Genomic DNA, 138,794 nt, shown 5'->3' with positions numbered 1-138,794 from the left:
GCTTTGACTAGACAGACCTTGTTGGCAAAGTAACATCTCTGCTTTTTCATATGCTGTCTAGGTTGGTCATAGCTTTTCTTCCAAGGAGCAAGTGTCTTTTAATCTCATGGCTGCAGTCACCATCTGCAGTGACTTTGGAGCCCAGAAAAATAAAGTCTCTCACTGTTTTGATTGTTTCTCCATCTATTTGCCATGAAGTGATGGGACCGGATGCCAGGATCTTAGTTTTCTGAATGTTGAATTTTAAGTCAACTTTTTCACTCTCCACTTTCACGTTCATCAAGAGGCTCTTTCATTCCTCTTCATTTTCTGCCATAAGGGTGGTGTCATCTGTGTATCTGAGGTTATTGATATTTCTCCCGGCAATCTTGATTCCAGCTTGTGCTTCATCCAGTCTGGCATTTCACATGATGTACTCTGCATATAAGTTAAATAAGCAGGGTGACAATATAGAGCCTTGACATACTCCTTTCCTGATTTGGAACTAGTCTGTTGTTCCATGTCCAGTTCTAACTGTTGCTTCTTGATCTGCATACAAATTTCTCAGGAGGCAGGTAAGGTGGTCTGGTATTCCCATCTCTTGAAGAATTTTCCACAGTTTGCTGTGATCCACACAGTCAAAGGCTTTGGTATAATCAATAAAGCAGAGGTAGATGTTTTCCTGGAACTCTCTTGCTTTGTTGATGATGATTATACTCCAATTTAAAAACATTAATAAAAAAAATTTTTTAAATACCTGGACCTGGGGTTCTAGGCCACAAAACTAATGACTAAATAAGGAGTAAATGCAAGCCCTAAGGAAAGAACAGAGATTCTCTGAGCAGGGATAAGACCACAGATGGGAAACCAGAGACCTGTTACCTGTGTCAAGAGAAAACACATTCTGATTATCTTTGTTTCCTCAGGTGTGTGTTTCAGAAGGCCTTTGAGGAGATTCCAAGCCAGAGCTATATAAGTCAGAGAGGGAGAAATTGTGAGAAAGGAACACGGGTGGCTAAGAGGTTGGGTCAGCCTGCAGGAATAGGAACTATACAGGGGAAGGGAATGCAGCCTGAACACCACTCCCCAAGGAAGGGCCATGCAGGCACACAGAGTTCCCTGAGTTCCTGCCGCTTTCCCAAGTCAGATGGCATGTCTGTGCCCTCAGCCTCCAGATAGTCTACCAGGTGGCTCACTCTCTAGGAAGCTGTCCAACTGGCTTGGGAGGAGGGACCACGTCCGCTTATGGGCATCCATTACGTGTAAAGCACTGGCTTGTATCCTTTATCTATGCTGCCTTGGGGACCCCTCACAGAAGTCCTGGGATGTAAGTATTCCCGTCCTCACTCAAATATCAAGGAAACCAAAGTTCAGAAAATTGATCTGCCTCAAGGTCACAACGAAGGGACTTGGATTTGCGCCCACATCTTCATTTGGGGCTTGCCTGGTGGCTCAGCTTGTAAAGAATCTGCCTGCAATGCGGGAGACCTGGGTTCGATCCCTGGGTTGGAAAGATCCCCTGGAGAAGGAAATGGCAACCCACTCCCATATTCTGGCCTGAAGAATTCCATGGACAGAGGAGCCTGGCAGACTACAGTCCATGGGGTCGCAAAGAGTCTAGACATGACTGAGTGCATTTCACTTCACTTCACTGCGTGATTTTAAATCCCACACTGTTTCCACCCCAACAAGACATAGGCTAGGAGAAAGCGATCAGTTTCAACTGGGAAGGCTAAAGAAACTTGTTGGGGGCAGAGGGCAGGAAACTCTACGTAAAGTGGAAAATTGAAGAAGAAAAGGAAGTATAAAACTCTTTTTGGAGACTGAGTAGAATTACAGAAGAAATCGCCTAGAAAAGAGAAGACGATGAAATAATCTGACTTGGGAAATGGGGGGAAAATGCCTGGGATTGAAAAAAAATTCAGGAACTAAGGACAGAAAATCTGGGTTTGGAAATCAGAGTGAGGATCTCTGGGCAGGTGGTGGGGAGTAAAGATGCTCACATCCTTTCCTTTGGGTTCGAGAGGAGACAGCGCTCAATTACTGAGCTTCCCCTCTTCGGTCACATGACCATTGCTGATATAAAAGCTTTCTACCAGCCAAGTTTCTTACCACTTTTTGCTGTGTGAAATGGGCGGTAGCCGTGGCTAATGCTCTGTTCCTCTTTCCCAGAAGCTTTCAGCCTCTCCTTCAAGACCAATCCCAAGAAGCCATTTATCCCGAAGGAAGACAAGGCAAGGCAGCTTGCTTAATGCTTGCACTCTGGGAAGTGATGCCAGGATCAGAAATGGAGGGGAAAGCATTGGGGGTGGCTGGAGGAAACTGACTGTGAGAGGATCAAACCCAGAAACAGCAGCCAACGGGGGCAAAAAATTGTGGAGCAGACGCTAACCCTGGAGAGAGGATGGAGGGGCCAGACAGCGTGCGGGCAGTGAGGCTGACAAGCCAAACGGAAACTGTTACCCCATTAAGAAGAGTTGCTCTGTTTGTTATCAAAACACCCGGCTCAGGAGCAGTGACAGCCCGTGTGCTTTTCTGAATATTCTCTGAAGTCTCTCGGGGGACAAGAGACCATAGGATATTGTGGGCTCACCCCTCCTCCCCGCGCCCCCTCCCCGCACTTCTCCAGCTTCCTCTTTGCAATCTAGTCCCCGAATCCAAGTCCGTATTGGACTGGGGAGGGAGAGGCGGAGAAGAATTTGTGTTCTGCAAAAGGAGAGGAAAACAGGTAAGGGGATGGATGGGGGGCTGGGCACCTGCTGCCTGGGCCAGTGGCAGGGTCCTGAGGAGGAACCAGCCCTAGGTCACAGGGCCTGGGTTTTCAGAGCCCGAGTTCTTCTGAGAGAAGTCTTCGAATACCCTCCTTGCTGGGGTGAGGCTTGCCTTTTCTCCCTGCAGGTCTCTGACTGGGGAAAGGACTTGAGGAAGGTTGCAGACTGCTAACAGTAACTTCCTGTGTCCAGGAGGAGAGAAGGAGAGAGGCTGGGAGAACCACAGGGGGAATTCCCTTGGGCAGCCAAGGGTTGGTCTCCCCCAGAGACACATGATGGCAAACGTATTAACTACTGCTTAATATCCCGCCCCAAGCAAAGTCAATAATTGCTCTGGGCAGTTCTGGCAGGTGGTGTGAACAAGCAGTGGTGGGGGCAGAAAGCCCTGGCCTGGGAAAGGGAGCATGCCGGGGAAGATGTCCACAGACTGAACCAGACCAAGGTCTGCAGTCTGTGATCTGGTTCACCTGACCTTGCCCCCTGCCCCTTTTCATCCTCTTCCAGGACAGCCATGCCAGACTGGGATAGCTCCTTGATCCTCACGGCTTACATTATTATCTTGCTCACCGGTCTCCCTGCCAACCTCCTGGCGCTGCGGGCCTTCCTGGGACGCGTGCGTCAGCCCCACCCTGCACCTGTCCACATCCTCCTGCTCAGCCTGACGCTGGCCGACGTCCTGCTGCTGCTGCTGCTGCCCTTCAAGATCATCGAAGCCGCGTCTGACTTCCGCTGGGAGCTGTCTAATCTAGCCTGTGCCCTCATGGGTTTCGGCTTCTACGGCAGCATCTACTGCAGCACGTTGCTACTGGCGGGCATCAGCGTCGAGCGCTACCTGGGAGTGGCTTTCCCCGTGCAGTACAAGCTGTCCCGCCGGCCCGTGTATGGAGTGATCGCTGCTCTGATCGCCTGGGTCATGTCTTTTGGTCACGGCACTGTGGTGATCATTGTTCAGTACCTGAATTCAACCCAGAGGGCCCCAAAGGAGAATGAGACCACCTGCTACGAGAACTTCACCCAAGAGCAGCTGAGGCTATTGCTACCCATTCGGCTGGAGCTGTGCCTCCTCCTCTTCTTCTTCCCCATGGTGGTCACCACCTTCTGCTACTCGCGCTTTGTGTGGATTATGCTCACCCAGCCCCATATGGGGGCTCAGAAGCAGCGCCGAGCCATGGGGCTGGCCATCGTGTCGCTCCTTAATTTCCTGCTGTGCTTTGGGCCCTATAACATATCCCACCTGGTGGGGTTCTACATGAAAGCAAGCCCCAAGTGGCGGAGGGAAGCTGTCGTATTTGGTAGCCTCAATGCCAGTCTGGACCCCTTGCTTTTCTATTTCTCTTCCTCAGTCGTACGCAGGTCCTTTGGGAAAGGGCTGCAGGCACTGTACCATTGGGGCTCCTCCCTGCTGGGACGCAGATGCAAAGAAACAGCGGAGGCCGCGAATGAGGACCCGGGCGTGAGTCAAGCAGAGGGAGCCCCGAGTTCGGACTTCACCCTGGACTAGGGATGTTCCTGGACCTTCAGAGGAACTCTGAGTTTCGTAGGAGTTGAGCAGGCTTGGAGAGGGAGAACACGAGTTCCTGGCCCTGATTCAGGGATTCCGCCCCGGCCCAGACCCAGTCCACTCCTGGGGACTGTAAAAATCTCCCTCACCAGCTCCATATCCCTTCCTGACTGAATTTCCTTCCCAAAGGAGCGTAGCTCCAGGACTAAAGAAGAAACAGTTGGGCACAGAAGCACTATCAGACCAGAGTTTCTGAAGCAAGGTAGCTAATACAGATTACAGAAGTCCTTGTGAGGTGGTTAGTAGCTGAAGCTAAGGCAATCTTGCTACCAGCTTTGCAACAACACCTACACGCTGGGCTAGTTGGTGGTGCTGGAAAGAAGCCCGTGGAAAAGATGGAAGAGAAATACTAAACGAGGTCAAAGATGTAGGAAGGCTCTGAAGCAAGGGGACTAGGAGGGAGGACGGGGATTTAGACTTCTAATGACTGAGGTGTGGACAATATCCATCTGACCTGCTGCTTTGTAAGTATGATCCTGTCTTCCTGTGTGTACCTGTCTCCCCCAATAAACTGAGAGCCACCTGAGGTCTGGGGAGGTATTCTTCCATGGTGCTCTCTGCAGGTCAGAACCTAGCTCGGTACCCATCAGTTAGAGCTCAACTCTCGCTAGCACAGGAAAAGACAATCTGGTCTGCCAGATTAAAAACAAAGATTAGAGACTTTCCTGGTTGTCCAAGGGTGAAGATTCTGTGCTTCCACTGCAGGGGTCACAGGTTCAATCCCTGGTCAGGGATCTAAGATCCTGCATGGAGAACTAAGATTCTCCATGCCACAGGGTGTGGCCAGAAAAAAAAATGACTGAAAATAAAGATTATAAAACTCTGAAGAGAGTGTCCACAATTTTTGTGACATTTCTGCAAGCACAAAGAGGGCAAAAATGGGATGGAGAATTAGACTTTGTGGTAGGGTGAGGGTGCTGCCTCTGAAACCACAGAAATCTGTTAAGATAAAGATGTCATCAGAGTGGAATGAGTAAGCAGAATAAGTATGGATGGATTCCTGCCTAGACTGATGAATAGAAATTGGATTCAGAAAGAGGACTGGGGTGAGTCCCTGCTCAAAGCTATCAGTGTATCTCAGAGGCTTTAAACATGTTATCCTTCTGCTTAGAAACCTGCAGCGTTTTCCTTTCATCCAAACTTTTCCTCCCAAGAATTCACATCTTGTCACCCTACACTTGCCCTGTATCCTCTCTTCCTTCCCAACTCCCCCTGCCTCATTTATTTCTCTGCCAGAAGGATCCCTAGACTGTGCTCCCGGGTTAATGGTCCCTCCAGCACCTAGTGGTCTGCAACAGAGGCTCCACAACAGAGGGCTTCCCTGGTGGCTCAGTGGGTAAAGAACCCACCTGCCAGTGCAGGAGCTGCAGGAGACATGGGTTCGATCCCTGGGTCAGGAAGATCCCCTGGAGAAGGGAATGGGAACCCATTCGAGTATTCTTACCTGGAGAATGCCATGGTCAGAAGAGCCTGGTGGGCTACATACAGCCCATGGAGTTGCAAGAAGTTGGACACGATCAAAGCAACTTAGCATGCATGCATTCCACATCAGAATAACATGTAGAGGTATAAAAATTCTACAAGTAGCCACCTCACACTACTGACCTGGAGTTGCTGGGGGTGGAGCCCCAGCAGGTGAGCTTTAAGATGCTTCCCAGGTGATCATGAAAGGCAGCTCAGGTCAGAAACCACATGGCTCAGGGTCCCAAGAAATTATTCTTCAGAGACCTTTTCTTGCCTGTAAGTCCCCTTTTCCTCAAACCCGTACCATGCCATCTTCTTATTGCTTGTTTTTCCCTCTCTTGTGAGACACCACTCAACACGTACTTTCTCCAGAGAGACTTCCCTTATTACTCCCACTCAACTGAGAGCTCATTTTCTACTTTTCTTCAAGGCAATACCGTACTGGTGTCATAAGAACTATGGTTTCACTGTTGATTCTACTAGTAGCTAGATGACCCTGAGCAAGTCACAACCTCCAAGCCACTGTTTTCAAATCATACTAACGAGGATGCCATATGCCTCTCAGGGTGAGTCTGAGGATTCAAGTGAGATTGCACAGATAAAACTGCTGAGAAACTATGGAGTGTTAATTAACTCTAAGATATCAACGCGGGGGACTTTCACAGGTTGGTGGTCCAGTGGTTCAGAATCCACCTTCCAATGCAGGGGACACGAGTTTGATCCCTGGTCAGGGACTAATATCCCACATGCCCTGGGGCAACTAAGCCCGAGCACCGCAAGGAAGACCCAGTGTAGCCAAAATTAAATAAATAAATATAAAACTTAAAAAATAAGATATCAATGTGTGTGAAACACAGATGTACTCCCACTCAAAAGAAGCATAGTAAGTAGAACATTTAAAGTTATGGAAATAATATATTATATAGTCAGCTATGTAGGGTGGTTTGACAGTAACGTGTCACAAAAAATTCTTGGATTTTCAGCTGACTATAGACTTACTATGCGAGTGTGATACATTATACCTTCCAAAAAAAAAGAAAGCTGATTTTGTTTTGGGTGGCATTAAAAGAAATTGAGTCTAAATAAGTTGATGATAATCCCACTTTACTGAGGTCTAATCGGTAGCATGCTCAGGACTAAGAAGTTCATTTTTTTAAAGGACATTAATCCAAGGAATCAAGCCCAGAAAAATTAACTGTAGTGCTTTGGAGATTTAAAGCATAATAATAACACACATTAAATGCCAGGCACTGTTCTAGAGAAGGAGCCTGAGACAATTAAGGGAACTTTCCAAGGTCAATAGTGAAAGGGAATTTGAATTCAGGTCTTCCCAACTCCAAAGTACCTGCTTTTTTTTCACTGACATGTGAAAAGCAAGTAAGAGAATGCTGAATATGTGGCTGGGACAAGATAAGTTCATTTTATGGAGGATGAATTTTCTGTACCCCCACAGAGAAGAACAAGGATCATGGGCAAAAGAGGCAGACAGCTACATCTTAAACAGTCAGGGCTCAACAAGGTAATCACCCCCAAGTCTCCAGGAATTTTGAAGTAGAAGGCACTCATCTTAGATATGGAGCAAACTTCCATATCCAATAAGGACTGAACCAGTTAATTGCCAGACTCCTTCCAACTCAGAGATTCCCAGGGTTTTAGGGCCATGGCTGCTCTTGCTAAAAAGTGCAAGAAAATTTGTGGATTTCTGAGCCTTTCAGGGTGAAATTTTAGCTACTCACTGACAAGCATTTGATCTCTATCAAGTCACTTCCTATATAGCCCATATCTTTACTGAGAAATTACTATCGTTTGCTTACCAAATATGTACTGATTTTTAACCTATTTATATAGCTATTGTAAGCCAGATACTTTTCTAGGGACTGGGGTGCAGAGTGTATAAGAGACAAGGTACTTACCTTCTTGGGACTTCCATTCTAGTTGGAAAAAATAGTTAATAAGCAAGTAAACAAACAATAAGGTAATTTCAGAGTGTGGCAAATGGTTTTTACAAATGGGCCAAAACAGAGATATGGGAGAATGTATACTGAGGGATTGAGAAGGTTTAGAAGATTCTTCAGAGCCAATGATGGTCACGTGAGACCTGAACAAGAAGGAGTTGCCATACAAAGGCCCATGGGAAGAGCATTCTAGAAAGAGGAACCCCTGCTTCAAAAGCCGTAAGGAGGGAGAAAACCTAAGCTTCTCAGGGGCATAGAGATGCAGCCCCCATCTCAGTGTGGGGACAGAGCAGAGGTCTGCAGACTCAGGCATGTTTTAGAAACCCCAGGAGAGTTTGCTGAAGCCTAGCTTAGTCTTCCCTCCCCTCAGTTTCCAAATCAGTAGGTCTGGGATGATAATCTGGATTTCGAACAATCCCAAATGATGTTGACGCTGGTGTTTCAGGACAACTCTTTGAGAACCACTGGGCTGGAATCCTGTGAAATGGGGAGAGAGTGAAAGAGGAAGTCAAGGAAGCCAGCAGGGGCCAGCTGATATGTGTTTGAGGCTCCAGATAAAAGCATGAATTTATTGCAAGAATTTTTGAAGCTATTCTAGAGTTTGAAGCAAGAGGGTGAAATCATCTGATTTCCATTTTCAGATGATCGATGTGGCATCTGCGCCTACCACTGAAGGGAGACGGTTAGGATCAAGGAGATAATATGCCCAACAGAGTTAAGAACCATAAAGTAGCAAACACCAGGCTGGGAACTCCGTGAAAGTGAGGCGGTTTCCTCTTTCATTAGAACTGGCCGCTCAAGAACCAAACAGCCAGGAGGAGGCCTTATAAGTTATCACACATCTACTTGACAAATAGGTGACCGATGCAATGGAGTTTGAGCAAGCTCTGGGAGACGGTGAAGGACAGGGATGTCTGGCATGCTGCAGTCCATGGGGTCGCAAAGAGTCAGACACGACTGAGCAACTGAACAGCATATGTAAGCCGGTTCTTCGGATGAGAGTGCAAGGGGCGGGGAGTGGTAATGGGGGAGCGGGGTAGAGGGGTAATGGTGGGTAGCATTACCCAAGGGATGGAGGGTAGCATGGGCCCTGATTTGTAGCACTTGCCAGTTTCTGTGGCCACACACTCCCTCCAGGGTCAGTTTCTACACTGAACATGTGTTTGGCAATCGATGCTAAAAACCAGCTCTTGCAAACCAGCTCAAGCACATCACTAGATGTACTGCCTAGCACAGAAGCTCAACTGGCAGATTGGTCACATCCTACTTGAGGAAACTTTCTCTCTCCCTGGTTACAGGGAGTACCAGGCTCGAGCACAGGACTTTCAACATGATAAACACTTGCTAAATGTGGCTGACTGGGCCAGATCCAAGAGAATCTGGGTGGCGGGTTAGTTGTGGGACTCCTCTGAATTCCCTGCAGGATGACAGATGGGTAAACAGAAATATTAGTACCTGGTTAATGAATAACACAGACAGCAGCCTAGAGCCGCTAGCAGGAAACAGGGGTGGAGGGAGATGTCTGAGCCTGATCTGGGGGCCCAACCAACAGGATAGGGGAACCTGGCATTGACTATTTCACTTCCACTTTCTGGAAAAGATGCTCCTGTGCCCCTTTCTCAGAAATTCTCACTGGCCACACCTGTAGTGTGGTTTTGTGGGGGACACTGTGGTGGGAGAAGGCAGACGTGGGTAGGCCCGGAGAGGGTCTGAGGGAAAACACACAGCCAAGATTCCAACTCCATTCCCTTTAACTTCCCTGCTCCTTCCCTCTAGGAAGGAGGTTCTATTTCTATTGGTTCTCTCACTCTCTCTTTTTTCAACTTTCTCTGCCTCCTATGGTTAAATATTAATACTTTTGCCCTATTTTTTTTCCTTTTCATTATTTTTCTCTAGTCACAGGAAATGAGGGTATTTCACAACTAAAAGTTGCACATTCAACCAGGAAATTGGGCCAAAGATCGCTAAGCCTTCAGACTCAGTAGTCCAGTAACCTACTTGGCAGAGTTTTCAAGGTGTGATAAGGGAGAAGATGTGAAGTGGTGGGGGTGGGGAGCCAAGGCTGCGGTCAGCTGTCCACCAACAGCTTACTCAAGGAGAGGCTCTTTTCTAACCTCAGGCTCCCTCTCCCCAATCATTGTCCCCTGCCATCTGTCAGCTCTAGCCTCAAGGAAACAGTGTTAGGAAAGTAAACATACTGCTCCCAAATCTAGATGTTTTAAATCATGTACAGCAGTCTCAAGTTTCCAAACTGCCTTATCAGGACTTCTCTGGTGGTTCAGTGGATAAGAACCCACCTGTCAATGCAGGGGACATGAGTTCGATCCCTGGTCTGGGACAATCCTACATGCCTCGGAGCCTATGCGCCACAACTACTGAGCCAGAGTGCTGCTACTACTGAAGCCAGTGTGCCTAGAGCCTGTGCTCTGCAACAAGAGTTCAGGTCAGTTCAGTACTCAGTCATGTCCAACTCTTTGCAACCCCATGGACTGCAGCACGCCAGGCCTCCCTGTCCATCACCAACTCCTGGAGTTTACTCAAACTCATGTCTATTGAGTTGGTGATGTCATCCAACCATCTTATCCTCTATTGTCCCCTTCTCCTCCCATCTTCAATCTTTCCCAGCATCAGGGTCTTTTCCAATGAGTCAGTTCTTCACATCAGGTGGCCAAAGTACTGCAGTTTCAGCTTCAGCATTAGTCCTTCCAATGAATATTCAGGACTGATTTCCTTTAGGATTGACTGGTTGGATCTCCTCACTGTCCAAGGGACTCTCAAGACTCTTCTCCAACACCACAGTTCAAAAAGCATCAATTCTTCAGCACCCACTTTCTTTATATTCCAACTCTCACATCCATACATGACCACTGGAAAAACCACAGCTTTGACTAGATGGACCTTTGTTGGCAAAGTAATGTCTTTGCTTTTTAATATGCTGTCTAGGTTGGTCATAATTTTTCTTCCAAAGAGCAAGCGTCTTTTAATTTCATGGCTGCAATCACCATCTGCAGTGATTTTGCAGCTCCCCCCCCCCCAAAATAAAGTCTCTCAGTGTTTCCACTGTTTCCCCATCTATTTGCCATGAAAGATGGGACCAGATGCCAGGATCTTCATTTTCTGAATGTTGAGCTTTAAGCCAACTTTTTCACTCTCCTCTTTCACTTTCATCAAGAGGCTCTTTAGTTCTTCTTCGCTTTCTGCCATAAGTGTGGTGTCATCTGCATATCTGAAGTTATTGATATTTCTCCCAGCAATCTTGATTCCAGCTTGTGCTTCATCCAGTCCAGCATTTCTCATGATGTACTCTGCATAGAAGTTGAATAGAAGCCACTGCAAAGAGAAGCCCGTGCACCACAAGGAAGAGTAGCCCCCAGTCACCACAACTAGAGAAGGCCCCCGCAGCAACAAACACTCAGTGCAACCAAAAATTAATTTTAAAAAAGAATAACTCACTTAAAAAAATAAAGCGGCACATCAGACCTCACGTCATCACACATAAGCATTCATTCATCCATGAAAGTCTGTGGAGGCCTATGGCACATTAGGCGCTGTTCTAGGTGCTAAAGACACAGCAGTGCACAAGGACAAGACCCCTACTCTCAGACAGTTCACATCTGGGGAGAGGCAGGCAAGGGGACAATAAACAGACACTCTGAAGCAGTGTCAAGAGCTCTGAAGAGAGTCAGACGGAGCCAGGGTAGGAGATGACTTTGAAGAATGAATGAGTGGCTTGGGAAGGCCATTGGAAAGTGCCCTTTGAGCTGTGACCAGAATGACAAGAAGAAATTACGCAAGCCAAGAACTGAGGAGAAAATGTTCCAAGCAAAGGGTTCAAGGCAGGTACAAGGCTGGAGCCGGCTGAATTTGCACAGGGAACAGAATGGCCAGGGTGACTGGACTTGAGTGATAGTTGGAAGACAGGCAAGGAATAGATCATAAGGGGCCTCGAAGTTTCTGATAGGAAGCACAGTGCAGTCTCTTCTCCCTGCTTAACAACACAGAAACCTGAGGCTAGAGCTGTCAAGTGACATGCCCCAGTCCCCATCAAGACAGTCTTCTGAGCCCTGGTGCAGACCCTAGACTCCCTCTCAAAGCTGGATGTGGTCACTGGCTCTCTCAATCAGCTACCTCTTTGTGGGAGAGAAAGGGTAGCAGGAAACATGATTCATGAGGTGTGCACTAGTTTGGACAGAACGCTGGAGGTGGAGGAAGATGTACACTGACTGCCGAGACTACCAGGGAAAAAGGAAGCAGAGGTGGGACAAGACACCTGAGCACCCAGGGCAGAGATCAGCAAGGAAAGTGAGGTTCTGGGAAGGAGTAGTGGCTGGGGGAAGGAAGGATGCCTGGGCTCTGGGACAGCCTGGGTGGGAGGTAGAGGCAGTAACCAGCACCATCTCAGGCCAGTGAAACAGAAATGGCCATGTGAGGACAAGTCATGGAATCTGGAGGAATTTTTGAAAGCTTCTATTGGAATAGCCAGCAGGATTTCCAGGGAAGCAGCAGTCACAGTAAATGGGACTGAATCCTGACTTACACTGTGCAACTCAACTTCTCTGTACTTTAGTTTTCTGATTAAAAAAAAAAAAATGCAACTAATACAGCTTCATGCTATTATGATGATTAAGTGAGTTTAATATTATACATACAAAACACTTAGAACAGTATCTTGCACCTTGTAGATATTTATACAAGGCGAGCTTTAAAAATGTAATTCTGTTTTTCTGCATTGTTGTTCTTGTTCAGTCTCTCAGGCATTTCCAACTCTTTGCAGCCCCATGGACTGCAGCATGCCAGGTTTCCCTGTCCTTCACCATCCCCCAGAGCTTACTCAAACTCATGTCCATTGAGTTGGCAATGCCATCCAACCATCTCGACTTCTGTCATCCCTTTCTCTTCCTGCCTTCAATCTTTCCCAGCATCAGGGTTTTTCTGCATGGAGCCCTCCAAATGCTTCTTATGCATGGCTCTCAGAATAAAACTCAAGGTCTCCCTGGGCCAGCAAAGCCCTGCATGATCTGACACTTGTCCATCTGCCAAAGCTCGTCTCTTCCTCACCCCCGACTGGCACCCCATCCTTCTCACTTCATTTTTCCTTTGTGCAAATTACAACTTGCTAAGATCTTGCTTTCTGATTCTTTGCACTTACTGTCCCCTTTTTCTTGAACTCTCTTCCCCTAGATCTCACAGGGCTGAGACCTCATCTTTCAGACTGCTGGTGACTTAAACTTTGTTTGTTCACAGGACTTTCTCCTCAGTCCAGACTAAAATTGCCTCTCTCTGATACACGCACTCACATTATTCTGAGTTACTGACTTTACTGCATTTATCACTCTCTTGTATCTATTTTTTGTTGTTATTTCTACAAAAGGTGCACGTGCCCATAGTTTAATGAGTCAAATAGTTTGCTGTGAAAAACAGCATATAGCTAACCCTCTCACCCCACCATGGACATTTACCCCTTCCTGGAGGCAACTGCTTTCACTTTTTTTCCATTGAATATTTATTCCTTGTGTCTATAAGGGATTTGCTTATTTTACTATTCTCTCTCATTTTTCAGTATCAGGTTTTATCTCCTAACTCTCCCAATGTCAGATGTGGATTTGGCTCTCCCCAATACATAAACACACTTCCTACTCTTCATATTCATAGTAGACTTACATCATAATCATATTAGAACAACACTCAATGCTTATGTTATTGTGACTGTGTAAATAATGGAGCTCTATAGCAAACTATGATTACCCCTATACCCTGCACAACTTTCGCCCCACCCCAGAATTAATAGTTAACTTATCTTTCATTTCCTTAGCTTTTTACATATTTATCATTGATTTCACCCAAACTGTTTGCCAATTGTCTTATCTCCTCTCGAGACCTTCAGAGTTATTAGCAGGAGACAGATTCATCTTCTCGAGACCTCTCTAAGGACTTCCTGATCTGTTCCAGTCTGGACTAGTGGTGGTTTATGCCAGCTGAGTCTTGGACATTTTTAAACTGAGAGGGTTTTTCTGCCACTCTGTTCTCATTTCTCTTCCTTGTTTTATGTCCTCTCACAGCTTCTCTGTTATTGTGGTTGTTGTTTAGTCACTAAGTCATGTCCAACTCTTTTGTGACTCCAGTGGACTATAGCCCACAAGGTTCCTCTGTCCATGGGATTTCCCTGGCAAGAATACTGAAGTGGGTTGCCATTTCCTTCTCTAGGGGATCTTCCGGATCCAGGGATCAAACCCACATCTCCTGCGTTGGCAGGCAGATTCTTTACCAGAGCCACCAGGGAAGCCCAGTAACAGCTTCTCTAGAAAATAATAAATGTTTTGAAACTCCACATGTCTGAAAATGTCTTCAGTCTACCTTCATTCTTCACTAATATCAGCTGTATGTGGAATTCTAGATTGGAAATAATTTTCCTTCAGAACTTCCAAGGCATTGCCATATTGCCATCTGGTTTCCAGTCTTGTTGAAAATTCCCAAGGCATTCCTATTTCTGATTCCTTGTTTGTGATCTATCTTTTTTTTTTCAGTGGAAGCTTGTAAGGTCCTTTACCTTTCTCACAATTATTCTAAACTTTCACCCACTGCACTAGACACTTGTTTTCTTTCAATCTGCAAAATAATATCCTTCAGTTTGGGGAAATTCTCTTTAAACATTTTGTGATTATTTCTTTGCCTTCATTTTCTCTCTTTTCTCTTTCTAGAACTCCTATTATTTGGGGGGATTTTGGACCTCTTAGCCTGGCCCACTAATTTTTCCTTCTCCCCCATATTCCTTCATTCCATCTTTTTTTTTTTCACCTCTCCATCTTTTTGCCCTACTTTCCATGAGATTTCCTCAAGTTTGTCTCTCAGACCTTCTGTTTAATTTTTCCTTTTTGTTATCACTTTTCAAATTCAAGGACTCTCTTTTATTCTTGACTTTATTCCTGACTTTTATTCTTGACCGATTACAACAAAGTCCTGGTTGTAATATCCACTCTGATCTCTTTAAGAAATTTTCATCTTCCTCTTCCAAGTTACTTTTAAAGTGCTGGCCTCAATCTTATACGTCAGAAGTTGTCATCATACATCTGGAAATCCTTGATTGTCTAATCATCTTGAAGAGAAGGAAGGAGACTAATATTTTTTGAGATATAAAAAAAGGATATAAAAGTAATTTGACATGTTGTCTAGGCAGAAAAGAAAAAAAAAAGTTTGCTTTAAAGGCAGAAAAGGAAAAAAAAAATGAATAAAAACATGGCAAAATCTCCATAAGTGTTGAATCTGGGTAATGGATAGGATTCTATTGTACTATTCCCTCTACTTTTGATCATATTTGAAAATATTCACAATAAAAATGTGGTTATTGGCAGAATTAAGTTCCTTGATGTCTTCTGTACTGAGGGCCTCAGTTCCTTGCTGGCCATGGGCTGGAGGTCTCCCTCAGTTTCATATCTCTCTGTAGGGCAGCTGGCCTCTACCAGAGCAAGCAAGAAAGCATGAGAGGACAAGAAGGAAGGCAGTCTTTTTTATAAACTTGACCTTCAAATTGATCTTCCATCATTTTTTCTCAACTCATTTTGAAAGAGTAAGTGAATCATACAAGAGTGTGTATACAAGGAGGTGGGATCACTGGGGCTGTCTTGGAGGCTGCCTTCCATAGGTACTAGGTAATGAGTGGAAGCTGTGAACACATGAGTTAGGCTTCACTGGAGGGTGATTCAGCTGGTTCATTTAGTAGGGAACTTCTGATGTCAATTTCTTCTTGGGCTGATCAAATTTGCCAGGAAAGATTCTTCTAATCACCTGCCCGGAAGGTGAAAGTTGGATTGCCAGAAATTTAGGATTCAAATGGAAAAGACAGGTGAGTGGTCTCAATATATACCATTCCTTTAATCTCTGATTTACTTCATGTTGCTCCCTCTTCCTACTGTCTCTGATGCCCTACATTCCAAAGACTCTCTGTATTCTCCTCTCCAGAGAATAAAACTCATCTTACCCCATGTGAGGGGCAGCTGCCTTGCATCAGAAAACTGGGGAAGAGATCTGGGGGCTCTTTTCAAATAAACTTTCAGCCAAGCTTCCTTATGTTAGCTTGCCCTTCACCCCGAGAGGCACCTCTTCCCACCAGTTTGTGAGCCTTCTGTGGGCTCGGTAGTAGAACCTTGGTTGAGTCTTGGCTTTTCCCACTGCTGGTTTGGGATTCAACTTTTCATAGGTCTGACAAATCAGTTACCAGTTATGGGTGGCATTAGTGGTACAGAATCAGCCTGCCAATGCAGGAGACACAAGAGACTCAGTTTCAGTCCTTGAGTTAGGAAGATTCCCTGGGGGAGGAAATGGCAACTCACTCCAGTATTCTTGCCTGGAAAGTTCAATGGACAGAGGAGCCTGGTGGGCTACAGTCCCTCGGGTCACAAAGAGCTGGACACGGCTGAGCACATTGACATTCATCTGCTTTCCAGCTTCCAAAATTCTGGCAGCGTTGCATCCTCCTTTCTCCTCCCTGTTCTTCTAAGTCTAGTGCCTTTCAAAAAGATTTTGTTGTCATTTTGGTGTGATCTCAGGAGGGAACCAATGGAAACATGGGTATTCAATCTACCATCAAGTATTATACCAGCAAGTATTTCATTATTGTTATTTGTTTGTTTATTGCCTGTCTTCTTCCCCTCTTGATTGTGGGTTCCAGGATAACTTGTTTTGTTCACCTGCGCATCCCCAGCATCCAGAACCATTCTTGACACAGGTGGGTGTTCAACAAATGATGGAATCAATTTGCTGGAGAAGGAAACTTGCTACTCACTCTCAACATGGTGTTAGCAGACCCACCAGGTCTCTTGACTTTTTATCTTGTGTTCTTCTTGTCACAGGGTGGGTGTTTTGCTGACTAAGAATATGTAACAGGTTATAAGGTGCTTTACATGTTACAGAGTGTTTTCAGAATCTTACCTCATTTGATCCCGACACCAGTCCATGGACCAGATAAGAAACAAATTATTATTGGCCCTAATACAGTTGTGACTCTGCCAAGAACTACCCTGTGTCAAAGAAATCACCAACCTTGTTCCTGATTTTTTACCCCATGCTGCTGTCATTGGTCTGGGCCTTCCTGCCATTTTGTTTGCAAATAAGACTCTTAAGGCTTGGCACTCCCCAAGGAAATAGTTCTCAAGAATCCAAAACAAGATGTTTCACAAAGAGGAAAATAGGTACAGATGTGGGTAAGTAACCCAAGGGCCTTTGAGCAAACAGAATGTCTGAGTTTTGTGACATGGCTGGAACAGAGAAAGGAGAAAAGTGGGGCTATCAGAATTAGTAGAGCATAGAGAAAAGATTGGTACTGGGAGGGAATGGGGAGTTAGATGCTCAAAGGAGAGAGAAAAGGTCCCAGAATGTAAAAGCAGTATGTGTATGGTGGGAGAGTGGTGGGAAGAGAATAACCATCTACCAGTAGACTCTTAAAAAAAAAAAAAAGAAAGAAAGAAAGGTGGTGGGAGTGAAAGGAGATGAAAAGAAAACCATATTACAATGATAAAGCCAGTTACAAAATACCCTAGACAGCCAGTTTGATAAAACATGACATCACTATCTTGGGATCTAAGACTGGCTTAGTTTCTAAACAGTCTGAATGCTGCCTGAGGCTCCCCAGGGAAAAGTGAAAGTAGAAGCCATGGCCCCCTTAAGGGAGACAAGATGCAACTTCAGACAAGGTCCAAAGGCCCAGGTGAGAGAGACAAAAGGCCATGAGGTCTCACACTTTCCTTGTGCCACTTGCTGTCTTCTCTTGGACTCTGCCTGCCACCTCCTGGGTAGACAAGGTTACTACCTACCTCCAAAACCTGGGCAAACTCCGGGAGATAGCGGAGGACAGGAGAGCCTGGCGTGCTGCAGTCCTGGCCTCTGTTACTCACACGCAGCCAGGAATCTCTCAGAAGCAGAAACTTAAGGATGAGGAGCTGACAAGGGGTCCACCTCCTTAACCCCACATCAAATCTTGATGAGTTGTGGTGTGGCAAAAGGCTCAAGACATCCTTTTTAAAAAATTATTTTATTTATGTATTTATTGATTTTGGCTGCACCGGCTCTTCTCTAGCTGCGATGAGTGGGGGCTACTCTCTAGTTGCAGCGCTCAGGCTTCTCATCATGGTGGCTTCTCTTGTCGCAGAGCACGGGCTCTTAGGGCATGGGCTTCAGTGGTTGTGGAACATGGGCTCAATAGCTGCAATTCCCGGCGTCTGGAGCATAATCTCAATTGTTGTGGTGCATGGCTTAGTTGTTTCCCCGGCATGTGGGATCTTCTCAGACCAGAGACCGAACCAGTGTCCAGAGGCTTAACATATCTTCCTAAGCTACAAAAACAGATGCAGGATCAATTGCACAATGATAGACGTTAACTAGACCTTTGGTGATGATCACTTTGCTGTGTATACAGACGTCAAATTATAATAGTATACGCTGGAAATTTATATAATGGTATATACCAATTTTACCTTGACTTAAAGAAGGAAAATTAAAACTTTCTTTTAAAAAAAATGTTTTATTATTTATTTATTTGGCTGTACTGGGTGTGGCATACAAACTCTTAGTTTCACCATGTGACATCTAGTTCCCTGACCAGGGATCAAACCTGCGGCCCTTTCATTTGGAGCGCAGAGTCCTAGCCACTGGACCACTGGAGAAGTCTCAGGAAATTAAAACTTTCTAAAGTGAAGAAGGAAGGAAGAGACAATTGCAAAAGAGCATTAAAAAAGATAGGAATTAAAGCTCTCCAAAAGCATAAAGAAAACAGTATCATCCATTATGTTATTAATAAAATAAGTATATATAACAGTAGCAGCTAAGTGTCCCAAGACCTTGATACACACAGTCTCAGTGCTAATTCCTCTGCACTCACTCTTCAGCAACTCCTTACCAAACCACATGTCAGTTCTGCGATGACTTTTCTTTTTACAAAAACGGAAACGGAATTTTAGATTGACTGATAAATCACTTGCCCAATATCTCATAGCAAAGAAAGTGGCGGAGGTAGGACTAGAACCCAGGTCTGTGTGCCTCTGGAGACTGAACTCTCAGCCATCAAGTTTTATCCTGCCTCTCAAAGAAGAGCAGAACATTTGTGCACACAGGCACGTGTCTGAAATCAGGAAAGGCTATGCAACAGCCAACAGTGGTTACTTAGGGAGTTGGGGAAGGGTCAGCTTTCATCTGCTACTTTACATAATTCTGTACTGTTTGCATTTTCCCAATGAGCACATGTATGCTCCCCAAACACACACACAGAAGAAAAGTCAAATTACTGTAGCATTTGGGCCTTGTTTACTGAGCAGTTGCTATGTACTATGTCCCGCACTAAGCACTTCATATTCAAAACTCACTGACTCCTCACAGCTGTGTCTGGAGGGAGGATATTATCGTTAAACCCTTTTACAGATGAAGAACCTGAGACTGAGAGATTGGACTGACCTTGCAAATGTCACATAGCGATGCAGGGACTCTGCTCATGTCTGACTGGTTTCAAAGCCTGCTTTTACCTGCTTCAGAGTAGCAGTAACGATTATGATGATAATAACAGCAGTTTAAGTGCTTACCATATGCCAGACCCATGCTTTCTGTTCAAGATCTCATCGAATCTCCATGGCATCCCCCATTTTACAGATGAGAAAACTGAGGCTCAGCAGAGAATAAGTCACTTGCTTGCCCAGAACCACCCAACAGAATTGGAACTAGAATCCAAATCATCATACATGGCACTGGCATCTACCCAGCTGCTCAAACCAAAAACTGAGTAGTTATCCTTGAATCCTTCCAGTCTCTCCTTTTTCTCCATGTTTAGTCCATTGGTTCCAGTTGGTTCCAGCTTCCAAAATACGTACTCACTTCTCACTAACCAGCTACTGCAGCACCAGTGGAAGGTACTGCCATCTCTCATCTGAGCCACTGCAAAAGATTGCTCACTGATCACCAGGTTTCCATTTCTGTCTCAGGCCCCTTCCCATCCACTCTCTACACTGCAGTCAAAGTGCTCCTTTTCAAGTCTGTTGCTAAATATCCTCTCATGCATCCTTTCTCAGGATCTTAGAAGAGAAATTAAGCCTTGCAGAGAATGGTATGAGTGAGTGTTTTCTCAGTTTTCCAAAGGATGATACTGGCTAATACCATTCTTTTGTTAATACAATAGGGACTGACCTAATTCACAGCATGCAATGGATGCTTTAAAGTGTAAGGGCTTAATTCTCGGCAAGAACTGGGTGGAGGTGGCCACAAAAGTTCCCTGTCACACTTCAGTGATCACAGCCTTTGGGGCCCTTGTGACCTGCCAGCCACCACACCTCCACCTGTGCAGGCTCATTTTCTACTAACCTTTTCCTGAGCACAAGAACTTAGTTTTGTTCCTTAACTATAGAAGCCTCATTCTTACTTTAAGGCTTTTACAGAGTCTGTTCCATCTGCCTCGAACTCCTGCCCCCAGGCCTTTCAGGGCCAGCTCCTTTGTAAATCATTCAGATCTCAGCTCAGAGGCTACCAGCTCACAGAGACTCCCTGACGCCTTGATTAAAGAGACACTGCTAATTTCTGCTGTTCCACTGTCCCATTTTGTTTCTTTTCCAGTGTGTATTTATCATCATCTGAAACTGTCTTCTTTCTGTGTTCACTTACCTATTGAGTGTCTCCCCAGTTAGAGCTGAGCACTCCAGGGCAGTTCTATTTCTTCATGGTTGCATAACCAAGAGAAAACTTTTCACGGGGAAGCAATATGTTTAAAGGCGTGTTTAGAGAACTTGTTAGTCACTCAGTTGTGTCCAACTCCTAGAGACCCCATGGACTGTATCCCACCATGGAATTCTCCAGGCAAGAATACTGGAGTGGGTTGCCATTTCCTTCTCCAGGGGATCTTCCTGACCTAGGAATTGAACCCAGGTCTCCTGCATTTCAGGCAGATTCTTTACTATCTGAGCCACCAGGGAAGCCCTTGGAAAATTTATCAGACATTTATGGTTTGTCAGTCACTGGGCTAGAAGTTTTGCAATGTTTCCTTCTATGAACTCCAGCACTGTGCAACAGAAATACAATGTAAGCCATTTTTAATTCTTAATAGCCACATTATACGAAGTAAAAAAAAAAAATGAAATGAACATTAACAATATATTTTATTTAACTCAAAATGTTCAAAATATATTATCTCAGCATGTCATTGTTTTTAAAACAGAGAAATATTATCTTTTTTTAGTACTCCTCTTCCATCCTTCCACTCTGCCTTCTGGGTTCTGAAGACCTCAGCTCTTGCCTCATAATTTGGAGATTCGAAAGTTAACGCTTCAGAACTGGGCCTCAATGTCCTTCAGATTACGTCTCAGCTTTCCTGCCTTTTCTGTACCTCTCTCAGGGTGCCAATGCCCTTCAAGGGAGAAATGGGGATGCAGTCTGAAGCCTAAAAGTCAGAAACAGGTGTGGTAAGTGGTCCGCAGCAGGGTCTTAACCAGAAGTGGGCTGGAAAGAGCAGAGGTAGGGGCGCCAGAGTCAAGGAGCATGCGCAGGGTAGCTTCCACCGGAAGTACATGAAAAGGGAAAGGAAATGGCCACGCACAACTGTTGGGGCCTGAGGTGTGCTTTTCTTGACGCTTGGCATCCTGCCCTGGCAGTGGAGCTGGGGCAGCCAGAAGAGGAGTTAGTGTTGGTGTTCGAAGCCAAGTCAGAACTGGACATTGACTTTTCCACTGGGAACAGTAAGAACTGTAAGTTTGGGCCCGGAGGGGAGGAGGGTTTATTCCTGGGCAGGTTCTTTGCAGGGAAGGAGCTGGACTGGGCTTCTCTCAGATCAGAAGAGATCTTGGGAGGTTTCTCCGGGGTTTGATTGGTTGGTGGGCACTGGTACTCAGTCATGTCCAACTCTTTGCGACCCCATGGACTATAGCCCACAAGGCTCTTCTGTCTGAGGAATTTTCCAGGCAAGAATATTTGAGGGGGTAGCCATTCCTTTCCCCAGGGGATCTTCCCGACCTGGGATCAAACTCGTGTCTCTTGCATCTCCTGCACTGGCAGGCAGATTCTTTACCACTAGCGCCACCTGAGAAGCCCTTCTCCGGAGTGTATTGAAAAATGAATCAAAGCCAAAGTAAAATGTGTTTCCAAAATCGTGCCATGTCATAAAGATTTACATTGAATGAACTATACAATACAAAAATACATCCTGGACAGTATGATAGTGCAGACGATTTGATTTATAAGAAACAACAAGGTGGCGTGGTAATGGTACACTATTTTTAAGTTGTATGGTGAATGAGACCTTGGTTTCTTAATGTAGTCAGCCTGTCTCTGTAACTCTGAATAATCTGATTTGGAGGCAATTTAAGGAGTCAAAAGTTCGTTTTCCTGGCTCCTGCTTCCATACTGGAGGAGCCCTAGATGTTCTGTTAGGAATTAGTAAGGAAGATTATCCTGAGCATAAGGGGGATCTGTGATAATTGGAAGTCTTGAGGGATCTTTTCATCAGGTCACCAACTCTAGATGGACATTGATCCCTGGTGCCTCACTGGGAAAGAGTATGATGAGAAGTGCTATGTGTAGGGAGAGAGGTTTGTCATGGTGGGGTGGGAGCAGCGGGGAGGTTTCTGGTTGAGATGATCACAGTGACCCACGACAACACATTATTTAAAGAAGGTAGAGAATCACATGAGAGGCACAGGGGGACTTTTTTTTTTTTTTGGCTTTGCCAGGTCTTGTTGCAACACTCTGGATCTTCAATCTTCATTATGGCATGTGGGATTTTTAGTTGCAGCATGCACAATATTTAGTTGTGGCATGCAAAGTCTTAGTCGTGACATGTGGGGTCTAGTTCCCTGACAAGGGATCGAACCTGGGCCCCTTGCATTGGGAGTGCATTGTAACCACTGGACCACCAGGCAAGCCCCGGAACTGGGGAATATTAAGGTGGGTTTCCTCACCTGTTAGAGAGAGAGCAAAAGAATAGTATTTATAGGGAGGTTCATGCTGTGGGAAGTATTAGGGGCGGGAGGAGAAGGGGACGACCGAGGATGAGATGGCTGGATGGCATCACTGACTCGATGGACATGAGTCTGAGTGAATTCCGAGAGTTGGTGATGGACAGGGAGGCCTGGTGTGCTTCGATTCATGGGGTCGCAAAGGGTCAGACACGACTGAGCGACTGAACTGAACTGAACTGAACTGAACTGAACTCATGCTGTGGCAGGTGTTGGGGCCTTTACTGTAGGGCCAGGATGGTGTGGGGCCTTGGAAAGGGAGTTCTCAGAAGGAACGTGTGAAGAGAAATAATTGTTTGGCAGACTCAGAAGGAGGCTTGATCAAATGAAAGCTTAGGCGTGGACAAGGAGACTGGTCCTTCATTCAATTCACAAGTGTTTATTGAGTACTTTCTCTGTGCCAGGCAGTATGTGAGAGGGATACAATGGGAAGCAAAAGAGTTCCTGTCTTCATGGGACTGACCTTCTTCTAGTTCTATGTAAGAAACAGAATGTGAGCCACGTATGTAATTTAAAAGTTTCCAATAGCCAGATTTTGAAAAAGTAAGACAAGTGAAATAAATATCAATGTATTTTCTGTAACCCAATATATCCAAAATATTCCAACATATAAAGTCAAAATATTAGTGAAATATTTATATTCTTTTTTCTTTTTTGTAATGTCTTTAAAATTCAATGTATGTGTTTTACATTGCCCCATATCTCAGGACTAGTCACATTTCAAGGGCTCTGTAGTCACATGTGGACAGTGGATAGCTGCATTGAAGTGTGCAGTATTATAAAGATAACAAATTAACAGAGATGTTTCTGGTAGTGATAAATCCTGTAACAAAATATGTAGCAGAATTGGAAGATCAAAAGAGCAGGTGACTCTTTAAGTGAGGTGATCAAACTGGAAAGGTCTCACAGAGAGGTGTTATCTCAAGAAAGTTGAATGAAGTGAGGGAGCAAGGGAAATGGGGAATGAGTCAAGTGGTAGAGGGAGCAGCTAGGCCAGTCTGGAGGAGCTCCAGAGGGGCTGGGTGGCTGGATCAGAATGAGAAGGGAAATCGGGGAGGTAGGAGATGAGGCCCCTAGTAAAGTCCATAGGGTTTATTCTGAAAGTAATGTGAAATCATTGAAGAGTCAAAGTTGGAAAGATGACATGATCTGATTTAACATAAGGAGTTTACAGGGCTCCTGGGAGGTGATTGTGTATCCATGATGATGCAGGGTCTGGTAGGAGGGCAGATGTGATAGCAGTCAACTGCAGTAGGGGGCGCTGGGGAGCACTACTCCAGTCGCCTGTCTGGGAGACTGGGGTTGTATGAGGAATGGGAGGGGTTTGTTACTGGGAGAGGACTGGGGGCTTTTTGTTTGTTTGGATTGTCATTGGTTTTGGGGAGGAGCACCCAGGAATGTTGTCATAGGTTTATCTGTTGGGTGTCAGGAATTGCAGTGGGAGTCTTAATAGGAGGATTGTTGTCAAGGGTGGCATGTTGTGTTCAATTCTCAGAAGCCTCTGAAGATATTTTCATCTGTCAGAGTTCTTGGGCTGCCTCCCACAGTGCCATTGTTATAGGGGGTTGTAATGAAGGAAACCAGTATATAAAACCAATGTATTTAGGAGATGGCTTGTGGAGTATGGGGTCAGCCACACAACTCCATGGCTGAATGACTTTGGGCAGATTGAAATTAATGTGTCTTTACTGTTGTTTTATAATACTTTATTATGAAATATCCCAAACACACATAAAAATATGAGAAACTACACTAACAAAGCCTGATGTACATGTCCCTCAGCTTCATCCCTCTTAACCTTTTGACCTACTTGCTTCAGTCTTGTTTTAATATCTAAAACATTATAGACAGAGTTGAAGCCTGATTGGACCTTTCTTGATCCTATTTTCTTCTATTCCCAGAGGTAACAGAATCCTTAAGTGAGTGAAAATCCTTCCCACCAGTATTTGGACTTTCACTGTAAGTAGATGTACCCATAAACATACAGTATTGCTTTGCATGTTTTTAGGCTTTATATTAATGGTTTCACACTACAGGTATTATTTTGCAACTTGCATTTTTCTTTTTCTTGTCAATATTTATTTAACAAAAGGCTTTATACTTTGATTTTTCCCTTCTGAATTAGGTTTCTTTACTTATTTGTATTACCCCTCCCCGTGCAAGATGTACACAGTGATAGTTTTTATGGTTAGAACATGTTCCGGATTTTTTTAGACAATAAAGTATCCTCAATCAATGGCCCCTTGTTTGTGTTGCTGAAACTCAGCCTCTGCTCACCAGTGCCAAACAGAAATGCAGAGACAGAGTTTTGGATGAAGTAGAAAAGAGTAGCTTTTATTGCTTTGCCAGGCAAAGGGGGCCACAGAGGGCTAAAGCCCTGCAGACCATGTGACCCACCCTGGAGTGGGTACTAAGGAATTTTCTAGTGTTCAGGGAGCAGGGCGTGATCAGCTCATGGACTACTCTTGGATTGGTTGACATCAAGGTGAAGTTTCAAGAATCATCAACCTTCTGGTTTCAACCAGTCCAGGGTCTATGGTCTTGTGGTCAGCAGTTTCATCTGGAGGGGGTCTGCTTCCTGTAAAAACAACTTAGGATTTTGTGTCAGGCCTTTATCTGTATCTTTCCGGGAACTGGGAGTTGGTAATTCTGTTATGTGGCAGAGTTACAGTCTAAATTGTTACCAGTTCCCCAGCCCAACAACTGTGCTTTGTTTCTACATCTTCACCTTTCCCAAACATTAACTCTTGCATCAGCATTTTAGTTCAAAAGACAAGGATACCAGGGCTTGTGCACAGTGTCACTTGGATTGCCTGGTATCTTTTTTCTTCTCTCTCTTGAAAGTTCACCTCAAGAAAGTCTGTTTCTTCCTGAATTCTTCTCTAAATATACATTTACTCCTGACCGATTATTTATAGACTAGCCCCATGGACTGTGATTCAGCCTCATAAAGTCAATTGGGTTCCTTATGATTTTCAAATAATATAAGACCGTTGCCAAGATCCTGGAAGAGAAATGGCAAAGGTAACACTATAATAAATTTGATCTAGGAGTATGTTTTGGATTTGCATTTGAATGTGAGGATGTCTGGCATTTTGAAAATTAGAGTAGTAATAACAATAAAAAAATTTTCAAATTATAGCTGTTATATATGTATATTGTCTTCTAGATCTGCACCTGCCAGTATGGTAGCCCCTACCTACATGTAGTTCCTGATCATTTGAAATGTGACCAGTGCTACATGTTGAAAAGATAATATTTAGGGGCTTCCCCGAATCCGCCTACCAATGCAGGATACTCAGGTTCGATCCCTGGTTCAGGAAGATTCCACATGCTGCAGAACAGCCAAGCACATGCACCACAGCTATTGAGCCTGTGCTCGAGCCCGGGAACCACAACTACTGAGCCCATGAGCCACAGCTACTGATGCCTACACGCCCTAGAGCCTGTGCTCCACAATAAGAGAAACCCATGCACTGCAAGTAAGGAGTAGCCGCTGCTCACCGCAACTAGAGAAAACCCACACAGCAGCAAAGACCCAGCAAAGCCTAAATAAATAAAATTATTTTAAAAGAGAAAAGATAATATTTTGGAGGTATAAGGGTAAATACAATATATTCTTAAGCACCTTGCATTTCCAGTTAACAGCTGTTTAGCCTCAGCCTGGTTGATTTATGTATTTCTATCTCATTTTCACTCCTGGATACCTACCGTTCAACCAGATGGACATCCCGTACTTTATGCATCCATGCTCTTGTTGATGGACATTTCGGTGATTTCCACTGTTGAGCTGTCATGAGCATTGCTGCTGTGAGAATCCAGATACCTGCCTCTTTGCCTAGAGGTGCACGTTTCTAGTGTATGCTAGGACGGCAGTTGCTGGCATGCACCTGGTGCACACACAACTTTGTACTTCAGTCCTGGTTTTATCATTCAGGAGTCTGATGAGAAACTTCACTGACAGCAAGTTAAACCCAGCCATGATTTGCCCCTTTGAGTTTTATTTTCCTGTGTACAAAGCAGACTCGATCATAGTACCCACTTCATTGAATTGCAACAATTAAATAAGATCATGAAGGTAAAGTACTAACACAATATCTTACATGTGGTAGGTGCTCTCTTTGTGTCTCATTGACAGGAAATTAAAATCATTAAAAGCTCTAAGGCTTTGGAGCCTAACAGAAAGTGTTATTCGCTCAGTCTCATCTGACTCTTTGCAACCCCGTGGACTATAGCCCTCCGGGCTCCTTTGTCTGTGAAATTCTCTAGGCAGGAATACTGAAGTGGGTTGCTATTTCCTTCTCCTGGAGATCTTCCCAACAGAGGAATTGAACCCCTGTCTCCTGCATTGCAGGCAGATTCTTTACCATCTGAGCCACCAGGAAGGGACTCTAACAGAACCTGGGTTCAAAGCGTGGCTTTGCTGCTTCCTCTCTGGGTGCCTTTGGGGAAGTCACGTCACCTCTCTGAGCAGCAGTTTCCTCATCTGTTAGGAAAGAGCAAATGTGTGCTGTTGTGAATGCTAGCTCTCTAACTGTGTCTGGGTCATGAGCTGACTGCCGTTACAGAGCGTAATAATACCAGCTACCCTTTGTTATTATGAATGTTAGGCTAATATTTATTGAGTGTTTCTTAACTCCTCTGAAGTACTGGTGTTATTCTCACTTTACAGATGATAAAACTGAGGCCCCAGCAGGTGGCCACCCAGAGGTCACACGGCTAGTGAAGTGGTGTGTGTGTGCTCAGTCACTCAGTTGTGTTCGACTTTGCTACCCCGTGGACTATAGCCCACCAGGCTCCTCTGTTTATGGAACTTTCCAGGCAAGAATACTGGAATGGGTTGCCATTTCCTACTCCAGGGGATCTTCCTGACCCAGGGATGGAATCTGCATCTCTTGTGTGTCCTGCATTGGCAGGCGGATTCTTTACCGCTGTGCCACCTGGGAAGCCCTTGAAACCAGGTCTGACTGATTTTAAAGCACATGTTCTAATCACCAGGTTATAAGCCTTAAATGCCTCTGGCAGCTGCCCATCATGCTCAGCAGTGGTTTCTAAACATTTTTTGTGAAAGGAAGCATTTTGTCTGGGAAAGTCTTATATAGAACCCCAGTCTGGAAAGCAAATGTATGCTGTACCACTCCAGTTAAAGTGACAGTAACGTCATAGGTCCATGCCAGTTTAATTCTGGCTCTGTTTAGGTTGTGTGAGCTGAAACAAATTATTCATCTCTCTGAGATTCAGTTTCTTCATTTGCAAGATGGGGATAATGATACCAACCTAATAGCTTTGCTATGTGGATCGACTGAGACAGTATATGCAAAACACTTGGCATGAAGCCTGGCTTGTGATAAGAACCAAATTAGAGTGGCTGTTGTTGCAGTTGTGGCTGTTTGTTGCAGGAATCTCTTCACTGACCCCGGAATGAAGTGGAAATTTCTCAGCCTTGTATTCATGGCCCTCCATCATCTGACCCAACCTGCATTTCCAGCCTTCAGCACCTACACTGTATTACAACAACCCCAATCCAGTGTCCTGCACTACCAGTTCTGCGTTTATGCTCTGTCCACTGGGGGAACCCTCCACGGTCCTCCTCTTTGCTCCAAAAGTACAAAACTACACTTTATAAAAGTACTAATGAACCTGTTTGCAGGACAGAAATAGAGACACAGACGTGGAGGATTGATTTATGGACACAGTTGGGGAAGGAGAGGGTGCGATGAATTAAGAGAGTAACAGTGACACATTTACACTGCCATATGTAAAATAGATAGCCAGTGGGAAGCTGCTGTGTATCACAGGAGCTCAACTCGGTGCTCTGTGATAACCTACCTGTGGGACAGGGTGTGGGTGGGAGAGAGGCTCACGAGGGAGGGAATATATGCATACATAAAGCTGATTTACATTGTTGTACAGGGAAAGTCCCTTTCCTATGTTTTCCTTGAAGAAACATGGGAAATCCCAAGAGATTTTGTTGGTTTCCTCTCCCTGGAATCCTTTACCAGGTTCTTCTATACTTTTTTTTTCTGCAGAATGGTAGTTAGAGCTATAAGGATGCTAGAGTTTTAATTTGATTTGAAGTTGACTGTTGGCAAGAATACTTCATAGATGGTGATCTGTCTTTTCTCTTGAATCAGGTCTCCTCATCTTCCTTGTAGTATTTGCAGAGATCCATGAGTCCACAGATTGTCAGCCTGATCCAGCCTTCTCAGGTTCCCTGCCAGTGTTTCACCTGATGCTTTTAGCAGTCACTGATGCTATGCTATGCTAAGTCACTTCAGTCGTGTCCGACTCTGTGTGACCCCATAGAGGGCAGCCCACCAGGCTCCCCTGTCCCTGGGATTCTCCAGGCAAGATCACTGGAGTGGGTTACCATTTCCTTCTCCAATGCATGAAAGTGAAAAGTGAAAGTGAAGTCACTCAGGTGTCCGACTCTTAGCGACCCCATGGACTGCAGCCTACCAGGCTCCTCCATCCATGGGATTTTCCAGACAAGAGTACTATGCGTGCATGCATGCTGAGTCATTTGCCTTCTCCGCCTAGACTCATAAATTGTTTCTTAACTCTGTAACCCCTCAGCACTCACAGATTACTCTTGTGTTAATAAAATATTGAGTTGTCCAAAAAGTTCGTTTGGGTTTTTCCATGCCATCCTCAGGAAACCCTGAACGAACTTTTCAGTCAACTCAAATGTTATTGTGCAATACTGAATACATAAATGTGTATTATTGATGGGGTTCAGTACGCACTAACCCCAAATATGCTGCCTTAGCATATTGAATATTTCAAGCTGAAGGAATACAAGAAAATAGATGCAGGAAGGACTCTCTGACCTTCCCTAGAAGCACGTCACAAGACCCTCATGTGTGAAGTGCCCTCCCTCCACCCAAGGGAAAAGATCATGCTTGCCTCCAAGATGGAGGGACCCCCAAGAGGAATATTATTGAACACACCTAAGTTTCCCCAGTTTACTGAGCTCATATCCCATTTGTCCTATCCCATTTCACCATGACTGCCCACTCTTCACCAAACCTAGCACAAAAACAGACAAGCCTGAGTGCTTCTTCAGACCTTCATTTATTTGTGAAGGCTCCCATGTCACATAAAACTTATACTAGATAAATTTGTATGCTTTTCTTTTGTTAACATGTCTTTTGTTACAGAGACCCAGACAAGAACCTGGAAGAGTAGAAGGAAAAGATTTATTTTTCCTCCCCTCCAATATATTTAAGGAAAAAATTAAAACCTTAATAATAGAAGCCTCTCTCACTTCCTACTGCCTCCATGTATCTATCCCTTCTCTGTCGCATGATGGTCTCTCTACCTATGAGGTAACTACTATCCTGAATTTTGCATTAATCATTCTCCAGTTTTCCTTTCTCAGTGGTTCTCAAGCCATTAGAATCACTGAAAGAGCTTGTTAAAACATGAATTTCTGGGTTCCACCCCCAGTTTCTGATATAGTACATCTGGGGTGAGGCCCAAAAATCTGTGCTTCTTGTAAATTCTCATGTGGTGCCAATGCTGCTGATCCCAGACCTACAGTCTGAGAACTGCTTTATCTCAAAGACACTCCTGCCTTCTATGTAATGACAGCTTGTCTCCTTCCCTAAAACCTACTCACTCAATAAATATAGCTTAAGGACCTCCCCTTCTTCTTCCTCTCCTCCATTTCCTATCACCCAATTTATGAGCGTTCAATCTTTGCTAAGTATTTTACTTGACTGTGGCATTTAACCAGTTTTCCACTTTTTCTTTCCCATTAATGATCCTGTTTATAAGTTGCTTCTTGTTTGTGTATGTGTGTCAACTAGAAGAACAGGTATATAAACAACATGAACATGCCGTGTTCAAATATTCTGCTTTGATGATTAATTATTGATTATTTTGAGCTGAGAACACTTATTATGAAACAGCGGATAACAGGAAGGGTTCTCTGACATACCCCATACACACCTAAAAGCGAGTTGTAAATTTTTCCTTGAGAAAGGTACCCTCCCTGTATCAGGAAGAGAAGAACATTCTTATCATCAGAGACTGGGAGTTGACTCCAGTCTGTATAAACAAACCTACTAAAATAACCCTTATCTTCCACCAGTTCCCTTCACATACTTTCTAGTCACTGTCCCACGATTTATCGCCCCTAGTACAAGCCCCTGTGCTTTGTCACATCCCCACAATTTATCATTCTTTTTGTTAAAAGGTGTGTACCGTATAATCTTTAGGACCTAAAGACTTCGGGTTTTCATTTTCCATCTGAAGATACCTGTGTATATGTAAAAACAAATTAAATGTTTATGCCTTTCTCCTGTTAACCTGTCTCACGTCCATTTAATTTTTAGGCCAGCCACAGAACTTAAGAGTGTAGAGGGAAGTTTTTCCTCCCCCCTACACAAGTTTAATTTCCCTTCGTAGTCTACTTCTTCAAGTAAACTACAGGCCACAGTTTGCAAGTTCAGTTGCTTGTAAGAGCCAAAAGGCAATGTAAATAAGTGAAATTTGCCGTGTGGAACTTAGCTGAGACCATGTCCTATGTAAAGACGGCAGCTGTTACTTGGATTTAAGCCAACTGAGGGTCCCTTGTTGTCTCATTTTCCCAGTTTTCAAGAGAAACCAAAAATAACCCCAACTAATTCAACAGTTTAAGTACATACAGCAGCCACACAGAGCACACAGATTCCAGACAAAGTATGTTTGCAGGAACCAAAACTGAATCCATTCCATACTTCTAGACCTTTGCGGTAAATGGGTGGATGGATGGATGGGTGGGTGGGAGAGTGGGTGGGTGAGTGAGTAAATAATGAATCTGGGTCTTTACCGCAGTTCCCAAGGTTGTGGGGGAGGGGAGTACAGAAAACAAGCAATTGTTGAGGACCTGCTGTATGCCTGGCTCTGTGCAAAGGTTTTACGTACCTTATCTCATTTGACCTTCATAACAACACCTCAAGGTAGTTATTATCGTTCTTGTTTATTTCCACACTCATTTCACAGATAAAGAAAGGAGGCTTAAAATGGCCCAGGGTCACACCACTAGTTTTCTTTATTTATAACCTGCCTAATTTTTGTTTTTTTACTTTTATTTGCATTTATTTTTTGCGACATTTATTCCTGGGCCATAAGTTTTTGTTTCTGCAGTTTCTTATGGGATATCTTTTTCTTCTTTGCAACCTCCTCTTCTCGTTTAGGAACAGTCTGTTCTTTTTCAGTAGGGATCTTATGGGGTTTTCTGGGTCAAGTGAATAACACACCATTTTTAGACATCATCTCAGACTTCCCTGATGGCTCAGATGGTAAAGCGTCTGCCTGCAATGCGGGAGACCTGGGTTTGATCCCTGGTTTGGGAAGATCTCCTGGAGAAGGCAATGGCACCCCACTCCAGTACTCTTGCCTGGGAAATCCCATGGATGGAGGAGCCTGGTAGGCTGTAGTCCATGGGGTCGCTAAGAGTCGGACACGATTGAGCAACTTCCCTTTCCCTACTTACTCTATGTGTGTATGCGCGTGTGTGTGCACGCACACTCAGTCATGTCCAACTCTTTGAGACCCCGGGGACTGTAGCCTGCCAGGCTTCTCTGTCCAGGGGATCTCCAGGCAAGAATACTGGAGTGGGTTGCCATGCCCTCTTCCAGAAGATCTTCCCAACCCAGGGGTCAAACCCATATCTCTGGCATCTCCTGCCTTGACAGACAGGTTCTTTACCACTAGCATCACCTGGGAAGCCCTTTCTACTTACTGTCCTCTCAGAAGTCAAAATTTCTGCCTACCAGCCTTGGATCCCACTCCATCTTAATTCCTTTTGAGAGCCCAGTAAGATAAGGACAGAGATACAGATGCAGGAGCTGTTTGTTTGGAAAACGTTTTATTGGCATTACTGAGGCAGCAAAGGGTGATCGTAGGATGGTGATCAGTAGCCCACTCTTTCAGTGGCATCAGCAGCGCTGGGTCTCTGGGTCACTGGGCATCAGGAGTTGCACTCCTCAGTCCTTTCAGCTGAGAGAGAGAGAGGGTACAGTCAGATTGGAGACCCTGGGGCACAGGGAGCCAGGGTCCTAAGGAAGTCCAGGATAGGGTGGGGTTCTGACAGAGAGGACTCACTGCCCTGGTCTAAGTTCCTATTCTCCTCTGAGTTATAGTGGTTGCAATTTCCCTTAGACTTACTTTGTTGTTGCTGTTTAAATTTTTACTGTGGTCCAGCTGATTTACAATGTTGTATTAGTTTCAGGTGTACAGCAAAGTCAATCTGTTATACATACACATACATGCACTCTTTTTTTAGATTCTTTTCCCATATAGGCCATTACAGAGTATTGAGTAGAGTTCCCTGTGCTATACAGTAGGTCTTTATTAGCTATCTATTTTATTTGTAGTAGTTCGTATATGTTAGTCCCAATCTTCCGATTTATCCCTCCCCTCCCTTACCCGCTGGCAACCATAAGTTTATTTGCCACATCAGCAGCTCTGTTTTTGTTTTGTAGATAGGTCATTGGTAGCTTTTTTATTTAGATATCTCGTATAAGTGGTATCATGTGATATTTGTCCTTTCCTGTCTGACTTAGCTTTGGTCGGAAGAACGTTTAGCCCGCTTTCACTTTCCTTACTCTCCCGCTCAGATCCTCTGCTTTTTCCCTCACCCCCAGCCTCCTTTCTCGCCTAATTCCCACCTCCTCTTACCTTAGGAAAGGCATCCCAGTTGAGGAAAGGAAGTTTCTGTTTGATAGACTAAGACAGAAAAAGAGAATGAGAGTAATGTGTTACAGGTCAGGTGAACATGGATCAGTAAGCTCTTGTTGAAGAGTTCTCTGAAGCGGTGATGGTGTCATTGTCTTATAAATACAGTAAGAATGAATATTTTCTGAGCCTATATTCTGTGCTTGCCTTGTACAGACTACTTTACAGGCGTGATTTCACTTGGTCTTTGCAGCCATCTTTTGATTTCAGTACTGACATCATACCCACTTCACAGATGAGGAAACTGAGGCTCAGAGAACTGAAGACATTTGCATGAGTAGGTGCAGGATCACGCATCACAGGCTGTACTTTCAGTTCTGCCAAGGACTTAGCCTCCTTTTTTTTTTTTAATATTTATTTTTATTTAGTTATTTGGCTGTGCTGGGTCTTATTTGTGGCTTGTGAGTTCTAGTTCCCTGACCAAGGATCAAACCTGGGCCCCTTTTGCATTATCCACTGGACCACCAGGGAAGTCCTTGGCTTTAGCCTTCTAAATTTAGGTAAGTCACTCAACTCAGGACCGCATTTTCTTCCTAGAGGATGAGGGGATTTGAATAAACCCTTGACTGATTAAGTTCTTACTTTTCAGGGATTGTCTTTGGGGGTCACATTAGGAAAACAAAGTGTGGCCACGACAGCCTCCCAGGGAAACATCCTTTAGCTGGGCAGCATTCCAGAGGGACAGTTACTCCCTCCTGGAACCCAGGAAAGCACCAAAAGGGCTAGACCAGGATGTGTTGCCCCCTACCCGGGCAAGCAATCAGGAGAGAAAGGGCACCCAAGCTCTTACCTCAAAGAGAGCGTGCCAGTTCAGGAATTCATCTTTCTTAAAAGCCTTTGCAGAGAGAGAAAGAGACCAGAAGAGGGTCACTTCCAGGGAGGGACAGAGCTTAGCCCCTGGCCCTCTGGGAAGAGTGAGGACTGAGGAAACCCTGCAAGCTCTCCACCCAGGCATCAATCTCCCTGAGGATGGGAGTGTTTGTGGAGGCTGCTCTAGAGAATGAAACTTACTGATCGCAACTTGTCAATGTTCAGGAACTGGGCATTAAAGGCCTAGGCAAAGAAGCAGGGTGTTAAGAAAGTTACTGAAGAACATTGAAGAGATAGGGGACAAACTAATAGTCAGATGGCGAAAACCGGTGGTTTACCTCGGGTCCTGCCTCATAATTACCAATGGTGGTTTCTTCCTGGAAAGCGAAGAAGAGAAAGGGGTTAAATGATCGCCTGATGGCAAATCACCTTCCCCAAAGCCTCTCTGCCGCCCTCCACAGGCCAGCCCCATTTTCCATCGCGGGGGGGGGGGTGGGGGGGGCCTCAGTTAACCCACTCTGTCCCAGTATGGTGGTGGATGGTAGACAGACATACAGGTGACAAGAAAGGGATTGGAGAGTGGCATGCGGGAGACAGAGAGTTCAGAGCCCAAGCCTGCATCCCCTGTAGGCAGCAGGGGAAGAGGGTGGAGGAAAGAGGACTCCTCCCAAGAAAAACTAGCTTGTGTGGTTCTGCAGTAGACTCAGGGTGTTCTGAGACACTCCCACTTAACCCACAAAGCTGGGCACAGGAGATTAGCAGGCAGGTGGGACCCCTTTCTGAGGTGCCTTGCCTGCCTTTAATTGATGGAGCTTGGTTTGCTTTGTGACTTGATTGCCACCAGAGTCCCAGTCTCCATTTCACTACTCCAGGTGGTAGCCAGCCCCCATCCCTGGACCTCGGTACGTCCAGAATGTCACCCTCCCCAACTCAGCTGCCCAGCTTCATCCCCACCTTACTTCTTCCTTCCCACAACAGAGGTCACAAACAGTAGCCCACAGGCTAGAACCCAAATGTTGACATCACATCATAATTTGGCTTGTTTGTTTTTTAATTTGAATTAAACATTTTTAATTAGTAAGAGTTCATAAATCAGATTTCCAGGTTCTCTGGAAAACTTTTCAACTCTGGCCACACCGGGTACCTTTTCCCAGTTAGCAGCAGGCAGGTGGCGTACGGACTGTCCCTTTTGAGCTGGGGTAAGACCGCACCACCTCCCCTCTTGCTCCCCAACGTCACTTGCTCCTGTCCTACACAGTAGAGCCGGTGCCCTGTCGTTGACTTTCATATCCAGCGTGGACATTCTCCCCCGACAGTGGGATAAGGTGGGAAGAGAGGGACCTCAGGGATTTTCCTGAGGTCAAAAAAGGTGTGGCTGAACCCAGACAACCAGCCTCAGCCCCTGTCCCCTCTCAGGATGTCCAGCCTCCACCCCACACTTGACCGTCCTTTCCAAGAAACATAAGCCTCTCTGCCCCTTCCCAGGAATGCTTTGTCTCCTTCCTCCTGTCTTCCATTCCTCAGAGCCCCAGCTTCTCCTTCAGCCCCTGGGAACGGCCAAAGATAAGAGCCACTTCTCCAGTAACTGATGGAGGGTAAAGAAACTGAGGAGTAAATCAACTAATAAGAGAAGCCAGGTGACATCGCTCACCTCAGAGCTGGGCAGCGCCGCCCCCTGAGCAGAGTGGAGCGCCAGGACAGAGAGAAGAACAACAGCGGGAAGAACGGGGATCTTCATGATGTCAAGTTTGGGGTGCTCTGAGGCAAGGCAACCCAAGGCTTGCCCTTTATATTCCCAGGGAGGCAGATCTGAGCAGAACTGGGGTCCCCACCCCACTGACTCACCTCCAGATCCTGTTGCCCACTCCTGGGGCTCTGGGAAGGGGAGGTGTGGACTGTTCCCCACTTACCTCGGATTTCTCAATTCACATACTGCCTCAGGCACTACAAAGGTGAGCCAGCAATGGGGTTCTTCATGCAAACAGAGCTGAGATAGAGACAGGTTGGACCTGTCCCTCCAAGTGATTGGCAACGGCACCCAAGCAATCTGTCCTTTAGTCTTTGTCTCCTTTCCTTGTAGCTCTTGGTTCGTCTCTTATAATTCAGGCTTTCCCACCCTGTCCAATTCTGTCTAAACCCCCTACACTGCCATTGAAGGCCTACCAGGCTCTGGCCTTAACCCAGCTTTCTAACTTTTCCTTCCTTTTACTCCCTTTGCACATACCTCATGTTCTGGCCAAACTGAACTCCTTACCAAAGCTACCCTTTAACTCCCTCTTCTGAGCAGCTGCCCATGCTAACTTATGCCTAAAACGCCCTTCTCTCCACTTTTGTTCTCAGAACCCAACACCCATCTTAGATAAACTTCCTTGATATCTGTCATCATCTGTTATCCCTGACTCCAAAACGTTTCCCTCCCTCCTCAGAACTGCCATGGCAGTTCATTTGTATCTCTCTGGCATTGTACCTAGAGTCATTTGTGGTCTTCCCTCTTAGAGTGTCAAGTTCCTTGAGGCCAAGGACTATATCTTGATCACCTTTATATCCCCCAGCACCGTGCCTTAGAATGGAGTGGGATTCTACAGATGCTAGATTAAGCATCTTAGAATTTAAACATCCTTCCACCAAGTTGTACACTTTCTTCCTTTAGGGCTGGACCCATTATCCAGCTGTCCATCCTTTACTCTTGGATCTTCAGAGAGGTAACTGTTTTGACCTTAGACAAAGAACTGAGAAACACAGGAAAGCAAAAACAGGTCTTAGAGCTACCCAGTTGGAGATGGGCTCTAGGTCCTAAACTTTGAGTGCCTACACCATCTCGCTGAGCTGATTCTGTTCCCCACCCCACTCCCCCAGCTTGGGAGTTGTATCATCTCAAAGCAACAAGCCACCCTCATCAAGCAGCCTTCTCTGCATCGAGGTTCGGGCAGCCCAACCGGTTCCTGATGTAACAGGGAGGTGCTGGAATGAAGACGGGAGCTGCCTCGACAAGGCAAGATCTTCTTTAAGAGTGGACTCTTAGGACTTCCCTAGTGATCCAGCGGTTAAAACTGCATCTTCCAGTGCAGCAGGTGTGGGTTTGATCCCTGGTCTGAGAGCTATGATCTCACAAACCTTGTGGCCAAAAAACCAGAACATAAACAATAGAAGCAATATTGTAACAAGTTCAATAAAGACTTTAAAAATGGCCCATATTAAAAAAAAAAAAAAAAAACTTAAAAAAAAGAAGACTGAGCTCTTTACCCCAGCCTGATGGGCTACACAGAGCTAGCAGGCCTAGCGGAGGAGGGCTGGGTCTTACTCAGCAACAGTCTTTTTGAACCCCACACCCCAGTCCCTGACATCCTGCCCCTCTTTAGCCTCAGGAAGCCTCCTCTGTCTTTCTAACAGCACCTCCCCCTCTGCAGAGCTGTCTGAGGAGGCAGTGTTTGAGAAACCATCAAGCACAGATGACCAGGTCACCATTGATGTCATGCAAGGTTGGTGCTCCTGGAGGGGACAAGTGAGAAAGTGACAGATGGGTGGAGCACCTCCCAAAAAGGTTTTCTGGAGGACATGAGTTTTTTAATGTGTGATGAATTCTTACCAACTAATTAACAGGTCCTGAAGGAGCTCAGTAACCACCATTCTGTCAGCATAGGGTCAACAATGAATGAAGCTGAATGAAGAATGAACAAAATGTGACTTCCCTGGCGTTCCGGTGGCTAAGAATCCCCCTTCCAATGCAGGGGACACAGGTTCAATTCCTGATCGGGGAACTAAGATCCCACATGCTGCAGGACAACTAAGCCTGTGAGCCACAACTACAGAGAAACCCGCACACCCAAACAAAAGACCACACATGCTGCAACTAAGACCCAAAGCAGTCGTAAATAAAAAATACATAAATAATAATAATGACCAAAATGAAAGCTCGACCAAGGAGAGCCGATGTGGCGTAATGAAGTCCCACCAGACCTGCTAATGAAGGAGCACTTCGGCCTGGATCACCTAGAAAAACAGACCAGCCCAGCACCATCACCTCTCCAGCTCCAGAGAACTTTCGCAACGAACTGATTTCCCTATTTTCCTTTCCACCTCATGCAAATGCTGCTAATAATAACGTGAGCCAGTTTACTGATGTCCTACTCTGTGGCAGGCCTTGCGCTAAGTGCTCGAAGTGCGTGATCTCGCTGAAATCCCACAGAGCTCCTGTTAGGCGGGTATTACAATTATCCACAGTCTGTAGGCAGGAGAACCACAGCGCACGGAGGTTAAACCACTCACCCTTGGTCACACAGCCGGGGCGTGGCGAGGCCAGCATTACAACCCCAGATTCCAGAGCCTGCACCTGTACCACTCCTTTCCTGTACTGTATCTTGCAGAGGGTCTCAGCCTGACCACCTAGAGCCTTGTATGAATTAGACCCACGCCCTGAGAGCTGGGGGGCAAAGCTGCAGGGAACCCCCACTAGTCCTCTTCAACAGGTGTCCTGTTTTTTAATTTTTATTTGCTTAATTTTTGGCTGTGCTGGGTCTTTGTTGCTGTACAGACTTCCTCTAGTTGCAGTGAGTGGGGGCTAGTCTCTAGTTGTGGCGCACAAGCTTCTCACTGCGGTGGTTTCTCTTGTGGCAGAGTACAGGCTCTAGAGCGCACGGGCTCAATCACTGCGGCCCGTGGGCTTAGTTACTCCAAAGCATGTAGGATCTTCCTGGACCAGGGATCGAACCAGCGTCCCCTGCATTGGCAGGCAGATTTTTAACCGCTAGACAACCAGGAAAGTCCCAAGTGTCCTTTTGCAGTGTATGGCCTGCACAGCCATAGATGGCAGCTCTGAGCAGGCATACATTAATTTCTGTGAATTAAAATGCAATCTCAAAAATTACAGAATGACCTCTGTTCGTTTCCAAGACAAACCATTAAATACACAGTAATCCAAGTCTATGCCCCAACCAGTAATGCTAAAGAAGCTGAAGTCGAACAGTTCTATGAAGACCTATAAGACCTTCTAGAACTAACACCAAAAAAGATCTCCTTTTCATTATATGGGGCTGGAATGCAAAAGTAGGAAGTCAAGAAATACCTGGAGTAACAGGCAAATTTGGCCTTGGACTACAGAATGAAGCAGGACAAAGGTGAACAGACTTTTGCCAAGAGAATGCACTGCTCATGGCAAACACCCTCTTCCAATAACTCAAGAGAAAACTCTACACGTGGACATCACAAGATGGTCAATACCAAAACCAGATGGATTATATTCTTTGCAGCCAAAGATGGAGAAGTTCTATACAGTCAGCAAAAACAAGCCCGGGAGCTGACTGTGGCTCAGACCATGAACTCCTTATTGCCAAATTCGGACTTAAATTGAAGAAAGTGGGGAAAACCACTAGGCCATTCAGATATGACCTAAATCAAATCCCTTATAATTATACAGTGGAAGTGAGAAATAGATTCAAGGGATTAGATCTGATAGACAGAGTGCCTGAAGAACTATGGACAGAGGTTTGTGACATTGTACAGGAGGCAGGGATCAAGACTATCCCCAAAGAAAAGAAATGCAAAAAGGCCAAATGGTTGTCTGAGGGGGCCTTACAAACAGCTGTGAAAAGAAGAGAAGTGAAAGGCAAAGGAGAAAAGGAAAGATATACCCAATTGAATGCAGATTTCCAAAGAATAGCAAGGAGAGATAAGAAAGCCTTCCTCAGTGATCAATGCAAAGATATAGAGGAAAACAATAGAATGGGAAAGACTAGAGACCTCTTCAAGAAAATTAGAGATACCAAGGGAACATTTCATGCAAATGGACACAATAAAGGACAGAAATGGTACAGACCTAACAGAAGCAGAAGATATTAAGAAGAGGTGGCAAGAATACACAGAAGAACTGTACAAAAAAGATCTTAATGACCCAGATAATCACAATGGTGTGATCACTCACCTAGAGCCAGACATCCTGGAATGCGAATTCAAGTGGGCCTTAGGAAGCATCCCTATGAACAAAGCTAGTGGAGGTGATGAAATTCCAGTTGAGCTATTTCAAATCCTAAAAGATGATGCTGTAAAAGTGCTGCACTCAATATGCCAACAAATTTGGAAAACTCAGCAATGACCACAGGACTGGAAAAGGTCCATTTTCATTCCAATCCCAAAGAAAGGCAATGCCAAAGAATGTTCAAACTACCATACAACTGCACTCATCTCACACACTAGCGAAGTAATGCTCAAAATTCTCCAAGCCAGGCTTCAACAGTACGTGAACCATGAACTTCCAGGTCTTCAAGCTGGTTTTAGGAAAGGCAGAGGAACCAGAGATCAAATTGCCAACATCCACTGGATCATCGAAAAAGCAAGAGAGTTCCAGAAAAACATCTACTTCTGCTTTATTGACTATGCCAAAGCCTTTGACTGTGTGCTGCTGCTGCTGCTAAGTCGCTTCAGTCCTGTCTGACTCTGTGCAACCCCATAGATGGCAGCCCACCAGGATCCCCTGTCCCTGGGATTGTCCAGGCAAGAACACTGGAGTGGGTTGCCATTGCCTGCTCCAGTGCATGAAAGTGAAAAGTGAAAGTGAAGTCGCTCAGTCATGTCCGACTCTTCACAACCACATGGACTGCAGCCTACCAGGCTCCTCCACCCATGGGACTGTGTAGATCACAACTGTGGAAAATTCTGAAAGAGATGGGAATACCAGGTCACCTGACCTGCCTCTTGGGAAATCGGTATGCAGGTCAGGAGCAACAGTTAGAACTGGACATAGAGCAATAGACTAGTTCCAAATAGGAAAAGGAGTACGTCAAGACTGTATATTGTCACCCTGCTTATTTAACTTATATGCAGAGTACATCATGAGAAATGCTGGACTGGATGAAGCACAAGCTGGAATCAAGATTGCCAGGAGAAATATCAATAACCTCAGATATGCAGATGACACCACCCTTATGGCAGAAAATGAAGACGAACTAAAAAGCCTCTTGATGAACGTGAAAGAGGAGAGTCAAAAAGGTGGCTTAAAGCTCAACATTCAGAAAACTAAGATCATGGCATCTGGCCGCATCACTTCATGGGAAATAGATGGGGAAACAGTGGAAACAGTGTCATACTTCATTTTGGGGGGCTCCAAAATCTCTGCAGATGGTGATTGCAGCCATGAAATTAAAACACACTTATTCCTTGGAAGGAAAGTTATGACCAACCTAGATAACATATTCAAAAGCAGAGACATACTTTGCCAACAAAGGTCCGTCTAGTCAAGGCTATGGTTTTTCCAGCGGTCATGTATGGATGTGAGAGTTGGACTATGAAGAAAGCTGAGTGCCGAAGAATTGATGCTTTTGAACTGTGGTGTTGGAGAAGACTCTTGAGAGTCCCTTGGACTGCAAGGAGATCCAACCAGTCCACCCTAAAGGAGATCAGTTCTGGGTGTTCTTTGGAAGGAATGATGCTAAAGCTGAAACTCCAGTACTTTGGCCACCTCATGCGAAGAGTTGACTCACTGGAAAAGACTCTGATGCTGGGAGGGATTGGGGGCAGGAGGAGAAGGGGACGACAGAGGATGAGATGGCTGGATGGCATCACCGACTCGATGGACATGAGTTTGAGTAAACTCTGGGAGTTGGTGTTGGACAGGGAGATCTGGCATGCTTCAGTCCACGGAGTCCCAAAGAGTTGGACACGACTGAATTGACTAACTGAAGCTGTGTTCTTACCAAATGGAAACAGAGAACTAAGAGATTAAATGGTCCTCACTGAGCATATGCCCCAGAATGAACCTGCAATTGCCTCAGATCCAGATGCCTCTTATAGTTTGAGCATCTTGCCACACCAAGGGTGTGTTTAAAGATAGTCTTCTGGTGTTTAAAGATAGATGCTTTTACATAATGCCTCTAAACACACGCCTATTGTTTCATGTGCACAACCCAAGAAATTCTGTTCACATTCTGGAGAAAAACAAACTGGGTGTGCCACAGGCTGCTCAATGTTATGTAGCAGCCTGGACAGGAAGGCAGTTTGGAGGAGAATGGTTACATGTATACATATGGCTGAGTCCCTTTGCTGTCCACTTGAAACTACCACAGTGTTGTTCATTGGCTATACTCCAATATAAAATTAAAAGTTAAAACAAAAACAACTGGCCGTGCCGGGCTTATGATTATTTCCATTTGGCACCTTCCTGATTTTCAAGGGTAATTTTGGCTTTACATGATTTATGCTGTAAATGCTAATCTAGAGTCTACTGTCCCTCTCTCCCAGCTCTCTCCCTTTCCCCCATTTAAACTGCCTTGGTGAGTTTGTGTTTCCCAAGTGTCCAGTGTCCAGTGGTTGGGCAGGTTGGGAAGAGAGGCATAGGAGGATCCTCATTGGCAGAGAGAGTCCCCAAAGTTCAGTTAATGGGACCCTCAGCAGGAGGATCTTCCCAGGTTCAGCCTTGCTTTGACTGCATCCCACAGGGTAAGTGGAGTCAGGCAGAGTCACCGAGCCTGCCTCTGTGTCACCCCAGCCCCAAGTCTGGTTGATCTCCTAGTTCTCACTCCTAGAATACCAGTAAGCCCCTGTTTTCCCACAGGCCATGGCTTCCCACTCCACCCCAAATCTGCCAGAACTTGAGTGCGGGTGGGAAGCGAGGCCCAACCCTGATTGCTACATTACAGACACACCTAGGGGCTGGGAGTCAGCCTCCTTGGGCTCAGGGAAGGGCTGCATGCTAGGGTCTCAGGGTCTTGGTGAACATCGAGGTGAAAAGCCTAGAATCCTTGGAGAGAAAGGGGCCAGGGTATGAGGTATGGGGTATGGAGAGGCAGAGCCCAGGGCATCCCTGTCTCATCCTTTCCTCCCTGGGTCGGTGTTGTGGTCACATCCAAGAACGCAGTCACGTTGCCCAGCAGGTCTGGCTTCTTCCCTTGCCGCCCACCCTCTGCTCTGTGTACACTTTGCTTAAACTTCTCCCAGGAAGACTTCCTAGATGAGCCCACTTAATTCTTTTTTTTTCCTTTTTCAAGAAATAGAGTTTTATTTCATTATGACAGATTCAAACCAAGGTTATAAAAGCCCGAGGATAATGACTAACACATTCCGTGAAAAGATTTTGTTCCTGCTTGACAGTGACCTGTGCCAGACAGATACCAGAATTACTTTTGTCTTTTCAAAAATATCAAACGACGACCGAATTGGAAAATTTTCATGCAGTTCTCGTGGATGAATATTCCCAGAATACAATATAAAAGCTGACCAACTTGGAGATAGACCATCTCATTTACCTACTTTATCTCGATACTTCTTATACCTTATAAACTACGTTCACAAGTGGCTGACAGAGGCTAAGACTTCATTGAACCCACTTAATGCTGACCCCTCTTCCATTCTCTAATTCCCAAATGTTAAACAGCTTTTTGGCTCTTGGTGCTGAGGATTCGAGATGGACAGAAACCTGTCCTGTGAAGCTTCTGTTCCATTAAAGGAGACAGATTATAACCTAACCAAAAAAAGTAAGAAACAAGATCATTTCAGAGGATGACAAGCTCTGTGAAGAAAATAAGATCAGGTGATGTGAGAGTGGTTGGGGAGGTGTCCTTGGTTAAGCTGGCTTGGGGATTTGCATTTAGACCAAAAGTCATTAAAGTTTTAGCCTTTCGATGATCCGGGGTTTCAGGGATAGGTAACAGCAGTGTTCTTTGGGAAACTGTCCAAGCACATCTGGGTTGACATTGGACAGAGAGACCAGAGCCAGAACAAGCTGAGCCGTGCTCAGGGGTTGAAATTTTATTCAACAGTTAATTGAATTTGTGGGCTTTCCTGGTGGCTCAGCAGTAAAGAACCCGCCTGCCAATGCAGGAAACACGGGTTCCATCCCTGAGTCTGGAAGATCCCCTAGAAGGAAACGGCAGCCTACTCCAGTGTTCTGGCCTGGAGAATCCCACGGACAGAGGAGCCTGGCGGGCTACAGTCCATGGGGTGGCAAAAGAGTCAGAAATGATTTAGCCACTAAACAACAACTGTGGGGTTTGTGGGGGATTCTGAGCAGGGGAGCCTCCCTGGCTGCTGTGGGAGAATGGATGTTAGGAGAAACTCAAAAGTCAGAGGCTACATCAAGAAGCTGCTTCAGAGGTCCCGGCAGGAGAAAGGGCTGGCCTGCTGTTTTGAGGATCCTTTACACCAGAGGGCCTCAACCTGCTTTACCCAGTGCTTTAAACTTTAGAGGGTGGCTTTCAGCCCTTTGGACCATGAACGCCCCAAGTCCAGAACTATGTTGACCACCTCGATCCCTCAATCCCCAGCTTCTCCCTCAATCCCTCAGGGATTGGCAGGAGGCAACGTGAGGTCCAGCAATTTCTGTCGCTCACTCACACTCCCTGAAGGAAGCCAGCTGTCAAGTCAGCTGGAGGGACAGAGCGGCAGGCCCGGGACAGACGCGCTCTCCCCCCTGTGGCTGTGAGGAGGTACTGCAAGGCCCTCCCTAACCAGGTGAGATCCGGAAAGTGTCAAAGTGTTCCTGGCTCAGTCGTGTCCGACTCTTTGCGACCCCTGTGGACTGGAGCCCGCCACACTCCTCTGTCCATGAAATTCTTCAAGCAAGAATACTGGAGTGGGTTGCCATTCCCTTTGCCAGGGGATCTTCCTGACCCAGGGATCAAATCCAGGTCTCCTGCACTGCACTCTTTACCCTCTGAGCCACCAGGGAAGCCCCTGAGATTCAGAGATGAATATAAAGCAGGAATCCCGGCTTAAGGACAAACGTGAGAAACGGATGCACGTCAAGTCATTTCCCCTAAGTCCGCTTTGGGCCCGGCTTCTTTCATTTCTTCATCAGCTATTTGGGGCCCACCCTGTGCCAGGCCCTGAGCTAAGCCCTGGGAACTGAACCTCCCCTTACCCCTCATGTCAGTCATTTTGTACACCCCTCTCAGGAGGAAGGGGCTTCTCCAGTGCTGCTGCTGCTGCTGCTGCTGCTGCTAAGTCGCTTCAGTCGTGTCCGACTCTGTGTGACCCCATAGACGGCAGCCCAGTGACTCAATGGTAAAGAATCCGCCTGCAATGCAGGAGATGTGGGTTCGATCCCTGGGTGGGGAAGATCCCCTGGAGGAGGGCATGGCAACTCACTCCAGTATTCTTGCCTGGAGAATTCCATGGACAGAGGAGCCTGGCGGGCTACAGTCCATAGAGTCGCAAAGAGTTGGACCCGACTGAGTGACTGAGCGCACTCAGGAAGAAGGTGAGTTACTCGCCCCAAACCCATCTTCCCTCCTCCCTGACCCAGACCATCAGTGCTGTATTAAAGAATAAAATCTGCCAAAGTATTAGGGATACAAGATTCCTGTTTTATTTCCACAGAGAAACTAAAGTAGGACGCTCCTTCTGAATTTTCGTCACGGTGACTTCAGGTCACAAAATGGAGCTGGTGAAGAAACAGCTGGGGTACCCACTGAGACTGGTGGTCAAGGAGACATCACCACAGTGTGTGGGGGGAGACAAGGGACAGGCAGGCAGGACCCCAAGCTAGAAAAGGCAGGTGTTGGCGCTCAGACCAAGAGCTGGGGCCCGGGCACAGTCTGGTCCCTTGACAACCCATGTTTCTCAGGGCCTCAGTCGCGGTCGGAAGTGCTTGCCTAGAAGAAGAGAACAGAGAAAAGGGTAGAACACCAGCCACTCCCAGATCTGTTGAAACCAGGCGTTCTCTCATCTCCCCCAGCTGCTGCACGCACAGTTCCCTCGTGTCCTGCCCATGCCACCTGCGGTCTCCTCTCTCTCCTCCCTAAAACAAGTATTACCCCTCCCACAGCCCCCTCCCCCTTCCACACACAATTCCTATCCTGTTCCCACTCCTTACTCTAGTGTTCGTTCCTGTCCTTGCCTGGCCCCATGAAATACTCAGAGGGTGCATTCCCAGTGTTCTAGGTCATTTTTAAAAAACTCTTCCAAGTATTTATTTTAACTGAAGTATATTCTTCTTTTAATTTTTAAAAACATTTTTTGGCCAAGCCATGCGGGAATCTTAGTTCCCCAACCAGGGATCAAACCCACACCCCCTGCATTGGAAGCTCAGAGTCTTAACCCCTGGACAACCAGGGAAGTTCCCGGTCACTTTCTTATGAGTCTTTCTCCACACGCCACACTTGGGTGTCTCCTCCTCCTTAATACCTTTAGCATGTTCTTCTAGAACAAAGGGAATGCCCAGCCCCCAGCCCTGACCCCAGGTGACTGTGCCTCAGCTCCTGATACTCACCTACCAAAACTTCACCCACTGCAGCAGGCCAGGGTATGTCCGGGAAGCCTGTGGGGCAAGGAGAAGGTCTGAATGGACAGCGCATCGTCCCCCATGCACCCTCTGGCCTCAGACCCCTTCTCTCGAGAGCCAAATTTTCTCTGGCCCAGAACTTACCGAGGAAGAAACCGTGACTCCCCCCTGTAAAGAGAAGATCAGATGAGGTGAGGTGAGGGCCTCCATGACTGCTCTGTATCAGCCATGTCCTCAGGGCTCAGGAGGGGCCGGTGGCCCCAGCATGTTCAGACCAGAGTCATCCCAGAGATCCTTTGGTCTGACGGCAGCCTTTCGGCCACAGCCAGTTTCTCATCCTGCGTGCATTTTACCCAAGATGATACTGAACGTGGTCTCTGAGCGTGCACTGATCAAGGGGAGTGAGAAGAGGAAAGTTAGGTCTCCCTCTGCCTGCCCGGGGGATGAGCAAAGTGGATACCCACAGGAGTATTAACTGCAGCTTCACCTCCTTTCAATCAGCAGGCAGTTTCTGATCTCTCAGAAGTCCCAGAGAGCAGGGGCTTTATTATTCCAAGAGATGGAGGGCAATACTGGCAGTTCGTTTGTTTGTTAACCAGCCGAATTAGTATTCAGCATATTCCTTTACTGAATTTATAAAATTGTTTCTTTGAGCCTGAATAAAGCAAAATCCTCACTTTTCTTTCCTGTTACTTCCTTTATGAAAAGCTTTCATTTTCCCACCAATCAAGAGTTTCTGGGCCAGCCTCCTCTCCCCCAGAAAGGTCAGCAGTTAGAGATAGAGAGCAGATTTGCCGTGGGTCCTGTAATTTTTGAGAAGGCTTATGTTCCTCACTGAGAGGATCCCAGTTTTCTCCATGGCATGCGATGTAGTCACGGTTCCCCTGTAAACTCTTCTGAGTGGGTGGGCAGTTGCAAGTCTTACCTTAGCAGGTGTCTTGGCTGGGTACTGCCCGCCAAGGGCTGCAGGAGGTCCCTGCTGGTTGTAATTGTAGTTCTGTGGAAGGAAACAGTGGGGGGCGTGGGTGGGTAGGGGGACAGGAGAGACGGGATGAAGGCATTTTACCCCCAACCCCCTGCTCTGGCTGGACCTTTCTCCAAGCCCGTGCCTCCTCCCCTCCTCACGTCATGTGTTTGCTTCTGTAGCATCTCCTTAGCCACACCCATGCCTTCACCTCACTTCACCTCCCAGCCCAGATGGCCTGGCCTCCCTTGTCCTTCTCTGCCTCTCCCAGCATCTCAGGTGTCACTGAGGAGGTGGGCAGAGGAGACCAAGGAAAGAAGGGAAGTCTGAATCAGGTGGTCAGGTGGCAATTAGCTCACCTTAGCAGTCCCAGCTACTGCGTCTTGCCATCCTGTGCCAGGCTGAGAAAATGATAGAACCAGGCGTGAGGAGGGAGAATTTCAGATGGGCCAGACCAAGAGCCAGGTGGGCTTCCCGGTGGTGCTAGTGGTAAAGAACCTGCCTGCCAATGCAGGAGACATAAGAGAGGTGGGTTCGATCCCTGGGTCAGGAAGATCCCCTGGAGGAGGGCATATCAATCTACTCCAGTGTTCCTGCCTGGAGAATCCCATGGACACAGGAGCCTGGTGGGCTGCAGTCCATAGGGTCACAAAAAGTTGGACACAACTGAAGTGACTTAGCATGCACAAGAGCCAGGCGGGAAGGGGCCATGGGCCTTCTAGGGCATTCTGAGGGAGGGACTCACCTGGCCAGCCCCACCTGCCCTCTTCTGAAGTGATGGCAAGTCCTCGCCCTGGAAGGAAGAGGGAGTCAGAACAAGGGCAGCCTCATGGTCCTTCAGGCCTTGCCGGACTCTCACCACCCAGGCTCTGCCCTCCTTCTGGAGGCCAGCATCCCACCCGGCCCACCCACCCCTCTCGGGGTCCGTGATAGGTGCTGCCTATGGTGAAGGCGGCGGGCCGGGAGGAAACTGATGGCCCAGATAGATAGAGGACAGGTTGCCACACTCAGTGGGCAATGAGGAGGAGAGAACAGGTTTGGCAGCCCCACCATCACCCAGGCACCTGCAGTACTGGCCTGAGCCAGAATAACAAGTGAGGGAACCTATGCAAGCTCCCAGGGCGGAGCCCCTGCGTCAGCCCCACCCATCTTCAGCCTGCAACACACCCTGCTCCCCTCACAGGCCTGGTGATCCCTCTTCCCAAATGCTGTTCTCTACCGGGTCTTTGGAAGGCCCGGCTGCTTCCCACGGAGGCCAAGTCAAAGGAGAGAGAGGCAAAGGAGAAATACAGGAAAGCAGACAGAGCCCTTAAGAAGCACTGCAGGGACTTCCCTCGTGGTCCAGTGGCTAAGACTCTGCACTCCCAATGCAGGGGGCCCAGCTTCGATCCCTGATCAGGGAACTAAGATCCCACATGGCTCAACTAAGGGTCCCCATGCCAGAACAAAGATCAAAGGTCCTGCATGCCGCAACTAAGACTCAGCACAGCCAAGGAAATGAGTAAATATTTTTTAAAAAGAAGAAGCACTGCAGATGTGCAGGCCACGTCCCCTCCTCTGATCAAGGCAAGGGGAAATCTTGCCTGTCTCTTTCTCAGGCTCAGGATCTTCTCCCCAAATCTGGCTCAACACTCCACCTTATCTATACCTGCCATTGACTTCTTTTTCGTTCTTTCTGTCACTAACTTCTAACCCCACTACTAGCCCCAAAAACGTGGACACAAACTGGAGGACCTCAGGCCTCCACAGGCATTTTTTGGCTTGGTCCACATGTGTAAATTCAACTAGTTGTGAACAGTTGAAAGCCCTAGCTTTTCTAGAAAAAATCAAGACAACGTGTCCCCATCTGTCCAGCCTCACGTGCCCACATGGACAAGGGAGCCGGCGGCCCTGGCCTCAGTGCCCAAGAGTCCTGATTCCCGAAGGCCACTAGCCCCATGAAACCCAAGTGTGGCCTTCAACAGGACGCTAAGGCCCTGCCCGTCCTTCCCAGAACTCAGATAACCAGACCCCACCACCCCAGCACCTGCCTGCACGCGACCTTGACCCTCCCTCCTCCTCCTCCCCTGATAGATACTACCCTCCTGCTGCCCTTCAGCTTTCCTCCTGAGTGACCCCGTTCCAGCCCTGAGAGTTGAGCTCAGCCCCAGGCCCCTCCATCTCCCCCACCCCATGACCCCTGCCCCCTGCTCCCCCTGCAGTACCCACCCAGCTGTGGCTCCCCCCGAGCCAGGCCACACACAGCAGGAGCAACAGCAGAGATGAGACAGTGGCCGACTTCATGATCTCCCGCCTGTGGAGCCCTTGACTCGCGACCTCGGCTTTTATTCCCGGGAGGACCTCCCACCCAGCTCCTTCTCCATGACTCACAGCTTCCCTTTCCCACCCCACCTCCACTGGGCACACACACAAGGAGGAAAGAAGGGACTGAGGGAGGCACCTTCCCTCAGCAGGGAGGAAGCAGAACCGAATCTCCATGCAGCTGCCCTGGGGCCCCGAACCCCGTGTCCCCAGAGCTGAGCGTCCTGACCCCTAAACCGGGGGTTCTACAGCCCTTACCTCAGTAATGACTTTCCAGTTCAAGAAAGGAGTGTTGTGTTTGAAATCCTGAAGGAAGAAGGAAAGATGAGTGGGCCACAGGGAAAGAGGATTCAGAGGGTGGAGTGTGGCAGCCTGTTGTGAAAGTTTCAAGATCACGTGCAAGAACGAGTTTTGGCGCCTGGGTGTAGTTTGGGGTTAGATGAAGATAATCCTCCAGGAGACTGAGGGTGTTACATTGCTGATGCTACTGGTGATAAGACTTGGGGGAGATGATGCATCTCAGAAGTGGGAAGAGGGGGAATTTTGTGACAGGTAGACTGAGGGGTAGCTGCCTTGACGGAGGGAGGGAAGAGGGACAGGATCACCAGGATTCCCAGTTCTTCAAAGAGTGAGAGTTCTCCTACCTCCCAAAGCCGCCTGAAGTAGAGGAGAGCACGAGTGCTGGGGGGTGGGGCTTGGCCCTGTGGATGGAAGTGGGGAGCGAGCCGGTGAGCAAGGCGCCTGTCCCCAACCCACCCTCACCTGCACCCTGCTCCTGCTTCCCTCAGCCTCCAGAATTCACTGTGACTGAGGTCTGGGGGTAGCTGGTGCCTCTAGGGACACCAGAATACTGTTTTGGGGGACAGGGAGAGGGAGGCTTAGCCACGCCTCCGTCACCCCCACAGCACACGACAGCTTTCTTCTCTAGCCCAGTTCCACCCCCTCCACCCCCAGCCTCAGGGAGAACACAACCTCAGGTCCTGCCCCCTGGACCTTTCCACCTTACTACCTGCCCACCTCCCAGAGATGTGGAGCCGAAGTACCCCCTTCCAACCACCCCGCCCCCTCCCCATCCCCCAGAACAACAGTGGAGACGTTAAGAAAGGAGCAGAGACCAGGAATGTGGGATAGCTGAGATTTATTTTGGAGCAAGCGTTGAGGTTAGTAGGGAGATAGTGGTGTTTAAAGAATGGGTCAGGGTGGGGGCTCCCCTCCATCTGGTAGCTCCGTGTCTGGAAGTCATGGGGTGCGAAAGCTCCTCTGGTCCTGGGCAAAGAAAGAAGTTCCAAGGGGGAGCTCAAGGACTAGGGATTCGGTGAGCAGTGGACTAAGGCAGGGGTAGATGGGACCTCCGCATCAGAAATCTACAGGGACCTTTGCGCCCACGGCTGTCATCCAGTCAAGTCCAGCTCTTGGGCTTGGAAACCCCCATACCTGCCAGGAACGTGTGGTCCCCTGTCCTCACTCCTCATCTGGCTGAGTCCTGGCTCCCTCATTGCCCCTCCCCCTACCATGAAGGAGGTGGATCTCTCCCTCCTCTTCTCTGCCCATCTCTTGTGTCCTGTCCCTTTCCTGGGAGATCTGCTCCTGGGGGAGCCACCCCCAGTGAATCCTGCCTGGCAGCGAGCACTCCCTTTACTGCCGCCCTAGATGTGCAAAAACGTTTGACCCCCTGGGAAGTATCTGTGCATGCCCTGGTTCTCCCATTAAATTCTTAAGTGCCCATGCTCACAGGCTTGAGCATGGTCCACGGCAAGGAGTCTTGCCCTTACCAGAGACCATTCTCTATGAAATAGAAAAGTCTGTTTTGTTCATTTCGTCCCTCCAAGCCAGGACTCTGCTGTAGCCGGGAGCTTCTGCAACTTCCATCTTTCAGTCCCCATCTTACTCCCAGAGGGTGACGTTCCTGAGATGGGGACTGCCTCTCTGTCTCCCCACAGACCATCTACCTCCCCCATGAGTTTTGGAGGGCAAGAATCCTAGTCTGCATTCTTTTACTTGAAGGGTCAGGAACTCTAGTTTCTCCAATCAGGTGGCTAGTAGGACTGGGATGGGCAGGGGGCGTCTGACCGCTGGAGAGCAAGCCCCAGTGGCAAGAGGCAGCTGCTTCTCAGCTCTGGGCTCTCACAGGCCATAGAAAGAGGAGCCCAGTGTTGCCGTATTGTTCTTTGAAAATGAATCAAACAAAAGGATCAGTGGACCACCGATTGCAGCTTCTGCCTTTGGTATTTGAATCATTTATTTGTGCTTCACCCCCCATTCCAGTCCACCCCCTCTGCTCTGGAGATACATCTGCTATTCTGGTGTCAGACCAGCCCGACCAGGGCTTCCCCTGCAAGAGCAAGGAGTAGGCAGGAAAAAAGGACAAGGGGGTTCTGGGCTCCGAGCATCTCCTAAGATTACGTATGTGCAGGGCCCAGACTGATGCCTGGAGCGTTCATTCCCTTTTCCTTTCTCTCTTGACATCAATCCTCAGGTGAACTTTAGCTTCCCGTGATGATTCAGTCCATGCCCTGCCTCTCTCTGCCTCTGCTCCCTCCCTGGTTCCTGGGGATTAGGCCTACTTACTCTCTAGGGAAACTGAGGTTCAGGACTGTTCAGGTCTACATGTTGAGAGGTGAAAGAAACCTGCTCCCTCCTTATCCCCCACTCCCAGCTGTTTTGAAATTCTCCCTCTCTTTTCAGGTCTCTGCTGTCCTTCCTCCTCGTTTTTATCTTTTCTTTTTAAATGGCGGAAATGTCTTCTTAATGACCATCATCACTGTTCCCTGGCTCACCTAGCTAGAGTTTAGCTTTCTTCTCTACATCCCTCTCTTAAAAAGATCAGAATGACGTGGCCTTCCAGCCCTTACCTTGTTTAAGGCATCCCAGTTAATGAAGCCCAGCTTGGATTTAAAATTCTGCAGGAAAAAAAAAAAGAAGAAGAAGAATGGCCAAATTGGACATAGTGTGATTGACTCAGGGCCTCAGGACAAGAGAGGTCAAGGGCCACTGCTGACAATCATTTTATTGGGTTGGCCAGAAGTTTGTTCGGGTTTTCCCAAAGATGGTATGGAAAAACTGGAACGAACATTTTGGCCAACCCAATAGCCCAAAGACTTCAGCCTGTGGGACCAAGAGACACAGGTTTGGTTTCCAAAAAAGAGTGAGCAGAGCACTCGTGCTGAACTCACCTTCCAGAAAGTGTCGAAGTTGAAGGACTCAGAAGATGTCTGAGAGTTCTAAGGGACCAATGAGAAACAGAAGGAGAGTAAGAACCCACTCTGTGGGCTGGAGGCAGGGGTGGGAGGCACGGGTGTTGGGGGTGGGGAGGGCAGGCAGGGGTGCTTGACACCACGGTCCCGACCCAAGAGGAGTGATGTTTTCACTCACCAAGGTGTTGATTCCACTGACAGCTTCGCCTTCTCCACTGGAGCCCTGCCCCTGGGTGGGGAAAAGGGGACTGATGATGTTCAAGGCTCCATGCATCCTGTCATGCATGGCGCCTATCACCTCTCTCTTCTCAGCCTTTGTACTGTGTACTCTCTGTCAAGCCATCCACCCCACTTCTTTCCACAGCACTTAAGAGCCGCCACCTCCAGAAAGCCTTCCTGGACTGACTTGCTGCTTGCTCTCCAGACTAACCCTACCCAGTCCCTTGAATCAAATCCATATTCTTTCTTCCCCCCATTCCTTGCTCTCCAAACACCACTAGTAGCCAACATGTAGTCCCACTGTGCACGGGGCACTGTGCCTCTTTCCACCACTTTCCCATGTGGAAACAGCTTTGCTTTACAGAAGGAAACTGAAGCAGAGAGCTGTCCAGCAGCTTTTCTCAGCTCCTGTCTCCGTGTTAGACTCCAGTGCCAGGACTCTGAACCACCTTGGTGTGATTACGATGCAGAAAGCTCTGCAGTAACTGATGGGGGTCAACAAGTTAGCTTCGCTGTCCCTGTTTGACACAAGAGGAAGCCCAGGCTCAGCGAGGTCAACTGACTTGCCTGGAGACACACAGATGACAGGAGATACTGCTGGTGTTCAAACCTCCATCTTTTAACTCAAAATTCACTGCCTTTCCACTTGTCAATTCTGTCTTCTTACATTTGGTTTTAAAAAATATCCCCTTGGGACTTCCCCTGCGGCCCAAAAGACTCCTCCTTGCAATGCAGGGGGTGCAGGTTTGATCCCTGGTCAGGGAACTAAGGGGTTTCCCAGGTGGCGCTAGTGGTAAAGAACCCGCTTGCCAATGCAGGAGACATAAAGGACATGGGTTCAACTCCTGGGTCAGGAAGATCCCCTGGAGGAGGGTATGGCAACCCACTCCAGTATTCTTGCCTGGAGAATCCCCATGGGCAGAGGAGCCTGGTGGACTACAGTCCATAGAACCGAAAAGAGTTGGACACGACTAAAGCAACTTAACATGCATGCACGGGGAACTAAGATCCCACTGTGGGGCAAGTCCAAAAAGTAAATAAAGAAAAGAAAATAAATATCCCCTTGATGACAGAGGATGCGATGGTTGGATGGCATCACCGACTCGATAGACATGAGTTTGAGTGGACTCCGGGAGTTGGTGGACAGGAGGCCTGGCGTGCTGCAGTCCATGGGGTCACAAACAGTTGGACACAACTGAGCGACTGAACTGAACTGACTGATTATTCTGTTATTTTTGTCTGTTTTTCCACCTCACTACGTATTTAAGATTTTGGTGTGCAAAAAGAAAACTAAAAATAGAATTACAAACTGGGAGGTTTCTTAAAACCTGCCTACCCATAAAAGGTTAGTGTCCCTGACATGTGAGGAGCTCTTCACAGAGCCTTCTCGCTGTAGTGCCCTCCTCCCCACTGGGCATGCTCCTCGTCCTCTCACATAGGCTAGCAGCCTCGGCAGGACGCTTGTTGGAAACCAGAGTCTCAGCCGCACCCCAGTCCTGCTGAATCAGAATCTGCATTTTCACAAGACCTCTGGGCGCTGCCTGTGGACCTTAGCGCAACACCTCCTCTGTCAGCTCAGCAGGTGCTGACAGAGAGCCAGATTTCCAGGATAACTAGGAGGGAAAGGTACGCTTTCAAAATGAGTTTCAAAACTCATCACCGAATTCTGTTCACTGGTCAGGTATAGGACATTTGAAACAATCCTGTTTCTAAAAGGACTGGTTTTCGTTCCATTGTTCACAGCCCCAGTCTGTGGTCTAACGTGAGATAGATCATGTAAGGACCTACAATTAATTATTACTTGGGAGCTAATTAGTCTTTTGAGGAGCACGCCCATGGTTTCCTCCCCCTGGATTGTAAATTCCCCACAGACAGGGTCGAGACAGAGGCTCGCATTAGGAGAGGGGTGAGAGGAGCTGCAGTGAGGAGGGAGCACCACTGCAAGGATGAACTGCAGTTGCTGCGGGTTCAGCTCTCACCTGACCCCCAGATCCCCCGGACACGTGCGGGTTGTCACACTGTGGGAGAGACAAAGAGAAGACTCTTGGTCCCCACCCAGACACCTAGTCCAGCCCTGCAGACTGCAGCCTTCGCACCCCAAGGCTGGCCTGGGTCCATCACCCTGTCAGCATCCGCCCTCGTTCCCTGTGGGGACTGAGGGAGCTGTCCTCTCCCACCATTGCCCACCTTCCATGCCTCTTCACACTCACCTCGGGTTTGTTTCTGACACCACTTCCAACTCTGCTCCCCGAGGAGGGGCTGGGATTGTATCCCTACAAGGGAGAGCAAGAGTCCGTGTGGGGGCTTCAAAGGACTTGGAAGCGCCCAGAGTTCCCGAAGTAGGGATTGTCCCCATCCCCTCACCCTCTCCTGGAACCTAGAGAGGAGAAGGGACCCCTAGAATCCTTACCTGGGAGGAGCCACCATGATCAGAATTTCTAGTGTCCTAGATGGAGGGAAAGCGGGTGGTACAGAGAGCAGTAAGTTATGGCAGCTTACAGCACCTGGCTTGTTCTTGCCTGAGACCTTTCCCAGAACCCCAAAAAAGCCAGCTGTGCCCCCTCTCTGCAGGCCCCCTGGTTGGAGCTCCACCCTCATCCAGCTCCCAGGTCATGGTCCCCGACTGACCCTCTCATCCCTCCTGTGGGGACATTATTATTAGCATCTACACCGAAGTTCTGTAAGTGTCCTTAAGTCTCCACATGTGGTCCTGTCCCTGTCCTCCTGGGAGCTTCCCAAATAAGTGTCATGTTTCCCTGGGCCCACCTCTCTGGCTCCATCCACCACCCCAGCTCTGGTCAGATTCATCAAGTAGACATGCCTGCAGGAGCAGAGGTTAGACAGGAGACAGCATCCCCCATCACCAAGTGGATGGCAAGGGGCTAGGGTAAACGCAGTAAACTAATTCCAGTAAATTCTTCTGGAATTAGAGGGCACGTGTCAGTGGCACCGCCTGGTGGGGCTTGAAGGTGGGCAACATGAGCTGGGGGGCCTGGGATGACAACTCCATTGACGCCAGCTACCCTGGGGCGGGCAGCTTTCAGGAAGACCCTGGAGTGAGTGTCCTCAGCAGGGACCACCAGGGGCCCCATCTCTGCCTTCAACAAAAGAGTAGAACATACCGAGCTGGACCCGGAGCTGCCGCTGCTGCCTGCATTGCTGCCTCCACTGTTACTGCTGCCGCCGCCATTGCTGCCGCCACCATTGCTGCCGCCGCCATTGCTGCCTCCACTGTTACTGCTGCCGCCGCCATTGCTGCTTCCACTGTTACTGCTGGTGCTTCCATTGCTGCCGCCATTGCTGCCGCCACTGCTGCCGCCACCATTAGTGCTGGAGCCACTGCTGCTGCTTCCCTGAGGAGCAGGAAGAGACCAGCGTCAGTCACTAAAGTCCTGTCCGACTCGGTGCGACCCCAAGGACTGTAGCCCGCCAAGCTCCTCTGTCCATGGGATTCTCCAGGCAAGAAGACTGGAGTGAATAGCCATTGCCTTCTCCAGGGGATCTTCCCCACCCAGGGATCCAACCCTGATCTCCCTCATTGCAGGCAGATTCTTTACCATCTGAGCCAAGAGACCAGAATGAGGTCTAAAGATGAGAACACCAAGGGAGAAGGCTTTCCTCCCTCTCCCTCCTCCCTCAGGAATATTTCCCGCCCAGTGTGAGCTGAGTAGAGTTTCTCTGTCTCCTCCCCGTGCAAAAATGCTTCAGGTTGCCCCATCCTCTTACCCCAGAGTTGCCAGAGCTTCCACCTGAGCCAGGGGGGGTGGTGCACTGTGGAGGGAAGGGGACGGGTGGGGTTCCAGCCGAAGCTGTTCCCCGGGGCCAGGCTGTCCTGCATCTTCGGCTTGGCTTCCTGTCCCGGTGCCTCTCTCCCCGCAAGCCTAGCTCACTCTTCTCATCCTAGTCCCCACACCCGTCTCTCCCCAACTAGTCTGCTTCTTCCTTCCATCCCTCCCCTGCCCATCTTTCTCTCCGCTGTGTCTCTCCCAGTTTCTATCACATGCATCCAGACACCTCTGCCTCTCCAGGCTATTCCTCTTACTTCTGTATTTCTGTTGTTGTTGCTTCTCACTGAACCAGGTTTGGGCGAGGTTCCCTGCAGGAAGGGTGAGATGAGCTTGGGATCAGGAAGGACACGGGGGAGGCGCCAAGAGTGTGGGCTTGAGGGCACGGAGGGGGCAAGCATCAGGGTTGATGGTTACTTTACCTGAGAGTTGGCCCCCAAGTTGAATGCCCCTCTGTGGCCTCCCTGGCCCCAGGAGCCTCCCTGAGCATTAGCTCCAAAGCTTCCACCTGAGCCTCCAGAGAACACCTGGTCCTGGGTGTCCCCTGGGCCTCCAGAGCTGCCCTGAGAGCCAGGAATGCCATGGCCTCCGGATGGAGGCTGCCCATTGGTTCCCTGAAAGAATGACATGGCTGTACTGAGTGTGTGTGACCTCCTCACTCTGGGGTGGAGGAGAGCGGGCCGAGCAACTCAGAGAGAGAGGAACCGGAGCAGGACACAGGGGCAGGCAGGTGGAGAGAGACCCAGGGCAGTGGAGGAGGGAGGCCTGACGTGGAAGGATCGCCATCGATGAGGAGGCATCCCTCCTTTCAGCTGCTTCCCGGGATCCTCAGCCCAACTGCCCATAGCCTCCCATTTCCGCAGCGGCCTTCCAGCTACTCACCCAAGCTCCGTTGCTGCCGGGCGTCCCCTGCCAGGACTTGTGGGCAGGGTCCACTCCGTGTCCGATGATATTCTCAGCCTGTCTGTCGGCCTCACTCCCAGTGTTTTTAAGAGCGTGGCTCGCTTCCTTAAGCTTGTGGGCAAGAGCATCCCCCAAGTGGGGGTCCCTGGCCTCCCTGATTCCCAAGCCCTCTGTCTTTCCAGTACCTTGGCCAATGGCCTTCTCGATTCCGTGGATGGCAGCTTCTCCCAGCACGTCTCCCAAGGCCTCTCCCACCCCGTGTCCAATGGCTTCCCCAACTTCTTCTCTGGTGTTCTCCTCTCCACTCTGCAGCGGGCTAGCCTCCCCACTGCCCAGGAGCAGGAACAGCAGGAGGCAGGCCAGAGACCCCTTTAGCTTCATCTCTGCCTCACTTCCTCTCCCTGAGTGTCTTCTTTCCACCCAGGTTCCCTTTCAGGCCCTGTCGCTTCCCTGATGTCTGCCGGCCCTCCTCCCTTCTCTCCTTCCTTCTGGCTTCTTGTTCACCCTCCCTCTGGGTCTGCAGCCTGCTCTCTCCCTCCCCAAATGCCCTTGTCTTCCCAAAGTCCTCCTCCACGCCGCTACTCCTTATAGTGTAGCTTGGGAGAAGGTGGCAGGGCTGGGCGGTTCAGGGTCCCTCCCCACAGTGACTCAGATCCAACTACCCGATAGGGTAATGAGCTGTAATTGTGAGTCTGAGTGTCTGTGTTGAAACAGAGAGGGAGTCTGTGCATCAGGGAGGGAGGGAGAAATGGGATGAGTTCGGTGCCAAAGTGTTCTGATTTCCCAACTCCAGGAATTTGGGGCGCGGGGTGGGGGTGGGGGCATCTGGGGAGCTAGGCTGGTGGTGCCTCCTAAAGGTGATGGGGTGGAGGGGACTTAGGAGGGAGGAATCAGACAGGATGTCAACAGAGGGAGCGAGGGTAAGGAGCCCAGTGGAACAGGACCCATCCTAGGTGTAAGCCAGCCTGGATCCAGGGCACCACGATGGGTGCAGGTGACCTTCGCCAGCCTTCATCTCTCCCATCTCTCTCGCCTCCCATACTGCCACCTACAGGTGAGAGCCTGACACTGCCGTGCCTTCCAGCCACAGAGCCTGGGACCCCAGGCAGCAGTCAGGGAAGGAAGTGGCCGTGACCCTCAGAGTGGTCATCAGGACGTGTCAGTTAGCATCTGGGCTGAGAAAGCTGGGTGTGGAGCAGGGGAGCTGGGCGGGCCGGCCACCCCCAGGGAACAAGTGGGAGGGAAAGACCTAGGGAGGGTGCAGCTGACCCAGGCACCTATCCTGTTTACCAGGCCTGACCCAGGCACCTATCCTGTTTGCCAGGCCTGGAGGGGGCATGTGTGTGAGCTCACAGCCTGCTGTGAGGGCTGGGACTACACCAGCTCACCCCACCCCGCCCCTAGCTGCTCCCCAACAAGCCAGAACAGCACTGGCGAGGGAGGAGGGGTCAGCACAGTGGTCGTCTCCCCTGGGCCCAGCTCAGTATGCAGAACTCGAGCATCCTCCAGAGGGCTCATGGCTCGCTGCTCAGCAAGTGTGGCCGCTTCTCCCACTCCCGTGAACCCCAGGTCCTCCCATTTGGCACTGCCTGTATTGCTGGGACTCATCGCCCAGTTAGGAGGGGCCAGTTTCCATCTGCCTTTCTCAATGTCTCTCAATCAGTCTCTCTCCACCCCAGCACCCGCACCCCAACTTGTAACATCCATCACCTCTCACAATGTAAACACTGCCTGTCCTCCGCTGCTCCTTCCTACTTCCCTATTTTTCCATCGCTGACTCTTTAATGATAATAATAGTGGCAATGGTAATACAATAGTAATCGTCATCATCTTTGTAGCTGCAGTTGATCTGTGCCCAGCACTGGACTAAGCACTTTAAGGCTCAGACAGCCCTGGAAGAATCGGTCTTATTATTACCCCCATTTAGGGACAGAGAACTTGGTGCTCAGAGAGGATATAGTGGTGGGCTGCCGTCTATGGGGTCGCACAGAGTCGGACACGACTGAAGCGACTTAGCAGCAGCAGCAGCAGCAGCAGTGGCAAAGCCCAGCCCAGGCTGGCTCGCTCCTGAGCCTGGTTCCCAGCGCACTCTGTCTTCTTGGTGCCTGAGACCCTCTCCTGGTTTTCAGAACCTTCATTCTTCTCTGGGTAGAATTGGTTTGCGTTTTGCTCCGGGGCCATGTGAGGGGCAGAGAGCATAAATCTGAGGCCTCCGGGGTTAGTGATGGACACCCCACACCCCCCGGGACTCGCTGCTCCCCACCCACACAGGACCTCAGGGAAGGAGGTGGCACACATGCTCGGCAACTCCAAGACTCCTTCCCACACTTCCCTCATGGGACATCCTCACCACGGCATAGAGCTGCCCTGTTCCTTCTTTCTTCTTTCTCTCTCCTTCTTGGAGCCAGCTTACCTTCTTAAGTATATTTTAAGAGAATACTTTATATCACTAAGTAGAAAGCCAGGATCATTGGCCCATAAACAAAAAGTACAAAAAAGCAAAGTGAGAAGCAAGCAATTGTATCACATTATAGCTGGCGGCAGTTCCTGTATCATTTTTGTTTTAAAAAATAAAGATTAGCACATCTGAGAGAGGTGTTCTGAGCACACAAGCACAGAAATGGAATCTCCTTCTTCACCTAATCAAAAGTTTCTTAAACATTTTAAGAAAACAGTTAAGTTTCTCACTTTTTGATTCAGACTTATTCAAAGCCATGTTCACAAGCCATCTAAATTCTCCCATGCCACCATTTATACCTTCTGGAAAAATACTGCCCTCAGACATCTGTGGACCTGAGGGGTCACTTCAAATCAGTCTGAAGGCATGTTTATTAAATACCTGTTGTGTATTTAATAAACAGAAGACTAAGTGCTTTCACATGAATGATCTCATTTAGTCCTCACTATAATCTCGAGAGATAGATATTATTCCCATTTTACAGATGAGGTAACTGAGGTCGTGAGCTGTTTAACACACATACAAAATCATATACAAGATCATGGCAAAATGGAGCTGTCAGAATCACCTAAATCTGTCTGACTCCAAACAGCCTTTTCTCCTACAGCTCCGTGCCTCTTCTCTTCTTTTATGCATAACAGTATCCACAAATCTGATATGCCCAGACCCTCTGATTTCAGCTTTTCTCTCTAATTCACTACTTCATTCATTCAACAAGTGTTTATTGAGTGCTTACTCTGTGTCATGCCTATTCTAGGCATGGAGTACAGCATGGAACAAGATCATGAAAATCTCCCTCCTTGGGGAGCTCACATTCACTAAGGGGAGATTGGACAATGAACATATCAGGTGATGAAGAGTCTTAAAAAGAAAGATACAAGGGGGTGAGGAAATAGACAAGACGGAGTTTGGGGTTTGCTTTAGTTTTGGGTTTTTTGTTTTCTTGGCTGTGCCTCCTGGCTGGCAGGATCTTAGTTCCCCAACCAGGGATTGAACCCAGGTCACAGCAGTGAAAGCGCAGAGTCCTAACCATTGGACCACCAGGGAACCCCCTCATAGTGTTTTAAATAGCGTGGTCAGGAAAGGGCTCTTTAAGATGTGATCTATGACCCAAGACTGAAAAGAAGTGAGAGTGAGCCATGAGAATATCTGGAGCCCGGAGATTCCAAGCAGAGAAACAGGGCAAAGGCCCTGAGGCAGGAGCCTGCTTATTCTGTTTGAAGATCATTGTGGCTTGTGCAGAGGGGAAATGCGAGCAGTTGAAGTCAGACACAACTAGGCCAGATTGTTGAACTTTGGGGACTGTGGTGAGGACTTTGACTGCTAATGAGGTAGAACCAGCCAAGGGCTGGGAATCAAGGAGGGTTGTGCTAATGAGGTAGAACCAGCCAAGGGCTGGGAACCAAAGAAGGTTGTGACCTGATTCAGATGTTTAACTGACAACAGACGGGGGTGGGGGTGGGCCTGAGGTGTACGGAGGCCAGGGAGGAAGCTTCTGGGGGAGGCCGAAATCAAGGATGGATCGGGCATGGGGCTCAGGGCTCGGTGGCATCTCTGCTCCCCTCTCCGGGGTCCTGGGCCTCAGACTGGCAGCTGCTGGCTCACCTCATCCTTTCCTGGAGCCCATGCTCAAATCCTGACTTGATTACTTACTGCAAGAGGTGTAGATACAAGGATGACACAAGGTAACACACAAAGCAAAGAGCTTAGCACGGTGCCTGGCACATAAGAACACTCGAAATATGTTCTTGCTAGTGTCAGACACATCACCGATGTTGGAATAATTTCCTGGCAGCTGTTTAATTTTGAGACACATACACAGGCACGCAAGTACCCCCTGAATGGGCCAAAGGCAGAAATTTATTTTTAAAGAGGACTTATTTGGGGAATTCCCTAGCAGTCCAGTGGTTAGGACTCCCCACTTCCACTGCGGGGGTGACAGGTTCAATCCCTGGTCTGGGAACTAAGATCCGTAAGCAATGTGCTTCCCACTCCCCTACCCCCGACAAGAAACAACTTGGTACGGGAACTTATTTGGAAGTAGCCCTCCCCCAACCCAGGGTCACAAGGAAGCCCGCCGCTGCCCCTCGAGCAGAGATGCCCAGCAGGAAAGTGCTTGGGTTGAGGAGCCAGCCATCACTGCCTACTAGCTGGGTGGCCTCCATCAACTCTGTCCCTTCTCTGAGCCTTGGCTTCATCATCTCTAAGGGGGTGATCATGGGACCCGCCTCAGGGGAGGTTATGAGGGTGACTGAATCATGTCTGTAAGTGCTTAGTCTAGAGTGAACACCCAATAAGTGCTGGTGGTGACGGTCCCACCCAGCCTCCTCTCCCTGTTCTTCCACAGCCTCGGCAACTGGCCTCCTCTCTTTCTGACTCCCTCGCCTGACTGCCTGTCTGGCCCAGCTTCGGGCTTCCTGCTTATACATCCCAGGTCTGCTCCAGCCGGTAGCCTCCTCTCTACTAGTTGCCAGACACCTGTGCCCGGCCTCAACCCCTCTTCCAGAAACTCTTAGTCTAGGAGAAATGGATATGAAACAGGTAAGGAGATAATTGCAGGCTTCCCAGGTGGCTCAGTGGGTAAAGAATCTGCCTGCAATGCAGAAAACATGGGTTCGATCCTTGGGTTGGGAAGATCCCCTGAAGGAGGGCATGGCAACCCACTCCAGTATTCTTGCCTGGAGAATCCCATGGACAGAGGAACCGGGCGGGCTACAGTCCATTTGGTCACAAAGCGTTGGACACGACTGAAGTGACTGAGCATGCACACACACACACAAGTATATAATTACAGTTTGTCACAACACCTTGAAGACCAGGATCAGTGCACTATGGGAGCAGAGATAGCCCTTTGTTCAAACCGGGGAGTCAGGAAAGGACAGATAGGCAGGGCAAACGTCCCTAGCAGAGGAAGCAGAGCTCGCCAGGCATCGAGGAAGGACTAAGCCATGCCTCTTGTAACCTTCAGATCTGGCTCAACCCTCCTCTTCCAGAAGCCTCCCAGGACTGACCCCCAGCATTATCCTATATCTCTTTGGCACCGTCAGGAACCCCATTCAAGCCAACCTAGCAAGAAAATGGAGGCAAATAGAATCAATGAAAGCTTTTACTTTCTGAAAGAATGATTCCCCACTCAGAAGGGATTCTTCCAGACCAGATGAAAGGACGTTCAACACAGAGTAGACTCTCTGTTCCCACATGTGTAGGAAACATGCGGCATTGAGTTGGGCAAAAAGTTCATTTGGTTAGTGAACAGTTGTTCAATAAAGTTCTTGTGAAAATGGAAAATATGTGTTTTATTGTTACTTAAAACCAAACGAACTTTTTGGCCAACCCAATAGGAATGAATGCTTCTGTTTATTGAAATGCCAGAAACAAAGCTCTGGGATTTACTTTGAAAAGCATTGAAAATGTATCAGTATACCCAAGCAGAAGAATCAGGGGAGGGGATGGTTAGGGAGTTTGGGATGGACATGTACACACTGCTATATTTAAAATGTATAACCAACAAGGACCTACTGTATAGCAATAAAAGAAAAAGTATCAGTACATGGCTAGACGGTTTGGTGTGTGTTGAGTGGAAATGTGATAAAGCAAGCATAGTCATATGTTCATGGTGGAATCCAAGTGGTGAGTATGCAGGTATCCACTGTAAAATTCTTTCATTTTTGCAATAAGATACTGCCAGGGAAAAAAAGGAGCATATATTGTTTAAGTAGGGACTTCCCTAGTGGTCCAGTGGTTGGGACTCTGAGCTTCAACTGCTGGGGGCCTGGGTTCTATCTGTGGTTGCGGAGGCAGTGAGGCAAAAAATAAATAAATAATAAAATAAAATAGTGGTATTCTACAAACAAGGAAAAACACAGAGAATATGAAGTGCCCAGAACATTGCCTTTACTGTGCATATCAGGCCCCTCCCCTCCCTGGTGTGTCCTAAATTTAATCTTTATTGATACATCACTTCGTGTTTGTTTTCAAATTCTGTTTGTGCTTAGTCACTCAGTGGTGTCCAGCTCTTTGCGACCCCATGGACTGCAGCCCGCCAGGCTCCTCCATCCATGGGATTCTCCAGGCAAGAGTACTGGAATGGGTTGCCATTTCCTCCTCCAGGAGATCTTCCCGACCCAGGGATCGAACCCACATCTCCCGTGTCTCCTGCTTTGCAGGCAGATTCTTTACCTGCTGAGCCACTGGGGAAGCCTTCCCAGGAAGCCTTTAAATTCCCCAAGGGCAAAAACACTGTCTCTATTTCTGGTCCCACGGTTGATAGAATTTTGGAGCTGGAAGCCATGTTTGTAGTCCTCTCTTGCAGATCCCCGCCCTCCTTTATATGAGAGGAAGTGGTGGCCCCTGGAGGGGAAGGACATGGCCCACAGGCACCTGGTCTCCCAGCACTCCACCCATGCTAGGTGAGTAGTCTACAGACTTTATAGGCAACTGGGCAAGGTCAGGTTCTGGAAATAGACAGGCCTGCTACTTTCTCACAGGTTACCCCAGGCAAGTGGCCTGGCCCCTTGGAGCCTCACCTTCCTCCTCCACACACTGTAGATCACATCCTTTGGGTTGTAGGAAGCTTAAAGGGCTGTAGAGTATCTTTCATATGGTACCCGGAAGCTACTGCATGCTCAGTATATAGTAGTTGCTAGCATCGTTGCTCCGGGCTTTGAGCCATCCACAGATCTGAAAACGGGGCCTCGTGTGTCACCATTCCTCTCATAAAGAGGCCTCCCTCCTGTCCTTCCCCCTGAGCCCTTTGTGGTCCCACCGGAGAGAAGACCTCGCACGTGTGCCTCCTTCCTCTCTCCTTATTCACTGAGTCCCCTCCCTACTGATACTAAACAACAAAAGAGGACTTCCCTGGTGGTACAGTGGATAAGAATCTGCCTGCCAATGCAGGGGATACAGGTTCGATCCCTGGTCCTCGAGAAGGTCCCACAAGCCGCAGAGCAGCCAAGCCCGTGCACCACAACTACTGAGAAGGTGCCCTAGAGCCCGGGAGCCACAACTATTGAACCCATGAACTGCACCTCTGGAAGCTGGCACACCCTAGAGCCTGTGCTCCGCAACAAGAGAAGCCACCGCGATGAGAAGCCCACCCACCATGATGAGCGAGTAGCCTCCACTCTCCACCACGAGAGAGCCTGCTCGCAGCAACAAAGACCCAGCATAACCAAAAATATTTTTTAAATGTTAAAAATAAGTAAATAAACAGCAAAAGACCTCTGGGTTTACAGAATATCCTTTGTGGCTGTTTCTCTCTCCACTTGTTGTGTGACTTTGGTTGTGTTTCTTAACTTGCCTGAACCTCCATGTGATTTTTTATAAAATGGGGCAATAGCAGTACCTCTTACCTAACTGGTCAATTGAGGCGATTCAGCGAGGTCATGCATGTAACGCCCGGGGAGCCTAGCATGCCTTAATTACATGATACACACGGGTTACTATTGGTATTCCTTTGGGTCCACACCCCTGAAGGAGGATGCTAACTTTCTGGGCTCCACCAAGGTTCCTGCCATTTTCCCCCGGGTGCTCCTCCCCGCACTACTGGCCCGGCGGGGCTTTCCCTGCATGGATTTCCTCTCGGTGCCAAGAACGAACTTTGCACTAGTGAAGTATAACCTGTCCCTGTAACCACACTCCTCCATCAGATCAGCCCAAAATCTCCAGCTCCACCCATCCTGTGCATCAGACTCCCGGTTCCTCCAGCAGCAAGAGGAGGAAAGACAAGCCTCCTCCCATGAATCCCCCGCTTAGGGAGAACAATGGACCATGATGTTGTATAGTGTATTGTATTTATTCACAAGTCTCAGTATTGACCCCTAAGGGACTCTAGAAATCCTCCCCCTTCCCTTCCCCACGCCCCCCCAACCCCGCCCTGCGTGCCCCAGCTCCTTCAGGTCACTTCAGCGGATATGACAATAGGAATGTCAGTGTCTTCAACCAGGCCAGTTCATCAGCTTAGGGAATGATGCTGGTGACGCTCTGGAGGAGAGAAGGAGAGAGGGAGTGGATACAGAGTCCCGCACCCTCACACCCCCTAAAGAGATGAGAGGGAGACTAGCTACTCCGGCCAGGAGTTGCTTCTGTTCCAGGGACTATCTTAAGGAAGGCGGCACCTAGACTCAGGAAGAACAGGGAGCCGGTCCACCCAGACACAGGTGCCAGGAGCCTCGGTAGAGACTGAGAAGCCTTGTCTGCTTTGCCTGAGAGGATCCTCCACCACCTCCAGAGCCCGGGAATAAACACGGGTGTGTCTCTGAGTTTCTGGCGTAGTCTTAGGGCTGTTCTACACCCTCACCCATTGGATCCAGTTTCAGGCCGCTGAATATACTGAGCACAGACGAGACCCAGGACTTCTCTTTGGGTCTAGAGGGAGGCCCAGGATCCCAGAGGAGCCTTTAGCCTGGTGGGGGCTGGGGGTGGGGAGGGACTTGCTGTCCACCAGGGACAGAGCTGGGGTTCCCGCCACCCAGGATGTTGCCACAAGACAGCAGGAACGAAACAGCCAAGGGAGTCACAGTGAAGAGAGCGGGTGTGATAGGAGATGCCGAGGGGCGTGGTGACAGGCACACGTGGGAAGGTTTCAGCAGCCCCTTCCTCCCTGGCTCCTAGATGCATAGGGACCCCTGGAGGTCTCTTCTGCTTGGATGGGAATAGAAAGAGCCCAAAAGGTGAGCGCAGGATGTGAAGAGCAGAGAGCAGGGAGGCAAGGCAGACCAGAGCTGGGAAACGGGTTGGCTGGCATCTGCAGAGCCTGAGTGTCTGTCCGAAGCACAGCTCTCAATGAACAGGTGATGGAAGAGGGTATGAGAACATCTCCAGAAACCACCTAGGCACTCACCTTCCACAGGACTGACAAGGCCATGAAGGGCTTGTTGACCGAAGCCTGAAATTCAAGGACAAGAGGCTCAGTCCCCAGCATCTGTCCCACCTACCACCCGAGGAAAGCCTCCGCTCCCCGCACCACCACCCTCCGAGTCCATGCTGTGTGCTCGAGACTTACTCCAGATGTTAAGGTTGTGGTTGCGGCCCCTCCGTGCTGGGTGGTGGATCCGCCTGGATGACCGTCCTGTGGACGAAGCCCAGACTGTTGTTACAACCCCCCAGACCTTGAGGGTCTCCCAACTTCTTTTTTCCCAGTGGCCCGTTTTCCGTAGGGTGACTGGGACTGGGGTGGGAGGCATAAGCTCCCTCGCCGACCCGCACTGTCCAGGAAGAAAACCCAAAGCCCACGTGGCTGTGGGAATTCCATGAGAGGAGAAGCCAGGAACCATGTCTGCCCTTGCTGGTCAGTCTTCCCTCAATTCCCTTTTGTTCTGGTTAATGAGACGTTCTTAGTCACTGAGAAGGGGCCTCACTAGAAAGGGAGCCCAGAGGAGCCACACAAATACCAAGACCATAGTTTAATCTCCGCCCTGACCTCTAATACACTCTTCTACACACACTCCATCCTGATCACTAGTTCGGGCTGATCCCCACCCTGAACCCTCCCCAGACTCTCAGCAGCGCCTCTGCCTCTCACTGATGCTGCTAGCCTTGAGTCCCCAAACAAACCACCCACTCTTGGGCTCTATTCAGTGAATCCTGGCACCTGACTCACAGCCCTCTCCCTTACCCTGCACACTTTCAACATAGTTCTTCTCTCCGCACCCACCCATCCCTGGCTCCGTGGCTGGCAGCTTTCGAGGTCTGGGCCAGTCTGCAAGCTGGTATCCCAAGACTCTGCATGGAGAGTGGGGAGTGGGGAACTGGGGCAGGCAGGAGTCAGCCTTCTCTTGCTCCTCCTTGGTGCCCGTAATGCCGTGTGTGGTGCAGCTTGCATCCCAGTATCTCTCCCCTCTATGTAAGTGGGGATCAGAAATCCCCCAGGAAGTCTCCCTGGTGATCCAGTGGTTAAGACTCTGAACTTCCAATGCAGGAGGTGGGACATGGATCCCCGGTTGGGAACTAAGATCCCATATGCCACATGGCTATGCTCTCTATGCTTAGTTGCTCTGTCATGTCCGACTCTTTGCAACCCCATGGACTGTAGCCCACCAGGCTCCTCTGTCCGTGGGGATTCTCTAGGCAAGAATACTGGAGTGGGTTGCCATGCCCTCCTCCAGGGAATCTTCCCAACCCAGGGATTGAACTCAGGTCTTTGATCTTGCAGGCAAATTCTTTACCATCTGAGCCACCAGGGAAGCCCATGCTACATGGCACGGAGAGAGAAAGAAACAAACAAAGGAAGGAAGAAAGGAAGAAAGATCCTCTGGAAGGCCTCCTCTGACAAGGCAGTGTGGAAGAAGAGAAAAAAGCCTAACTTGCAATTCACCAAAGCTGTGTGCTAGCCATGTGACCTTAGCAAGTCCCTCAAACCTCACTGAGCTTCTGGTTCCTTATCTGAGAATCAGGGAGTCAGCATCCTTACCTGACTACCTCAGAGGCTTGCTATGAAAATTAAACAGAGTGGGCTTATCTCCCAGAGCTAGTCCTAAAGTTCATGCTGACGTTCTGGGTTTTCTCAACACTCATTCTCTTTGCTCCATAATAGATCTTGGCCTCAGTAACTACTTCCTGTTCCCCAGGGGAGGCAGTGCTCCTCCCTACCGATTGCCTTAACTGGGAAGACAGCTCCCTGGAGGTGGGGCTGGGGTCCTGTCCATATAGGGCTTTGCAGATAAGATGGCTTAATCAGTCTGACCTGTTGGCCACCAGCTCCTTTGTAAGGGAGATGGAGAGTGGGAAGCCCAAGCTTCCCCCAAGCTTAGCTGCCCAAACTTCTTTCACCAAATGATGGTGACGTGGGCTCCCCAAAATGTCCCAAGGGTTGAACTTCTCCCTCCCCCAACACCCTTCTCCCCACTTCCCCACCCCTGTTCACCTACATTCAGCAGCTGGTTGGCCTCCTTGCCGGCTTGGTTGACCCCGTTATGAACATTCTGCTGCAACCTGTCCTCCTGCTTCCCGGCCTGGCCTGCAGCATGGTGGACACCTTGGCCAAGTTTCTCCGCTTCCTTTCCAGCCTGGCCAGCAGCGTGGTTGACCCCATGGCCCAATTTCTCTGCCTCCTTGCCGGCCTGGTTGACCCCATCATGGACCCCTTGAGCCACTTTACCCGCCTGCTTTCCGGCCTGTTCAGCGGCGTGGTGGGCCCCCTGCCCAAACTTCTCTGCCTCCTTCCCAAACTGCCCAGCGGCATGGTGGACCCCCTGCCCAAACTTCTCTGCCTCCTTCCCAGCCTGATTCACTCCATGTTGGACCCCCTGGACTATTTTTTCTCCCTCTTTCCCAGCCTGCCCGGCAGCATAATGAACATCCTTGCCAAACTTCTCTGCCTCCTTCCCAGCCTGATTCACTCCATGTTGGACCCCCTGGACTATTTTTTCTCCCTCTTTCCCAGCCTGCCCGGCAGCATAATGAACATCCTTGCCAAACTTCTCTGCCTCCTTCCCAGCCTGATTCACTCCATGTTGGACCCCCTGGACTATTTTTTCTCCCTCTTTCCCAGCCTGCCCGGCAGCATGGTGGACTCCTTGACCAAACTTCTCTGCCTCATTCCCAAACTGCCCAGCACCATGGTGGACCCCCTGCCCAAACTTCTCTGCCTCCTTCCCAGCCTGATTCACTCCATGTTGGACCCCCTGGACTATTTTTTCTCCCTCTTTCCCAGCCTGCCCGGCAGCATGGTGGACTCCTTGACCAAACTTCTCTGCCTCATTCCCAAACTGCCCAGCACCATGGTGGACCCCCTGCCCAAACTTCTCTGCCTCCTTCCCAGCCTGATTCACTCCATGTTGGACCCCCTGGACTATTTTTTCTCCCTCTTTCCCAGCCTGCCCGGCAGCATGGTGGACCCCCTGCCCAAACTTCTCTGCCTCATTCCCAAACTGCCCAGCCGCATGATGGACCCCCTGCCCAAACTTCTCTGCCTCGTTCCCAAACTGCCCAGCGGCATGGTGGGCCCCCTGACCAAACTTCTCTGCCTCGTTCCCAAACTGCCCAGCGGCATGGTGGGCCCCCTGACCAAACTTCTCTGCCTCTTTCCCAGCCTGCCCAGTGGCATGGTGGGCCCCCTGGCCAAACCTCCCTGCATCACTTCCCGCCTGGTTGACCCCATGAGGGACCCCCTGAATCACTGTGTCTGCCTCCTTCCCAACCTGTCCGGCAGCGTGGTTGACCCCATGGGCAAGCTTCTCTGCTTCCTTTCCTGTATGTCCGACGCCATTGTTGATTCCATGGGCTACCTTGTCCAAGCCACGGTTGAGCCCCTGGACACCCTTCTCCAGCTCCTTGCCGGCCTGGTTCCCCATGCTGCTGAGTCCATTAAAAACTTTCTCCACTTCCCTTCCAGCTTGAGTGATTCCATTGTTGATGCCTTCCAGGGCCTTGCCCACTTCTCTCTCTGCACTGCTCAGCCCTCGGTTGATCCCTTCAATGACCTTCTCAATGGGATCATTGTTGGCCGCCCATCCAGGCAGAGCCCCCAGTAGCAGCAGGAGGGAGCAGGAGCTGAGCAAACTGGCAAGATGCATATTGTTGGGCAAGCGGGGAGGATGCAGAGAAGAGCCAGGGAGGCAAAGCTGCTATTTATCCTCTGCCTCCTTTGCTCTTCTCCACCCCTCATGACTCAATTACCCTGTGAGGTGCTTAGTCCCCGATCAGGGAGGTATTTCCCAGGGAGATCTGGGGTTGAGCAATGAGAAGAGGAGGAAGAGAGGGTGAGTCATGAATGGAGAAGACTCACACGGCATCTTTGCTCCTTGCCCAGCTCTCACCCTCCACCCCTGAGCCCATATGTCTGCCCTTTCAATCACCTGCTTTTTTCATTCCTGTCACTATCCAGGCTTCATCTCTCCCAACCCCATCTTCAGTCACCCTTCATCCCTAGGACCCTGGCTGGTTCTTCAGCATCTTCACTCCTCTCAGGGGATCTAAGGATCCAGCTTCCCCAGAGACAAGGGTCTGAAAAGATGGGGAGCAGGGGCCAGAAGCACCCCCCAGGGAGTGGAAGCAATCATTAGACCTTGCTCTGATTGTTGTTGTTGACCCCCAACCCCAACACTTACTATGCTCCAGCCACACAGGTCTTCTCTCTGGTCCTCAAACACACCGAGCTCATTCCTGCCTCATGCCCTTGGCACTTGCTCTTCTCTCTGCCCAGAATGAAGAACTCAGATTTTCACAGGTTAGGTTCCTCCTCACTCTCTTCTTGCCTCAGATGTCACCTTCTCAAAACACCCTTCCCTGGCCCTCCCCCAGTTATACTCTGTAATGTCATCCTTTACTTTTTATAAGCTCTTACCACAATCTGAAATTATTTTTTATTGTCTGTCTCACCTATCAGATTGTACGCTTCCCAGGTGGCGCAGTGGTAAAGAACCCACCTACCAATGCAGGAGATCTCAGTTCGATCCCTGGGCTGGGAAGATGCCCTGGAGGAGGGCATGGCAACCCACTCACTGGATTCTTGCCTGCAGGATCCCCACAGACAGAGGAGCCTGGGGGGCAACAGTCCATGGGATCACAGAGAGTCAAATATGACTGAGCACGTGCACACACACACACACATCCCTATCAGTTTGTAGACTTCCAGAGGACCTTTGTCTGTGTTGGTCATGCTATATCCTGAGCTTCGAGAACATTCAGTAAACATTTGTAGGTTGAACAATGGATGGCTTAGAAGAGAGTCCAGGCCTGAGCCTGGGTCTCAGAGCATGATGGAGGGAAGTTTGTATGTGTCCCCAGAGCAGCATCAGGTCCCTTGGTGAGGGTGGAAGATTTTGGAACCAGAAACACATTCTTGCCCTACCTCCCAGCCCTTGGGCAAGGGCAGAGGACTGATTGCCACTAGCTGGGACAGGACGTAGTGTCTCCTGAAAAGCCGGTTGAGGCAGCCACAGGGAGGAGCCGAAGACCCAGGGCAGCAGGAGCCAGTCAGCCAGAACCTGGGCTGGGGGCCAGGAGCTCATCCCTTCCTCCCTCCTCCCCCTGAGGCCTCCTAAGTCCCGACCTGAAGTCCCAAGTGTTGACATAATGGCAAGAGCTGGAGACAGAAACAGCTGAGAGTTTGGCCTCAGTGTGGAGTGGGACATCGAGCAAAGGGCAGGGGGCGGTGGTAGGTCTGTCCTTGGTGGGTCTGTAGAGCTGGTTTGGAGGGACTAGAAGGATGATGGCCAGTGGGTGGGTACAGTTGGGTGTCGGGGTGAAAGATATTTGGGTTTTGGTGCCAAGGGGAGAGCCTGGGAGAGGGGGTGAAGGTGGGTTTGCAGGTGGGCAGGCCAGGCACGAAGGAATGTGCTGGGTGTGAGCAGGTGGGGGCGGCGGAGTTATGCGTGTGGGTGCCCAGGTGTGGCGAGAATCTGCACGTGTTTTCAGGCTTTGCTCAACAAGGGTGACAAGATCCACTTCCCCTGGAGGACCCAGGGCTCCATCTCAGATCCAGGGATCCAGATCCAGAAAGCCAGGAGTTTCTGCCTTCTCTTCTCTAGGTTCTGCCCATAGACCATGATTAATTGTGCCACCTCTCCAAGCTTGAGCTTACCAAGTTGGGTTCACAGTCCAAGGATAAAGTCAAATCTCTGGGCAACTTCAGGTGTGGCTTTCCTGCCCTTGTCCCGCACCAGAATGAGGGAGTTCCCCAGGCTGGGAGGTTGCTAGGTGGGGAAGGGTGAGCTTCAGAATCTTAATCTGCCCCGAGACTGAGAGGTGGGGTTTCTCCTTCGGAAATGTACTCCGTTTCTCTCCCCCACCCTCCATCCTACCACCTTCTGTCAGTCTCCATCCTTCTCTTCAGTGCATAGTCCTCATTGTTGTTGTTCAGCCACTCAGTCATGTCCCACTCTTTGCAACCCCATGGACTGCAACACATCAGGCTTCCCTGTGCTTCACTATCTTTGCTCAAACCCACGTCCATTGAGTTGGTGATGCCATCCAACCATCTCGTCCTCTGCCGCCCCCTTCTCCACCTGCCCTCAATCTTCCCCAGCATCAGGGTATTTTCCAATGAGTCGACTCTTTGCATCAGGTGGCCAAAGTATTGGAGCTTCAGCTTCAGCATCAGTCTTTTCAATCAATATTCAGGGTTGATTTCCTTTAGGACTGACTGGTTTGATCTCCTTACGTCCCAAGGGACTCTCAAGAGTCTTCTCCAACATCACAGTTCAAAAGCATCAATTCTTCATGCTCAACCTTCTTTATGGTCCAACTCTCACATCCATACATGATTACTGGAAAAATCATTCATTCTCACTTGCACTATTTAACTCAGGACTTTGGCATCTATCTCCATGTATGAGATTAACCTGGAGTTGTCCTTTCTCTGCTGTTTCCTAGAGTGAGTCGTGGAGGTTTCAGGAGCTGAGCTGTCACAGCACCCCCACAGCACTCCCATGAAGTGTGCAATGTGGGTACACACAGTGTGCCTGCCACTCCATGGGGCCTCAGAGCCCAGGCCCTACCCGGAGTGCCTCAGCACAGGAGCTGCCACTAGGCTTCCCAGCTTCACTTAGGCTCTGCACTAGGTCCTGTAGAATGGCGAATATTTGTTCCCAGGGCCTCAGCACATCTTGCCCATAAAATCATTGGGATCTGAGTCACCCTTTGGGAGGACAGATCTTAACTCCTTGTTTCTTCTCTCGTTATTGGCCTCCGCAGATTTGCCATTTCTTTTTTTTTTGGTGGCACTGGGTCTGTGTTGCTGGGCATGTGTTTTCTCAAGTTGCAGTGTGCAGGCTTCTCATTGTGGTGGCTTCTCTGGTTGTGGAGCTCAATATCCAGGGCTCGTGGGCTTCAAGTTACTGTGCACAGTAGTTGCGTTGCATGGGCTTAATTGTCCCGAGGCTTGTGGGATCTTCCCAGACCACAGAAGTCCCACCATTTCTTTTTGTACCAGTTTTGATTCCTCGTATTTTCTAAGAACATTTTAACTGCATCTAGTTTTTCATATCTATTATTGTAAAGGCATACAAAATCAGTCCCTTTTCAGTCCTGGTTTTATTTGTGCACACTTCCTCCACCTTGACTATACATGTTAAATTTGGTACCCCCCCACCTCTGTTCTCCTTTTTGGTCTGGGTTTGTTGACATCTCCCCAACTGTTCACTCAACTTATTTTCAGTTTCACCTTTCTCATCCAAGCAGGAAGGCCTCACCCTTGCTCTGTCTCATGGCAGATGCTTAGCAAACTGAGTCCTTATGGAGGTTAGGGGAAGGAAGAGGTTATGTCATTCTGCCCTTTCTTGCTTCCACACCTCTCTCTGGGACGATGACTCCCTCCTGGCCCAAATCCCCCCGAAATCTTGGTCACAACTGTGTGTCAACTGGCCCTACAGGTGAAGGTGCCTGCCTGTGAGTCACAGATGAGCAAGCAAGCCCCCACACCCCATGCTTTGGGGGAAGGGAGCCATCAGTCCATGTGTTCTTCCCAGAATGTTTAATGAAAGCCTGCTTTGTGTCAGGCACAGGAGCTGGAGGACCAGTGATGAACAAAACAGAAAACAATGGGCCCAACAGGGAGACAATGAACAAGTAAAGGAGTAACTGCATCATGGGAAACTAAATACATGAAAAGCCATCAGGAAAAGAAGAGCATGTGTGACAGGACAGGACTCAAGATTGGGCATCAGAAGAAACCTCAGGAGGTTACATTTATTCATTCATCCTGGAATTATTTTTTGAGCAAGCACCTTTTAAGTACCATTCTTCTAGTCAATGGGATATAAAAGTTACAAAGGCAGACAAGCCCTCTAATGGGCAGAGACAATTTGCAAGAAAAAAAAAAAAGGATAAATAAAATGATCTTTAGAGAGAGACATATGCCGGGAGGAAAATAAAATTATAGAGAATAAACCTAGAGCAGATTGGCACATTTTCATATGTAACCCAGGATGGGAAGTCAAACAAAGATTCCTGGATGACAGGAGTAATTAATGGTCATGGCAGGTAGTGACTGAGAAAGGAGAGAACTTTAGATGTGGAGTTAGGAGGAACTCTCTTAGAGCGTAGCACCTGAGGGAAACCAAGAGGCTGCCAAGGGAAGAACTTGAATGAGTACCAGAACGAATGAATAAATACAGGACTTCCAGGCAAAAAGAAATAGCGAGGATAACTATCCAGAGGAGGGTCCAGAAGAGCATACAGCCTGTGTGCCCAAGGAGAAGAAAGAACAGAGAAAGGGCTTTGAAGATCAGTGCAAAATGTTGGATTCCATTCGAGACGCCAGGGATGGTCTTGGAAGGGTGGTACATGGCCGCAGCCACGTGCCTCGACTGGGACTGGGGCTTCGCACCGGCTCCTCTGTGACGTCACAGGACGTCACGGAAAGAAGTTCCGGTCCCTCCAGCCCTGAGCCCCGTCAAGCAGTAACACCGCGGCGAGTGCCAGGGCGGCTGGCTGGGCCATGAAACCTTAGAAGGCCATGTCGAAACGCGACATCGTCCTCACCAATGTCACCGTTGTCCAGCTGCTGCGACAGCCGTGCCCTGGTGAGGGAGGCGGCGGAGCGACCCCCGGGAGGGAAGAAAGGGCGGTGGGTCCGAGCCCCTGCCGGCGGGAGGCGCCCTGGTAGCGTCCACCAGGAGCCGGACGTGGGGTGCGGGGTGAGGGACCACTTGCCGGTCGGGGCTCTTCCATCCGGAGCCGCTGCCCTCGCTCCCCACAGCCCCACCCTCCTCACCACCTAGTTTGCGGGCAAAGTGCGTTCTATGACGGTGGTGGAGGGAAAGGGGACCCCCGCCTCCAGGCTGGGCTTTGCGCCCGTAGCGCCATGGAAGGGTAGAAACCGTCCTGGGTGAAGGCAGGAGCCGGGTCTACGAGGGGGCACCCGGGATCTTCACCCCCTTCCCGCCCCGCCCCCTTACCGACTGAAGGCTAGGCCACCCGCAGCCTCCGCACCTGAGGGGTGGGCAGGGCCGCGGTGGGTGGGGCTTGGGCGGGGCTCCAGAGTCCTGGAGACCCTGGAACGCGCCTGTAGGCCTTGAACCCCCCTCCCTGCTTATCACTCGCTCAGTGATCTCAGTCGTGGGTTTCCCCTCGGCAAAGTGGATATACAGCGCATACCTCACAGGATTCAGTGAGCTGATGCACGTGAAGAGCTCAGCACAGCACCTAGCCTTGGTGGCACCAGGAAATGGGAGCGTCATTGTAAATAATTGATAGCGCGCCCAGTACCGTGTTTCACCTACGGGGTGAAGCTTCATCACCGAAGCTGCCCCAGGCTCTTCCTTCCCAGCCCATGTACCCGATCCAGGAGCAGAGGGAAGAAGGCAAGCCTGGGGCAGGTTGCAAAAGGACCAGCTAGGGTTTCTCCTGAAAGGTCACAGAGTAGGCTCAAATCCCTACTCTTCACCATATGAAGAAATGCCCCCTTTTCACGAGGGCAGAAACAAAACCCCCAGGAATACCGACATTCTTAAGGTCACCAATAAACACTGACCAATAGTTTTATGAACTTGTAGCGGTACTGGAAACACACACAGCCCAGCCTCAGGTCACAAGGTCTTTGGCAGACTGGAGAGATTAGAAGAGAGGTCAGCTGACCCCCAGCTCCTAATCCCACCCCCTCCAAAGTCCCTTTGATTCTGGTGCCAAACACAACTCCAACCTTCATCCTCCAGGCTCTCTCCAATCCCTTCCCTTCCCTTCCCTCATGAATACACTTAGTGTCAGACGTTCTCCCCTCTATTAAAACCAGCACCGATTGTGCCTTGAGATCTCGCTGAGTCCTCACAGTAGCTCCCAGGCAAAGGGTCAGGTGTGACACCAGGAAACAGGCTAGTTTCATTACCTTGCTCAAGACAACTCAGCTGGCAGGTGGCTGAGCCAGGGCTGACATCCAGGCCTGACCCCCAGCTTGAAACCCTCTGCCAGCCAGGCCCCCTTGACTGCTGTCTCCACCAGGTCCCTCCTCCCCACATCAAACCCTCAAACTGTAGCTCAGACAACACAGCTTCAAGCATGTTTTAAACACAGTATGGATGTGGACATGCATGTTTGGAGAAGCAGAAGCTGATAGGGGTTTCCATTCGCTTCATATGTTACGATGGACTTTTGTTTCCGAGGATAAGAATCACCTTGGAAACAGGATTCCTGGGGCTCAGTGCAGACCCGCTGAGTCAGATTTCCCTAGGAAGAGGTCTTCCCATGATCCTTACCAAAACAGTTTGGGGACCACTGGACTAGATCAGTTATCAGATAAGTTTGGGAAACAATCTTCAAAATATTGTGTGTGGCATGTTTCCTAGACTCTCCTGTAAGCACTACTGTGTCACCTCATTTAATCCTTACAGCGATCCTCTGAGAGAAGTACCATTATCATCTCCATTTTACAGAGGAGGAACACGAGGCACACAGACCATCACCCCAAGCAGTTGTTAAAAATACACATCCACTGAGTTAGAATCCCCAGGGAAGAGGCCCTGGCACTGTTATTTTAAAGCAAGCCCACCCCCTATCCTCTCTGTGGATTGGGTAGTTTGAGGAACACTGGGCTCGACAGAAGCCAGCAGCAGATCCTGAGTGGCAAAGATGGCTTGTTCTGTTGCAGTGATGGTACAGCTCATTAGCTCATTGTCCCTCTCCCCTGCTCCCAACAGTAACCAGAGCACCGCCCCCACCAGAGCCCAGGGTTGAAGCAGAGCCTGAGCCCCCGGCCCAGCCCCAGCCCCAGCCGGAGCCAATCAAGGAGGAAGTCCCACCACCTCCACCGCCCCCTCCTGCACCTAAGAAGGTTCGGGAGCTGATAGTTGGCATCAATGGGTGAGTCACCCCTGAGCGGTTCCCAAAGCTTTAGGGCCTACCCCTAAAGCTCTACCCCGTTGGGCTTCCCTGGTGGCTCATCTGCCTGCAATACAGGAGACCTGGGTTTGATCCCTGGGTTGGGAAGATCCCGTGGAGAAGGAAATGGCAACCTATTCCAGTATTCTTGCCTGGGAAATCCCATGGACATGGACAGAGGAGCCTGGTGGGCTACAGTCTATGGGGCCACAGAGTCGGACATGACATAGTGACTAAACAACGACACACTATTACTAAAGGGGGCATTTCCTCACATCTTACCAATGCTTTCATCCTGCCCATCCTGGAGAAACACAGGGATAAAGTCAAGAGGGCTCCACCTTCAGAGAGCTCACATTTGGGTAGAAAGTCAATGAATACGGAACACGGCAGCTCAGTGGTGAACAGTGTGGAACCTGGGGGAAGAGCAAAACTGAAGAGGGCTATGTTAGCCAGGGACTCAAGGAAGGCCTCTGGGAAGTGACACTGGAGTCCGACCATGCTCTGAGTGACAATGGGGCAGCAAGCAATGGCTAAGGGGTGTAGGGGGCAGCTCAGTGTTCTAAGGACAGGCAGGAATTCAGCACAGCTAGTGGGGGGTGGCACAAGCAAGGGAGAAGAGGACGGAGGATGGTGGAAAGCCACACAGGGGCCTGAAGGACCATGGTGAGGCGTTTGGATCTGGTTTTACTGATAGACGGGGATAGAGGTTTTCATTTTTCAGCTCGATAATCTGACCTGAAGTTCTACAGGATGCATCCAGCTATGAAGTGAGGAATAGGGGTGAGAGGACAGAGGGGCAGAGAAACACATAAAGCGGTGGAAACGGGCGAGATCGTGTGAGCAAAATGACACTGGCCCGCACAGGGATGGGACCGTCTTCCCCGGACTGAGACATCCCACCCAGTCCTCGAGCAGGCCTCTTTAACCCCTCCCTCCCGCCCCCCGCCCCTGCCTGCTAACTGGGGACTCTGAGGACAAACCCCTAACCTTCTCCCTGGCAGATTCGGACGCATCGGTCGTCTAGTGCTGCGTGCCTGCATGGAGAAGGGCGTTAAGGTGGTAGCAGTGAACGACCCATTCATTGACCTGGAATATATGGTGAGCAGCAGACAAAAGGCAGGGTGGGAGACGGTGGGACCGGAGTGGCGAAGGGGTTCGGGGGAGCTCTGTGGAAGGCTCCCAGCTGCCCTGTGGACCCCTCACGGGGGGCGGGGGGTGCTGGTCCCGAGAGAGGCTCACTCCCCATCCACCCCAGGACTAGAAGTCCTTCTGTCTCCTGCAGGTGTATATGTTTAAGTATGACTCCACCCATGGTCGATACAAGGGGAACGTGGAACACAAGAAAGGACAACTGGTCGTCGATAACAATGAGATCAGTGTCTTCCAGTGGTAAGGGCAGCTGTCTGATGCCAACCTGCAACATATTAATGCAGGGGTTGTAGAGGTGATTAGAAGGGGATTCCAGCCTCTCATGTAGGGTTCAATTTGTAACCCCCCAAACTACATGTGCATATGCTTCCAGGTACTGGTTTGGAGAGGCGATCTTGGAGAAGCCCCTGACCCCTAGAATGGGGAAGCAGTAATCTAGAAACATGTCCGCCTGTACTCAAAATACTTTTATTTAATACACATGTGTGTTTTCTCTGAGGCGTATCAGCTCAACCTGTCTAAAATTCAACTCTTGATTATCCTTCAACCCTTCAATCTATTTATCCCCCTGCCCAGGAAACGGCATCACCATCTAGCCAACTACTTCCATTCAGTTCCTACACAGCAGCCACAGAAGCCTTCTTAAACAGCTGGACTGGTTACCCCCCATCCCCACTTAAATCCTCCAGTGGCTTTCCCGTCACCCCACAAACAAAATCCCAGCTGCTGACGGGGTTCCCCACCAACTATGTGCCCCATGCCCCAGCCCCATGTCACCAAAGACACACTGGCGATCGACCTCTTGGAACCCTGCTCCAGCACCTCTGAGAACCCACTTCACCCAGTTCTCACTGATACAAACACTCATCCTTCATCTAAAGATGTATTTGTGGTTTTTTAAATATTTATTCGGTTACCTCAGGTCTTGGTTGCGGCCCATGGGCTCAGTGGTTGCCATACGCGGGCTTAGTTGCCCTGCTGCGTGTGGGATCTTAGTTCCCTACCTTAGGACTCAAACCCATGTCCCCTGCATTGCAAAGTGGATTCTTAACCACTGGACAACCAGGGAAGTCCCTTAAAGATAATGTTTAGAATCTAGTAAGTCAAAATCAGTAACAACTAGATGTTTACTAAGCTTCAAATACATTTTCAAAATACCAAAAAAAAAAAAAAAAATTAAAATTTATAAAATGGGAATCAGTAAATCTACTTTATCTAAGGTAAATTAGCCACTGCTGGCCCTATGGCTGCCTTCCATTTTTCACACATGCACACTTGCAAGCCCTCTCCAGCTGCAGGCAAGATCCACGGCCTTCCCAGTGCTCTTCCCAGCAGGTCCACTCTCAGCCCCGCTGTCCATCAGTGGTCAGGTATGGGTGGAGGTGAGGACTGGAAAGTCAGAATGAGAGAGGCTGTCCGACCCCAATTTGAAGTCATGACAACAAAAACAATTCGATTCCAGCAGAGCAGTTGTTGCTCAGACACAGAGTCCTTTCCTTCCTGGGCCCGGGCACCATGATCCCTGTCCCCTAGGGCACCCTCCCAGTGCTGCTCCGCCCCCACACAGCCACCCCGTGTGTGCCCCACTTGGGGGCCGCCTTCTCTGGTGACTGCAGTCCTTTTTCTCCCTTCCCCACTGCTCTGCATCACAGCACCATGGATGCCCTCTGGCATGTCTGCACAAGCAGTGTGGCTTATGTGTGTACTTTATCCTGCTCCCCCACTTCCTGTTGCATGACCCTGGGCAAGGGCATGAAGCTTGGTTTCCTCGTGTATCTGATGGGGATGCTGATCATACCCACCGCAGCCGGAGCAGGGAGAAGGGCCAGAGGTGTGCGGGGAGCACCAGAAAGGTCCTCCTCCCACAAAGCCTCATGCAGCGCTCCCGCAGGGAGGGCCCTGTCAGTCTGCAGTACCACTGTTGCTCTGGCACCTGTGGGCACAGGCCCTGGCCCCCTGGGTAGACTCAGTGCTTCTTGAAGAACGAATGAATAGAATCCTCAAAACAGGCCCCTGGGCAGGAGGGCAGGGCCCATGACAAGCTAGGGGAGGGGGCTGGGGTCTCCAGAGTCACTGACTGCCGCATGCCAGCTTCCCAACTGCTGCAGAGGAAATTTGTTGAAGGGCCCTTTCCCCAACTTGGAAGGCAGAAAAAGGGGAGGGGGATATAAGAGAAGAGCTGCTTGGGTCAGATGATGAAAAGGGGGACCTGCCAGATGACCACAGAGTGAGAGCCATGCGTGGTGCCCAGGGAGACGAGGAAGACACTCATTCCTGCCAGATGGCCTGGCAGGAAGGCCTCGGGTCAGCCTTTCTCAAATGGTGAAGGCCAGGGACTATGAAGGGGAGGTCAGGCAGCGGAGAGACTGACTGATGGCGCTGTCGCCCCTCCACAGCAAGCAGCCCAAAGAAATCCCCTGGAAGTCTGTCGGGAGCCCCTTTGTGGTGGAGGCCACCGGTGTGTACCTGTCCTTAGAGGAAACTAAGGTAAGTTGGGAGGAGACACCCGGGGCTGCCTGGGTGGGGTGGCACTCGAAGTGTCTCATGACTCTCTGCTTCTTCTCTAGGCCCACATCGAGGCAGGTGCCCAGCGTGTGGTCATCTGTGCGCCCTCTCCAGATGCACCCATGTTTGTCATGGGGGTGAACGAAAAGGAATATAACCCCAGCTCCATGAAAATCGTCAGGTAACGACGTATGGGCAGCAATATTCTGCAGGGTGTGCCTGAAGGACAAGCCTGGGGGTGGGGGGTGGGGGAGACAGGAATCCGTCTCACCCTCACCACTGCCCCTCGCCCCCTGGTGCTGTCTTCACTTCACTCCACTTCTCCTTCCCAAGGTCTTAGCAGCCCTCTTGTTCATGTTACCCTAAAGCCATCAGTTAGAAATGTTCTCAGAACATGTTTGGGGAGCTTCCGCTCCCCACTGCTCCCTCATCCCCAGCCCGTTTTCAGCAAACCAAGTCTGTGTGCAAACCCTGAAGGTCAGGTAAGGGGGGAGGGGCAGCTCTGCGGCTCACCTCATGGTGCCCTGGCACTCCTGGCTGTTTCAGCAATGCATCCTGCACCACCAACTGCCTGGCCCCCCTCGCCAAGGTCATCCATGAACGATTTGGGATTCTGGAAGGGCTGATGGTAAGCTGGGGAAAGGGGATGGGGCAGGAGACACAGCTGGGAACCTGTACCTCTTCCTCCCGTACTTGCTTCATGTGTGGAGTTAACAGGGAGAGGCTGGTTTTCTGGGAGGGGAGAAGCCCACCAGTGGTGACATCCTTTGAACTCTGGATCCTGCCTGCATGTGCTCCTCCTGTGGATGGGTGGTTGTGGCCCTGCCAACCTCCACACTTGGACCACTAACCTTGGGCCTGGGAAGAAGAAGCCTAGGAGCCGGGAAGGCCTCACCTTGGCCCTCTTCCTCCCCAAGACCACAGTCCATTCCTACACGGCCACCCAGAAGACAGTGGATGGGCCATCGAAGAAAGCCTGGCGAGACGGACGGGGCGCCCACCAGAACATCATCCCAGCCTCCACGGGGGCTGCTAAGGCCGTGGGCAAAGTCATCCCAGACCTCAAAGGGTATGAGAGCATGAGGCTGCAACTGGGGCGGGGGCCCACCCCAGGAGGACTGGACTGGCCCCCAACCCTGGAGGTGTCCAGTGTGGGGAAAGCAGAGACAAGGGGGAATGGTGGCGGGGCCCCTGGGTTCTGACTCCTGCCCCTGCTGTGGGATTCTTCAGGAAGCTGACAGGAATGGCATTCCGAGTGCCAACCCCAGACGTGTCTGTGGTGGACCTGACCTGCCGCCTGGCCCAGCCTACCCCATACTCAGCCATCAAGGACGCCATCAAAGCAGCAGCCAAGGGGCCCATGGCTGGCATCCTTGCCTACACGGAAGATGAGGTAGGAGCTGAGAAGGGACCCTGGGAAGAGCCCTCTGGGGAGGGGGCATGGTATTCCATTCACCAAGGAGTTGTTTGCAGCGTATTAAGACAGGACCTGCAGGGCTGGGAAGGTCAGCTCTCCCCACCAAATCAGGTCTCTGTACTCGCTCCCCTTTGGTCTGGACTGCTTTTCCCTCAAGTAGCCACACAGGGTGCCTTCACCTTCTCCAAGTCACTACTTAAACCTCTCACCTCTTTTTGTGGCCCTTGTCCTTACCTGAAATGTCATTTCATGGTCACTGTTGGCTCTGCTAGCATGAACACTCCAAGACAGTAGTGACCTTGGGACTCCTTTTTCACTTCCATAGCTCCAGCCATCTTCCAGGGCCTGGCATACAGCAGGTGCTCAACACATGCTTAGTGAACAAGACAAGGATTCCCATTTTTCAACACTTGCTTTGGGCCGGCCACAGCCCATGGCCTTCCCTGTGAGGAATGGGTATCACCTCCCTCTGCTCCATCAGTCCACTTTGGTGCTGTCTCCCTGCTTTAGCTCCTTCAAGTCCACCCTCCCAAAGCTGCCGGGATCTCTTAAAGAAATCAGATCACATCATCCTCAGAGCTGGAAACCTTCCTGTAGCCTTCCACCGTGCTAGGGTCAAACCCCCAAGGGCCCTCCTGCTCCAGTTCCTTCCACCTCAGACCCTACTGAGGGGTGGAACTGACCAGATCCTCCTAGTCCTCCAGAGCCAGGCTCACCACCTTCCCTCAAGGGCCTCTGGCGACTCATCCCCCTTGCAGGATTCCCAGGAAGAGATGTCTATTGGTGCAGCATCAAAGGCTGTTTGCAGTCTACATCCTTTAGCCTGGCCCCTATGAGGCCCCTATGCAATGCCCCCATGAGTCTCCCTCATACCCTGTCCCCAGAACCTGGACAAAGTGGGGCTCCATCAAATACTGTGCGCCCAAGAGACTGAGCTCCTGAAGGTCCTTCTTCTGCGACCCACGCTTATCTTTGAAATTCTGATCTTCAGGTCGTGTCCACGGACTTCCTTAGCGATACCCACTCGTCTATCTTCGATGCTAAGGCCGGCATCGCGCTCAACGACAATTTCGTGAAGCTCATTTCCTGGTAAAGGGGGAAGGTGTCAGAGACCGTAGTGGGCAGAGTGGGAGTGGCCGGAAAGGATCCCCTGAACCCCCTCCATCCCTCCCTCCCCAGGTACGACAATGAATATGGCTACAGTAACCGAGTGGTGGACCTCGTCCGCTACATGTTCAGCAGAGACAAGTGAAGCAGGCTGACCCCCCTCTGCTTCCCAGTGCTCCCGGGCCGGAACCTGTTTCTCCTATCCCCGTCCTCGGCCCCCCGGGGAAAGGTGGGCGTCCCCGCGCGAGGGGCCTGTGCCGCTGGGCCAGTGGTAAAATAAAAACCCAGAGTGCTCACAGCTGCGCGCCATGTCTCTGCGCCGGTCACGACGGGATCGGGTCCGAGATCCAGAGCCGCGCCGCACGCGCTCGCTCGATCCGGGCGACCGGACCCCGAGAGCCGCTCCCGAGAGGCCGGGACGGCGCGGGGTCCAGCTCCGGACTGGGCTCCTTGCTCGTCGCCCCCGGGCGCGGCGGCGGAGCCGGATGACGTCAGCGCGCCGCGCCACGGACTCCGGCTCCCAGAAGGCCGCGCGGGCCGCGGCGGAGGCAGGTGGGCGCCAGGCCCGGGCTCTGGCGCCAGGCCGCCGAGGCAGAGAGGCGCGCTCCGGCGGGCCGGGCGGCCGGCGTCATGACGCTTTTCCACTTCGGGAACTGCTTCGCCCTGGCATACTTCCCCTACTTCATCACCTACAAGTGCAGCGGCCTGTGAGTGCGGGGAGGCCGCGGGGCGGTGGGAAGGGGGTGCCGCGGGTCGAGCCGACCCCTCAACGCCCACTCTCGCAGGTCGGAGTACAACGCCTTCTGGAAGTGCGTCCAGGCCGGGGTCACCTACCTGTTCGTGCAGCTGTGCAAGGTGAGGGCGCCAGCGGTGCCGCGCTAGGGCTCGGAGGACCCGCGTCTCTGCCCCCGCCCGGACCCCCGAGGTGGGGCCACTCCCGCACCCCAACTGGTTGCTCCAGAATGCCTGGGGAAGCCGGGCTTGGAAAGGCTGGAACCCGAGGAGAGGTCCCCGAGCAACTTTTGTATAGCACTTTTAGTAAAACTGAGAACATTCGATTACATGGCCAAGAGGGTTTTGGATACTAACTACTAAGAGCCACTGACAACCCCAACTCCCACCAACACTGCTACCACTGCCCTGGTGGGTAACCAGCCGCGGCGCCTCAGACCTGACCTCGATCCCCTCTGATCACCACAAAACCCAGACTTCCAAGTCCCTGCCCTCAGTCACCCCAGCTTCTGCCTTCTTGCTGCTCTCTGGTGATCCTTCTTCCACATGGACCCCCACCCCACCCCACCCCCCGCCACCAGAACCCCAATGTACTCCCCTCCACGAACTAACTTCCCACCCAATCCACGTGGTTGCTTTCCCTCACCTTGAGGTGACCTTTCTGTGTTCTGGTCTCAGATGCTGTTCTTGGCCACTTTCTTTCCCACCTGGGAAGGCGGCATCTATGACTTCATTGGGGTGAGTGGGGGCAAGGGAGGGGGAGGGAGTACAGGAGTGGGGGCCCCTGGCACCTGTGCTTACTCAAGCCTCAACCTGACCCACAGGAGTTCATGAAGGCCAGCGTGGACGTGGCAGACCTGATAGGCCTAAACCTTGTCATGTCCCGGAACGCCGGCAAGGGGGAATACAAGATCATGGTTGCTGCCCTGGGCTGGGCCACCGCCGAGCTCATTATGTCCCGGTGTGTGCAGCAGCCTGGAGCCCAGACTCCTGAGAAGGGACACCTGGGTTCCAGGGGGTGCTGGAGGGCGGGGGCTCACTCAGATTCTGGGTGCTGAGGGTGTCTGGGCACTAGAGAATCCCTCCCTTTGCCTTCCTCAGCTGCATCCCCCTTTGGGTTGGAGCTCGGGGCATTGAGTTTGACTGGAAATACATCCAGATGAGCATCGACTCCAACATCAGCCTGGTACGCAGTCCTGCTTACCCCACACACATCTCCTTTGCTGGTGGCTCTACTCCTCTTGAGGCCCAGCCCTGACTGCCCGCTTCCCTCCAGGTCCATTACATCGTCGCCTCTGCCCAGGTGTGGATGATAACTCGCTACGACCTGTACCACACTTACCGGCCAGCAGTCCTCCTCCTGATGTTCCTTAGCGTCTACAAGGCCTTTGTCATGGAGTGAGCGGGGTGGGGTTGGAGGCCGGGTCCAGATGGGCCAGGTTTTCTCTTCTCCCTCCCTCACTGTGCTGTTTCCTCACAGGACCTTCGTCCACCTCTGTTCCCTGGGCAGCTGGACAGCACTGCTGGCCCGAGCGCTGGTGACGGGGCTGCTGGCCCTCAGCACCTTGGCCCTGTATGTCGCCGTTGTCAACGTGCACTCCTAGGCTTGGCATCCCAGACTCTCACATACCTTCTCCCCATCCCCAGGTTCAGTGAAGTAAACAGTATTTGGAAAGTTGTTTCTGCCTCCATTTCTCTCTGGAACTGTCTACTAATACTGTGCTCACCTGGGTCCCAGCGGCCCTCGTTTTGGTTTCGGAGCCAGGTAGACAAGCCGGGAGACTAGGCAGCATTGATTTGTCCTATGTTCCTGGACCAGCTCCTCTGCTCACTGTTTCCCTGAGTTGGCTGAGGGCTTGTAGACAGTCTTTGAGCAGTGGCATAGCCTGGGCCCTCAGGGAACAGGTGACAGAGGGGAGCTAGAATCCAAGAGGTGGTTCTTGAGGGCTTCTCCTCACTGCCATAACCTGGCCCTCTCCCACGTGGCCCTTCCCTGGCTCGTCACCTCCTCAGCTCCTGGTCCCAAACCATCCCCCCATCCACCTTTTGTATGGGAACTAAGGGAATCTATCTGAAACCCCCGTCTTACAGTTTGCCTTTCTCTGCTTACAACCATCGAGGGCTCCTCACACTGGAGCAGTCCACTGGACCCTTGGTTTTGTCTTTGAGCATCTGTTTTGTGATTCTGAGGTTCTCAGTGCGCTGACTCGTTTCTCTGGCCCTCAGATTAAACCCTGGCCTGAGTCTTCTTAGGGTGGAGAACAGAGACAGCTGCAGCCCAGGAGCAGAGCCCACCAATGTGGCTGTTACCCTGAATACCACCCTGCTCATCCCAGTCCTTCCCTGGTCTAGTGAGGCCAGCTTTCTGCCGCTTTCTCTCCCTTCCCTAAGGGGGATTGATTAGAAGCAAGGCGTTGAATGGCTTCCGCAACATCCACCCAGCTGCAAACCCTGACCACGTGGGAAGGTGCACCCCAGCCCTGCTGTTATCAGTGGGATCCCCCAGGACATGAGATAGAGCACGTGCCCCTTCCCTCCCTCCCTTCCTGCCTCCCTCCCTCCACTAGGCTCTCCAAGTCCTGCCATAATGTTACTTGACCCAGGGCCTAGAAAAGCACCAAACACAGATCTGTTCAGCTCTACTCTGAGTCTTGGTGTTTCCAGAGGCAGCATTTGCCTTCAGATGGAGCAACCACCATGTAGCCCACCTCCTCCTCATTGCTCATAGTCAAGACAGGGTTCCCAGGGGCCTTGGGATGGGGTGGGGAGGTGAGTGAGAGGTCACCATGAGTTTGATATGAAAAGGGAGTGGATGGGGGGCTCCCCAAAACCACATACATGGATATATAAGGGCATTGCTTTCTCCCGTATCCCCCTCCCATGCCCCACCTGGCCCTGAGCACATAGAGGGAAGGTTGCAGAAATGACTATTCAACCTATCTGCTGAGCAGGGATCTGGTCCAGGCCTCCTACTGGTGGCCATCTGTCTGTGAAGTAGTCCCAGCTTTCATGGGGTTCAGGGACTGAATAGGGGCACTCAAGCCAGACGGATCAGGACTGATGGTGAACCCTGGCCGGGATGGTGGCCCTGGTGGGCTAGACTACAGTGATAAGGGCTGGGAAGGGAAAAGGTGGCTATCTGTCTCCTGGAGGAGAAAGTGTGTGAACTGAGACTTAAGAGGATGATTTCATGGGGCAAAGAGGAGAAAGTAGGTGTCAAGGCCCTGCTTTTCAAGGAGCAAAGTCCTTGAAGTTAAGAGAGAGCGCCTGGCCTTTCCAGTGAAACAAGAACTGGTTGGAATGAGTTCAGGGAGCTGTGTGTGTTTATCTTGCCAAGTGGGCTGGGGGTGGGGAGTAGGGAGATGACCTGTGAGAAAGGAAGGAGTCCAGGGTAATAGAAGTGTGGTGTTTGTGAGCACCCCTGAGGGCTCACGACGTTTCCAGGGAGAAGGAGCCAGAATGATGGGAGCAGGTTTGGAGGATGATGCAGAGGCCAGTGTAGGCCCCTTGAACATGCCAGGGGAGGCTGGGGGCAGATGTGGGCATCACTGTAGAGACAGCTGAGGCCGGTAGGGGTGTGGGGACTGCCGATGAGGAAGGAGAAGCCTGGGATCCAGCCAGAGAGACTTGTCAAAGAACAGGGAAGAGAGACAGGAGAGGACTGGGGAAAGGAGTGGCAAAAGTAGGGGGGCAGACTGTGGACAAGGGAGTTTCCAACAGTAGGAGGATTCACTTTTCAGGTGATAGGGGTGTGAGAAGGGGACCTGTGACTTTTAGCCTCCAGGAGTCGGTTGGGACTAAGCAGCGATAGGGTGCCCATTGCAGCTGCAAAGGTACAAGTGCGATCAGGAAACTCCTGTGAACTGGGAGGGGCTGCTTCAGGCAGAAACGATTCTGACACCTGTTGAGGAGCCTCCAGAGATGGAAAGGGGTACTGAGAAAGGAGAACCCAGAGGTGGTGGTTAGCTAGTGGTACAGTTAAAAGGCACTACTCTGGAGCGTGCCCACAGTCACACCAGCTTGCCCAGAAATGCTGTCACTCTCGGCAAAGAACTGGGAATTCCTTCTCCCAGGCAACGTTTACTGAGTACCTACTATGTGCCAGGCTGTGTTCTAGAAACTGGAGATAATATCCTGGAACAAACAGCCCCTGAGTTGTAGGCAACAAAGGGGCTCATGAAAAAAAAAAAAAAAACAAGATGACAATGCCCAGCACCGAATAAAAGCACAGTCAGTGTGAGCTGGTTTATTACTATCATGCAGACACAAGTGTTTTTAAAGAAGACTCTTGTTGGCCTGGAGTCCTAAGGAGAGACCCACCTCATAGGAGCTGTGAACTCCCACTTCCCTTCAAAGCGCCCCCTACCCTTCAGGTGGGGGCTTCCCTGAGGCCAGCTCAGAGAACTGGGCCTAGGGAGGGTGAGTGGGGAAGGGGAGTGGGGAAGGCCTCTCCGAGGTTGAGTTGTTGCGGGCTACAAGAACAGACACAGATGGGGCTGGAACTCAACTGTGCACATGTTTTGGCGGCTGTTCAGAGGGTCCCCGGTGTCCCCCACCTCCACCCCTGTTGTAGCAGGTGCAAGGATGACTTGAAGGCAGTGGTCCTTCTAATAGTAGAGTTCCTGGTCCCACCAGCCTAGGGGAGAGAGAGAGAGAAAGGAGACTCAGTGCTGGGGGTTTCGGGTGAGTATGTGGGAGCCAGGGGCTCAAAGGCGATAGCTCAGTGGTGGTTTCATACGGCAGGTCAAGGGCTTAGAGGTCAAGTACTGGAAATCAAACGTCAAGGCAGCAGCTCTAAGAAAGTTTCAGCCTTCCATCCCCCGGCTTCCAGGCTCCACACTCACTTCCTGGGCAACAGCGAACTCCAAGTTTCCGGATCTCATCATAGACAAAAATGAGGAGGCCAAAGGGCATGGGGACCAGCCACCACTGGTACCTGAAGGCACAGGTGAGATGGCAAGGTCAAGGCTACCCCCAGGTCTGTGTCCCACAGGCCCACCTGATGCCCACAGCTCACAGCCCCTCACCGAATGGGCATGAAGTTGAAGATGTTGGGCATGCCAGGGCAGTAGCACAGGAAGCAGCCAATGCAGACCTGGAACACGATGGCAATCACCAGGATCCTGTTCCTGCGGGTGGGGTGGGGTGGGACAGACTCAGACGGGTGGACTCGGGACAAAGACAGGCCAGGAGGAGATGGGGACTGGATGGACATCAGGGTGCTGGGTCAGAGGGCATCAGATAGAAGCTGAAGGGAGATGTTCTAAACACCGAACCCTGGCGTAGCTCACACCTCTCCCCCAATGGACGCTGGCCCTACACCAGGAGTGGTCAGTATCACCCCTTTAGCTGATGAAACATGGAGGGGCCAATTGAGATGCACGGGGTAGGAGCTCTTGGCCAGCTGTTAATCAGGAACATTAGCACCTGGCCCTGGCACATCCAGTGTTGGGGTCTGCTGGCTGCAGTAAGCCCTGGTCAAGACCTGCTGGGGCTCGGAGGGCAGGGTAGGGGTGGGGCTGCGGCCGGCTGGGGACACCTGAAGAAGCCCTGCTGGAAGGCAGAGAGGCGGCGTGTCTTGCGGATGAGCACGTCGGCAATCTGGCACATCTCGATGCTGATGAAGAACACAGTGTAGCAGGTGTACTGCTGGTACAGGCGCTGCCCAAACGTCTGTGGACCAGAGGGAACAAAAGCAGCCTGAGCCCAGGCGGAGAGCCTCTGCAGCCAGCCGGGCACACAGGGCCTGGGGCCACGAGCCCCTCAATACTCTATCCCTTGTGTCAGATGCCGGGGCGGGGACAAAGGGAGTTGCACGGTCTGCCAGGTTTGCAGGACCCCAGAGTGCAGGGCCTAGAAACCTAGTCCAGTGAGCTTAGATGTCAGTGCCTGGCCAATCAGTAGGTCAGGTCAATTGCCTTCATAATGAAAGGAGGGATGCAGGATTTCCTGGGCACCCTAAAGGGAGCACCTGGGCAAAGGGAATTCGAATCCTGAGGCAGTGTATACAAAGTTCGGTGACTCCAGGACCCAAGAAGATGGCAAACATGAGCCAGATGGGCCTTTGAGGAATGCGGCACAAACCACATTTAGAGGGGGCAGCCACTGTTCAATCCGTGTCTGCAGTATAACTATTTCTATACATACCATTAATTGTGTAAGGAACACTATGCTCCAGGTACCAACTGTTTTGCATGTACTCCCTCATTAAATCCTCCCAATAATCCTATGAGGTAGATTGGTGGTATTCAAACTTTGACATACATCAGAATCCCCGGAAGAATTGGTTAAAATGCAGGTCCCACCCCTAGAGTTTCTGACCCCAGAGGTCTGAGGGGAAAACTGAGATTTTCAAACAAGTTCCCAGGTGTTGCCGAAGCTGCTGGTCTAGGGACCACACTGTAAAAATCAATAAGGTGAAAGTCACCAAGATAAGACGTGAGTATGCTATCCACTTTAAAGGTGGGAAAACTGAGGCACAGAGAGGCAAATGACTTCACCCAGTATCACACAGCTGTGAGGAGCAGTGGCAGACAATGAACCCAAGCAGTCTGGTTCCAAGATCTATTTTCTTAACACAACAGTAAATGTTCAAGGGGAATGTCCCGATCTGTCACTCCACAGGGCAAACTAAACACACCTGCCAGCCAGATCTAGCCTCTCTGTGCACCAGCTTTCACCTGAGTCAGACACACATGCAAATACTCCGTGTAAGTCATGCTGCTGCAGGGAAAATAACAGGATACTGGGGAACGGGGCAGGATTCTGATTCCACACCTGAGATGATGTCTTGCTGTCAAGGTGGAGAGAGGACCCATCTATAGCTAGGGTCATCAGAAACGAGACTTTGGAGCTCGAGACTGTGGTGGGAAAGACCCCTTACCACAGAACTGGCAGAGAGCTTGGGTGTCCAGGAGGCTCTGGCTCAGCTCAGTCATGCATGGAGGAGTGAGTGTGGGCCACACTCAAGGAAGGTGGCGCTGGAAACTCAAGGGATGGGGGCAGGGACTCACCCACTCCTGGCCATAGCTGTCCTGCAGATCTTGTAGGTGGTGGTCCTCCCACTGCGGCCGCAGTCCCACACACAGCAAAGGGAACCAGCCCTCCTGGGCCATGGCTGTGAAGTAGTCAGTGAAGCCAGCAAATGACTGGATGGCACCTGGGTGAGAAGACAGGGAGACAGAGATGGACAGACAGAGAGAGTCAGGAACACACAGAAATAGTAGCATGGAGACAGACAGGAACACAAACAGTGGACAGACAGAGAAAAGACTCCAAGAGAGATCGACAGTGACACGAGACAGGACACAGGGAGAGGCAGGGACAGACACACACCCAGAGGACCCAAAAAAGACAAGAGGCAATGACCCAGAGGCAGGGTCAAGGAGAAAGAGGCCAGAGACAGAGGAGGGACCCAGGGGCCCACAGAGGCCATCGTGTGCAGACAGACTCAGAGAACAACAGACACCCAGGATCAAAGGCAGACACCAAGATCCAGAACAAGGCAAAGTCCCAGGGAGAGACCCCACAGTGGGCGAGCAGTCCTGCAGGACAGCCCTGCACCGCCCCACCCCACGCCCACAGGCGCGCACCGATCTGGAAGTAGGAGTAGGCAGCCAGGGGCTCATTGACCAGTCGGTCCCGCTTTGGGTTCCGTGGGCGCAAGTGCATGATGTCACTCTCAGCCTTCTCATATGCCAGGGACACCGACGGGAACTGGCCAGGAGTGGAAGGAACCAGGGTTGGCAGTTGGCCCGGGCCCCTGTCCCTGACTCTTTGGCCCCCCTCCACCTCTGCAGTGGACGGGGACAGAACTGAGGTAAGGAGGTGAGACCCACAATGGTCACACAGTCACACCTGCCTGGACAGCCTGAGGCCAGCTGGCCCTTTCCACGTGTGTGTCCACATCTGTGCCGGTGTCCATCTCCACGGGAACGTCTGTGTTTATCTCTGCTATTGTGTGTTCTCTCGGCCTCTGTCTTTCTCCCTTACTCTTCCTCTCTGTTTCTCCTCTGGGCTCCTCTGGTCTTGACAGCTTTCCCTGTTGCATGTTCTGTCTCTCTCTGCCCCTTTCTTTCTTTGTTTCTTTCTTATTGTTGTTGTTCCTGTCTCTTGTCTCATGCTGTGATTATGTCTCTACTGTTGCATCTCTGTGTTCCTGTCTCTTTATCTCTCTTTGTCACTATCTCTGCATCTCTTCTGTCTCTCTGGGTACCTGTGGTCTCCGCCCTGTCCCCTACCTGTCTGTTTGTGGCGGCAGAGTGTACTGACCGAGGACAGAGATTCTGGGCACCAGCCTGCCTGGGCTTGAATTAGCTCTGTGACCTGGGGCAAGCCAGTCAAGTTGTCTAAGCTGCAATTAGCTCATCGGTAAAATGGGGGTGATGAAATAAAACTCATCTCACAGAGTACTTATGAGGACAAAATGAAGTAATTAACATATACCTGGCCCAGAGCAGACATTGTGTAAGTGCTGTTGACTAAATCTGTGACATGACCATGCATCTGGCTGTATTCGTTGGCTGTATCTGAGGCTCTTTTCTGTCTGTCTGCATTGAGGCCTATCTGACTCTGTTTATCTGTCCATGTCTGTTGGAGAATGTCTGCAATCCAAGCTTAGCCAGATAGCTGTGTCTGTTAAAATCTGTTTGTCTGAGTGTCCATATCTGAGTCCCTGCATATCCTCGAGTCTAACTGTGCCTACCTGAGTGTCCACCTGTGTGTCCATGTCTGTAATTCTGTCCGTGGCTAGCTTCCAGCCTGCCTGTGTGTCCAAATCTGGCTGTCTGTTGTACACACATCTGTATCACTCTGAGTCTAAGACTGTCCGTGATGGTTTCTGTCTATCATGCCTGCCTGTGGGCATATGTCTCTGGGCACTATATGGGTGGGGGCACTGGGGCCGTAGACTCACGATGTCAGTACAGAGTTCTATGAAGAGGATAGTGATGCATCCGAGAGGCAGGGGCACACTGACAGTGATATAAATGAGATACGGTGTCAGCTCAGGGATGTTCTTGGTCAGCGTATAGGCGATGGACTTCTTCAGATTGTCAAAGATCAGTCGGCCTGTGGGGGGACAGCAGGCACCTCAGTGTTTCCCTAGCACATTTCCTCCCCCACCCACACTGCTGGCCCCCATCTCAGATCTGGCCCGGACCCTGCTCCACGCCCGTCACAATGGAGGCAAAGTTGTCATCAAGCAGGATCATATCCGCTGCATTCTTGGCAGCATCCGAGCCAGCAATGCCCATGGCCACGCCGATGTCTGCCTTCTTCAGGGCTGGGGAGTCATTCACACCATCACCTGTCACGGCCACGATGGCGCCCTGCAGGCAGTGAGTACAGGTGAAAGGGTGGTCAGTGACAGGGCAGCCCAGGGCCAGCCCAGCCCATCTGCCCGCCAGCATCATCAGGGTCACACCAGTCGCTGGCAGCTCTCCACAATCACCAGCTTCTGCTGGGGACTGGTACGAGCAAACACCATCTCAGGGTGGGTCCGCAGTGCCTCGACCAGATCTGATGGGTCCATGTCCTTCAGCTGCATGCCATTAATCACACAGGCACGGGCATCCCTAGACAGGGACGTGGGAGGACATCACTGGGGCCTCAGTCCATGTGGGGTGTGGGAAGAACTACAAGGAGGACATAAGGGCACTTACTTCCGGTTAACCTGGTCCACGGGCACACGGAGGCGGGCAGCGATGTCCTCCACTGTCTCACTGCCTTCTGAAATGATGCCCACGCTGGCTGCAATGGCCTTGGCTGTGATGGGGTGGTCACCTGTCACCATGATCACCTGAAGGAGGAACCAGCAGACCCCTGACCCCTTCAGATTAACCCACCTGTCCCTGTCTGCCCCAGTGGACATTCCTCAGCCACAGTGATCAGTTTAAGGATGAACATGTAACCGAATGTGGAATAACGGCCAAAGATGCATTCTTTTTTTGGTGTGATGGCTAAACAGGTGGGATGTTATTTAGTTGGAGCTGCTGGGTGGTGGTCATCTTTGTCCACCAAAATGGAGGACTGCTTGAGAATAAAGCCAGCAGAGAGAAAAGTAGAGCTGAGACGTGGAGAAAGGCAAATTCCTAAAGACACTGAACTCCTGGATCCAGCTTTACCCAAACCTTCATTCCCCAGAACTTTTCAGTTCTTGAACCAGTGTGTTCCTTTGTGCTTCAAGCTGTTTTCAGGTGAGTTTCTGTCACAGGGTGGCTCATCCTCAAATACTGTCATCCTCTGTTCTCACCCCTGCCTGATACTCTCCCCAGGGGCATACCCGGATGCCTGCTGTGCGGCACTTGAGCACAGCATCAGGAACGGTGGCCCGGGGTGGGTCTATCATGGATACGAGTCCCGCAAAGCACAGGCCACTGGTTGGAAAGTTCATGGCCTCCACATCGAAGGCGTAGCCATGTGGGTAGTCCTTCTCACTCAGGTAGAGCTGGCAGAAGCCTGACCAAAAAACAAGGAAGTCAAACAGGAGGCCTGGGTGAACCCTTCCGTAGCAAAACCAAATGATGAGTAAAATAACCACATCTTGCACCAAGAATCCGTGAATGCCTGACCCTGTGCTGAATCCTTCATTATTACACTTAGCCCTCTGTATCCACAACTTCCACATTCACAGATTTAACCAACTGCAGATCAAACATATTCCCAAAAAAATCTCCAGAAAATTCCAGAAACACCTGAGTTTGCCACACAATGACAACTACCTGCATAGGTACATCTTACCTAGTGCATTAGGCACGCCAAGTAATCTGGAGATGATTTTAAGTATACAAAAGGAAGTGCACAGGTTATATGCAAATACTACACCATTTTACATGAGGGATTTGAACGCCTGCAGATTTTGGTATCTGTGGGGTAATAAGGGTGTGGGGGGAATGTGGTGGGTGTCTTGGAAGCCGTCCCCTATGGACACTGAAAGACGACTGTGTTGGAATTTATCCCCACAACCACTCTGGGAGTTACTAGCATCCTCATATTCCAAATGAGGAAACAGGTTTGGAGAAGGGACACTTCTTGCCAGAGGTCACACACCAAGCAAAGTGGAAGATCGAGGCAAGGGTTATGGAAGCTTAAGGAAGCAAGACAACACTTGGGAGGGGGTCAGAGGTCAGAACAAGGATTGGGGAAAACCTTGAGTTGAGGCAGAGACTGGAGGAAGTCGAAAAGTCTGGAGGAGGATGCTGAAAGGCAGACGAGGAAGAAAACAAGGACTGGGCATTGGGGTGGGGGTGGGGGCAAGAGTTGGGGAAAATCAAGGGATCACAGGTTGAGTCAGGTGAGGTAAGATCCAGGTAACGACAGGTTGGGTGGAGGTAGGCATTGACGGCAGGGATCAGGACTGAGACAGGGAAAGTCAAAGTTGAGTGTGTAGATTGGGGCAGGTCAACTGTCGAACAAGGATGGGAAAGGTCAGGTTGGGGCTGGCCCAGAAGGTTGGGCAGGGTATGGGGTCTCACCCAAGACGCGTTCGCCCAGGCCTCCCAGGCTGAGGTAGGCAGTCTGGAAGGCCTCGCGCCATTGCTCATCCAGTGGCAGCTCCTGGCCCTTGATGAGGATGGAGCTACAGCGCTCCAGCACGCGCTCGGGGGCACCCTTCATGACAAGCACGTGTCTCGGGTCTCGCGGGTCCTCCAGCGTGTGGATGGACAGCTGTGGGCCGAGGAAGAGGCGGGGTTGTGAGCGAGATCAAGGGGGAGAGGCGGGGCTTGGGGAACTGAGGGGCTGACAGCGCCCAGGCGCTGCGGGAGCAGCCTTGGGTGGGTCAGGGAGGGACTGAGCGTGAGGGGCTTGCTTACTGGGCAGGTCCTTGGTAGAGGCTGAGGCGTTGGGGAGGACCTATCGGCCTGGATAAGGGCCTGGGCGTGGGGAACGGGAAGAATTTAGGTCGGAGTTGGACTGGGGCGGGATTTGGATTGACAGCTTCTCCCCACCGAGGGCCTGACAGCTGAGAGCGGGCGGAGTGCCGGGGCCCACGCTGGGCTTTGGCTGTGTGGAGGGAGGGGCCTGAGAGTGAAGGCCGGCCGCACGCCAGCCCGGAATGTGGGTGGGGCCTTCGGTGGGCGGGACTTGTGGTGGGCGGGACTGGACCGTGGGCGGGGCCGGCCGCGGCGGGTGCGCACCTGGAACTTGTTTGTAGAGTTGAAGGGGATCTCGCAGACTTTGGGGAAGCGCTCGCGGTAGCCCATGGCATTGCCCAGCGTCAGTTCGGAGAACTTGAGCAGCGCTGTCTCCGACGCGTCCCCGATCACGATGCGCTGGGAACGCGGGAGGTGTCAGGGGCGAGCCGGGCTGCACCACCAGGCTCCCGGGATCCCCAGGCTTCGTCCCCCGACTCCCCTGAACGCCCGCTGCTCTCACCTTGGGCACCGGCACTGCGTCCTGGCCCGACTTGAAGGCAGCACGGTTACACAGGGTGAGCACGCGGCACAACGCCCGCCACGTCTCCGAGGATTGGTCAAATGTCTGCCCTGGAAGCCGGGCATCCAGGCTGGGGCTGCGAAGGGGCTCTCCGGTACCAGAATCGAGTCCCCCAACCCCCTAGATTCAAGACTGAATCCCGGCCTGGGTGGGACCCACACACCTCCACATACCCCGGGGCAGAGCTTTCTCTCCAGACCCAGTATCAAGTCTCTTCGGAGACCCAGTAAATATCAAACCCCTTCACAGACCCGGAGCTTAGCCACCCAGGACCTAGCCTTTGCCTGATGACTGCTGGAGCCCCTTCTCCATTAATGCAAAGCCTTCCCCAGACTTCATTCATTAACTTCAGAGCTCCCTTCTAGATCTCCACCATCTACCAGATTCCGCCCAGCCACTGTCCCCCACCCCCACCCCCACACCTGACTGGTCTTCTGTAGTGTCCGCCGAGTGGATGTGGTTGTCGAACCACAGATGGGACACAGTCATGCGGTTCTGAGTGAGGGTCCCCGTCTTGTCAGAGCAGATCACCGAGGTGGAGCCTAGTGTCTCCACTGCTTCCAGGTTCTTGACTACACAGTTCTTGCTGGCCAGCCGCTTGGCTGTCAGGGACAGGCACACCTGGGGGAAGGGTGGGGAATGTAGGCATGGGGATCAAGCCTTGCTCCCCACCCCCCCCCACCTCCCTCCTTTCTCAGCACTGGGGATCCTTTACCCCAGCCACAATATGCAGCATTAAGCTGCCACAGAACTGCGTGCACAGCACCCCCCTGCAAAGACTAGGCTTTTTCTTGCCTCCAAACTCTAGTCCACTCTGCTTTCCACTTGGGATGCCTCCCCAATCTGTCCAGATAAATGTAGTCAGGCCCCTCTCTTAGCTGTCCTAGCTGAGATTCTGTAATTTCTTATCAGCACAATCAAAGTAAGAAAACTAACATTCCCTAAGTCTCCTCTTGGACTGGCCCAGGACTGGGTGCTCACTATGGAAGGCTGCCCACAGCAGCCTTCAACACCCAACCTCAGCCTCCTCCTGCCAAAGCCCTTCCCTGTTCATCTCTGAGTGTTGGATGTGTGGCACAGGACCCAGCCCAGAGCAGCCCCAGTGGGTGTTTGCTCAATGGATGGGATAGGTGGAGAGATGGGGGTGGGGAGGAGGAGAAAAGGTGATGGAGGATGGATGGACAGATAGGGAGAGGATACAGGGAAGCCTGGATGATCGGAAAGACGGATGGACAGGCCTCTCAGCTCACTGCACGGTTCTTCTGTGTCCCCAGCTCACCGTGACAGTGGCCAGCAGCCCTTCAGGTACATAGGCTACCACGATGGCCATGAAGAAGACCATGGCCCGCAGGAAGGTGTAGCCGATGCACATGGCCACTATGAAAAATGTGGCACCAAAGAGGATGGCCAGGCCTGCGATGATGTCCACAAAATGTTCAATTTCGATGGCGATGGGCGTCTTCTCATTTTCTACTCCTGAGGCCAGTGATGCGATTCGTCCGATGATGGTGCGGTCGCCCGTGTTCACCACCAGGCCCTGGGCGGTGCCTGCAGTGGGACCAAGAGGGTAACTCAGCATCAGGTGAGCGGCACTGGCGGGGGCGGTGGGGGTGGCGGGCGGCTTGCACAGCAGCAGCGTGAACCAGAGGAGGGACAGTCATGGAAGGCACTGGAGGCAGTAGGGGGAGCTAGAGAGGCGGCGTGACCCAGAGAGGCAGCGATCACCTCAAGTGGGGGAGTCAGTGGGTCTCAGAATGAAGCAGAAGGGGGCAGTGGAGGCAGCAAAGAGCAGCGCGGAGGCAGCGTAGTCATCTGGACGGGTGGGTGGGGACCTCACAGACCCTCGAGGCACATGGTGGAGAAGAAGGCGATGTTGCGGGTCTCCAAGGGGCTCTCATGGGTGCACTCGGGTGAGCGGGTCTGCGGCTCAGACTCTCCAGTCAGCGAGGAGTTGTCCACCTTGCAGCCCTGGGCCTGGAGGATGCGGATGTCGGCCGGCACTCGATCCCCACCTTTCATCTCCACCAGGTCGCCCACCACCAGCTGATCTGCGTTGATCTGGAACTTGTCCCCGTCTCGGATGACAGTTGCTTGCTGTGGAACCAGAGCACTAGAATTGAGGGGGGCAGGGAGCAGGGGTGGAAGTTGCCGCGTGCAGTGGGAAGGTGGGGAGGTGAAAGCAGGGAGAGGTGAGGACCTGTGGGGAGAGCTGGGGCCAGGGGATGAAGGGCTGGCTGGGCCTGATGGGAGGAGCCACAGAAAATGCCAGTGGCTGGGGGCTGGGGGCTGGTGACCCACCTGGGGGACGAGGTTCTTAAAGCTGGCAATGATGTTGGTGCTCTTAAACTCCTGGTAGTAGCCAAAGCATCCGGTGACCACGACCACGGCAATGAGGGCCAGCGCCAGGTACAGCTAGGGGAGGCAGAGAGGGGTGGGGAATGACCAGGGGCTGGAAGCTCCCTGCCTGAGGCCACTGCCCGCTTTCTGGTCCCCCTGGTGATTTCCTCCAGGGTCACCTCCATGGTTTTCCCTACTCTACTAGGAAGCCTCAGGCACTATGCCCTGTGACCTGTGTCCCTGTCCCCATGAGCGTCACATCCCACATCCAACTGCCTGTGCTCGCTGTGGGCACAGATCCACTTCCCTGGCCCTGTGGCCCCATGCCCTGTGACCGTGCCGCACATCACTGTGCAGCTTGGTGGCACGTGTCCCCTTTTCCTGTGCCCCCCAAGTCTTGCGTTCTGCACTGTCCTCTGCCCCATGTTTCCATGTCCTATGTTCTCTGTGTTCCAAGGCTCATAGTCCGTATTTTCAAAATCTGTGTGCTCCTCCTTGTCCCCTGTGCCCAACAGTCTTGTGCCCTCCTGTCGCCACTTCCACGTGTGCTGTCGATCTCATGCTCCATGTTCTGTGTCGCCCACAGTGTCCCAGGTCCCAAATTCCAGGTCCCTCCACACATCTATGTACCTTTGAGTTCCCATCCTGTGTCACATGCCCTATGACTTTCAATCCTCTGTCCAATGTCACATGTCCCAGGGCCCCCATGTCCCTTGTCCTGACCCTGTCATGTATCCAGTGTTCTCTTGTCCTGCATCTCAATATCCTTCATGTTTGGGTGCTCTGTGGCTAATAGCTTGCGTGCCTCCATGCGCCGTGTCCTGAGTCTTGTGTCCTCATGCCCTTGTGTCCCCATGTCTGAGTCCCAGTGTCCCCTGTGCCCTCTGTCCTTGGTCTGTCTCATGTCCTCATGACCTCTGTTTTCCAAGGACTGTGTTTTGTTTTGTTTTTCATTTTAAAGTCTTCATTGAATTTGTTACAATATTGCTTCTGTTTTATGTTTGCGATTTTTGGCCCTGAGGCATGTGGGATCTTAGCTCCCCAACCAGCAATCGAACCTGCACCCCTGGAATTAGAAGGTGAAGTCTTAACCACTGGACTGTCAGGGAAGTCCCTTCCCAGGACCATATCTTAAGTGTTGCATGTCTATGTCTTCCTCCCTATGTCCTCCATCTCTGCAACACAGACTCCCCTGCATCCCCTGTGATCTTGGGTCTGTCTCTTAGCCCAGTGTCCTTCAGCCCACATGACCCACGTCTTAAAGCTGTTTTTCCACGTCTGTAGATCTCCATCCTACATCACTCATATCCAGAGTTGCATGCTTAATGTCCTCTGTCCCCCAGGTCTCTGTGTCCCAGATCTGGCTCCCAGCACCCGTCACTCACATTGTCGTCTGTGGTGAGGTCGCCCTCGCTGGCCTGGATGGCAAAGGCGATGAGGCAGATGGCAGCGGCCACCCACATGAGGCACTGCAGACCACCCGCCAGCTGCCGCGCGAATTTGACGTACTCGGGGGTGCCCCTCGGCGGCCTCAGAGCATTGGGCCCATCCCTCAACAGCAGCTCAGCAGCCAGGCTGGCAGACAGGCCCTGGGGATGGGCGGGGTGGGGTCGTGGTGGTCACCAAGGGCTCTCCTCTCATTAACAAGAGCTCTTCTGCCTCTGTCTCTTTCACCCGCCTCCTGCCCCCTCTCTGTCTCTTCTTGCTGTCTCTGTCTCTCTGTTTCTTTTTATCTGCCTCTCTTACTTGTCCCTTTCTGTTTGGCCTTTTCTTTTCTTCTTTTGTCTGCACTTTGTAGCATGTGGGATCTTAGTTCCTCGACCAGGGATCAAACCCATGCCTCCTGCATTGGGAAAACAGAGTCTTAGCCACTGGATTGCCAGGGAAGCCCCTGTTTGGCCCTTTCTAATGTTTTTATCTCTCTCCCCCTCTCCTTCCCTGCACCCACCTCTCTGTCTGCCCCAGCTCACCTTGGTCGCACTGGTTTGGTATTTCTGTTCCAGCTCCGGCACTGACAGCTGGTGGTCATTCTGCATGGATGGAGCACCACACTCACTTTCTGTCTCCTGGGCCCCTACCCTTGCCCTCGCCCAGCCCCGCCCAGGCCCGCCCAGCCCCTGCTCACAATCTCCATCTCCTTCTTCATGTTCTCCAGCTTTTCCTTCCTCTTGCCCCCTCCACTGGCCGCCTTCTTCTTGCTCATCTTGGCCACCATGTCCCCACCAGGGCCAGGACCCAGCTCTACCTGGTGCAGCTCATAATTCTCCTGGGGGCGGGGGGGACAGAGAAGGCATCAGATCCCACTAGAGCCCCTGCCTCCAACCTCCACCCCCCTCCCCAATCCCTGACCGCACTCACTGCCTTCCCCATGGTGCCCAGTGCAGTGCCCTCCTTTGTTGAGACCGAGCCCAGGGTCTGGACCAGCCCTGATATACCCAGGGAGGTAGGAGGGTGGAGCAGGACAGGCTTGATTACAGCTGATTACGGGGCTCCTTGGAGTGACCTCCAGGCCTGGGCAGCTCGGGCCTTTCCTACTAGGCTGCTCTACCAGCCCAGACCCCATTGCAACCTGTTCCTGAGATCAGGGGCCCACTGGGAAAAGCCGTCCTGACAAAAAGAGGAATAGTAAGAACATAAGGTGCTCATTATGTGCCCAGCACTGTGCTAAGGGCTTTCACATATTAGCTTGTTTAACCTCACAACTACCCTTTGAGGTGAGTGCCATTCTCACCTGCCCCCACCCCCCTTTACAGATGGGGAGACAGGCACGGGAGGTGAAGTCACATGTCCCCACATCCCACAGGATGTGAGACATAGGACTCAGAAGCAGGCAGCTTGACTGCAGAGTGTCTGTCCTATTTGAAACCAAATAGCAGGCGCTGGACCCCTGGGTGTGTGGGGGTCACAACAGTGGCTGTAATGGCTGTCATTCAGGGAGCACTTATCCTGTGTATATCGAATGTTTCCTTAGCTCCTCACAACTGCCCCATGAAGCTATGTTCTCTTATTAGCCCTCATTGTACCGGTGGGGAAACTGAGCCACAGAGAGATCAAGGACTTTGCCTGAGGTTGCAATGACTGAGTAACAGGAACCGGATTCCAGCCCAAGCTTGACCCTGGAGCCTGGCTCTCATAAGTGCTCACCAGTGAAAACACCCCAACTTCACAGCAGCAGTGCTAAGCATGGGCCAGTATTGAGCACATGGGTCCCTGCGAGAAATTCCTGTGAAAGCGATAGTATTATTCCCATCATACAGAGGGGGAAACTGAGGCTCAGAGGACCCCAGAGGCATGCCACCCTCCAGCTACAGCCATCACAGCCCTCAATCATTGCCCTGTCTCCACCCCAACCTGCCCAGGTGGGAACCACAGTGCAAAGTGGGGAAGGGATTTTTTGAACTTGGTGCTTGGTACCAAGTGTGAGGTTTGGAGACCCCCATCGAAACCTCCCTAGGCAGGGACTTCCATGGGAAGCCATGATGGCTGCCCTGGTAGGATGGCGGGTCCTTGATATTCTCCTGCTTGAGCCTCACAGTGTCTCCAGGGGCATGTGTGGGTATATCTGATAACTGCCTTGGTGATGTCCTTCTCTTCTGGGGCGGGTCACCTGGGAGCAGTAGGAGCCCCTCACCGCCACTCCCCCCACCTGGCTGCAGGAAACCCCAAGAGAGGAGGCAAGGCCAAAGTCACACTCACTAACCGGGTACTTTTCTCTCTGAGTCACACGTATAAAATGGCTTATGTTACTACTCCCCTGCTTACAACCTGCCATGGGCTTCCCTTCACACTCAGACTAAACTCTGAAATCATTCCTGTAATACCTAGCCCCAGATCACCTCCCCCAGTTCAGTCTCTACTGCTGAGCCGTTGACACTGGCCTTGCTGTGCTTTGTACAGGCCAAGGTCATTTCTGCCCCCGGGCCTTTGCACTTGCAGTTCCTTCTCCCTGGTACTCTCTTTCAATCAGTCAGTCAGTCAGGTCTGACTCTTTGCAATTGCATGGACTGTAGCCCACCAGGCTCCTCTGTCCATGGGATTCTCCAGGCAAGAATGCTGGAGTGAGTAGCTGTTCCTTCTCCAGGGGATCTTCCCGACCCAGGGATCAAACCTGGGTCTCCTGCATTGCAGGCAGATTCTTTACCATCTGAGCCACCAGAGAAGCCCTCCTTTTCCTCAAGTATCAGTTGGCTTTTTTTCCCCTCCAGGTCTCAAATCATATGTCTCCTCTTCAGAGAGTCCTCACATGTTAACACAGCATCCCCACCAGACTCCACCTCCTTACCCTGTTTACTCACACGTTTAACCCAACCTGACCTTGTATCTTATTTGTTTGGTGTCATTAGTGTCCCAGTGGAAGGAAGACTGGGACTTGGCCATGTTTGCTGCTGTATGCACAGCACCCAGAAAGGTGATCTCAGACACCATGTAGATGCTCAATAGACACTGTTGGATACTGAACAGGATTTCTCTCTTTGAGTGGTTGGGAACATTCACTAACAAACCTGGAGCACCAGCCAGGCTCTCAGGAAGTCTCGTCATTGGGAACTCCTTTGGTGTCCCCTCGCTGTGTGCAGAGCTGGGAGCAGGTAGGCAGGCTCGTCTGTATAGATTAGGGAAGCCCACAACCTAAGTCACAGGTGAAGAGACAAGGCGCCATCACTGGCAGCAGAGGGCTGAGCCGAGATACAGTGCAGACCCCCATCAAAACTCAGGGACTGCCTTTCTCTGGTCCCTACCTCATTTGTATTCCTCATTTCTTAGTTGTATTATGTTCATTTTCAATGATTTTAAATATTTTAGACTTAACAAGTCACAGGGATAGTAAAATGAATTTCTTACATTTCCCCTAAATTTAATGACTTGACCATATCTGCGCTAGACAGATGATATAGATAGATAGATAGATAGATAGATTTGTTATTGCTGTTCAGTTGCTAAGTTATGTCTGACTCTCCACAACCCCATGGACTCCAGCACAACAGGCTTCCCTGTCCTTCACCATCTCCCAGAGTTTGCTCAAATTCATGTCCACTGAGTCGGTGATGCTATCTAACCATTTCATCCTCTGCTGCCCTTTTCTCCTTTTGCTTTGGTCTTTCCAAACCATAGATATTAATAAATAGATAGCCACCTCATGCGAAGAACTAACTCATTAGAAAAGACCTTGATGCTGGGATAGATTGAAGGCAGGAGGAGAAGGGGACAACAGAGGACGAGATGGTTGGATAGCATCACTGACTCAATGGACATGAGTTTGAACAAGCTCCTGGAGATGGTGAAGGACAGGGAAGCCTGGCATGCTGCAGGCCATGGGATCGCAAAGAGTCGGACACGACTGAGCAACTGAACAACAAGATAGATGATAGGTTTTTTTTAAAGTTTTGGCTGAATCACTGACTCATTTGAGAGTAAGTTGGAAACAGGATGCTTGTTTATCTATAAATACTTGGGCATGCGTCTTCTATGAACAAGGGCACTTTCTTACATAACCACAGTCCCCAGTCAAATTCAGAAACTAATATGGATATAACATTATTAACCGATTTAGAGAATTTATTTGAATTTCCTCAGTTTTCCCGCTGATGTCTCTTTCTTGGTCTAGGACCCAATCCAGAATCAGGCTTTGCATTTAGCAGTCCTGGCTCCCCACTCTCCTTCAGTCTGTGACATTCCCCCAGTCTTTCCTCGCCTTTCGTGACCTTCACATTTTGGAAGAGCAACTCTGTTATTCTGCAGAATTTCCCTTGGTTTGGGTCGGCCGATGGTTCCTCGTGGTTGGCAGGAGCACCGCAGCTGCGTTTGTGTTCTCTGAGTATCATGTTAGGGCGGGCTTTATTTTGGAGTTTTCAAGCAGCCTGGAACAAGTCAGACATTTGGGGGATATCAGAGGCTTAGGGAATGACCAGAGGGCTGTTCTATGGTCTTTTTATTTTCTCTTTAAAACACTGTGGCAGTCGCGGGCTGGCACTCAGCTGGACCAGTGACTCAAGTAATGGAAACAGCCACTCTCTGAGCCCCCAGACCTCCCACACCCATCCCAGCCTGACCTTGCTCCAGCCCCATGGCTTTGTGCATTCTGACTAGTCAGTGCCCCGTTAAATTTTTTTTCCCCACAAGCTCCCTGCTTACACAGTCTTCAGCTGGTACTCAAGTTCTGCATCTGTGCGTTTATTCTTTCCTTGTGTGTTCAAGCAATCCTAACCCTATCTCCAGGGTGGACAGGCGGGTGCCCCAGGCAGGATCTGGATAAAGTGGGAAGTGTACCAACGTTGGCACCTGGAGCAGCGCCCAGGCAGATTGTGCCATGTGGGGAGGGGACAGGCAACTCCCAGCACCACTCAGGGGCAAAGACTTCTCTCAAGAATGTCACAAAGCGTGACAATCCATCTAGCACAGGGAGCAAGATTTCCCTGAACCTGGGGCACACGGGGCAATAGAGACTTTTTGAGAATGATTGACGTTCAGAATTGAACATTTTTTCCTATCTATCAGAGAAGACAGACTGCTAAATGAATGGCAGACATTTGAATGGGTTTTTATGGGCTTCCATGGTGGTTCGGATGGTAAAGAAACCGTCTGCAAAGCAGGAGACCTGAGTTAGATCCCTGGGTTGGGAAGGTATGCTGGAGGAGGGCATGGCAGCCACTACATATTCTTGCCTGGAGAACGTCATGAACAGAGGAGCCTGGTGGGCAACAGTCCACGGGGTTGCAAAGAGTGGACATGACTGTGCAGCTTTCACTTTCAGGGGAATTTGAACAAGAGTCTCCTAGAACTGTGACCGCACACACTCTTAGGGACTCTGCATCCTACAAGACCTGCTGGGAGCAGACCTCTGGCTGTCCCTTCTTCGTCCCATGTGCCACTTCTGCTTCATGTTTTAAGATGTCTGCTTATCAAATTTGTTATTTCAAGGGAATTCCCTGGCAGTCCAGTGGTTATGACTCCACACTTTCACTACAGATTCGATCCCTGGTCAGAGAACTAAGGTCCTGCACGCCAAAAGAAAAAAAGATCATTTCAAGACCTTGAAACATACAGTTTTCTCTGCCTGAGACACTCACCTTTCATCCTACCCACATTCAACTACCCCTCATCTATCCTGCTCCAGCACAGATGCCCCTTCCTCCAGGAAGTCTTCTGGGACCTCCCACCAGGCTGGATCAGGTATCCACCCTGGGCTCCCACAGACCTCTAGGTTTCCCTATACTAGCCCAAGACCAATCTGATGCTTAATTCCTTCTTCACAAGCCTGACCACCCTGGGCTGTCCCTGTCTGGTGACATTTCCTCTCCCCTCCTCCTCCAGAGGATAGAGTCCCAGATGTCTCGGTCACCACTGTATGCCTGCACCACCCAGCCCAGAGTCACCCCGGCTGGCCTCAGAGAGTGTTTGTGGAGTGAAAAAGTTCATTGTGACCTTGGTTTTCTGTGTTTGGTCTCCGATAAGATAGTGGACTCAGCAATGCCCTTTGCTTCCTGGGCAGGTCACCCTTCCCCCACCTGCACCTCCGCCTCCAGCTGGATGTTAGGGGCCTAGCAGGCAGGGACCTGGCTTCCCCTTCTTCTTGCAGCTGGCAGAGGAGTATGCAGTAGGTCAGCGAGGGAAGGACAAGGTCACCCCAGCCCAGCTGAGCCACCAGCCTGGTCTCCTGGGTTCTGCTCCCCTCCCACCTTTGTACAGATGTGTGAAGGTCAGATGTCCTCAAATCCAGCCATCTCTCCCATCTCTGCTCCCTCTCGGGTTCAACCTCCATCCCTTCCTGCCTGGGTTCTCAGCCTCTGTCTCCCTGCTTTCATCCCCCTGCTCCCATCCCTGTCCCCATACATGCAGCCAGAGGGAGCCGGTGAACCCCTGAGTCAGAGCAGGGCCATCCTGGCTCAGAGCCCTCCCGGGGCTCTACCTCACTCCAGCTGAAAACAAAGTCCTCACGCTGGGGCCTGAGGTCCTGGTGAGCTGTCCTGTTGCCTCCCTGTGCTCATCTCTTCTCCCCCGCCCCACTCCCCACACCACTCTCCTGACCCCAGCCACACGGTACCTCAAGCACAATGAGCAGAGTCCTGCCTCCTGGCCTTTGTATTTGCTGTTTCCTCATCCTGGAATTGGAGGAAGGCATGGCAACCCACTCCAGTATTCTTGCCTGGAGAATCCCATGGACAGAGGTGTCTACCGGGGTGCAGTCCATGGGGTTGCAAAGAGTTGGACACGACTGAGCAACTTAGCATGTACGCATGCATGTCCTGGAATGATTTTCTCCCAGATCCTGCATGGCTCCCTCTCTCCCTCCACTGGATCTTTCTCTCTTTTTTAGTATTTATTTATTCTTGGCTGTGTTGGATCTTCGTTGTGTCATGTTTATTGTGTTTGTGGTGTTGGGTCTTTGGTTGTGGTGCACATATTCTCTAGTTGTAGTGCGTGGGCTCTGGAGCATGTGAGCTCAGTAGTCGCAGCTCACAGGTTAGCTGCTGCGAGGCATGTGGGATCCTAGCTTTCCCACCAGGGATCAAACCTAAGTCCCCTGCATTGGAAGGTGGATTCTTAACCACAGGACCACCAGGGAAGTCCCTGAGGGGCTAGGATTTTGGAGGCATCTGAGGTTTGATCAAGAGAGGGGCTCCATCAGCACTGAGTTTTAGGAAGCTGCCCCTGGCTGCTACATAGAGAGTGAATCAGAGGAGACTAAGATTAGAAGCCAAGGGAGAAGGCTGAGGAAGGAGCCTGGGGGAAAGGAGAAGGGGGAAGCCAGGAGGAGGGGTGCTCAGGAGGTCCCCTGTGGGGATAGGGACTGGAGAAGGCAGTGTCCAGGTGAGGCCCAGGGTGATGAGGCCGCCCCGGAGATGAGGCCTGGGAGGAGAGGCAGACTTGAGGAAGTGCTCAGACATTGTAGGAGCCAGGGACATACAGGGGAGATGACCAGGCGGCTTCAGAACAACCAAGTCTTGGAGCTTACAGGAGAGTCTGGAACTGGGGACTGAGATGAGGGTGTTGTCAGTGTAGAAACTTTTAAAAAATATATTTATTTATTTGGCTGCCCCAGGCCTTAGTTGTGGCATGAGGGATCTTCTATTTTCATTGTGGCATGGGGAACTAATCCCCTGACCCAGGGATTGAACCCAGGCCCCCTGCACTGAAAGCACAGAGTCTTAGCACCAGACTACCAGGGAAGTTCTTCAGGCAAGAATACTGGAGTGGGTTGCCAAAGAGATCTCTGGCTCCCGGTTCTGCTAGGTCTTCTGAGCTGTCTTGGGGCATAAAGATGGACAGGAGCACCAACAGGCCAAGAATGATGGTCACATTGCTGAAGCCCAAGGGCAGCTTAGAATTTTTCTTTGCTCTAAAAAATTTTTTGGTGTCCAAACTGTTTGCTTTCCACACCTGCAGAGGTGAAGACAGGCTGATGTTTTTCTGAAAAGGAGCAAAATGGAGGAAGGGGCCCCTGGAGAGAACCTGAAAGCCGTGATTAGGATGAGGGGAGAGGGAGTTAGGTGGATGGGAGGAGGAAGCCATGGAGTGAGCTGGAAGCCATGGAGTGAGGTCTGGGCGGGACTAGGTAGAGGGGGGCCACAGGGATCTGTGGGAAGAAGCAAGATGGTGAACAGGGTGGGGACAAGCCCCAGGGTAGCCGGGAGGGTTGGGTGGAGAGGGGGCTGAGGTTAGTAACTAGAGAAGAGGGGGAGCTGGGCAGGGGCCAACTCCTCTGGACAGGGAACACGTGGGGGTGTTCTGCAGAGGCAGGGCTATAGCTGATCTCCACCCACCAAGCAGAACATTTGCAGGTATCCCCTAGTGGGAAGAAGCAGAAAACTGAAAACATGGACAGCAGTACATAGTTCTTCACAGGAATGGGGAAGGCTGTCTTGTAGACTGACTGCATCCCAGTGACCCTGTGTCACCGAAAGAATATGTGTGGGGTCTGGCTGCTGGCCACTCAAAAGCCAATAAACAGGCCAGGCTGGTGGAAAGGAAAGTTTGCTTCACTTCAGATGCTGGCTTCTTGGTGGGGAGGATGGCATACATCTGTCCAAAGGCCGACTCCCCCACACCACCCCACCCCTCGACAAGGAGGGGACAAGAGCTTTTAGAGACAGGGTGGGGGTGGGGAGCTGCTACATGTAGAAACAGCACAGTCAGCTCCGACAGTCATCTTCAGATTGGTCACCAGTGGTCTGAGCAGCAGCATCTTGGTCTTGGTTGTTTTAGGTAGTTCATCTTCAGTTCCAGGGTCCATTTGTTCCCATTTCTCTGAGGCCAGTTCTCAGAATTGTGGCAGCTCATGTCCTGGGTACAGTCTGGTCATCATATAGTTAACTTTTCCACCTGGTGTTTTGGTATCTATAAGACAACTCATAGGATGTGGCTCAGAATATTCTCTATAGCCCTTGAGAAGGAACCAAATGTCCTTGACTATGCTTAATGACTACATCACTATTATTTAGTGTCCTTTGGCTGTTTTCCTTTGTATCTGCATTTCTCACTTCTCTGATTAAGCTTATTCTTTGACTAAAGCTTTCCATGGACAAAAGATAGGCAGAGGACACGGTAGGGGGCAAGGACAATGGGGTCCTGCTCCATTTCACTTGAACTCTGGGGCCCGGAACTCTCAGCCATGACTCCAGGAGAGGGGATGGGATGTACAGAGGGACTGAGAAGGGTCAGCAAATGCTGAGTAACCGGGATTCATGGTGTTGTGGAATCCAGAGTTAGGAAACACACTTCGGAGGACACTCAAGACAGTGGAGTACAGTTTATTATGCCAGCGGGTCCAAGGGGAATCATTTCCCAACAAGGCCCCTGATGTTTCTGAGAGGCCCAGGTTTATACCCCCCACTACATGACTGGTTACATGTTAGCAACCTCCTTCTTGTACATGATTGAGTTTTACAACAAGTAGGTACTAGGAGAACAAACAATTAAGGTTAGAGGGGGGAAACAAAGATTATACATCAAGGGAGGATGGCTCCATGGTTAATCTACCAGGGGCAGCCTGACCTCAACTATAATCTCCGTTTGCCATCTGTAGGGAGGGAAGTCTCCAGGAGAAGTGGTTTTCACTAGCAATGGTTTCCTCACTCTTGGGCAGGGTTCAGGCCCAGTTTACATCCTGTCTTTAAAACGGATGACAGATTTCAAGATGGAATCTCTCTGTTTTCCTCACATTGGCCCCAATATTCCCCCCTCTTGATGCTCATCTTATCTTTAATGATGGGCATCAGTCATGGGTAAAACTGCACACGGGGACTGTGTTACACATCGAGTTATACACTGGAGAATACAAAGCCCCAAAATTAATAATATGATTAACAAAATAATTACAAAAAGATTTTCCACCTATCACCTTTGATCCAAGAAAATACCGACGTCTAAAAAGGAGGATTATCATTAGACACAGCTTTTACCTGGTTTTTCATGTCATCTAGAGTAGCTGATATATTGCCAGATAAATCAAGGATATATATACAACATTCAATTTTAATTATAGCACAGGTCCCTCCTTGGGTGGCTGTAAGTCAGTCTAAAGCCATCCGATTTTGAATCATTGCCATTCTCGTTGTCTTAGATTGCCTTTGCATTGTCCAGGAGGGCCGTTTCGTGAAGTTAGTTAGAGCTTTTATTTTAATCATCACAGACCTTGCTCACCGTGCATGTAAAATAAGGCAAATTTACCAGGGCTTGTTGTAAGGATGGCTTAATACTTCCATGAGCAAAGGCAAATCCTAATGTTCAGTAGCCAACCCAACCGACTGGAAGCCAAGGCCATAAATTCGATCCACACGGCCATTGGGTGCCATTAGGGGCCACCCATCAGATTCCAGGGTTATACTTCCAATCTGAGCCAGGCCCACGAGCTGGTAAATCTGGGCGGTAAGTGACCTCTAATATTTGTTCACACTGCTCAGAGGACAAGTATCCCACATATTTTAATTCTTTTGGATCTACGGGATGGTCACCAAACCCAACTTCTTGTTCCCTGTGTCCCCAACAGATAGGGGCAGGGACAATAGGTTGGCCTTTTTCTGGGGTAATCCAAAAATATTCATCCCATATCTGTTAAAACTGTTCAAATCACCTGATGGATTGGCCCTTCTCACTGGCTATTGAGTTCTCATTCTTTTTACTTTTTAAGTAAAAGGTATAGGCTTTGGTCCCTTTTGTAAGGCTTGTATTTACCTCAAGTGTCACCCCATGGCCTTGACCAATTTGGTTAAAGTCCAGGTTACACCAAGGAAGAAACGACAGGTTGTGAGTTACCAAGGAAGCAAATGCCTCTTGTTACTGTCTCAGAAATGAGCAGAGGGAGCTAAAGTCCCCTCTGCATAGCGGAGACACCCACCAAGTAGGTCCATGCAGCACTGACAAAGGTATGGCCACACACCTAACAGTTAGAAGTATTTTGGAAGTTTGTATCCGAGTGGGCCCAAGACAGGAACACACTATCCTGAATTTGCAGTCCCGGTAGGGTTATCATGCTGATCAGGAACAGCAGAATTATTTGCAGCGGCTCCAAACTGAACCTGTGGTTGCTGATGGAAGATAAGTCAGGTCTTTAATGGTACCTCCAGGTTAGGATGGGCAGTCCAAGGTCCCTTCCCTTTTCCTCTGCTGCTGGTGTGTGGTGAATCTAGGGAGTAATACCTGCAACTTTAACTGCAGTGGGAGTGGTTAGTACAATTGTATATGGCCCTTTCAGGGGAGTAGGGGGTGGACAGCACCGGTTACTTCCAATCCTTTACCCATACTAAATCTCCTGGTGAGTATGGTGTACAATAGTGTCTAGAGAAAACGGAATTTTTTTTGAACATAAGAGGTGACGTCATGGATCACCTTTTCCAACTGTTCCAGTTGCTGCAACACCTCCCTCCCTCCTCTTTGTAATAAATTTCCCTTTACTTCCCTAATAAGTGGGGGAGGCCTCCTGAACATTATTCATAGAGGGAATACCCATGCCCGGGGGGTCATTCTGATCCTCATTAACACTAACGGCATCACGTCCATCCGGGAGGGAGCACCAGTTTCCTGCACCCATTTTGCCAAAGTCACCCTGATGGTCCAGTTCATTCTCTCAACCATTCTTGAGCTTTGTGACCTATACATTGTATGTAGTTTCCATTTAACATTGACTGCTTTGCAGACCAGTTGGAGTAATTCAGCCACAAATGCAGGCCCATTATCTGATTCCATACTCAGAGGGAACCCAAACCTAGGAATAATGTCTCTCGGCAAGAATCAGGCCACTTCCTTTGCTTTTTCAGCCTTGGTGGGGTAAACTTCTACTCATCCTGTAAAAGTACATACCGTTACCAGCAAATATTTATAGCCTCAGCATGGCTTTGCCTCAGTGAAGTCTACTTCTAGATGTTCAAATGGAGCTGTCCCCTTTAATTGTGTTCCAGGAGGTGCAGTCTCCTTGGGAGGCAGATTATTCTTGGCACAGGTTACAGGTTACAGGTGGCTTGCATTTGCCCACAAGGCTATTAGACGTGGTATGACAAAATAGCAAGCTAAAATCTCATAAGTCTTTGTTTTCCCTAAACGTGTAGATTGATGGAAATCTGTAACCAGTTGAAATGCCCTAGAGGGGACAAAAAGCATCCCATCTGAGAGTTCCCACCATCCATCCTCCTGTAGTGTTCCTTGCTCAGTGCATGCCCAGGTGGTTTCTTTTACTTGTCATAGATTGGGACCACTTGAGCGGTTAGTAGGCTAGACACCACAGGCATCACCATAAGTTTGGTTGCTATATTGTCCTGGGCGGCTGCTTGCTTTGCTGCTCGGTCAGCCAGACAGCTCCCTTTCGCCTGAGGTGGGTCCGACCCCTGGTGGCTCCTACAGGGCATTACTGCCACTGTAGCGGGTTCCCACACTGCTTCCAACAGCAGCAGAATTTTCTCTTTATTTTTTTATCTCTTTGTCAGTTGCAGTTAATAGCCCCCTTTCCTTATATATGGAGAACAACAGCGGGTAGTAAAGAACAGTTGGGCCAGGATGAGTGTGCCCATCTGACCCCACTTGCAGTGCCGCCTGGACTTTCCTAAGAAGCATCTGCAAAACCTCTCGCTCGAGGTTTCTTTGTAGACCTCAGCCAATCTGAACACTCAGCTCTCCCTTTTTCCCTTCCTCTGAACTGGGTAGGGCGGGTATAACGCGAAGTCTCTCCCATCACACTCGGTGGCGCAGTAAGAGGGAAAGGAGCCTCCTCAATCGGGGGACGTGGGGAGAAAATCTCCCTCTTTTCTCACTTCTTCCTCCTGCTCTGGGAGTCCCTGCAGTGTTCCCCAGTATGGGGGAGGAAGTGGGAGCTCCTCTTCCTCTGGATCATGATTTTTTTTTTCCCCCAGCTTTTCTTGCCTGGGTTCTGCCTGCACTAGCAAAATCTTGCTTTCTCCTTTTTCAAGGTAACATACCCGGGTGCTAGGGGATGGGTTTTGTGCAATTAGTAGCCATGAGTCAATGATCTGGGTGGCCTGGTTGCCTGGTTACCAGAGTACACAGCACAAACTTTGTCCAATTTTAGGGTTCCCTTTGAGGACCATCCTACCCCAAAGGATGGCCAGTCTACCTCACAAAAGGTTTTAAGCTTGTTTGGGGTTAACTTTGGAGAAGGCAATGGCACCCCACTCCAGTACTCTTGCTTGGAAAATCCCATGGACGGAGGAGCCTGGTAGGCTGCAGTCCATGGGGTCGCTAAGAGTCGGTCACAACTGAGCGACTTCACTTTCACTCTTCACTTTCATGCATTGGAGAGGGAAATGGCAACCCACTCCAGTATTCTTGCCTGGAGAATCCCAGGGACAGAGGAGCCTGGTGGGCTGCCGTCTATGGGGTTGCACAGAGTCGGACACGACTGAAGTGACTTAGCAGTAGCAGGGGTTAACTTTATGCCAAAGTCTCCTCCAAAGCCCTTTCTCAAGTTTTTAATCATGCATCCAAGAGCAGCCGGCTTGGATTCTCCGCTACCCACCCCGCTTTCACTTTCCTTCTACAACGCCTCTCGTGCTCCTCTTGCTCTCTCAGCAGCCAGCCAGATCCAGTCAATTAAGGCTTCCACGTACTCTTCTTTGCACAAGTCTGATTGATCCTTGCTAAATCCAAGACCACCTTACCACTGGCTGGTGCAGCCAAACGTGCATGCAAAGCCACACTTCCCAATCTGGCCCCAAGCAATGCTCGGGAGGTCCCTGAGTCCCTAAGAATGGAAGAGTGTCGTGGCAAAGGGGACAGTCCCTTGGAAACTAAAAGCTATGTTGACAAACAATCAGTACAGGCCTAGTGAACAGAGTACCACTTATTTCGGTAAACAGTTTCCCACTGAGCCTAGGAGGACACAGCCGCCACAGACTCATCCAGCCCCGAGGGGTTGATCAGGCCCCTTCTTCCACTATTACAGTGGGACCTACCTGTGCACTTCCCTTCTGTCATCCACAGTCTTGTGAAGTCCGCCTGTAAGGACGAGTTGCTAAAACAAGAGCCAATCCATAGGCAGAGGCTCAATAGGCCTGTCTCTCCAAGGGCTTCCTGGCCAATGCACCAGAAATGTGGAATCTGGAGTTACAAAACACACCTCGGAGGACACTCAAGACAGTGGAGTACAGTCTATTACACCAGAGGGTCCAAGGGGAATCAGTTTTTATACCCGCCAGTGGGTATAAAACTGGGCCTTTCAGAAACATCAGGGTCCTTGTTGGGAACTGATTCCCCTTGGACCCGCTGGCGTAATAAACTGTACTGCACTGTCTTGAGTGTCCTCCGAGGTGTGTTTTGTAATTCCGGATTCCACAGCAATAGAACCAACAGCGCCAACAGGAGAGTGCTGGAAGTCCTTGCCCCACAAAGACCCTGGCAACCACTATGGGAAAACAGACCCTGCGACATCCCAGTGGTTCCATATAATACTCCTGCTGGCCCTATATAACACCCTTCAAGAAACAGAAACCCTGCAAGCTTCTCTTGTCCTCCTACACCCACTCCTGCTTTCCAGTAACATTCTCCATCCTGGTTTGCTGTGCAGTCCAGTTAGTTAAGCCTGGTCCTACCAAATTACTGAGAGCTTCCCTTTTAGTTTAGAAAATTCTCAGTTTGGATGTTAAATGGAATGGTCACTTTAGCCCAGTGATGCTAAAACTTAAACATACAACAGAGTCACATGGAGGACTTACTGGAACAGGTAACTGAGTGCCCAAAATTGCTGATTCGGTAGGTCTGGGGCAGGGCTCAAGAATGCGCATTTCTGGGACTTCCCTGGTGGTCCAGTGGCTAAGCCTCCATGCTCCCAATGCAGGGGGCCTGGGTTCAATCCCTGATCAAGAAACTAGATCCTACATGCTGCAACTAAGAGTTTGAATGCCACAACTAAAGATCCCAAATGCTGCAACTAAGGCCTGGTGCAGCCAAAAAAGTAAATTAAAAAAAAAAAAACCTTTTAAAAAGAATGTGTATTTCTGACAATTTCCCAGGTGAAGCTGCTGCTTCAGGATAGGGACCAGGCTTTGAGAACCACTGCTTTAAATGATGACTTACTCTCGGTACCCCTCTAACCCTCTGGTCACTTCTGTAATCCTTTTTGTGTACCCCATATTCCCCATCCTGCAACTCTGTCCTCATCCTGCTACACTCCTCTCCCTGATCCAGTAACAACCTTCCTGTCTCTCTTAACACCTCCCATAACCCACCCTCCTCCTATAACCTCTCCCTGTCCTCTAGAACTCCCTTTCTGCTCCCCATAACCCTTTCCTAAACCCCTATAATCCCCTCCCACAACTTCTTATCTGTCTTATACTCCCCCTGCCTCTATAAACCCTTCAATTTATTCATATAAATCCCTCCCTGTTTCTCCTCAAACCCTTTCTCAAGACCCCATAACCTCCCAGATCCCTTCCTAACCCTCTCCCTGTCCCATGAGAACCTTCTTATCCCATGTAACCCTCTCCTTGACCCCTATAATCTTCTCGTCTCTCACAACTTTTTCTTGTTCCTTTCTAACCTCCAGCCTCTTTCCCACACAAATTATTTCCTTTCCACCCAAGAAAAACTTTCCTGTGAGTTTACAATTCCATCCTGGACACCCAGACATCCATCATCCCCCTGTCTATCCCATACTAGCTCTGGCTATCCTCTTTTGACCCCTTCCTGGTGCCCTTAAACTCCCCACTCTGGATCATCATCCACAAACCCAGTTAATGCCACTACTGACCGCTCAACCTAGCCCTGGCGCTGCCCTGGAGAGTTGAGTCACAGGAGCATGGCCTCTGTTGGCTACCACTTCATTGTGATTGGCTGCCCTGATATGGAGGAGGTGGCGGAGGGTCAGATGATGATGTCTCAAAAGGGTTTAGACCCAGATTCTGGTCGGTTCAGTGTTTTAAGGAGGCATTACTTAGGCACTCCCCACCCCTCTTCTCTGCCTTGTCCCCTTCATTGATTCAATGAATAAAGAGGTAGGGTTTCAACTATTTGCCTTTTTGTTGTTCCCAGTTTGAGCTCCTGATTGACTCAATGAATGAACCTCAAGTACAGGCTACTAAATTCTGGAATGATTCTTTGTTAAGCTCCATAAGTGCAAAGGGCAAGGTGTAATGTCGTCGTTGCTGTTTTTAGAATGAAAATATCAGAAGCCTAGGGTGCTCCAGGCAGCACTCTGCTCTTGAGGGCCAAGTGAAAGCCAAGAAAGGCAAAGCCACAGCTGTCCCGGCGTTCAGAGACCATGCAGGAGGTGGGGAGATGGAGAGGGAAAACCTGGATAAATAAGCCAAATGATTTCAGAGATGACCAAGGGCCATGGGGAATAAATAGGACACAAGGGCGAGGAACCCAGGAGGGTGCAGGAGGGCAGATGAGTAGTGAGGCGGTCAAGGATGGCCTGCCTGGAAGAGGACATCCAAGCTGAGACCGTGGATGAAGGGCCAGCCATGTGAAGATCGGGGGGAAAGAGTTCCAGGCAGGGGGAATGGCAAGTGCAAAGGTCTTGAAGTGAGAAAGAGATTTGTGTGTTCCAGCAACAGAAGCAAGGACAGTGTGGGTAGAGTGTGGAGAGGCAGGAAGAGAGCAGCTGACCAAGGCTGAGCTGAATACCTGGGTGAGGGATTTGGGTTTGATCCCAAGAGCCATGGGAATATGGAGGGTTTAATCCAGGGAGGGATAGAATCTGGCTTACCTTGTGGAGTTTCTCCAGCTGCCCCGAGCTGAATGGAGAGTGGAAAGCAGAAGGTTTTTGTTTTGCCTGAAGACAGTGTCTGGCAGTTTTATTCTTAGGGAGAATGGCGCAGTGCCCTGAGCCCTGAATCCCTTGAACATGGTGGGACTTGGGGATGGAAAAAAGGAGTATCTGGCAGAGAGAATGAGCCAGAAACATCAGCCAGCAATAGCCATGTGGGACCTGAGAGTGTCTGTCTGAACATGTGTATGTCTGTCTCCTAAGATGAGGACTCAGTGATGCCTTCCTCATCTTAGGCTGTCACCCTCCCCAGTCCCTGGAAGCATGGAAGCCGAAAGGTGCAGGCAGAACAGGTGTAGGCAGAAAGCATGTTGCCAAAGATTGCTTCTCACCTTCTACCAGAGAAATCATCAACACAGACTGATAAGAACGAACGCCCCAGGATTTCCCTGGAGGTCCAATGTATAAGAATCCAGGGGACACGGATTTGATCCCTAGTCTGGGAAGATTCCGCCTGCTGCAGAGCAACTAAGCCCGTGCGCCACAGCTACTGAACCCGCGTGCCACAACGACCGAAGCCCATGTGCCTATGGCCCATGCTCCGCAACAAGAGAAACCACTGCAGTGAGAAAGCCTGTGCGCTGCAATGAAGAGAAGCCCGCACTCGCTGCAGCTAGAGAAAGCCCGAGCACAGCACCGAAGACCCAGTGCAAGCAAAAAGAAAGAAAGAGAACCCTCATCCATGGCTGAGAGTCCCTTGGCTGGTATGTTTCTTGCCAGGTGGATCCCATGGCTGGTGGTCATGTGTCTCTTAGCCAGTGGGCTACATCCCAGGAAGGCCATCGCTCCCAGTGCTCTGTCTCACTAAGGGTTTAATGTGCAACTCTGACCAGAGCCGTTCTTTGGTGGGGTTTCAGCAAGTGAGAGTGAACTGCAAGGGCTGTCCCACCTGCCACTCTCTCCAGGGGCTCACCCAACTTCTGAAATTCCCTTGAATTAACATTCTAGAGTTTCCTTTGTCCACAAAACCAGGTATAAGGGCAGGACTAGGAGAAAAGCTGTAAATAAAGCTAGGTACTTGTGCCTTCAACCTGCCTACGGTAAAAGATTAATAAAAAGAAATGTCAATCAAGTAGTTAGGATACCAGAAGGGGGCACTCTGGTACCTTGCAGCAACAGCAGAGTCCTACAGGAAGAAGAAAGATCCCCTCTTAGCTGGGGGTTGCCTTGGTGACTCTGATGGTAAAGAATCTGCCTCCAATGCAGGAGACTGGGGTTTGATGCCTGGGTTGGGAAGATCCCCTGAGGAAGGGAATGTACCCACTCCGGGGTTCTTGACTGGAGAACCCCTTGGACAGAGGAGCCTGGAGGGCTACAGTCCATGAGATCACAAAGAGCCAGACATGACTGAGTGACTAACACTTGCTGGAGAAATATCTGGCAGTCTACTTTTTCAGGTCAACACTACTGTGTGCTTGTTCTGTAAAAGGATCAGTTTGCTTCTCTGTTGCTTGAAGCCAATGACTACAGATGGATCCCTGCGTTCTTGCCAAAATTTGCTGGCAATAGTCTTTTTAATTTTGGTTTCAGTTTGAATTTCCCTAATGACAAAGGATGTTAATCACTTTGCATATGCTATGGCCGTGTGGAAATTACATTTTGTGAAATGCATGTTCATGTTTTCTGCTCATTAAAAAAGCTGAACTGCTTATTTTTTCTTATTGCAAATATTTTCTTTCAATTTGAAACAACGTTTCACCTTCTTAGTGGTGTCTTCACAAGCAGAAGTATTAAATTTTAATAAAATCCAACTGTCATTTTTATTATTGTGCTTAGGTTTTTTTTGTCTTACATAATAAATCTTTGTCTACCTATGCAAAGGTTATAAAAAAGACTCTCCTGTGCTTTCTCATAGAAGCTTTATATTAAGTTTTAGCTTTCATATCTAGGTCTGTGGTCATCCTGAATTAATTTTGTAGCTAGCACAGTTCTCGTGTACAACTCTTTTAGGACTCCAGCCAACTCTAGCCTGCCAGGATGCTCTGTCCAGGGGATTTCCTAGGCAAGAATACTGGCATGGGTTGCCATTTCCTCCTCTGGGGAATCTTCCCAACCCAGGGATTGAGCCCATGTTTCCTGCATTGGAAGGCGGGTTCCTTACCACTGAGCCACCAAGAAACCCCCCTCAAATGGTCCCCTCAGAGCTACTGAGAGACTGTTTCCTGGGATATAATTCTCAGTAATTTCCCTCAACAAAACCTAAATTCACAGCTCTTATGCATTTTTCTTTAAGTCTTAACAAACGTCTCTATAAAAACCCAAAAGGACGATTCAGAGAGTATCTGGGCTGGTGAACATCTAAGGTATTAAGAGGGTGTTTCCCCTAAAGAGAACATGGAAGCTCTGTGACCTTTCCCCAGACCTTGCACTGTGCATCTTTTCCATCTGATTGTTCCTGAGTTACATCCTTTTATAATAAACTGGTAATCTACTAAGAGCTATTGAAAAAGATCTTAATGACCCAGATAACCACGATGGTGTGATCATTCACCTAGAGCCAGGCATTCTGGAATGAGAAGTCAAGTGGGCCTTAGGAAGCATCACTATGAACAAAGCTAGTGGAGGTGATGGAATTCCAGTTGAGCTATTGCAAATCCTAAAAGAGGATGCTGTGAAAGTGCTGCACTCAATACATCAGCAAATTTGGAAAACTCAGCAGTGGCCACAGGACTGGAAAAGGTCAGTTTTCATTCCAATCCCAAAGAAGGACAATGCCAAAGAATGTTCAAACTATCGTACACATCTCACACTCATCTCACACACTAGTAAAGTAATGCTCAAAACTCTCCAAGCCAGGCTAAAACAATACATGAACTGAGAACTTGCAGATGTTCAAGCTGGATTTAGAAAAGGCAGAGGAACCAGATATCAAATTGCCAACATCTGTTGGACCATAGAAAAAGCAAGAGTTCAAGAAAAAAACATGTATTTCTGCTTTATTGACTACACCAAAACCTTTGACTGTGTGGATCACAACAAACTGTGGAAAATTCTTAAAGAGATGAGAATACCAGACCACCTTACTTGCCTCCTGTGAAATCTGTATGCAGGTCAAGAAGCAACAGTTAGAACTGGACATGGGACAATGGACTGGTTCCAAACTAGGAAAGGAGTACGTCAAGGCTGTATATTGTCATCCTGCTTATTTAACTTATATGCAGAGTATATCACACAAAATGCTGGGCTGGATGAAGCACAAGCTGGGATAAAGATTGCCAGGAGAAATATCAATAACCTCAGATATGCAGATGACACCACCCTTATGGCAGAAAATAAAGAGGAACTAAAGAGCCTCTTGATGAAAGTGAAAGAGGAGAGTGAAAAAGCTGGCTTTAAACTCAACATTCAGAAAACTAAGATCATGGCATCTGGTCCCATCACTTCATGGCAAATAGATGGGGAATCAATGGAAACAGTGACAGACTTTCTTTTATTGGGCTCCAAAATCACTGGAGATGGTGACTACAGCCATGAAATTAAAAGACACTTGCTCCTTGGAAGAAAAGCTCTGATCAACTTAGACAGCCTATTAAAAAGCAGAGACATTACTTTGCTGACAAAGGTCCATCTAGTCAAAGCTATGGTTTTTCCAGTAGTCATGTATGGATGTGAGAGTTGGACCATAAAGAAAGCTGAGTGCCAAAGAATTGATGCTTTTGAACTGTGGTATTGGAGAAGAATCTTGAGAGTCCCTTGGACAGCAAGGAGATCAAACCAGTCAATCCTAAAGGAAATCAGTCCTAAATATTCATTGGAAGGACTGATGCTGAAGTTGAAGCTCCAATACTTTGGCACTTCAAAGATGTGAAGAACTGACTCATTGGAAAGGACCCTGATGCTGGGAAAGATTGAAGGCAGGAGGAGAAGAGGATGATGGAGGATGAGATGGTTGGATGGCATCATTGACTCGAAGGACGTTGAGTTTGAGCAAGCTCTGGGAGTTGGTGATGGACAGGGAAGCCTGCCATACTGCAGCCCATGGGGTCACAAAGAGTTGGACACGACTGAGCAACTGAACTGAACTGAATCTACTGAGTAAGTTGTTTCTCTGAATTCTATGAGCCACTCTAATTAATCAGTCCTGAGGAGGAGATTGTACGAACCTCTGATTTACAATCAGTCAGTTAGACATACAGGTAACAACCCAGACTGAGGACTGGTGTCTGAAGTCTCAGGAAGAGGTTGTAGGAAACTTCAATCTGTACCTGGGTGGTCAGGCTTGTGACTGGCATCTGAAGTGGTTGGGGAGGGTGGGAGCTGCCTTGTAGGACTGACTGAGCCCTCAAACTGTGGAATTTGGTGCTAGCACCAAGCAGTGTCAGAATTGAGTTTAATTGTAGGACATCCTGGAGAAGGAAATGACAGCCCACTCCAGTACTCTTGCATTGAAAATTCCATGGACAGAGAAGCCTGGTGGGCTATGGTCTGTGGGGTCCCAAAAAGTTGAACACAACTGAGTGACTGAGCACGCATGCACACAGGACATCCAGCTAGTGTCTGACAGTAGCTTATTAAGTGTGGGGATCACCCCTCCAAAACTGGAGTTGGTAACCGAACCTATTTAAAGATATTTTACATTCAATTTAGACATGGAACTCTTTTAAAAACAGAATCCAGAGTCTGTGTTCTCCCTGTTTAGTACCTGTAATAGCTTCACTTCACATTTAAAATCCAGCCTTCTTCCTGTGACCTTCCAGCCTCTCTGTGACCTGCCTCCTGCCCACCCTCTGAACTTATTCCGTAGCACTCCCATTGCTCCACCCCAGTCCCACTAGTCTTCTGGGGACAAGTCAGGCTCCTTCCTGCCCTGGGGACTTTGCACTTGCTGTTCTGCTTAGAACTCTCTTCCAGAACTTTCTAAGGCTCTCCCCTCCTCTCACTTCAGACCACAGCTCAGATATCAGCTCTCCAGTGAGAGTTTTCCTTGTCATAAGTCCCTCTTCCTACTCTCCCAATTTTTTTCTTCTTCATAATGTTAACACTACCTAGAACTGTGTTGTCCAGGACAGTGGCCATTAACCATGTGTGTCAAATTTAATTTAAATTAATTATAATTAAGTTACATTAAACATTGAGCTCCTTAGTTGCACTTAGCCTCATTTCAAGTGCTCAATAGTCACCTGTGACTAGTAGGTACCATATTGGACAGAGCGGATTACAAAGCACTTCTATCATTGCCAAATGTTCTGTTAGACAGAGTGGACCCAGAACCATCTTCTTGCTTTACATTTTACCCTTTTTTCTGTGTCCTCTCAAAATAGAGCAAGTTCTATGGAGGTAGATCCCTCATCTCTTGAATCAGCACTGAATCACTAAGGCCTAAAACTGCCTGACACAGTAGAGTGGTTGCCTAATAAATGATTTGCATTATTCACTGAATGTGTAAATAAGCCCCCTGGAACTCTGAAGTGGACATGCAGGGGCATGAGAACATGTGTGCACACACACATACATACAGATTAAAGGAAAGCAGAAACTTCCTCATAAACTTTATTGCTCTCAAAAACCCAACGGTGGGGAACTTCCCCCCAGTATAGGTAGGCTACTGATGTTCAAGTTCAAAGGCTCCAAGAGGACCCATGAGGTACAGTTCATAACTTTCTGAGGGAACTGAACTTTCAGGATGATCTCATTCTTGCTGCTTTATGGCTCTGATAACAATGGAGGAAATAATGAGAGTGGAGCCCACCAGGATGCTTGAGATGCTGAAGCCCAAGGCCAGTCTGGAATTTCTCTGTGCTTTCCTCTGGTCCCCAAGGATGTTGGCTTCACGGGTCTGTGGGGATGAAGGCAAGCTGGTGGCAGTGTTTCCAAGGAGAAAGGGGATGAGGGAAGGGCATCCCTGGGGAGAGGTGGGGTGTGAAAGACCAGTAACAGCGGTGTGGGGGTGTAAAGTGCAGGGGTCAGCACCTCAGTGGAAAAAGGAAGAAAGAAGGGAGCCAGGATGAGGGTGTGGGTCTGGGCAAAACACAGGAGTGGGGAGCAGAGAGGGGGCTCCTGGGGAGGAACAAGGGCAGCTACGTAGTGAAGCAGGAGTAAATCCCCCAGGAGGAAGAAAAGGGGATTGTTAGGGAGGAGCAGGAAGGTGGGATGGGACAGAGAAGGCAGATCTGGGGGCTACAGGAGTTGGTGGTAGCTGAGTGGTGCCCACCTTGAAGGAGAACAAGAGGGCCGGGATTGCCAGCAGAATGAAGAAGAAGAAGGAAGTGATGGAGAGAAACAAATAATCTTTCTCCGGGGGATTCAAGGGCACCAGGATGACTGGCTGCATCGGGTAGACCTTCTGCATCGGGTGGACCTGCTGCAGTGGGATAACCTGCACTGGAGCAATCTTGGACTCTCGGTCCTTGGGGTCAGTCTCAGTAGCCATGACCTTGGCCAGAGGAGGAGACGCTGAGCAGGTGCAATCTGTAGACGAGGGAAATGGGACCCAAAGAGGGGATATCTGAGTTCCCAAGAAATGAAGACTGTCCGAACCAATCCCTCTACCCAGACAGGCACTGAAAACGAGACACTGCCCCAAACCAGGGGGCAGCACACCAAACCAGAACCCGCCATACCATATATGTGCCTATATAACAGTTTCGATTGGCCCTATAGCACGATTCAACCCTCCTCTATCCTCTGGTAACTCCTCTGTACCCTGCCCCATTACCCACTCCGTATCTCCCTCTAACTACTTTCCTCCGCTTAACTCTCCCAACATCCTCCACATATACACACTTAAATTTTCTGATAACCCATCATAAACCTAGTTAACGTGTCTAGGACTTCCCTTCACCTCTCAGTCCCGGAGGCAGCCTCGGGGATTTGAGTTACTGGGCGTGGTTTCCCTACTGACCACCACTGCATTATGATTGGCTGTTCCCGTATAGTTGTGCCGCCCGTGCTCAGATCCGGCTTCTGATTGGTTCAGTGTAGGTAAGTGATGTTACCTAGCCAATCCCCTTTCTTCTTGACTTCTTAATTGATTCCGTGAAAAACTGGACTAGGTATTCGCCCTTTATGTTGTCGTTCCCAACTTGAATTCCTGATTGGTTCAACATACAGTGTGTGGGTCTTACTTCCAGATTGAATCTGAGTGCAAAAGGCCTATTGATATGCCTACAAGGAGCCTATTGAACACTAGACTTAGGCTGGGCACTGAGGACGGTGTAGTAACTAAGTCAGACAAGACCATGGCTTTCCTGGAATTTACAGTCGCTGGAAGAGAAGGGGAAAAACACCCAAACAAATAGATTAAACGATTTAATGGAAGATTAAGACCTACGAGGAATAACTAGAAAGGGGAGGGAGAGGGACTCCCAGGGCCCACACGGGACTGTGGGGTGGGGTTGAATAGGCAGAAAACGTCCCTCTGAGAAGGAACATCTAAGCTGAGACCTGAAGTACAAGAAGAGCCATTCCCTAGAATATTCGGAGGAAAGAGTTTCAGGCAGGGGGAAGAGCAAGTATTCATACAAAGGTCCTGGGGTAGGAAGGAGGTTGGTAAGAACAGGAACAGAAACAAGGGCCATGAGGCTGGACTCAGTGATAGATCAAGATGCATAAACAGACACACAACTGCACATATTCAAACACACACACAGTCTGCAAGCCAGCAAGTCCTCCTTAGAGTTTTTCACTTTGACGGCTTCCTTTGAATTAATAGCCTTGTGTGTGGCGCTGGTGCGAGAAAGTGAACTGCCTGCACTCATCCCCTTGAACAGAGGCTGAATGATCAAAGGATGCCTCTGTTGCTGGTTCCTTGGCTTAGAGATTCTTAGGTTGAGTGTTTCTTTTGGCTTTTCCAGGCCATCAGAAAATAAAGCTGAGAAAATTGTAAGATGTTGAGAACCCTCATGATTCCATATTCAGCAGAGTGACCCATATTGAAAAGGTCTCATCTGTGACCCACTTGTTCTCGTCAGCTTTCCTGGTCTGTGATGATGGAAGGGAAATGTGCCTTCACGATGTTTGCTCTGGGAGAACTTTGGGGATGGGACCAAAGCCATGATTGAGAGTGACAGCCTTCCAGTGACAGCCCATAATGTCATAGTATGGAAGAGATGCGGGGGGGGGGGGGGGGGGGGCGCTGTCAGTAAAGCATGACACAGGAGAGTGGCAGGAGCTCAAAGAATGATCAGCCTTGATAGAGAAAGCCAGAGATGGAATCTCCAGGGGAAGAATTGGACCTAAACAGTGTTTTTTAAAGCATGGTCCTCTGACCAGCGGAGCCAACATCACCTGGAAATCTCATTAAAAAGCAAATTCTTGCCCACCCCCAGACTTTCTGAGTATGAAACCCCGGTTGTGCCTGAAATCTGTTTTAATACACCCTCCATGCAATTCCAATGCAAGCTAAAGTTTGAGAAATACCAGACTAGAGGAATGAATGAGAAAGTGTGCAAGTGCCAAGGACCCTCTGAGATCTTCACTTTGAACTCCGGACTTTGTCTTTAGGAGGTTCTTTGGGTTCTGGAAGTACAGAGGCTCCTCAGCTTAGGGTTTTATGTCCAAAAACAGTGGAAAAGGATAACATAATAGTTTCAAGGGTGTGGCCATCAGCCATTGGAAGAATCTCCTCGGCTTTGCTCTAAGAAGTGGGAGAGGTCAGCCAGCAGTTGATGGGGCAGTAGAAGTGAAGGAATGCCATCAGAATCTTCTGGAGGGCTTCTTGAAACAGTTTTCTGAGCTACATCCCCAGAGATCAATTTAGCAGGTCTGAGATAGGACCAATGAATTTGCATTTCTAACAGACCCCTAGGTGTTATGCCTCTGACCCTGAAATTGCCAGTTGAGATTCCCCTCTGGTAGCAACCTCTTTCATTAGGTTGCCTGGGGAAGAGGAAAAAGAAGCAGGGCTCCCAATTTCTGAGGTTGGACCTAGGGAAAACCAAGGACAGGGTAGGTTTTCTACATCCCCCACCAGCAGAGCAACAGATTAAATACACCAAGATTCTACCTTTCATGCATGTTCAGTTGTGTCCAGCTCTTTTCAATCCCATGGACTATATAGCCCACCTGGCTCCTCTATCCATGGGATTATCCTAGCAGGAATACTGGAGTGGGTGGCCATGCCCTCCTCCAGGGGATCTTCCTGACCCAGGGATCGAACCGGTGTCTCCTGTGGCTCCTGCACTGGCAGGCAGATTCTCTACCACTGAGCCACCAGGGAAGCCTGGGTAAGATTTGTTGGCAACCATTTTGCATGTTAGAGAATTCTTGGAATGGGGGAAGTCTGACATCCAAGTTGTTATTCAATGGATACTACACTTTTTATGAATACTAAATTTAACAGCTGACAAAATTTAACAGTGATGACATTGGTTACATTATTATGAGATTTATTTGAATTTTTATGAATTCCAAATATTCAGTCAATAATTGTGAAGCCAATTTGTGTACGTGTGTATTTGTGACTCAAACTTTTTCTATGAGCATCCTTTGGACAGCCAGGTAGTCAAACCAGTCAATCCTAAAGGAAATCAACTCTGAATATTCATTGGAAGGGCTGATGCTGAAGCTCCAATACTTTGGCCACCTGATGTGAAGAACTGACTCATTTGAAAAGACCCTGATGCTGGGAAAGATTGAGGGTAGGAGGAGAAGGGGGCAACAGAGGATGAGATGGTTGGATGGCACTATCAACTCAATCGACATGAGTTTGAGCAAACTCCAGGAGATAGTGAATGACAGGGAACCCTGGCATGCTTCAGTGGGGTCAGACATGACTGAGTGACTGAACAACAACAAGAAAGCTCATTCTGGCACTGTGTCCAAAACAGAAGGAAACAGTTGCCATTCTCTTCATAATGGGTACTCAGGAGCATAAGTTTGTTGCCTGCTGCTCCCAAGAACCTCCTATCTAGCCTGTGAAAGGAACCTGCCACCAGCAGCCTGCAAAAGAACATTGTGGCTCTCCCAAGAGACCTCAGAAGTTCTCTAATTGACCATCTAATTAGCTTAGGGGCTTCCATTGAATTTGTGGAAGAGAAGAGTTCTTTATTAAAGAGAGAGGTCTCTAACTGATCAAGTCAGGAAGCAAGTTAGAACTGGACATGGAACAACAGACTGGTTCCAAATAGGAAAAGGAGTATGTCAAGGCTGTATATTGTCACCCTGCTTATTTAACTTATACGCAGAGTACATCATGAGAAACGCTGGGCTGGAAGAAGTACAAGCTGGATTTGCTGGGAGAAATATCAATAACCTCAGATATGCACACGACACCAGCCTTATGGCAGATAGTGAAGAGGAACTAAAGAGCCTCTTGATGAAAGTGAAGGAGGAGAGTGAAAAAGTTGGCTTAAAGCTCAACATTCAGAAAACAAAGATCATGGCATCTGATCCCATCACTTCATGGGAAATAGATGGGGAAACAGTGGAAAGTGTCAGACTTTATTTTTTTGGGCTCCAAAATCACTGCAGATGGTGATTGCAGCCATGAAATTAAAAGACACTTACTCCTTGGAAGGAAAGTTATGACCAACCTAGATAGCATATTTAAAAGAAGAGACATTAGTTTGCCAACAAAGGTCCGTCTAGTCAAGGCTATGGTTTTTCCAGTAGTCATGTATTGATGTGAGAGTTGGACTGTGAAGAAAGCTGAGTGCCGAAGAATTGATGTTTTTGAACTGTGGTGTTGGAGAAGACTCTTGAAAGTCCCTTGGAGTGCAAAAAGACCCAACCAGTCCATCCTAAAGGATATCAGTCCTGGGTGTTCATTGGAAGGACTGATGCTGAAGCTGAAACTCCAGTACTTTGGCCACCTCATGCGAAGAGTTGACTCATTGGAAAAGACCCTGATGCTGGGAGAGATTGGGGGCAGGAGGAGAAGGGGACGACAGAGGATGAGATGGCTGGATGGCATCACTGACTCAATGGACATGGGTTTGGGTAAACTCTGGGAGTTGGTGATGGACAGCGAGGTCTGGTGTGCTGTGATTCATGGGGTCTCAAAGAGTTGGACACCACTGAGTGACTGAACTGAACCCTACAAAATTTATTAGTTAAATTAAATGATTTTTTAAATTATTTATATATATCAATAATTTTAAAATATTCAACAAATCTAAACTTGATATACAGTGCATGCATGCTGCATGCTAAGTTGCTTCACTTGTGTCTGACTCTTTGCAACACTATGGACTGTAGCCCACCGGGCTCCTCCACCCATGGGATTCTCCAAGCAAGAATACTGGAATAGGTTGCCATTTCCTCCTCCAGGGGATCTTCTCTACCCAGGGATTTGAACCCGAGTCTATTATGTCTCCTGCATTGGTTATTTACCACTAGTGCCACCTGGGAAGAATCGAAATAAACAACAAATTTGTTGGTCCATATAATTAAATAGAAAATTTAATTCAGAGAAAAACAAGAAAACAACAACACAAGGAAAAAAGTATTTAAAAGGTCCAGGAGATCTAATAGATAATAGGTAGGAATCTTCAGAAAAAGAAAGGAAGTAACAAGGTAATAATAAGATATAATTTTCCCAAGCTGGACCAAATACTGCTCATGGAAAGAATTCACAAAGTTTCTGACAGAACGCTGCACAACACACACACACACACACACACAACACACACACTCCTAGGCTTGTTCTGGTGAAGTTCCTGAATTCTAAGAGTAAGACAAACATCCCAGAAAGTCCTAGACAGTTCCTTAAATGGAGAGGCAGGGAATTCCCTGGTGGTCCAATGGTTAGGATTCCACACTTCCACTACAGAGGGCACAGGTTCAATCCCTGGTTGAGGAACTAAGATCCTGAAAGCCTTGAGATGGGGCCTAAACAAAAATTTTTTTTAAAAAAAGGAGAGAGAATTAGGCTGGCACCAGACTTACTGCCATCACTGAGCATGGACATGAGAAAATGGCTACAGACCATTGAGACAGTGACACAAAAATATTATCCCTAGTAAGATTGTTCATGTGTTCCAGTTATGAAATCTTTTTATTTTATCCAGGATTTAAGTTAACCACTCATGTATCATACCATAGGAAGTCCTGGAACTCTAACCCAACAAAAATTAAGACATCTCAAAATACAAGACAGAAAGGAGACAGAACAGTGGTAAGCAAGGTGTGTTTGTGTATGTTTTGAAAGCTGTTGTGAAAGTGTTAGTTGCTCAGTTGTGTCCGATTCTTTGCAACCCCATGGACTATAGCCAGCAGGCTCCTCTGTCCATGGGATTTCCCAGGCAAGAATACTGGAGTAGGTTGCCATTTTCTTCTCCAGGGGATCTTCCAGACCCAGGGATCGAACCTGGGTCTTCTACAATGGCTTTACCAACTGAGCCACCAGGGAATGTATAGATAATCAAAACAAATGGGTTCATGTTGATGGTGAAACTGGACATTTGTAACCTGTGTTCCTATTTTTTAAATCAGAGAGATATGTTCTCTGTCATTTCTCCACTAAAACAAAAAGGGAGAGAAAAACATGGATTCCAGGAACTAACAACTATAAGAAAAAGTGTGACACCCTAGGAAGACTGAAGGCTGCCTCCAGCTGGTGTGGAGTGTTTATAAGGTGCACAGGTGGCCACAGGTGGTATGGAGCAGAAAGTGGCTGGAGGGGCCAAGGCTTAATAAATTGAAGGAAAGGTCAGCATGCATGGAGGAGCCAAGGCTTAATAAATTGAAGGAAAAGTGAGCGTGTATGTGTGTGTGTGTGTGTGTGTAGTTTTTGTTTCCTAAAGGTAACCTTTGAAGTTTTTAAAGTATTTATTTACTTATCTGGTGCACTAGTTCTTAGCTGTGGCCCTCAAGATCATCAATCTTCATTGCTGTATGCAGGATCTTTGATTGCGGCATGCTAAGTCTTAGTTGCAGCATGTGGGATCTAACTCCCTGACCAGGGATTGAACCTGGGCCCCTGCGTTGGGAGCGAGGAGTCTTAGCCACCAGGGATCTCAAGTTCTCTCTTCTTCTTTTTTTTTTTTAACTTTTTGGCTGCACCATGAGGGATGCTCGATCTTAGCTACCCAACCAGGGACTGAATCCACAGTCCATGCAATGGAAGCACCAGAGGGTAATCTTGGAGTTTTAAAAACAATTTATTGAAGTATGATAGGTCCACTGTGACTCAAAGAATCTGCCTGCAATGCAGGAGGACCCAGGTTTGATCCCTGGGTTGGGAATATCCCCTGGAGAAGGGAATGGCTACAGACTCCAGTATTCTTGCCTGGGAAATCCTGTGGACAGAGGAGCCTGGCGGGCTACCGTCCATGGGGTCACAAAGAGTCAGACATGGCTGAGCAACTAACGCATCACTGAAAAGTGCACGTATCAGAAAGGTACAGCTCAGATCTTTTCCAACTGAACTCATTGGGTGAAAGTAAAAGTGAAAGTGAAGTCGCTCAGTGGTGTCCAACTCTTTGCGACCCCATGGACTGTAACCTACCAGGCTCCTCCCTCCATGGGATTCTCCAGGCAAGAGTACTGGAGTGGGTTGCCATTTCCTTCTCCAGGGGATCTTCCTGACCCAGGGATCGAACCCGGGTCTCCCGCATTCCAGGCAGACGCTTTAACCTCTGAGCCACCAGGGAACTCCTTCATTGGGTGAATACACACCCAGTGTATTCTGGCATTCTACTGTTTATGGGCATTTGGGTAGTTTCCAATCTGGGTTCTTAGGAATAAAGTTGCTATGAATATTCTAGCACAAGGATCCCCAACCTCTGGGATCTAATACCTGATGATCTGAAATGAAGCTGATGTAATAATAATAGAAATAAAGTGCACAGTAAATATAATGCTTGAATCATTCCCAAACCAACCCCTCCCCTTGCCCAAGTTCATGGAAAAATTGTCTTCCATGAAACTGGCTAGCACATCTTTTGGTGTGTTAGCTGTTCTAGCACATCTTTTGGTGAATATATGTACACATTTCTTTGGGTATAAATCTGTGGATGGAATGGCTGGGTTGCCAGAAGGATGCTTTTCAGATCCTGCTCTTGACTTTGATGTAGTTGCCTTGAGGACATCATCGGCTGTACCTTTAGAAGTCCGCAGCAACAGTCCAGGCTGGTGGTGTTCATGGAAGAGTTAGGGAGTAAACCCCTCACCTTCGAACATTCACTCACTCCTCCAGCCTACTGCTTTCAAACTTCCAGAACTGAATGATTACAGTTCAGAGAGGTGACCTCCTTCTGTGCTGCTCTTCCTGCTGGGGGACAGAGGAGTGGGGGACAGAAACTAGTGGTAAGCATGCCTAGGACTCTCTCTCGGGGCTCAGCCATCTGCTGCCTCCTAAAATTCACCTCTACTTGCACAATTAGAAAACCCAGCTAATCCTCCCAACGTTTAGAACTCAACACCTGTGTCCTCAGAGACGAATTATTGGAACAAGATGGACTAGGAATTGGAAATCACCATGATCAGTTCACAGAGGGGAGTTACTGACAAGTAGAATGCAGGGCATTTGGTGTTGAAAATCTTCAGTATTAACACATTTTCAAGACCTAGAGGTAAGAAGAAGTGTGGTATCAAAGTGTTTGAATACGTATGCACATGGAAATGCATAAAGGTAACTGAAAGAGTTCAGAGAAGGCAATGGCAACCCACTCCAGTACTCTTGCCTGGAAAATCCCATGGATGGAGGAGCCTGCAGTCCATTCGGTCTCTAAGAGTCGGACATAACTGAGCGACTTCACTTTCATGCATTGGAGAAGGAAATGGCAACCCACTCCAGTGTTCTTGCCTGGAGAATCCCAGGGGTGGTGGAGCCTGGTGGGCTGCTGTCTACGGGGTCGCACAGAGTTGGACATGACTGAAGCGACTTAGCAGTAGCAGCAGCAACTGAAAGAGTTACAATAAAATATTGTCAGCAATTACCTGGTGGCTCAGTGGTAAAGAATCCACCTTCCAATGTAGGAGACATGGGTTGGATCCCTGAGTCAGGAAAATCCCCTTGAGAAGGAAATGGCAACCCAGTCCAGTATTCTTGCCTGGGAAATCCCATGGACAGAGGAACCTGGCAGGCTACAGTCCATAGGGTCCCAAAGAGTCACACATGACTGAGCAACTAAACAGCAACCTATGAGAGGGGGAAAGTGATACCAGGACCAGCCATAACATGAGCTTTTCTGTGAGAATATATTTGTGTGGAAGTTGTGCAAAAAAAAAAAAAAAATTCTATGGGACTTCCCAGGCAGTTCAGTAGTTAAGACTCCAAGCTCCCAATGCAGGGAAGAGAGGGTGGGGGTTCGATCCCTGGATGGGGAGCTGAGATATTGCATGCCAAGGCACTGCCACATGGTGTGGCCAAAAATAAGTAAAATTAAATTTTAAAATCTCAGGTAAAGAAACAGTTTTAATGATCCAGAGGAAAAAGAGAATAAAAAATGACCTGGCCGATTTGGCCATGGGGGAATTCTGTTGAGAGCAGTTAGAGAGTTCTGGAGAGTCTGGGAACAATTCGTGAAGGGGCACATAGATAACTGAGCAAACAGAACCAACGGAGGAAGGAGGAGGAGGAAGGTGAGGAGAAGCAGGAGGACAAGGGAGAAGAGAAGCAAAAATCGGAGGAGAAAGAAGAAGAAAAAAATCTGAAGGAGTCCAGGCAGATGGGTTGCTTGGCTGTTGAGTTTAAAAATTAGTTCAGAGTATGTAATCACCATAAGTGGCTTCCCTGGTGGCTCAGACAGTGGGTTCAATCCCTGGGTCAGGAAGATTCCTCTGGAGAAGGGAATGGCAACCCACTCCAGTATTCTTGTCTGGAGAATTCCATGGACAGAGGAGCCTGGCGGGCTACAGTCCATGGGGTTGCAAAGAGTCGGACACAACTGAGTGACTAACACTTTCACTTTTTTCGCTTTTAATCACCATGAACCACCATGCTCAGTAATGGAGCATACTTACACAGGCCTAATGAAATATAATCCCTATAAATTGAATAAAAATGGTAGTCCCGTTCTGCAGGAAGTAGAGGGGAGAGAAAAATGTGTAGGTGTTATATCTGTGTGTTTCATTATAATAATTCAACTGATGATGTCTCAAGATAGAATAGACATTTGGGGTTTATTCCCTGGTGGCTTAGCTGGTAAAGAATCCGCCTGCAATTCGGGATACTTGGGTTTGATTCCTGGGTTGGGAAGATCCCCTGGAGAAGGGAATGGCTACCCACTTCAGTATTCTGGCCTGGAGAATTCCATGAACTGCATAGTCTATGGGGTCGCAAAGAGACACGACACAACTTTCATTTTCACATTACATGTTGGTAAATACCAGATGAATGCCTGAGAGTGGAATGCAGGTTGGGGGGAGTTACGAGCTGAAGCAGAGAAGACTGGTTGGCTTTCCAAGTATTATAGCACAATATGACTTTTTTGGATTTGGCTGTTCACCCTGACGTAGGCCATCCTGACTCGACATGGCTCTGCAGATGAATGTGACAGCCCCAGCTTAGGCTGGTCTGGGGAACGACAGGGATGGCTGACCCTGACCATCCAGAGCCACTGACACAACAGACAAGCAGATATAATCTCCTTTCCCAGACACACCCATAACATGGAGCAGTATTGCACAACAGCATTGTAACAGCTAAGGTCAAGGTTAACCATAGACTAGCACTTTCATTCTCTCCTTCACTCGTTATTTTCCATAAACCTTCCACGACGAGTCTCTTGTTGGGTATGATTTTAAAGCTGTAACCCCAGATGTCTAAGCAATGTAACTCTACTTTCCTGCATTTACACAGGTTAGGGTGGATTAAGTTATGGAAATAGGCGGATCATATATAACATGGAACAACATAGTAGTTTATTCTCTGCTCCCATCATGGGAGGCGGTAGGGCAGTAGTAATCTTAGGGAGGTAATCTTAAAGTGGTAGTCCCTAAGATTCAGGGACTGAGGCAGATGGGAGCTCTTCCATCTCTATAACACGTGACCTTCAAATCACCAGGGGTATCATTTGCCCAATCAGCTAGGGGAGGAAGAAAAAGACAGAGTGCCTGTGCGGGAGATGGGTTAAGGCCAGGGTTATTTGTAGCACACATCATTTGTGATCACATACCATGAAACCAAAGACAATCTCATGGCCACGCAGGGGAACCTAGGAAATGTGACTGAGTCATGCTCCCATGAAGAAAAGGAGATGGGCATGGAGAAAGAGTTAGCGGTCTTTCCCCTAGCTTTTCAATTTGTTTCTACTGATAATTCCCATTCCCCTTGACTGTGGAAACTTAATTCCACTAAGCCTAAGGTTTCTTGTGCATTTAGGGTTGTCCGTGAAGCTAGGGCCCCAGAAGAAACCCCTGAGTGTTGTCGATGGGATCATCCTTGATCTCTATTTTCATTCATCCTGGATGGTGATTGTGTTGTCCCTGGTTTCCCTCTGACAGTCATTGTCACTCAGGCACTTGGCATTCTGTAAGCCTCCACCTCCTCCTCACCAAGCTGGGACATGAAATATCCTACTTGGCTGTCAGAGACCATTTCTTCCTAGACCTCCACACCATACAGCATATTTTCTTTGAAATCTTAAAGCCTCTCTAGGATTTGTATGTGCAGTGGGAATATAAGTATTAAGCAGGGTCTTTGACACCCTGCCCCTTCCTGAGATGAATGTTATTAGGGAAATTCTGATGGATATACTGGCATCTAGAGACACGACTGGAGAAGGCAATGGCACCCCACTCCAGTACTCTTGCCTGGAAAATCCCATGGACGGAGGAGCCTGGTAGACTGCAGTCCATGGGGTCGCTAAGAGTCGGACACGAATGAGTGACTTCACTTTCACTTTTCCTTTTCACGCATTGGAGAAGGAAATGGCGGCCCACTCCAGTGTTCTTGCCTAGAGAATCCCAGGGACGGGGGAGCCTGGTGGGCTTCAGTCTATGGGGTCGCACAGAGTAGGACACGACTGAAGCGACTTAGCAGCAGTAGCAGCAGAGACACGACTGAGCGACTGAACTGAACTGAACTGAGTCTTTCTCTACTTCCTCATTCCGTAAATAGGCAGCCATTTTCATTTCAGGATTAAGGGAGAGGCAGTCCTGATCAGCTCTGCTGGCAATTCGACTATTTAGTTCTTGAGGTCTTTCTTTCCTAAGAGTTTGGCTTTTAAATCTCAAAAGCTGGAGGAGGTTTCTATTTTCCCTCCCTTCTCTGAGACACTGGAAGCCTGGAATTCCAGTTTGAATGAACCTAGAGAACATTAATTCAAATTCCTAAATATCATTCTACATGGGCAATTATTATATCTATTTTACAAAGGAATCAGTTTCCAGAAAATTATCTTGTTGAAGGATATACAGTTTTTAAAGTGTCAGAAGTGGAATGTAGACCTACATCTGCCAGATTTCTATGTCTCTGTACTTCACCATTAGGTCATTCTGATTTTCACCTGATTTGGGAAACACATAGCCCTAGAGAAACACAGACACGTACACACAGGAGAAGCTGGAACATACCCTTCGATTTTATTGGTTTAAATAAATATTTTCCTGAAAGAGCAGCCCAGTATCAAGGCGCTTAAGGCATCTAGAGCATCGAAATGAATATGTCCAAGATGGATAACGACGGAGCTGGACGCCAAGAGCATAAAGTAGTGTTTTCTTGGGCTAGAGGGTTGCTTGGATGTTGAGCTCCTTGGCTGGTAGGTTTTCTGGCTAGGGGATATCCAGCTGTTGTTTTCTTGCATGGTGGCTGATCTGGCTGGTTAGTGTCTTGGTGAGCCCGTCCTGTTGGGGTGGGTGAACCTGTCAGCTATTGGGCCTGGACTTCAGACAAATAGAACTAAGAAATAAATGATGCCTAAACCGATGAGTATAGCGAATACATCCAGCCAACCAGTTCGGCCCGAGTTGATATAAGCTTCTTCCCATTGGCTTTTCTTGTTGGCCTGTCTGGTCTGTAGGAATGGGAGCTTTAGATTTGGGTTTCTGAGTCCAGCCTTGTCACACCCCTGGGTAATGGCTAGACACCTCTCCGGTCAGGAGGGGAAACCCCTACCCATATCCCAGGACAGGAGCAGATGCAATGGGGACAGCAAGGGGGCACGTAGAGGACAGCAAAGGGGGCAGGTAGAGGACAGGATGGGCCCAGGTTTAGGCACTGGTTTACCTTTACGCTGAATACGAGTGCAGTTATTCCCAGGGGAGGGAATAAAATTACGGCCACGAGGGTCAAACACAGGTAATCCGGGGCATAAAATAACAATTCTTCTTTCGTCTGTGTAATCACTGGTGGCTGAGCCTCTGCACCCGGTTCCCCTGGAGCCGCGGGTGGCTGGCCTGGGGCGGGGGGCGGCGCGCCGGCGTCGGCGGGTATAGGGGTCATGATTTTTATACCCTAAAAGACTCCAAGTATCTTCAAAACGGAGCCAAACCCGCTACGCCTCCCCTTGTTCTATCGAGAATCCCAAGACCCAGACCCCAGACCATCAAGGGCCAGTACTTCACAATGGAGAAATCAGAGCAGGTCCTGATTGGCTGCCCGTGTGAGGGGGCGTGGTCCCACGTTACTCAGCTCCTCCAGGATTCAAGAGGTTGTTGGGTGCGTACTGAGGCGCTTCAGTCCAGTCCGACTCTTTGCGACCCTGGACTGTAGCCTGCCAGGCTTCTTTCACTTTTCACAGGGTGCTCCATCCTTAGTCGGGACACTGACTCCGCCCACCCTGATAGGAATTAGTTGCAAGCCATAGGTTGGATTCCGGCTCCTGCTTCCTGCAGATCCCTATCTGCATTCAGGGCAGGAGGGAGTATCAGGGACTGCACCCAAGAGCTGTGGGAGTGAGGAAGTAGATAAACCTCGTAAGAAAACTAGGCGCGGCCTTCCCTTGGTGGCTAAGACTTCCGGACCTGGGTTTGATCCCTGGTCAGGGAACTAGATCCATATGCCACAACTGAAGGTCTTTTTTGAGTTTAATGCCATCTAATATTCAGGTATGACCTAAATGAAATCCCTTATGATTATACAGTGGAAATGAGAAATAGATTTGAGCGACTAGATCTGATAGACAGAGTGCCTGATGAACTATGGACGGAGGTTCGTGACTGTACAGGAGACAGGGATCAAGACCATCCCTATGGAAAAGAAATGCAAAAAAGCAAAATGGCTGTCTGGGGAGGCCTTACAAATAGCTGTGAAAAGAAGAGAAGCGAAAAGCAAAGGAGAAAAGGAAAGATATAAGCATATGAATGCAGAGTTTCAAAGAATAGCAAGGAGAGATAAGAAAGCCTTCTTCAGAGATCAATGCAAAGAAATAGAGGAAAACAACAGAATGGGAAAGACTAGATCTCTTCAAGAGAATTAGAGATACTAAGGGAACATTTCATGCAAAGATCGGCTCGATAAAGGACAGAAATGGTATGGACCTAACAGAAGCAGAAGATATTAAGAAGAGGTGGCAAGAATACACAGAAGAACTATACAAAAACGATCTTCATGACCAAGATAATCACAATGGTGTGATCACTCACCTAGAGCAAGACATCCTCAAGTGGGCCTTAGAAAGCATCACTACGAACAAAGCTAGTGGAGGTGATGGAATTCCAGTTGAGCTATTTCAAATCCTCAAAGATGATGCTGTGAAAGTGCTGCACTCAATATACCAGCAAATTTGGAAAACTCAGCAGTGGCCACAGGACTGGAAAAGGTCAGTTTTCATTCCAATCCCAAAGAAAGGCGATGCCAAAGAATGCTCAAACTACCGCACAATTGCACTCATCTCACACGCTAGTAAAGTAATGCTCAAAATTCTCCAAGCCAGGCTTCAGCAATACATGAATCGTGAACTTCCAGATGTTCAAGCTGGTTTTAGAAAAGGCAGAGGAACCAGAGATCAAATTGCCAACATCTGCTGGATCATGGAAAAAGCAAGAGAGTTCCAGAAAAACATCTATTTCTGCTTTATTGACTATGCCAAAGCCTTTGACTGTGTGGATC

General features: G+C 49.6%; 8 protein-coding genes across 16 annotated transcripts; 3 read left to right on the top strand and 5 right to left on the bottom strand.

The window, feature by feature from the left end:
* The first annotated feature begins 2,095 nt into the window (after positions 1 to 2,095).
* On the top strand, positions 2,096 to 4,837 carry FFAR2 (free fatty acid receptor 2). Its single transcript, XM_027514346.1, has 2 exons — positions 2,096 to 2,707; positions 3,255 to 4,837. Exon 2 carries the CDS (start codon positions 3,262 to 3,264, stop codon positions 4,249 to 4,251), a length of 990 nt encoding a protein of 329 aa, XP_027370147.1. The 5' UTR covers positions 2,096 to 2,707; positions 3,255 to 3,261; the 3' UTR covers positions 4,252 to 4,837.
* Positions 4,838 to 32,542: 27,705 nt separating this feature from the next.
* Positions 32,543 to 36,024, bottom strand: KRTDAP (keratinocyte differentiation associated protein). Of its 2 annotated transcripts, XM_027514409.1 has the most exons (6): positions 35,892 to 36,024; positions 34,579 to 34,617; positions 34,442 to 34,483; positions 34,221 to 34,265; positions 33,374 to 33,421; positions 32,543 to 32,692 (listed from the first exon to the last, which is right to left on the bottom strand). In XM_027514409.1, the coding sequence occupies exons 1-6, from the start codon at positions 35,976 to 35,978 to the stop codon at positions 32,654 to 32,656; spliced, it is 300 nt and encodes a 99-aa protein (XP_027370210.1). In that variant the 5' UTR covers positions 35,979 to 36,024; the 3' UTR covers positions 32,543 to 32,653. The 2 variants fall into 2 exon arrangements, with proteins under 2 accessions (XP_027370210.1, XP_027370211.1); XM_027514410.1 differs by lacking the exon at positions 34,442 to 34,483.
* Positions 36,025 to 45,510: 9,486 nt separating this feature from the next.
* Positions 45,511 to 58,418, bottom strand: DMKN (dermokine). 2 transcript variants are annotated; one of them, XM_027514291.1, is made up of 19 exons: positions 57,794 to 58,418; positions 57,334 to 57,525; positions 57,169 to 57,222; positions 56,853 to 56,897; positions 56,249 to 56,479; positions 55,537 to 55,572; positions 55,337 to 55,399; positions 55,106 to 55,144; positions 53,086 to 53,136; positions 52,887 to 52,934; positions 52,566 to 52,613; positions 50,358 to 50,414; positions 49,972 to 50,019; positions 48,158 to 48,205; positions 47,772 to 47,813; positions 47,374 to 47,445; positions 46,593 to 46,616; positions 46,437 to 46,484; positions 45,511 to 45,819 (listed from the first exon to the last, which is right to left on the bottom strand). In XM_027514291.1, exons 1-18 carry the CDS (start codon positions 58,193 to 58,195, stop codon positions 46,437 to 46,439), a joined length of 1,548 nt encoding a protein of 515 aa, XP_027370092.1. In that variant the 5' UTR covers positions 58,196 to 58,418; the 3' UTR covers positions 45,511 to 45,819. The 2 variants fall into 2 exon arrangements, with proteins under 2 accessions (XP_027370092.1, XP_027370094.1); XM_027514293.1 differs by lacking the exon at positions 47,772 to 47,813.
* A 7,703-nt stretch (positions 58,419 to 66,121) lies between these two features.
* SBSN (suprabasin) lies at positions 66,122 to 84,692 on the bottom strand. Of its 7 annotated transcripts, XR_003506328.1 has the most exons (7): positions 84,505 to 84,692; positions 83,335 to 84,186; positions 79,017 to 79,063; positions 78,309 to 78,442; positions 71,321 to 71,407; positions 67,276 to 67,341; positions 67,134 to 67,158 (listed from the first exon to the last, which is right to left on the bottom strand). XR_003506328.1 is itself a non-coding variant. In XM_027514421.1 (5 exons), exons 1-5 carry the CDS (start codon positions 70,784 to 70,786, stop codon positions 66,231 to 66,233), a joined length of 1,728 nt encoding a protein of 575 aa, XP_027370222.1. In that variant the 5' UTR covers positions 70,787 to 71,312; the 3' UTR covers positions 66,122 to 66,230. The 7 variants fall into 7 exon arrangements, 1 of the variants encoding a protein (XP_027370222.1); XR_003506329.1 differs by lacking the exon at positions 71,321 to 71,407 and having other exon boundaries at positions 67,132 to 67,158; XR_003506330.1 differs by lacking the exon at positions 79,017 to 79,063.
* Positions 75,361 to 84,505, top strand: GAPDHS (glyceraldehyde-3-phosphate dehydrogenase, spermatogenic). The gene is made up of 11 exons (XM_027514418.1): positions 75,361 to 75,736; positions 77,846 to 78,008; positions 79,031 to 79,127; positions 79,312 to 79,418; positions 81,575 to 81,665; positions 81,746 to 81,864; positions 82,230 to 82,311; positions 82,601 to 82,752; positions 82,914 to 83,076; positions 84,092 to 84,189; positions 84,280 to 84,505. The coding sequence occupies exons 1-11, from the start codon at positions 75,670 to 75,672 to the stop codon at positions 84,350 to 84,352; spliced, it is 1,212 nt and encodes a 403-aa protein (XP_027370219.1). The 5' UTR covers positions 75,361 to 75,669; the 3' UTR covers positions 84,353 to 84,505.
* Positions 84,693 to 84,732: 40 nt separating the features above from the next.
* Positions 84,733 to 86,618, top strand: TMEM147 (transmembrane protein 147). Its single transcript, XM_027514382.1, has 7 exons — positions 84,733 to 84,914; positions 84,993 to 85,062; positions 85,618 to 85,677; positions 85,764 to 85,900; positions 86,041 to 86,125; positions 86,216 to 86,337; positions 86,420 to 86,618. Exons 1-7 carry the CDS (start codon positions 84,838 to 84,840, stop codon positions 86,541 to 86,543), a joined length of 675 nt encoding a protein of 224 aa, XP_027370183.1. The 5' UTR covers positions 84,733 to 84,837; the 3' UTR covers positions 86,544 to 86,618.
* A 2,533-nt stretch (positions 86,619 to 89,151) lies between these two features.
* On the bottom strand, positions 89,152 to 118,457 carry ATP4A (ATPase H+/K+ transporting subunit alpha). Its single transcript, XM_027513655.1, has 23 exons — positions 118,416 to 118,457; positions 117,860 to 118,030; positions 101,837 to 101,977; positions 101,682 to 101,741; positions 101,097 to 101,300; positions 99,673 to 99,786; positions 99,216 to 99,468; positions 98,654 to 98,922; positions 97,797 to 97,995; positions 97,315 to 97,424; positions 97,077 to 97,211; positions 96,414 to 96,606; positions 95,222 to 95,397; positions 94,602 to 94,738; positions 94,364 to 94,514; positions 94,100 to 94,268; positions 93,854 to 94,008; positions 92,532 to 92,655; positions 91,953 to 92,098; positions 90,479 to 90,612; positions 89,967 to 90,068; positions 89,784 to 89,875; positions 89,152 to 89,575 (listed from the first exon to the last, which is right to left on the bottom strand). Exons 1-23 carry the CDS (start codon positions 118,455 to 118,457, stop codon positions 89,547 to 89,549), a joined length of 3,306 nt encoding a protein of 1,101 aa, XP_027369456.1. The 3' UTR covers positions 89,152 to 89,546.
* Positions 118,458 to 123,396: 4,939 nt separating this feature from the next.
* On the bottom strand, positions 123,397 to 124,731 carry LOC113875708. Its single transcript, XM_027514405.1, has 3 exons — positions 124,671 to 124,731; positions 124,071 to 124,327; positions 123,397 to 123,695 (listed from the first exon to the last, which is right to left on the bottom strand). The coding sequence occupies exons 2-3, from the start codon at positions 124,287 to 124,289 to the stop codon at positions 123,549 to 123,551; spliced, it is 366 nt and encodes a 121-aa protein (XP_027370206.1). The 5' UTR covers positions 124,290 to 124,327; positions 124,671 to 124,731; the 3' UTR covers positions 123,397 to 123,548.
* Between the last annotated feature and the right edge of the window lie 14,063 nt (positions 124,732 to 138,794).

The sequence above is a fragment of the Bos indicus x Bos taurus genome, chromosome 18 (genome assembly GCF_003369695.1).
Source record: "Bos indicus x Bos taurus breed Angus x Brahman F1 hybrid chromosome 18, Bos_hybrid_MaternalHap_v2.0, whole genome shotgun sequence".
Lineage (NCBI taxonomy): Eukaryota > Metazoa > Chordata > Mammalia > Artiodactyla > Bovidae > Bos > Bos indicus x Bos taurus.
This window is presented reverse-complemented; position numbering and strand designations above follow the sequence as displayed.

Coding starts and splice junctions, on each gene's coding strand:
- FFAR2 (XM_027514346.1), top strand. CDS start 3,262: ATGCCAGACTGGGATAGCTCCTTGATCCTCACGGCTTACATTATTATC.
- KRTDAP (XM_027514409.1), bottom strand. CDS start 35,978: ATGAAGATCCCCGTTCTTCCCGCTGTTGTTCTTCTCTCTGTCCTGGCG. Junction 34,484..34,578: donor ATTATGAGGCAGGACCCGAG/GTAAACCACCGG, acceptor TTCTTTGCCTAG/GCCTTTAATGCCCAGTTCCT. Junction 33,422..34,220: donor ACTGGCACGCTCTCTTTGAG/GTAAGAGCTTGG, acceptor TTTCTGTCTTAG/TCTATCAAACAGAAACTTCC.
- DMKN (XM_027514291.1), bottom strand. CDS start 58,195: ATGAAGCTAAAGGGGTCTCTGGCCTGCCTCCTGCTGTTCCTGCTCCTG. Junction 55,400..55,536: donor ATCATGGTGGCTCCTCCCAG/GTAAGGATTCTA, acceptor TCTCCCTTGTAG/GGATACAATCCCAGCCCCTC. Junction 47,814..48,157: donor GGGCAGGTGGGGCTGGCCAG/GTGAGTCCCTCC, acceptor TCATTTTCTCAG/CCTGGCACAGGATGGCAAGA.
- SBSN (XM_027514421.1), bottom strand. CDS start 70,786: ATGCATCTTGCCAGTTTGCTCAGCTCCTGCTCCCTCCTGCTGCTACTG. Junction 69,428..69,481: donor TGAATCAGGCTGGGAAGGAG/GCAGAGAAGTTT, acceptor TTTGGGAAGGAG/GCAGAGAAGTTTGGGCAGGG. Junction 67,342..69,139: donor AGGCCAACCAGCTGCTGAAT/GTAGGTGAACAG, acceptor CTTCGTCCACAG/GACGGTCATCCAGGCGGATC.
- GAPDHS (XM_027514418.1), top strand. CDS start 75,670: ATGTCGAAACGCGACATCGTCCTCACCAATGTCACCGTTGTCCAGCTG. Junction 79,128..79,311: donor TCATTGACCTGGAATATATG/GTGAGCAGCAGA, acceptor TGTCTCCTGCAG/GTGTATATGTTTAAGTATGA. Junction 83,077..84,091: donor TTGCCTACACGGAAGATGAG/GTAGGAGCTGAG, acceptor TCTGATCTTCAG/GTCGTGTCCACGGACTTCCT.
- TMEM147 (XM_027514382.1), top strand. CDS start 84,838: ATGACGCTTTTCCACTTCGGGAACTGCTTCGCCCTGGCATACTTCCCC. Junction 84,915..84,992: donor ACCTACAAGTGCAGCGGCCT/GTGAGTGCGGGG, acceptor CCACTCTCGCAG/GTCGGAGTACAACGCCTTCT. Junction 85,901..86,040: donor GCCGAGCTCATTATGTCCCG/GTGTGTGCAGCA, acceptor TGCCTTCCTCAG/CTGCATCCCCCTTTGGGTTG.
- ATP4A (XM_027513655.1), bottom strand. CDS start 118,457: ATGGGCCATAGGCACATGGGCTTCGGTCGTTGTGGCACGCGG. Junction 94,515..94,601: donor GTGGACCAGGTTAACCGGAA/GTAAGTGCCCTT, acceptor GTCCCTGTCTAG/GGATGCCCGTGCCTGTGTGA. Junction 89,876..89,966: donor TTCAACTTCATGCCCATTCG/GTGAGGGGCTGT, acceptor CTGTGCCTTCAG/GTACCAGTGGTGGCTGGTCC.
- LOC113875708 (XM_027514405.1), bottom strand. CDS start 124,289: ATGGCTACTGAGACTGACCCCAAGGACCGAGAGTCCAAGATTGCTCCA. Junction 123,696..124,070: donor CCCTCTTGTTCTCCTTCAAG/GTGGGCACCACT, acceptor TCATCCCCACAG/ACCCGTGAAGCCAACATCCT.